The following is a 129,992-nucleotide window of genomic DNA, read 5'->3' on the forward strand; positions in this document are numbered from 1 at the left end:
ATACTGTACATAAAAATGTGTAATTAACACTAAATCTGCTTTATCCGCATGATGAATGTTTCTGTCCGACTTTATAATGGTGTCTTCAATGTTAACCAATAAACTGTCTCAGCTAATCCACAAAAAATAAATATCAACCACAATTACAGTGAATTTCATTATCTACCGAAAAACAACATCTTTTTAAATGCTTTGGCTTATTCCATTCTCTCATGTCTGTTACCTGCTTATGAACAAGTTAAAGGGGTACTAAAGTGATTTAGTAGTGTATTTTCAAAAGCTGAGGGACTAGCAGGAGAGATTTTTAAAAGAATGATCAAAACCAATGCAGCAGACGCCAAAATATCTTAAGTTTTAGTCGTTTATGTGGGTGAACTTATACATATGCTAGAATTCTACATTTCCCATCATGCGACTCATCGGGAATATGCGTACATCTTTCAAACGGCACACCAGAGGTGATTAAGAAGCGAAACGGTGCAACTCACAGTCATCCATTCCCTTTACCTGTCTCACATGTTTCGTTGCTGCCCCTCCCCCTTTAGGACTCTAGCGACAGGTCCTGAACGTACTGATTAACGTAGGAAAAGTGATCGTGAACACAGATTATGACCATTCCCTCAGCCCCACAGTCACTGAAGTAAATATTCAACGCCCTTTTCACATCCTGACACCAAAACGGCATGTTCAGACGGACCAATTAACTTTGATTGACACCTGTTTCTGTCTCAGCAACAAACTCATGAGATCTGGGAACACGGCTAAGCAAATGTTCACCAACACCTTAGAAAACATATTTTTGTAAATTGTAATGGTAATTATGTTGTTAGCTGTGTATATCTAATGTTAGCAAAATATAATATAAATAAATTATGCACATAACTTTTCATCCATCCACATTCACTACACTTTCAAACAATGCCGCGCCCACTTATGGAACCAGACCATTTTGTAAATGTGTCGTCCCAAAGTTGCGATTTAATATCTCTATGACATCCCCAGGGTTATTTTCTCAGATCTGGCATAATTGTGTTTTATCTGTGTAGCTCTTTTAGCATGCTAGCACTCCTCATGACGAGTAAAACTACTTTTAATGTGTATTATTATTATTATGAGGAAGAAAATGTATTATAGCTATCCCCCAAATGCACAACTGACTCCAATCAAAGAGGATTTTACAGAATCCTGTTGTTAAAGTTAGCCAGCAGTGACTGTGCTGGTTGCTGTTCTAGAGTCTGCGGCGTTGACCTTGTGTTGGCCGGATCAAACTCCAACAGAATGAGCAATGCCTCTTCCAAGCTGGACAGGCTGTGATGTCACAGAGAGTCTACTGTACTGCCCACTCCTCCAATGACGAGCACTGGCTCAAGAAAAACAAAACACAGCACAGGTTATCGTGTATCGTTGAAAAGGAAAAATTCCATCGGCAATATAGTGCACATTGTACAGTACTTTGTAGCAGAAGTTTCTGAGAACATACTGTGTATTGTGATTTATCAAGTCCTTGTCTGCAGTAGCAGTGTATCAGCAGGAGAATATCATTATACTTTGTGTGTCTATCACAAATTTGGCAGGACTGTGTATCCAGGGGTGGAAGGTTAGTAAAACCCATTTACTCAAGTACTGAACTTCAGTATTTCATAGTATGAAACATAGATTTGTCAATTTTGGCATAAAATGATCATTTATATAAAATAAATGAGGCTGTGTATTAATGTAAAACATAGTGGATCAGAGTGGACCGAATAAATCTTGTTTGTGGCTTCTGTCCATACCAGTGAGGTCAAGGACAGCCCATCTGCAGTATGCCCTCAAAGGATTAAACAAACAAAACATGACCAGAGCGATCCCCATAACCAGAGACAGCTATATATACTACATTGAATGTGAAGGTTAAAAGAGAAAATAAATTAAAGCTGCAAGCAGTGATGAACAGGCCCTTGCACCTGGCGCCCGAGGGGGGAACAAGCCTAAGCCTGAAAAAAATCTTAGTCCCGTATAACTTTTGATAGGAAATAAGAAACATCTACTTACCAAAGTTACTACAGTAGTTATGATCTGAAATATGTGCAAAATGAAACACTTGATGGTAGGACATAATCTGTGCTTTATAGAGAGGGGTTACATTTAGTAGCAGACTGTAGAAAACTGCAGAAAATACCGCCTGAAAGAATGTGTCCCCGTAACTTTTGTTAGGAAAGAAGAAACTTCTCACTATTTACCAACACTACAATTAATGATCTGTAACAACACCTACATTTTGAATTGTTTCACCCTGATCATGAAGCTTGTGAGTGGGCCTTGTAATACTAAACATAACAGAAAAACCTTCAATGTAACATTACTTAAGGTGAAACATTTAATGCAAAATCATCATTTGGTTCCTTCCTCATCATGTCTTCTTTCAGACTGGAGGTATAAAAACATCCAAATTACACATTTGGTGTTTATTTTCTCCTAAATGTTAGCATGAGATAATGCCTCATTTGCATATTTAAACATACAATTTCAGAAAACTTGCAATGCAAAAAATGTGTTTCTTAATGTAAGTGATCTAAGAGGAAGTTTCATTGATGGTTATATCTCATCTTATCTCATCTCCAACCTCTTATCCGGGGTCGGGTCGCGGGGGCAGCAGCTTTAGCAGGGGACCCCAAACTTCCCTTTCCCGGGTTATATCTGTTAGTTTAAATAGTTACCCTCTTCACCTCTCTCCCCTAAATCATCTGGGATTTTGTTTTGAGATGCTTTAAAATGGTCACTTTAGCTGTTACGTTTCTAAAACTGTCGAACTACTGGCTGACTGAAGCCTTCTGGTTCTTCTGGGGCCTCAGTACTTCCTGTTGGTAATTTTTTGATTACGATACACTATGGAGGGTTGATATTGTGGGGGCCTGCGATTCGCCAGTTGACGATCACTTATAACAGAACCTTTTAACTTGTGACATAGAGGAACTACAGGCAAAAAGTAGTCGAAGATCCGGAGCTATGCAGGAAAGTCATGCACAAATACCGACCACTAGGTGGGAATGAAAGACCAGGTGAAGGTCTTATAGTGGTGTTATGGTTGGATAATAAAACCAACTACAGTTGATAGGTACATATAGTATCTAGCAAGTTGCTATTGTTCTCATATGGCATCAGTATGGGATAGGTCATCATTTCAAATGAAACCTTGACAGGGTAATGCAGATCTTGAATCACCCTAAAGGGGTTTCATTTGCAGTAATGACTCACTCATTTACATAATCCTGCTTATTATGCACTGACTACATACTCAATTATTTGACACAAAATAGTGACTTAAAATGTATTTTATTTATTTGAATATGGACTTACTTTTAGTAAGTAATAATAAAAATAAGCACTGTTTTTTATATATATAGCCAACTTGTTTTGTTCATACTATCATGAGGCTCTCCAAATATGCTGTTAAACTAGCTCTAGGTCAACACTTCAGGTGAAATATTCATTACAGACCCGCCTGAGGACTGCCACGCCCACTGGACTGTTGCAACACGGGGAAACTAGGGTTAGATCTCCTCTCGCTGGTATAATCAATAACAAACATCATAACATTTTGTATGGAAAGAAAAATTTCATTTGTTAAATCAGCCCCTTTAAAAACAACACTATGAAAGCCAACTATCACAATATAGGCAACTCCCTTGTAAATCCTACCCCTGGCAGTTTGTAATTGCAATGTATAGCAGTGTCTTTGTCACTTTTCAGATTCATGGAAAGATTTTTTGGCATTTTTTATGCCTATGCAAAGGCTGATGGGCTTCTTCGTTCATATGTCATTTATCAGAGTCCCAGGTTGTATTTTCACGAGTAAAACGGATATTAAGGCTTATAGCAAAATAACAACTCTTTGTCACAGGTTTTAACCCTGGAGGGATGTAGTATTTTGCAAGTTAAAAAAATAGCTTTACATAAAAAAGTGCAAAGGATTTAAATCAATACATTTCCAATGGGCCTAAACAGGCTCCTGCACAATTAAAATAGGAATAGTGCAAAAAATAAATGGCGGTTAAGTAAAGGTTGTAGGACGGAGTAAAAAACCTCAGTGTCCCAGTGCGTCTTTCTGCACCTTACAACCCAGCAGGGCATTTCCAGCTTCCACACACTCCGCCACACAGGGTGCTGAAAAGAAAAACAGCAAGTTATCAGAAGAGAACGGCTGATATTAACCAGCACAGACTTCTTAAAGCAACAGATTAACACGTATCATTCTGGTTATTACCATTCTGAGCACGGAGCCATGACACAGCCTTCATAACCAGAAGCTCCCACTCGTCCCGAGCATCCATCTTGAAACCATGAAGCCAGACCAGAGCCAGAATGGTGGCCCACACCTCCTTGTTCACCTAATTCACCAAATCAAAAGGAAGAAACATGGAGCAGGGGTGACATGAGAAAAAAAAATCACAGAGAACAAAGACGGTTGTGTGATTGCTTTGAACAGTCTTGTGTATACGTGTATAAAAAGTCACTACATTCTCCTCCCCTAAAATATGACTGTGTAGCAATCTGCTATCACTTCCACGAAAAGTTATGTGGCCTCATCATCAAACATGCCACTTCTTGTCACACACGCACCTCCGCTCCTCCGCCTCCAACCCATTCATTCATCTTCTTTTAAATGAAACCAAATCCAAGATGGCGCAAAAGGAGCTGGGTAGGAGAATGAAAGCAGAGTCTACAGACGCTGGCTGCTGGAATCCGACTTCTTTTTTTTGTGCGTAATGTATGTGTGTGTGCCATGAGTCCGCATGTGCTCCCTGGATTACTGTTAACTGAACTGATATGCTTTATGATACAGCCCTGATAATATTGCTATTTATGTCATATTTTTAAAGTTAATAATCAGTAAATGGTAACTGACCGACGCAGGCTTTGGTTTTTCCACCTCCTCGCTGGTCTTCCCCAGAGCAGCAGCCAGAGCTGGATCCAGCACCCAGCAGCCAGATGCCTTCTGGAGGGAGACCAGCTGCAGCAAAGGGTCCCTGCGAGGCTGTTTGGGCTCAGTGCTCGCACCTGAAAGTGGGACTAAGTCCGTATCTAAAATGAGGAGCAAACACACACAATTTGAAAAGCCTGAAAGAAAAATGTGAAAGCGACAACATTTAAGTTGCATTCTCATTGATTTTGGCCACAGAAGAACTCCACACCAAACATCGCATTACTCAGTCTGATCCACCGACCTCGCTTTTTAGTTTTCCCCTGATCGACTTCCTACTAAAGAAAGAGTCTGATTTATGATGTGAACTGACCCAATAAAATTTCAAGTAAGCAACGGCATCTTTAGTAGATTTTTCACTTTGAAGAATTACCCTTCATTTTTCAAATGCTCTTATATTTAAGGAACTTTTTGGTATAATTCACCTTTTTTTTAATGGATGGAAAAAAGCCAAACTAAGAGCATCGTGGTTCCCTTCACATTCTGGCTTTTCATTCTTCATACTGGACAAATGTTCTGATAGTATTTAGGTGAAAGTGTATGTGAAAGTGTGTCTTTGACAGTGCCTTTGACTTGTTACTTACTATCACAATCCATCGATGCAAATGCGCTCCAACCTGCAGGAGGAGTCTCTGCACACCCTAAAAGAAACAAGAATGGAGTATCTTTTAAGAAAGCTGCTTTGAGTTTAGACTGAAGTAAAAAAAAAACACATTTTAAAAAGCAACTACACACTAAATTGTCATTCTCTTAACAATGTTGTCACCAGCGACTACACACACCACGGGGAAAGGGTGACATGTAAAGCTTGTAAGGATGTAAACACTGTCCTTACAGGAGAGATGAATTGTTCGGTGTTAATATCAAGACAAATAAGTAACTATATACAGAAGTGAACTGAAACTGAAAGTGAACTTGCTACTTACTACTTATCTTCCTATTGGACCGCAGAGGACCACTACCAACTCCCTCCCCAACACTGCCAAAACTGCCATAACTACGAGCACCGCACATCTTCGGCACTTTGAAGCAAAAAAAGAGTCATGATCAGCTTTGGTCTCTTGCAACACTCATTCATATTGTTGACCGAACTTATCTATATATCTTGAACACATCCCATGTACTCACAGAAGAAGAACAAATCCCAACAGTTCCCAAATATACATGTACGCACGCAGTTCATTAGGTGTACGTTGTTGTTTTGAAAACTTTTCAAGTTCTACTAAATTCACTTTCACTTTTTTACCCCAGAGTCATATTTCCCAGAAGCCCTTGAATGCAACTGTGTAGAAATATTCAAAACATACGGCACAGTTAACTGAATTATATTAGCGGAAAAGGACATTCATGTATGACTTTACCAAGTTTTGTACCAATTCATTGAACAGTTGTTTAGATAACACAGTCTAGACTTGTGATGTTTATTACATTATGTACTATTACATTGTGAATTTCTACATGGTGACAACACACATTTAGTTGCTGCATGTGGAGAAGTCTTTCATAACCAGACCTAGCTCCGCATGTATGTGTTAGTGCTGGAGTACGGTCTGGTTACACTGGCAGGGAGAAAAAGCAAAGTGTTTGTATCTCTTTAAACCATTTGTCTAGAGTGGCACTAAGCCCCGGTAATGTTGGAAACAGTGGAAGGGGTCTGGCATCTGGTGCAGGATTCAGGCTTTATCCCAGCACTGTACATCTGGTGAGCAGGACTACATGTGGAGTGTACTTGACTACTTCTGCCTTTGACGGCTCAGAAAGACTGCGTTCAAATCTCACCAGGTTTCAAGGAGCTCCAGTAATTTGACATTTTTCTGAATGCACAGTCAAATATTTAATTTAATATTTGATATAATATTATTTATATCAAATATAGAGTTGGGAATGTAACCTATTGTTAGTTTTCAGCTGTATATGATACGTGTGTTTATGAAAAGCAGTTGACTTGTTACCTTCTGTCAAACCCCTTCAAGAGTGAATCATTTTTAACCACCTGCTCTATATTTGAACAAACACGAATATGAAGTTAAATCGCTGCTTTCAGACTTAATTAAAAAATACCACTATCACTTCAATTAATACTAAAACAATATTCTTTAGAAAGCAACTAAAATCGGTGTCATTCTCTTAAAATATGGCCGTCGGCAACTACATACACCCCATGGATTGGTTCACATGTAAAGCTAGTTTGAATAAAAACCAAAACACAAATTAAATGACATAGATGTGTGTTAAAGAGTGGCTTTGACTTGGTACTTACTACGCATCATAAAGTTGGCCTGTGGCCGTCCGCAAAGCATCCTCCCTTTTGAGTAAAGAACAGAAATAAAACCCTGGTATCTTGCAAATGTCACTGAAATCACTGACACAACATTTACAGAATCAATGGTTATCTAAATGTCTGAAACACATCAAAGGATGAGGGGAACAACTAACATGCATCCCAGAAGCACTGGAATGTATCTTTGTAGACATTTTCAAAAAATGTTGCACAGTAAACTTGGAGAAAACAGAAATTGCAGCAAAAGTAAAAGTGATTGCATAGTTTTGAAGTTCAGCACTATAATTCACTTCAGTACTATCAACGTAGTGGATGACACGTTAGTTTTTGCTTTGCAAATTAAAAAGAAACACTCACTGGGTGTCGGAACATTTCTGCGAACCAGAGGTCCTTGGATCGGCTCGCTGTTTTCTTTGTTGACAGCAATGAAGGCAGTGAAGGCACTGCTCACTCCTGATTGGACACCGAGCTCCACCACCTTCTGCTTCACTCCCTCATCTTGCTCTCCTCTGCGCTCTCTCTCCTCCGTCTCCAGGGAGCGAATCAGAGTCCGAGCAGCCAACCGGTGGACTGTTAATCTGCAGGAGAGAACAGGAGAGAAGTCTGTAAATCTATATAATGTCACATGTTAGGTCTAAAACATAGGGCTAATGATATATCAGCAATTACCATAATTTGATTTGCATCTCTTGCGCTACAGAAAATGCACTGGTAGTGACGCACCCCAGTGACCTCTTTTTAACGTAATTTTTTTTATTTTTATGTATGCCAGTATACTACACTTCTGCTCTTTTACCCAGTGTCCTCTGCAGGTTTGAGACTGAAGTGGAGCTGGTTCTGAGAGGGATGACCTGCCAGACTGTACTTCACCGTCACACATCCCTCTGCTGCCTCTGAACTCTGAGAAAGCATTACAGTGTTGGAAACCGTGTTTAGTAAACAGAAGTGCAGAATTATTTAAGAAACATTTGAAGCATTAGGTTTATTGTTATTCAAACATCTTCATATCGTATTCCTCCTCCTGATTAATTTCTCCTCTGCTTCAAAATTAAAAAAAATGTTTTGCTTATGCTCCTGTCTCAAAGGAAGCTTTTTTATTTGACATTGCCACCGTAGGAAAGTTATTTTAAAAATCTGACCCACACAAATCAAAGCAATAATGGCGATCGCAGCAGTAAGAAAAATATTTTTTTTGACTGCAACATGTTATTTACAGCATTTTTGTAATGTACCAATTCATTAAAAGATTATCAATTCAATTCAAAAAACTTTATTTGTCCCCGGGGGGCAATTCATGAAAAAGACTATGAATGAGTTTGGGTGTAGTCCCCACAAGATTATATTTCTTGTGTTTAAGCAAGCTGTCTTGTTGTTGTTACACTTATAAGCAGTAATATATGGTACTCAGATATAATAGAGAGGACTAGAGTGTGCAGAATCGCAGAGTGTAGCATAATAACCTTTTTGGCCACCCCTAGGCCTAACACAAACCTCTGGAAAATGTCATATTAGGATTTATAATGAATGCAGTTAGGATGTAATCGACTTGTGCACTGAAGATTCTTGAAATATGATAGCTCAAAAGAGAAATTGAACCATTGAAAATAATTGTGTGCTATTTGGCCATATTATCCAACTGGATAAGTACCACTAGACACACTTGGTACTTGGTTCCCTTCATTTGAAAATCAGATCAGTATGAGATGGTGCTGCTCCTACCTGACCAGTGATCTGGGCATAAACCAGTGACCTCTGACCCTGGAAAAGAGCTGTGATTGGTGGAGAGAGAGCCGTAACAGAGACTCCCTTTGGCAAATCCCAATTAACTGAGATGTCCACCACAGCTGGTTGCAGAGCAAAACGCAGCGACTGCATCACCTGTTGAGTAAAAACACTGCCTTGTTACTTCATAGGAGGAGGATTTCCAAGTACAAATGTGCTGTTGCATTGTTTAATTCAACAGTTTCATTGTGTTGAATGTCTTTCTTACTTTGGGTTGCATCCTGTCATTCCCAGTGATGAACTGAGCGTGACCTCCTCCTTCCTTGGCCAACCCGTTGATAAGAGCAGAGCTGGCCCCTTCCCCAATCCCAAAAGAGAAGCACCTACAATACAGTAATTGTATTTAATAAACATAGGACATATTGTTGACATTTGTATAGGTGGTTGTTGCGTTTTTGTGGTTTCACCTGTGGGAACCTGAATTCTTCTTCACCAGGTCGATAACTTGTTTGGTGTTCCCCACCTCTCCGTCAGTAAAGACAAACAGCTAGGGAGGAGAGTTCACATATGACTCTAACATAACATTACACCCAGAAACATGTGCCATGAGTTGAGTCATCCACATAATTCTCTGAGCGCTGCATTAGTTTGCTGTTTCAGTAACTCAGGTGGTTTTGTATGTAATGCAAGGTGTAAAGAATGTGTGGTAAGAATTAACCTGAAACAAAAAACAAACCTGTTAGTTCAGGATTGCACGTGTACTTAGTTATGAATAGAATAGTGTGAAGTTCTGACTGAAAGGTGTGGTATTGTTTCCGACAACAGATATTTTTACAACCTGTTGAAATTGCATTTGCGTGTATTACTTGTCTTGGTTGATTGGGAATGCAGGGCTGGCTGTAAATATTTTCGAGGGGCCTCAGGATCTCTGTTCCTCCCAAATTAGCCTCCATCTCCCCAACTTTCTTCAGAGCCTCTTCCATCGTCTTCTGGCTGTACTCCACACTCTTTCTGCACAAACACAAATACACACACATACACACAAACAAACAAGCACTGAGACTAAGGCAGGAATACATCTGCTGACATGAGTGACATGAGGGAGTGACTTACGGAAAGATGTGTTCATAGCTGGACCCAAAACTGTGGATGTTGAAGTAGCAGCCCATTGGTAAGCTCTTCAACAGGAGCAGCAGAGTATCCTTAAGGGACGAGAGAAAAGATAGTGAAGGTCACAGTGTGAGAGGGACAGTTGGGATCATTTTATGATAGAAATAACACAAATGGAATACCCTGGCACTCTTTATACGTGGCCCCCGCATACTGCCAGATCGATCCAATAAGAACACAAACTCTCCACATGAGGCGACTGAAGACATCACAGCCTGGGGGAACTCAGGGTACAGGCTCAACATCACTGCTGGATCACCCATCAGAGAGCCTGAAACACAGAGGAGAACCACAAATCTGATGAGGATAATGAATGTTTTATTTGCAAAGTAACACCTGCACTCATTTGCTCTCACCAGGCTTGGCAGAGGCCTGTCCTGCCTCCACCACAGCAGTGGGCTGGTGGGCATCTTTGTAATAAATCAGCAGTTTAACATCTCTGTCAAACTTGTGTCCTGCAGCCAACTTGACCTGTAGTTCACAAAACACACTCATACATGTAAATAAAGTCATATAGCTTGTTGTCAGTATTGAGGAACGACTGCGCTGCACTCTACCTACCGTGGCATGGGTTTGCAGTGTGTTCAGGTACTGGAGAGGGTCCAGGGAACAGTCGGACTCTATTTTAGAGACTGGACGAGGAGAGGACACTCGGGCAGAGAAAGACAGACTGTAGGGCACCAGAGAGGCTGGAACAGAGGTCACCACGACACTACCACCTTCACTACCTGTAAAACAAGATCAGACAGGTTAGGAATTATGTAAACAAATAGGCTTTAAACAATGATATCATTGTTGTAACTGTGAATGACACAGGGAGACCAGAGTAGGGAAAGTGCAATTACAATAATATTGTCAGGACGGCCAAATATTAGACTACCAGTGATTTTTAAAAAGGAACACAAAAGCAGAATAACAGGCCCAAAAACATTTTACAGATGCTGAAATTTGAAAGAGTGACAATGAATAAAAAAACATATCATTATATGTGGATTATTCTCCAATAAATATGGAAATAAAGTCATGGTATGTCTCAGTTTTGTCTTTTTTTAATTTATGCACACCACTTCCAGACGAATCAGTGTAATGGATTATTGTTATATACACAGGTATATGGTTTATTTATTCAGTTCTGTTTTTCTTTTCTTTGTTCATTGATTATAACTGAAATGCTCTATGACTGTTCCTACTGACAGTAAAGCAAAAGAAGTGTACCATCATGCATGGTTTTATGGTCACAACTATGAGGAAGTTGTAAGACCATTTACACCCTACAGCAGATGTTATGAGATTATGGCCCTTACTCCCAAACTGCTTTGGTAGCTTTTCTTTTCTTTCTTTTTAAGCATTTTCTCTTTTTCTTTTAATGTAATGTTTATGAGCTTCCTGGTTTTTGCCACAGTCCCAACACACAACACTTAACAATCAAATTAACCATTTTGCAGCCTAAACAAGGGTTGTGTATGTAGAGTTTCCTCCGAACACGAAAGAAGTGCTGCATTTGAGAGGAGGGTGGTTTGCAAGCCTCGGTGCCTCGTATCGATGCAGACTCGCCCTCCATGCAAATGCCTAAACGGAGAGAGTGGGTTAGGGGGAGTATGTAGTGGCTGGATTGGAAATGGGCCATTGTGTTGTCCCAGTGTAATGAACAAAGCCTTTTCTAGTTTCACCAGTATGCTGTTAGGCATATGACTTTTCAAATAAAACCCTCTGTTTAAGAAGGTGTGGTGTGGACTAAGCTGAAGCTTAAGGGCTCCTGATGAAGCTGTCGTCTGGTTTTCCTACCCTGAGGTTGGTAGCGAGGGTTGAGCACAGCAGGCAGACAAAACCTCAGCCCTTCATCGGCCTGCACAGCCAGCTCAGTGACGTACTCCAGCCTGATGGAGGCGCTCTCTCCTGGAGGCAGACTGCCCACACTCAGAGAGAATATATCTGGACTCTGATCGCTCTCCTCCAACAGGAAGGCCTGCTGACCGGAGCTCAAAGCATCATCATACTCCTCACGAGCCTGGAGTACAGATGACACATGTGAGCAACATTCACTGTCTGCAATGTGTTTTCAAACTCCATTGAAGTGAGTAAGTCTTTACTGTCCAGCTCACCTTCTGCTTCTCCTTCACCTCAGCTACAATCTGTGTCCGTCCAATCTGAGCACTGAAGTGACAGACAGCAGCATCTCCAGGCAGAGGGAAGACAAACACAGCCTCTATTGGTTTGTCCTCCTTGTTCTCATAGTTCAGAGTGGAGACCACTGTAGCCACATGGTCCCTCACCTCCACCTCCACATCAATGCTCTTCAGAGGAACTGAAAGAGAAAACAGAATTAAATCTTCACAAATGATTCATGACGCAGATCAACACTGATTTTTAACTGTACGCAGTTAAATCAGAAATGTCTGAATTTTCATTCTCTCCTTTACCATGAAACTGTAAGTATTCAATAATGATTAGAAAAGGTAATTTGCTGCTGCCCTATGACCCAAACACACCCTAACATTATCTGCACACACACACACACACACACACACACACACACACACACACACACACACACACACACACACACACACACACACACACACACACACACACACACACACACACACACACACACACACACACACACACACACACACACACACACACACACACACACACACACACACACACACACACACACACACACACACACACACACACACACACACACACACACACACACACACACACACCAGTAAATTTCCCAAAACTCGATCCCCACCTCCCCTGGTCCACATGTCGAAGTGTCCTTGGGCAAGACACTGAACCCCGAATTGCGCATGGGTGTGTAAATGTGGTGTGAATGATTAGATTAGATGGTATGTAGGTGTCCACTGCAATCAGTGTGTATGTCTGTGTGAATGGGTGAATGTGACAAACACTGTGAAAGTGCCTTGACTAGTCAGAAGATTAGAAGGCGCTGTATAAGTACAAGTCCATTGACCATTGACCATGAATAGAGTACAGAAGGAAATACACAAAAGAAAACAAAGACAAACAGTTAAGCATATGCAGCAAAGCACAATAGCAAACACGTCTGTTATTAGGTCTGAAATGTTGAGAATCAATGGTTAGGTTTAAATGTTTGCCAGCGACTCTTTACCTGGTTCCTTCTGGGCAGTCAGCAGACCACAGCAGTTCATCTTTGTACCTGTGTAAAGAGACATATCCATTTACATTTTCCAATACTATTCTATTTGCATATAAATTATATTTAAGAGATAGCCAAATTAGTATGTGGGTGAATATGACCACAGAACAGTAGACCTAGCTGTGTAATGGTCTTTTTCAAAAATCCCAACTAATATAATAATATTACTGCTTAATAAAAACAGGAATAAGTTAATTCATCTTTAAAGCCAGAAAAAAAAGTCTGAGGGATAAATATATTAAGAAATGCATTTTTTCTTGTGAGATAAGTTGCTATTAAAATGATTTTGTGTGCACCCCCAGGTCATAAACCAGGCCATTACCCAGGGCCATAAAGGTGTCCGAGGAAAACATCTGTCATAACGTGTTTTTTTTTATTACATTTTATTGTATTACAACTAGAAGCAGTGTGAAAGTGACTGTTTACTATAGGTTTTACTGGGTCACACCATTTTCATTCATTCATTTTCATTGATTTCAGGCAGCATTCACTACTAATGTGGCCCGGGAAAGGGAAGTTTGGGGTCCCCTGCTAAAGCTGCTGCCCCTGCGACCCGACCCCGGATAAGAGGATGAAGAGGCGATGAGATGAGCATTCACTACAATAGCATTTGCACAGAAAATGGCAACATTTGAATGCAATTTGTGCCTGAAAAGGAGTGGAAAGAAGAAAAAATCTTATGTATAGCCCAGCCCTTTTCTTATCAAGTGCCTTAAACAGAATGTGTATTGTCACTTCCTGAATCATTATTAATATGCAACTAAATGTAAATAAACAAACACACACAAAAACAACACCTCACATAATGTTCAGGTAGCTGATCCATTTGAAGTAACTGAGGATTATTATTATACTTTTATATTCGATCATAATGGCGTTTAGCAAAGCAAGATGATGATAAACAAATAAACAACAAACATTTTAACATCTTAGTGAACTTTGAACTGGTAATGTGGTTTAAAACATGCAAATCTGAACAGGGGGAGTTGCTGCTACATTGTTAACACAGTTTTTAACACTGTTAACACTCATCGCTCCTTATCACTTATTTAGTTTGTACTTATTTTATTCCATTATGCTGCTAAACTGCACGGTGCCTATTGTTGCACTCTGTCACATTTAGTTATTGTTTGATTTATTTTATATTAGCTTTATTTTGATTTGATTTATGTTTTTTATGCTTATTGTCACTCTGATCCTTTCCCATCTTTGTATTGAAACTGTAATTTCCCTCGGAATAAATAAAGCTTCTTGAATCTTGAATCTGCTATGAGGTGAACCCAAGTTCAGCCGCTCCCCCGACCCTGATCAACGTGAGTACACTTCCCAGCTGCTACGCCCCTGACCCGACCGCGGCCAGGAACGCCCACACTCTGTGCTGTGCTGATTTCCAGTAAGCGATGTGTATTAACTTCCGTGATTTTTATTTTTATAATAAACTGCTCCAGAAATGTCGAAACTGTGTAAAACCAACACTTACAGCCACAACAGCACGCTCTCTGTCTAAGTCTAGAGAAGGCTGAACTGCGAGGAGTCTGCGTGCGTCACACATGACACTTAAAGAAAAACAGGACTCCTACCTTTGAAGAGAAGCTTTGGTGTCCGGGGCCGTAAAAGTGGTAGTTCCCTCCTGCAGGTAGCCTATATGGAGTCAACGTGTAGGTTTACAAGTGAAGAACAGGGATGACTACGATGCAGAGCACAGGTACAGTAGAGTAGACCAGGCAGCTCCGCACTTCAGGCTGCACCAATGGGATTCTCTTCCGGTGTCCTGAGTGGGCGTGGCTTCACTGCGCGGCCTCGTTTGAAAGTGTATTGGACGTCTTATCATGTTAATTGATGGAAAATTAATATATATATATATATATATATATATATATATATATATATATATATATATATATATATATATATATATATATATATATATATGTCTATAAGTGTTTGTGTCACATGATGTTTGTAAGAATGGGCAAATAAAAGTTGTGAGGAAGAAAAAAAAAACAGAAACAAAAGTCCACCTGAACAGTTTTAAGATAAAAGTGGTCATAGCATAGGATAATAGATGTATGTATGTAAAGTTTGACACATATATTGTATTGGCTTTGGTTGTGCACCCCCCCCCCCCCCCATAAAAAATACCCTAATTTATTCAAAATGGAACAAATGTACTTTTAGACTTCACATTTTAGATTCACATCTCAAATTAAATTATTGAAAGAAATAAAGATTGAAATAAACAATGTTTGACAAATACATTTCTGACTCCTCATCCCATCTCTGGTCTCCTTCACTACCATGCAAATGAACGGGTCGTTTCTTACACAGACGCTGATGATCAGCAGGCTTTAAAAAACAAAGGCCTTTATTTTGATATTCATCCATAGCAATCAATCATGCATAAAGTAGTCTGATATAGTATTCCCTTTAGTCCCTCATATAATAATCAAATGCTTTGTGTCTGCCCCTAAAAGCAAATTCAATTAGGCTATTATATTAAAATAAGAAATAAAATAAGATAAAAACATCCTCAGGACAAAAAGCACAGTGTCCGTTGATTTTTTTTTTGTGTGTTAATGAACTTTATTTTTTATTCAGTGTCCACTAAAGTCCATGTATCCCTCTGTATCCTGCTTCCATGATTTCTCAAACTGTGTTATGGAGGCTGCACGGAGAATGTTGGTCTCTTATTTGTGCTTCCATGCGCGATTCATGAATAACATTTCCGTTCTAAATATTCATCCTTAAATGTTTTAAGGGACACAATTTACAATACAAAGCAACATTAGAGGTAAAAAGCAGAAGAACTTGTAACATGGCTGATCCTGATTAGATGAAGCACAGTACAACTATACTATAAGGCACACAATATAATACAGGTAGATAGTGCAAAGAGTTACGGCAACGTAAAAGTTGTAGGGCGGAGTAAATCTGCTCCTGTGTACCGATCCTACAGAGAAACCACGTCTTTACGCACGTTACAACCCAACAGAGCATTCCCAGCTTCCACACACTCTGTCACACATGGTGCTGAAAAAAAATACACACACAAAAAAAAACAATCATCACAACATCCCAGGTTATTATAGAACAACAATAACATCAACTATACCTGTGAAAGAATATTGTAAGTACACTTTTCAGCATGTTACTGTACTTTGTGCTTTTTTTGTCACTTTGAAGTATACTTAAGTATACGCAACTAGTCTTTCACTACTACTTCAAAGTACTTTAAGTTTTAAATTGTATGCCTAATTTGCATTTCACAAACTTGAAGTGTACTTCAGTACACTAGTGAAAATCAATATTTGTGTGCATTGGAAACAGACTTGCAGTACAATTGTATAATATCACCAATGGGTTGCAAATGAAGAGCTCTTTTCCAAAACGAGATAAAAGCCAAATTTAAAAAAAATGAGTTAGTCATGCCACTTTGCTGTAAACAGAACCTTTTCACTGCTTCATCAATGTTTCATGCCAAATCTCTATATTTCCTTGTTTAAAATGATCCTCAAGATGCAGTTCCTTTCCAAACCGCGACCAGCGCCAAACCTGTTTTTAGCCTAAATGCGATACGTCCTCTCGACCAATCAGAATTCAGGGAGCGTTCTATGCGATCCAACATGGCGGCGCTCTGAAGCGGGAGAGGTTTTTGTTTCGTCCATCCGTTCAACATGTTCAGACTGAGCCATGAACCATTTTGACAAGATACATTGAATATTAACCAAATGTGTGGGTCTAGGTAAAAAATGTTATTTTCCTGAAAACTATTCAAATGGATTTTTAGCGTTTTGGAAAAGAGCTCCTCAAATATACTTAAAAGGCGTTGTAGTTCAATTGATAGTGTAGAATACTTTAGTGTGCTTCTAACAGAGGGAAATTAAAGTACACTTTATTAAAGCATACTAAAAGTGTATTACAAAGGACTTGATAATAAGTATACTTTCCATAACTATACCAAATTAACACTAAGTATTTGCAATTGATAATCTTTTTTTTCAAAGTACACTTACAATGAAGAACACTTTTGAAGGTATGTGGTAAATATATTTATACGCAGGAGTAAAAGTATATTTGTATAAGCTTTTGATTAAACTTAAATTATATTATTATCATGTTATGCGTTAACATTGCGGTTATTACTGTACCTTTCTGAGCACGGAGCCATGACACAGCCTTCATAACCAGAAGCTCCCACTCGTCCTGAGCATCCATCTTGAAACCATGAAGCCAGACCAGAGCCAGAATGGTGGCCCACACTTCCTTGTTCACCTAATTCAACAAATCGTAGAAATGCAGATGTTAAGGAGAAGAGAAAATATAAGAAATTAATCGAGAAAAAGGATATCAGGGGGAAATGTATCTTAGCTTGCTTTTTTAGTATTATACATACTGTATAGCGTTGCATTTATGGTCCTTCTTTCAAGTTGTATTTACTTGTGAGTGAGGGCTTCATTAAATCAACTTTTAATAAAGTTGGGGGCGGCTCAGCTCAGCCCATAAGTGACTTGGCTGGGAACTGGAGGGTCGCTGGTTCGAGTCCCTGTGTGGACCATAAATGGAGCGTGGACTGGTGGCTGGAGAGGTGCCAGTTCATCTCCTGGGCACTGCTCTCGGTGCTGTTGAGCAAGGCATCGAACCCCCAACTGCTCGGGGCGCTGGTCACTGGCAGCCCCCTCGCTCTAACATCTCTCCACTAGTTGCATGTATATAGGTCCTGTCTGTGCATGTGTGTGTATTTCGGGCCTGTTTGTGTGTAAAATGAAAAAATAGAGCTAAAATTGAATTTCCCCATTGCGGGATGAATAAAGGAATTCTTCTTCTTCTTCTAAATGTCATTAAAACACACCATACCATGAATGTGCTTTGAAATATGCCTTATCATTCATCATTCATTCATTCATCTACAACCGCTTGTCCCTGTCGGGGTCGCGGGGGGCTGGAGCCGATCCCAGCTGACATCGGGCATGAGGCGGGGCACACCCTGGACAGGACCCCAGTCTATCGCAGGGCACATAGTTGTGTTATTATTTTTGACAGGGACTCACCCCTGAAGGTATTGTGTTCTCCACCTCCTGGCTGGTCTTCCCCAGTGCAGCAGCCAGAGCCGGATCCAGCACCCAGCAGCCAGACGCCTTCTGGAGGGAGACCATCTGCAGCAAAGGGTCCCTGCGAGGCTGTTTGGGCTGTACGACTTCAACTTCTTCATCACATAAGGAAATACATCCTAGAAAAGTGCAAAGATAAAATGATCCCAGTAGATCCTTCTCCTGGTATGAGTATATTGCTGCCTATTTGATACTGATGCGTAGATATTATTTATTGCAGATGAGACCATTTGAGCAGCCTGCTTATCAGTCTGAATCATGCCTTTGCTTACGTATTTGTATATGGCTTCTATTTCTCCAATGTATGCAATAAAAAAACGTAATGCTGGCTTAAATGGAAGAAAATCTAATAAACATTGAATACATTCTAAAGAGAAGTGCATTTAACTGAGTTGTACAAAAACACAAAAGGTGATGTTTGAAACCAGTAATACAGTGATCTGGCTCCAGCCGAGATTTAGTTCAAATAAGAGCGTTAAGTTTGAAACCGCTCATCATGGCATCAAGGTTGTTTTTCTTTAAATGAAAAGTGCAAAGTTCATCAAACTCAGATGGCTGTTACAGATTTAGCATTAGATGTGAATGAAACAACATTATTATATTTAAGGACTGTTATACAGACAATACTTTGGCAGTTAAGAAACCATGACATCCTGCTTGGGACCCAGAGAGCAATCTGAGGATACCACATATTTAAAAAAAAGGTATTTTTTGAATAATCACAATGTCATTCATGAGGTAACACATGTATTAAAAAGGCACCAAGACTTTTCTTTTTGACGTAATTAATTAGTGCAGGCAGTTCTAAACAAGGGAAAGACACAGGTGCAAATCCATAATGGTCACAGACGGCGGAAAGTGTTCATTAAGTCTACAGTATGTGAGGAGGTCTCACTGAAATGAAGGAGTTGCCATCTATACTTTCAATATTCATTTTTTTCTACCTCCACGGGCAAACACCAGCATCAGTCTGTACAAAAATAGTCCTGTTCCCTCCACAGACTTCTGATGGTCCAAAACTCTGCAGCCCGCCCACCTCACTCACACCCGGTCCCCTGAACACATCACTCCTGTTCTCCGCACTCTCCACTGGCTCCCCATCAAACAATGCATCAATTTCAAAATACTCTCCCCCCAACCCACCTGTCTGACCTCCTCATCACCCATCACCCCTCCCGGGCCCTCCGATCCTCCTCCACTCCTGCCCTGACCGTTCCACCCTCCAGACTGAAAAGGAACTCCTCTACCTCAACCTGTCCGCGACTCTCCCTCACTCCCAACATTCAAATCCCGCCTAAAAACCGCCCTCTTTGCCCAGGCTTTTGACCTCCCCTATCCCGAACCACCTTCACCCGTCTCCTCCCCTCGCCTTCCCCCTCTACTCTCCACAGCCGCCCCCTCCCTCTCTCCCCATCAGACCCACCTGCAATCTCCAATCCCTCCTCACCACCATGTCCCTAATGTAACTGTCTCTGTACCTGCTCTGTTTCTGTCTGTACTTTTATCATTATTATTATTATTTATGCCACATTCATTAGTGCTACTGTTTACTGTTATGCTGTCTTTGCTTCTCCCGCCCTCACGGTCATTACCCCTTTCTTGTTTTGGTTTTGGTTTTCATGTCATTGTAAGCGTCTTTGGGTCACTGAAAATCGCTCTATTAATAAAATGAATTTTTATTATTATTATTATTAAGTCTGAAAACAGATACCTTCATCAGTGCATTCCTCTTCCCAGTCATCCATGCTTGCACCGTCATAATCAAACTCCATTAGCTGCGGACTGCAAGCCTGAAATGCTGTCACACAAGAAATGCACCTTTACAAAAGCAAAAGCATACCAACCTATTACTTCTTATCAAAATGAACGAGTTTCCTAATTGCACATTAAAGTGCGCAAAACACTCCATTGATGCTGCATCTTCTCGCCCTGAGCTCCTCCGTACCTCCCCGCGGTTTGCTCCGCCTGTATACTTCTCTAGGACTCCGACTCGATTCACACACTCTCAGATCCTCATTCTGAGTGTTAATCCAGACTTGTAACACACCAGTTGACTGTACAGCATTCCAAATATTAATTACATCAAATGAGCTTGAGAAACAACCTGAAGACACCCAATGAACTCCACATTATTTCACAAATGAGGGAGAAATCTCTACGAAAGAGCTTAACTGTCGGTGGTATAAAAAAAAGCCTTTGTATAACTAATGTTTGCCTTTTCTGGAATAAACCCATTTAGGTCTTGTATTTTTAAAGCACCGCATCTTGTAAAAAGAAGAAAACGCTGATCAGAAATTCCATAGACCTTACAGGAGTGCTGACTGATCACGTTTTGTGAGAAGCCGGATGTAGAAATACACCAGTGTGTGCAAAAAAACAAAACAAAACAGTGTACCCTTTACTTACAAGGGCCTCTACAGGCAGGGGACATCAAACTGTAACAAGCATACACTGCAATAAAAAGAGAGAAGGGTATTAAATGAAGGCCAATACTTATTTAGTCAATAATCATGTAGTGCATCTGTGAACTTTGTGTTGCACCGTGTGGTTGAACTGGACAAGTTTCTTCTTAACTTCTTCTCGAAAAAATACACTCACTGGGTGTTGGAACATTTCTGCGGACCAGGGGTCCTTGAATCATCTCGTCATTGCCTTTGTTGACAGCAATGAAGGCAGTGAAGGCGCTGCTCACTCCTGATTGGACACTGAGCTCCACCACCTTCTTCTTCACGCCCTCATCTTCCTCTCCTTCTTCCTCTCTTTCTTCGTCTCTCTCCTCCGTCTCCAGGGAGCGAATCAGAGTCCGAGCAGCCAACCGGTGGACTGTTAATCTGTAGACAGGAGAGGAGGAGTAAACAGAGAACATATTTTCCAATATAGTAGTCAATTACATGTTGGCAGAGGCAACAGTCATTGGTCCATTGCTCTCTGTGAACTGGAAAAGCAGGTAATGTTTAACGTGATTATATATTAAGGGCCATTCTTAGAAAATGACATCCATGGATGGATTAAAAACAAGGCTACCAGTAAATCTTTATTGGCATTTTGACTTTTCTAATCTAATCTTTTAAAAAACAGTTTTACCCAGTATCCTCTGTAGGTTTGAGACCGAAGTGGAGCTGGTTCTGAGAGGGATGACCTGCCAGACTGTACTTCACCGTCACACATCCCTCTGCTGCCTCTGAACTCTGAGAAAGCATTACAGTGTTGGAAACCAATGTCATCTCTCACTATCACTGTTATATTATATATTTTTTCAAGGCTGAAAAATCGAACCATAAAGTTATTTCACTATGAGGTGATGCTGCTCCTACCTGTCCAGTGATCTGGGCATAAACCAGTGACCTCTGACCCTGGAAAAGAAATGTGATTGGTGGAGAGAGAGCCGTGACAGAGACTCCCTTTGGCAAATCCCATGTGACCGAGATGTCCTCCACAGCTGGTTGCAGAGCAAAACGCAGCGACTGCATCACCTGTTGAGTAAAAATAGTTGACAAAAAGGCACTGGGTCTTTACAGAATGTGTTTACTTACATTTGTAATAATGTTTTCCGTCCAAATTGCATTCAAATGCATATACAGTAATGACTGTCTTACTTTGGGTTGCATCCTGTCATTCCCAGTGATGAACTGAGCGTGACCTCCTCCTTCCTTGGCCAACCCGTTGATAAGAGCAGAGCTGGCCCCTTCCCCAATCCCAAAAGAGAAACACCTACAAAACAGTAGTCCCCTTTTATTATACAAACATAGGACATTTTGTGGGAACCTTTTTGGGTGGTTGTTGCATTTTTGTGCTTTTAACCTGTGGAAACTTGAATTCTTCTTCACCAGATTGATGATGTCTTTGGTGTTCCAAACCTCTCCGTCAGTAAAGACAAACAGCTAGGGAGGAGAGTTTACATAACTTACATATGAGTTATATAACATTTTTTTAAAAACTGGAAAAAAACATGCAGCATGTGCTGAAAGTCATTTTCTGACAGCTGTTTTATAATGTTGTTTTGTTAACACAAGTGGTTTAAATAGTGAAGAATGAAGAACAACAGCTGGTGCCGTTTGAATTGTGCCATGAATTTCACAGATGTTGTTTGTGGGTTTTAAAGATAATTTTTAATGTAAAAAAAAATACGATTTATCGAAGTGTGATAATGGTAGGTTTTTGTGTGAGGCCGCGTTGTGAAATACAGCTCTTTGCTGCTCTCGACGCAAATGATATACGTCACCACCCGCGCTTGGTACTCTGATACAGACACGGCGACATTAAAGGGGTAAAAAAAAAAAAAACATAAGTCGGGGCATGTGGAGAGCTTCACTTACGTTGTGAGAGAGGGTGATGCTGTGACGTGACACACGCAACATGACATGTAGTCTTTCTCACTGTGTTTGCGCTACAGCCTTAAACTGAACAATTGCACAATAAACTGACAAAATCTTGACGTGAAAAATTATCATTTAAATCCACAAACAACATATTTTTAATTCAGGGCAGATAACGACTGGGACCAGCAAATCATGTAATTATCTGCACTGAGACCCATTCATTTTTTTAAGATATCAGAGGTCCAACTGGGGTCCAGTGGAAGGAACTTCGCCACTCGATAGGTCGTATGAAAGGGTGGGGTCTGTTGCCAGTTGTGTCGAAGGTGAACGCAGGGGCCTTAACACGCTGACCCTAGCTTACAAAAGAATGGCTCTAACAATGTGGAACGTCACTTTCGTGGTGTGGAATCCCCACTGAACAATAGTATCCAATCTTGCTGGAGTTGATGGGTGAGGTCCTGCAGAGGGTGCCGCCTGGGGATTCCATAGTTCTGTAGGTGGACTTATGAACAACAGCACAACTCATGTGTGCAATGATGGGTGACTGGGATAAACTTGATTCATCCCCCACCTGGTTGTGTCTCTAACCTTTGAACAATGACCACTTTGACACAAAAATACCAAACAGACCTAATACCAAAATAACTATTGGGGCATTGTAGTTCTGTCAAACAAACTTAAAGACTTAATTGTGTACCATTTTACTGGCCTAACACTCTTGTCCAAAGCGTGCATTTGTCTGTGTCTGTGTCTGTGTTTGTGTGTAGTACTTGTCTTGGTTGATTGGGAATGCAAGGCTGGCTGTAAATGTGTTTGAGGGGCTGAAGGATCTCTGTTCCTCCCAGATCAGGGCCCATCTCTTGGACTTTGTTCAGAGCCTCGTCCATAGTCGCCTGGCTGTACTCCACACTCTTACTGCACAAACAAACAGAACAAGTCAGGTACTACCAACTTCTCATTGCAATTCAGAATTCACATCCAGTCTCAGGCCAACTTTTTGAGTGACATGAGGAACTGACTTACGGGAAGATGTGTTCATAGCTGGACCCAAAACTGTGGATGTTGAAGTAGCAGCCCATTGGTAAGCTCTTCAACAGGAGCAGCAGAGTGTCCTTAAGGGACGGGAGAAAAGATTGTGAAGGTCACAGTGTGAGAGGGACAGTTGGGATGATTTTATGAGAGAAATAGCACATAGATACTCTTGCACTGCCAATGCGATCCTGACTCCCAGTGGTGTTCAGAGGTGAATCCATACTGCCAGATCGATCCAATAAGAACACAAACTCTCCACGTGAGGCGACTGAAGACATCACAGCCTGGGGGAACTCGGGGTACAGGCTCAGCATCACTGCTGGATCACCCATCAGAGAGCCTGAAACACAGAGGAGAACCACAAATCTGATGAGGATAATGAATGTTTTATTTGCAAAGTAACACCTTCACTCATTTGCACTCACCAGGCTTGGCAGAGGCCTGTCCTGCCTCCACCACAGCAGTGGGCTGGTGGGCATCTTTGTAATAAATCAGCAGTTCAACATCTCTGTCAAACTTGTGTCCTGCAGCCAACTTGACCTGCAGTTCACAAAACACACTCATACATGTAAATAAAGTCATATAGCTTGTTGTCAGTATTGAGGAACGACTGCGCTGCACTCTACCTACCGTGGCCTGGGTTTGCTCTGTGTTCAGGTACTGGAGAGGGTCCAGGGAACAGTCAGACTCTATTTTAGAGACTGGACGAGGAGAGGACACTCGGGCAGAGAAAGACAGACTGTAAGGCACCAGAGAGGCTGGAACAGAGGTCACCACAACACTACCACCTTCACTACCTGTAAAACAAGATCAGACAGGTTAGGAATATTGTAAGAGAAGGTAGAGATAGAGTTCTGAATGAACAGAGCAGATCTCAAGGATAATTAGTTTTGGTAAGAAACACTGAATCACAGCTTTTTGTTCGTAGAAAAAAAAAAGAATATTAGCCTGCATCACGTTTTCTATAATATCAATACTGATTTTATAATGGACATGTGTCATGTGGGGTGTGGACTAAGCTGAAGCTTAAGGGCTCCTGATGAAGCTGTTGTCTGGTTATCCTACCCTGAGGTTGGTAGCGAGGGTTGAGCACAGCAGGCAGACAAAACCTCAGCCCTTCATCGGCCTGCACAGCCAGCTCAGTGACGTACTCCAGCCTGATGGAGGCGCTCTCTCCTGGAGGCAGACTGCCCACACTCAGAGAGAATATATCTGGACTCTGATCGCTCTCCTCCAACAGGAAGGCCTGCTGACCGGAGCTCAAAGCATCATCATACTCCTCACGGGCCTGGAGTACAGATGACACATGTGAGCAACATTCACTGTCTGCAATGTGTTTTCAAACCCCATTGTAGTGAGTAAGTCTTTACTGTCCAGCTCACCTTCTGCTTCTCCTTCACCTCAGCTACAATCTGTGTCTGTCCAATCTGAGCACTGAAGTGACAGACAGCAGCATCTCCAGGCAGAGGGAAGACAAACACAGCCTCTAGTGGTTTGTCCTCCTTGTTCTCATAGTTCAGAGTGGAGACCACTGTAGCCACATGGTCCCTCACCTCCACCTCCACATCAATGCTCTTCAGAGGAACTGAAAGAGAAAACAGAAGAAAAAAATTAACACAGACCACGTGTGAACTTTTTTTGCACTGTGACATTTTTCCCTCATTGTTGAGGATACTGCTTACGGCTTCTTCTCTACTGAATTGTTGCATTTTGATGTTAACCTGCCTCTGACTTATAGCAGAAAGCAGGATACCATCATGTGCCCGATTACAGCTAACACGAGCACTTGAAGTGTGCATGAGTACAAACAAGGAGAAGTTCAGAATTGTTTGTGTGTGTGGTTTTGAACAGCTCCATACCTGGTTCCTTCTGCGAAGTGAGCAGACCACAGCAGTTCTCCATCATACCTGTGCAACAATAAACAAGGACATATGAGGACTTCCTGTTTTAGCACTGAATGGTAATGACGGTACTTTCTTCAGCATTCAAAACAAGTTTTCAACAATTATTAACACAGGACTGAGGAAAACTCCTAAAAAGCATATGAGTCCCAAACAATATACATTTACTACACCTCAGAGTTACTACAGGGGGTCCGCCATATTGTTTTATCATCTTTCCAACGTTTTTTTTTTTTCCTTTTTTTAAAAATGTCTGTAAATATACATCAGCATGAATGCAGCGTATTAACAAAGACACATTTTTGGGAAAGAAATTACATCAACAAAAACCTTAATGATAGCCTTACTGGTTAATAGACACTATGGTATCCATGCACAGATACAATGAGCATGCCTTCTAAATGTATGTTTAACATTACGATGCATAAATATTTGAATATGTCAATAATGATCATTGTAATATCTTAGTATTGAATGCACCATAAAAATCAGTGTATTCGCTTTAGGCCACCCTAGCTGTTAGGCCAAATTAAATATGCATCATAATTTAATATTTGTAGTAGGGGTCCCTGCTTCAACTCTCTTTCAGCTACGGGGTCCTTGGCCTAAAACACGTTGGAGACCCCTGAACAGAAGAACTAAAAGTGAGCAGGGGGGAATTCACCTGTGGCTGCAAACAGCGACATCTGGCGGTTTGATTGGGACATAGCAACTGATGACGCCACTGCAGAGGTAAATATTGAACCACACGCCCTATGACCATGGACGATAGCATAACACAGTGTGCTATATAAAGTTCAGTATAAGTGCACATGAGCAAAGTCAACGGGGGAGCTAACACCTGTTCAACAGCATGATTCAGCTAAACAAAGGGAAAACTGAGCCTTAGCAGTTCTTTCTGTTTCTGTTATTCATCTATTTCAGTGATTCTCAAGGTCTCTCAGGCTATTTCAGTATAAACACAGAAGAATGCCTACCTCTGGTGATGTTTTATCACAATCCCCCTTTGTATGTGCAGAAAAGTTGGAGATCCAGTCACAGATGTAAAAGTGAAAGTCACGGCCACCGGGTATGCTCGATTTCCCTACAGGAAAGCACCGGGTGGGCGGGGCTTGAAGTTGAAATACGAGTCATGGTCATGCCCTGTTGTCAGATTTATGTTTTTCATTCTCGCAATAGTATTTGGGGGCAAACTGCAGATTCTATCATGGAAATCACATCAAAACACAAAGTTGTCATTCACATGTCCTTTAGTGCAGTACTTTAGTGCGTGCAGGTTAGAATTAAAGGAAGAAATGAAAACAATTTCCTGGTTCGCACATTTGGTAGTGTGTATATAGGATTTCACGAATTATAAGAAACGATTAAAAACATGCAACTTTTTAATCAGGAAATACCTTTTGAAAAATACCAAAACCCGACCCAATTCTTTAAAAACGATGACTTGCATTTAAAACATGTATCTTGGTCATTCCAAATGTAACATTTGTGAGGGGGAAAGTATGTTTATACACTACGGACCAGCTTAGAAGTAACTTTATGGGAATCAGAAACTTTTATGGGGAGCTTTTCTATCTTACAATTACAACCTTAAAAAAATAAATCCTCCTAAAGCTTCAATGTTAGGTGTTGAAATAAAATTCCATAATTAGGAGCTCAAGGTTTGACTTGCACATCCTTTAAACCTGGTGTCACTTTACTGCACAGTGAATAGAGGTGTGGGGTCTCAAATTAAGACACTAATGCTCATTTTGTTCAAAGCAAAAAGTTTAATTTGCAGTTGATTTAGACACAAATTGACATAAAAGTCATAATTTACTTTACTTTTACAATGATAAAAATTTAAAAGATCAATCAACGTAAAAAACAATTCACCAAATAGAGCACATAAAACAATGTGCATCAATTGTTACTAGGCAGATAGTATAGTGCAATGTTGATACAGTCAAAGGTTGTAGGGTGGAGAGAAGCTGCAGGCTAACAGAAATCTCAGAGTCCCAGGGCGTCTCGCTGCACGTTGCAACCCAACAAAGCGTTTGCAGCTTCCACACACTCTGTCACACAAGGTGCTGAAAACAACAACAAACACATAAGTCACCAGCAGGAAAGGGAGGATGTGAGAAAAACAGTTGATTTTAGCCAGCACACACTGATTAAAACACATCAGCACGTATCATTCTGGTTATTACCATTCTGAGCACGGAGCCATGACACAGACTTCATAACCAGAAGCTCCCACTCGTCCCGAGCATCCATCTTAAAACCATGAAGCCAGACCAGAGCCAGAATGGTGGCCCACACCTCCTTGTTTACCTAATTCACCAAACCAAAAAGAGAAATGCTGCTGGTTGGCTTTGACACCTGATTTTTTATGCAGTGACGTATCTTTTGTTTATTGATTTATTGTCATACGTGATATTCCTATTTTAAACCATGTAATGAGATGTGTATTAAAAAAGTCCCATATGAGTGTTTCTGACAGTAACACACCGATGCAGGCTTTGGTTTTTCCACCTCCTCGCTGGTCTTCCCCAGAGCAGCAGCCAGAGCTGGATCCAGCACCCAGCAGCCAGAAGCCTTCTGGAGTGAGACCAGCTCCAGCAAAGGGTCTTTGGGTGGCGGCTGGGACAAGCTTTCTGTAGAGAAAATCAAGGTGCAAAGATGAAACAATCTTGGTGGATTACTGTACGGTCTTTCTGCCTTTTTCCTCATTTTTGCTGATGATGTGTTTACATCGCAGTTCAAATTTTCAAGTGAATTACTACACTTGGAAATACGAGTCAGAAATCGGCATGCTTACCTTCATCGTCCTCATTCAAATCCATCGCTTAAACAAAAGAGAAGCAGAACATTACACAGAGGCAACAACAGTAAATATATATTGAAATACACAGAAATTCTCAATGTATGAACCACTGCAGCAGAAACTAGGGCAGAGAGCTAACAAAAACAACTCTTATACAACATGCAGAAAACATGATTTAATAGGATTTTGTCTTAGTTATGTTAGTAATTACATATTCAATACAATATTGCATGATGAATGTGTAATGTATATTTTAACAACAGAGGAATCAAAAGCAGCCCTCCCATATACAAAGTTCAACTCCCGTCTGCATTTCCAAACTCAAAAACAATTCAAAGGGTTCTTAAAAAATAATTGAGAACATACTCTTCTACTAAATCTCACCTACACAAAATGACAAAGAATTCCTAGAATTGCTAAAGCTGCTGCCCCCGTGACCCGACCCCGGATAAGCGGTTGAAGATGAGATGAGATGAAATAAAATGACAAAGAGTTCCCTGTCTAATAGTTGAGATTACCTTTCAACGTCCTGCTCATGTCCCTGATATCTGTTTTTACAATAATATCCACTTTAACAATAAACACTAGACCACCCACTGGTGTATTAAATCACTGATATTCATTAATTCATTCATCTTCAACCGCTTGTCCCTGTCGGGGTGGCGGGGGGCTGGAGCCGATCCCAGCTGTCATTGGGCGTGAGGTGGGGTCCACCCTGGACAGGACGCCAGTCTATCACAGGGCACATAGAGACGAACAGAGACGGACAACCGTTTGTCCCTGGCACAATTGTGCTGATACCACCTGTGGTATATTTGGGTAATTCAAAGAAATATTTTACAGCAAAAGACCCTGAGAGTGAACATTAAACAGTCAATGATTGAGTAAAGTGTGTTGTAGTTATACCAGTGTGATGTGGTAAACTGTTAAATATCTGCCCTGACATGTTGTAAGTTATTGAACGTTGCAGCTGTGTGCACAAATCTATTCATGATCATCACAACAGGACAACTGGAGCAAGTTGCATGTGTCGCTCAGCGCTATATGGTTCTGTTCTCTCATTGGTTGTAGGTCTATCTAATTTCGCCCAGTGGTATTTTCCTCTGCACCGTAGATAATAATGCCCCTTTGGAAATTGAAAATGAACTGAGAGGTTCCTGACTCATGCATTTAAGGGCGACAACAGTTTCCGTTAATGGGGAAAACAAAACACTAATGACCACTGTCTTTGAACTGATTTAAAGTGGAAACTGCTACAGATTATCTTAACCTCACATGATTTGACTTGTGATGAAAAAATTATTAAAAATGCACACAACCCCGGTGAAATGCGTTCCTCTCAGCAGTCTGCCCTAGCACAGTGTAGAGATGTTGCAGAACAAATCCACTGTCTGTCGTCATCATTATGAAGCAAATCTCTGCTCAGTGTGTATCGATATACTGTATTTATGGATCTACAAAGATGTGTTAAAAATCACATTTAGCTTTTATACTTACGGGGATCATCAAAGGAACAGCTATTCGCCGAACAGTCCACTTTGAGATTGAAAAGAAAAAGACCATTAAATAAGGATGTTACATGACGAGTAAAGATAAATATCAACCACTTAACCACTGGTTTATGAGATTATTATAAACACACAAACACACACACAATCCTTCATCCCTTGCTGCATGTTGTCTACATCATGACCACCAAAGCACACTAGAGCCAATACAGTTCCTACCATACAGTGTTTGACATACATGACATGTATTTACAGAATTACACAGATGTGGGTTCCACTCCCATTCAGCCTTTTACTTACTATACATCATAGGAGTGCAGGGCACTGGAGCACACCTCATCATGCAGGACATCATCACTTTGAGATTGAAAAAAAATGGAGGTCAAGAGATTTAGTTTCAATAAAAAACTTTTTGTTTGCTAAGCTTATTACAATGACTCACAACAAGCAGTTCAAATAGTAATTGGAACAGTCAAGTCTTTCAAATTCTCCAAAGTGTTTTTTACATACAAACTCAAAGACACGGGAACATGTGAACAGATTCTGTGAGCAATGAATAAGACAAGAAGATTTTTGAAGATTGGATTTTTTTCCCCTTGGAAACACTCACTGGGTGCTGGAACATTTCTGCGAACCAGAGGTCCTTGGATCGGCTCGCTGTCTTCTTTGTTGACAGCAATGAAGGCAGTGAAGGCACTGCTCACTCCTGATTGGACACTGAGCTCCACCACCTTCTTCTTCACGCCCTCATCTTCCTTTCTTTCTTCCTCTCCTTCTTCTTCTCTCTCCTCCGTCTCCAGGGAGCGAATCAGAGTCCGAGCAGCCAACCGGTGGACTGTTAAGCTGCAAACAGCAGAGAAAAGTATATATATATATATTTGATGTGTCTTGCTTTTGTCTAGCGTCTTGTAGCGTTAAGTGTGTTCTCCAAAATTGTGTATGAAAGCCACTGAGTACTTAACAGGAATCAGGACCCAATGCATAACAGTGTTGTCGGATTAAAACCAGTTTACCCAGTGTCCTCTGCAGGTTTGAGACCGAAGTGGAGCTGGTTCTGAGAGGGATGACCTGCCAGACTGTACTTCACCGTCACACATCCCTCTGCTGCCTCTGAACTCTGAGAAAGCATTACAGTGTTGGAAACCAATCTTATCGCTCACTATCACTGTTATATTATATATTTTTTAAGGCTGAAAAATCGAACCATAAAGTTATTTCACTATGAGGTGGTGCTGCTCCTACCTGTCCAGTGATCTGGGCATAAACCAGTGACCTCTGACCCTGGAAAAGAGCTGTGATTGGTGGAGAGAGAGCAGTGACAGAGACTCCCTTTGGCAAATCCCATTTGACTGAGATGTCCTCCACAGCTGGTTGCAGAGCGAAACGCAGCGACTGCATCACCTGTTGAGTAAAAACACTGCCTTGTTACTTCATAGGAGGAGGATTTCCAAGTACAAATGTTGTTTAATTCAACAGTTTCATTGTGTTGAATGCTTTTCTTACTTTGGGTTGCATCCTGTCATTGCCAGTGATGAACTGAGCGTGACCTCCTCCTTCCTTGGCCAACCCGTTGATAAGAGCAGAGCTGGCCCCTTCCCCAATCCCAAAAGAGAAGCACCTACAATACAGTAATTGTATTTTAATAAACATAGGACATATTGTAGACATTTGTATAGGTGGTTGTTGAGTTTTTTTTGTGGTTTCACCTGTGGGAACCTGAATTCTTCTTCACCAGGTTGATAACTTCTTTGGTGTTCCCCACCTCTCCGTCAGTAAAGACAAACAGCTAGGGAGGAGAGTTTACATATGACTCTAACATAACATCACACCCAGAAACATGTGCCATGCATTGAGTCATCCACATAATTCTCTGAGAGCTGCATTAGTTTGCTGTAACTCAAGTGGTTTTGTATGTATTATAAAGTGTAAAGAAGGTGTGGTAAGACACACCTGTTAGTACAGGATTGTACTTGTACTTTGGTAAAAAAAAAATAGAATTTATCACTCCTAAAGGTATGGTATTGTTACCAACAATGTGTGCTTTTTTGTGTATTACTTGTCTCGGTTGGTTGGGAATGCAGGGCTGGCTGTAAATATTTTCGAGGGGCCTCAGGATCTCTGTTCCTCCCAAATCAGCCTCCATCTCCCCAACTTTCTTCAGAGCCTCTTCCATCGTCTTCTGGCTGTACTCCACACTCTTACTGCACAAACACAGATTCATGAACAAGCACTGAAACACTCCTAGACATCTATAGTACCTTCCTAACCCGCAAAGCAACCAGCATTGTGGGTGACCCCAGCCACCCCTCACACAGCCTCTTTAGCCGCCTTGGAGAAGGTACTGGAGCCTCCAAAGGTTTCCACTAGCCCTATAGAATAGCTGCTCGGGGCACACCCTGTCAAATGGTTGTTCGCCGTGTTTCCATGACAAAAAAAAGGCCCGACAGGGATTTACGAGACTCCAAAAGTGACGTATCACTCTGAATGGGTTTAGATCGCCAGTGATCAGTTGATCAGTGATACAGCGCTGCACCCCACTTCCTCAAAGTGAGAAATACAGATTAGTTGGATTTAAGGTGGCCAGTATGATTCACAATGCCAACTTATGTACAAGTAACATGAAACCCTCAAAGCAATTTCAGTCAAAAGCAACTGGACTTGATTATTTGTCTAGGAAGACACTTCACCTCTCATCCAAGAGGCTTCATCAGTTCATGTACGCATCTGACCAAGCTGGGACTGGTCCAACTAACTGGTGTGGAGATCCAGGTATTTAACCTCTCACAAGGCCGATGATGTCACTGTGACCCTTTGTGCACCAAGTGCCAATGACCGTCGTTAGAGTGTCAGTCATCGGTGGGAGGTTGATATCGACTTCGTTGGTGCTCTACTGGGTCATAACGACAGTCGTTGGAGTCACAGGAAGCCATTTGTGAACAGTTGTTCTTTGACGTCTTCCTAGACAAATAACCAAGTCCAGTTGCTTTGATTGCTATTGCTTTGAGGATAATGATGACCTGGACAAATGAGAATTTTCACAGGCTTAAGTAACTTGAAAGAAAGAAAACACTCCACCTTAAAGATTCAAGGCGCTGTGAAAGTGTGTGTTGGCAGACAAGCCATAACCTTGCTTTCAGTACTAATGTTACGGTGTGTGTGTATGAATGAGAGGGAGAGAGAGCACGCTGCAAGTGCATGCACAGATAATTTTCTGTGCTGCGTTCAACTACACCACTGGATAAAAGTATCTACTCTACTTCACCGTGTTGTTGTGGCATCTGTACTACCACACGTCACACCCCGCTTAGCGTTATCCAGTCAGCAATCGGGTATATCTCAGGGAACATTTTCTACCCAGGCAAATGGCCTCCTTAGCGACTCACATGCACATTAGGGGCGTGTTTGGCAATATAGACCCGCCTCATTCCAGTTGTCGACCATAGTGGAAACGCACCTCAAGCCTGTTCCACTAGCAAACAGATTCATCCACCAGGCTGCCAGGACTCTCCCTTCTCTCCCCTCTCCGCCCCCAAGAACTCTAGACTTTGAATCTCTCTCTCCCCTATCAGGTACAATACTGAGTGACATGAGGGAGTGACTTACGGGAAGATGTGTTCATAGCTCGACCCAAAACTGTGGATGTTGAAGTAGCATCCCATAGGTAAGCTCTTCAACAGGAGCAGCAGAGTGTCCTTAAGGGAAGGTAGAAAAGATTGTGAAGGTCACAGTGTGAGAGGGACAGTTGGGATGATTTTATGATAGAAATAACACAAAAGGAATACCCTGGCACTCTTTATACGTGGCCCATCCATACTGCCAGATCGATCCAATAAGAACACAAACTCTCCACATGAGGCGACGGAAGACATCACAGCCTTGGGGAACTCGGGGTACAGGCTCAGCATCACTACTGGATCACCCATCAGAGAGCCTGAAACACAGAGGAGAACCACAAATCTCATCTCATCTTCAACTGCTGATCCGGGGCCGGGTCGTGGGGGCAGCAGCTTTGGCAGGGGACCCCAAACTTCCCTTTCCCGGGCCACATTAACCAGCTCTAACTGGGGGATCCCAAGGCGTTCCCAGGCCAGTGTGGAGATATAATCTCTCCACCTGGTCCTGGGTCTTCCCCGAGACCTCCTCCCAGCTGGACTTGCCTGGAACACCTCCCTAGGGAGGCGCCTAGGGCGCATTCTTACTAGATGCCCGAACCACCTCAACTGGCTCCTTTCAACGCAAAGGAGCAGCGGCTCTGCTCCGAGTTCCTCACGGATGGCTGAACTTCTCACCCTTTCTCTAAGGGAGACTCCAGCCACCCTCCTGAGAAAACCCATTTCGTCCGCTTGTACCACAAACCTGATGAGGATAATCAATGTTTTATTTGCAAAGTAACACCTTCACTCATTTGTACTCACCAGGCTTGGCAGAGGCCTGTCCTGCCTCCACCACAGCAGAGGGCTGGTGGGCATCTTTGTAATAAATCAGCAGTTCAACATCTCTGTCAAACTTGTGTCCTGCAGCCAACTTGACCTGCAGTTCACAAAACACACTCATACATGTAAATAAAGTCATATAGCTTGTTGTCAGTATTGAGGAACGACTGTACTGCACTCTACCTACCGTGGCCTGGGTTTGCTCTGTGTTCAGGTACTGGAGAGGGTCCAGGGAACAGTCGGACTCTATTTTGGAGACTGGACGAGAAGAGGACACTCGGGCAGAGAAAGACAGACTGTAGGGCACCAGAGAGGCTGGAACAGAGGTCACCTTGACAATGACACCTTCACTACCTCCGCACCCTGTGAACAAGATAGAAATGCTATAATCGGGAGCGCCTTGGTAGCCAAGTGGTTACAGCACATGCCACATAACCAATGTTGCCGGTTCACTTCCAGCCAGGGGCTTTTTTCCTACTCTCTCTCTCTCTACTTGTACATTCTACAGTAGAATGAAAATATCTATTGTAAATAACTTAAAAACAACATTAAGGCTCTACTTGCATGCAAGCTGTTCTGTATTTAGACACAGTAGTGCCTTGAACTAAAACCGTAGCAGGCTAACATGCTGACAGTTTTGCAGGTAAAATTACTGCAACTGACACAAAGTACAGCTTAGGGCAATGTCATTGTTAGCTCCGCCAAGGAGGTTTGGTTTTGTTTGTCAGCAGGATTACGGAAAAACTTTTGGCCCAATTTTCAGGACACTTGGTTGGAGGATGTAGCATGGGCGAAGGAAGAAGCCATTACATTTTAAAGCAAAAATCTGAATCATAGTTCAGATACACAAATTATTTTTCTCTTTCATCAACACTGAAAGATGGCCTTGGCTGAGGTCTGAGCTCTCCTAGTTTTTCAAGTATTTGGTCACACACCAATATATTGGAGAAATGTTTGAGGTCAAGGAAAAGTCAGTGGATCAAAAAAGAAATTTGGTTTTGTCTACTGGACCCCATGGATATCTGAACCAATCCACAGATGGCAAATCGACCGATTTGGAAGACATCTACTGAAGTTTACAGAAATGCATTAATTTTGTGTTTTGTTTTTTTTGCAGGACAAGTGCTCTATTATCACAAAGTGTGACACTGTTGCAATAAAACCCTCTGTTTAAGAAGGTGTGGTGTGCACTAAGCTGAAGCTTAAGGGCTCCTGATGAAGCTGTTGTCTGGTTTTCCTACCCTGAGGTTGGTAGCGAGGGTTGAGCACAGCAGGCAGACAAAACCTCAGCCCTTCATCGGCCTGCACAGCCAGCTCAGTGACGTACTCCAGCCTGATGGAGGCGCTCTCTCCTGGAGGCAGACTGCCCACACTCAGAGAGAATATATCTGGACTCTGATCGCTCTCCTCCAACAGGAAGGCCTGCTGACCGGAGCTCAAAGCATCATCATACTCCTCACGGGCCTGGAGTACAGATGACACATGTGAGCAACATTCACTGTCTGCAATGTGTTTTCAAACCCCATTGTAGTGAGTAAGTCTTTACTGTCCAGCTCACCTTCTGCTTCTCCTTCACCTCAGCTACAATCTGTGTCTGTCCAATCTGAGCACTGAAGTGACAGACAGCAGCATCTCCAGGCAGAGGGAAGACAAACACAGCCTCTAGTGGTTTGTCCTCCTTGTTCTCATAGTTCAGAGTGGAGACCACTGTAGCCACATGGTCCCTCACCTCCACCTCCACATCAATGCTCTTCAGAGGAACTGTCAGGGAAACACAATGAAATACTGTGTGAAAACTTATTTGTTTTGTCGTTGACAATATTTGAAAAAGAATGAGGATACAAAATTAAGATTAGATCAAGATTTCTCTTTCCCTTTTTCCCAAATGTTTACATTGTATATTCCTTCCTGCCACCGTGAAGCCCAAACACACACTTTTGCATGGATAAATATCAGCACACACAAGCAGTATGTACACACCCACAAACAATTTTGCACATGAAACATCATGTCCAAATTAAACATGTTTTTCTAACAGCTTCGTACCTGGTTCCTCATTGATGGTGAGCAGACCACAGCAGCAGTCCATCATCATGCCCGGTCAACAGGTTATTACTACTGTCTGTATTATTGCTGTGAAAATAATGGTGTTAAAGTGGGATTAAACAGTGATGCTAACGAGGCAAAGCAAAGCCACTATTGCATACTTTATGGAAGTGTTAATTTCCTAAAACAATCCCTTCTTCCAGTCCAAACAGCTACATTTTAGAGATCAGTAGAATTAATAACCACCAAAAAAAAAAAAAGTATAGGCTACCAATGGCAAATGTTACCTAACAACCAGTAACCTCTGCACCATTATTCATAATGATAATTATTAATTATCATTAACCTCTGAAATTAGGCTTATCTTCATGAATAGTTGGACTTCAAAATACACGTTTTAACATAGAAAACGTCCTGATCTTCACACTAATGTAGACTACAGTCACCAGCCTTTTCTTTTCTTTTCTTTAAACTCTTATCCTAATCATTTAAGCAATACATCAGGTTCCTACCTCTGCGAAGAACAAAGTGGACTGTATGAAGGTCGGGAGTGGGATATCAGATAAGGAAGTCTTCTAGTTGGGATGCAGTCAAATTACAGACTGTATGAGTCAATCCCCCGCCACGCCTACATGTGACGCGCCTGGCACGCACCCTATGGAATGGGGATCGGCTTCTCTGCACATGCGCAGTCTGATCCGCAGCGTGCATGCCTCCTACCTGCATATATCTGTAAAGCAAATTTGAAATTGAAAATAAAGTAAATTTAAAAAAGAAAAGAAACAACTCCTCTGGCTGAGGCGAGCAGTATGTCATGTGTCATGTGCCATGTGTGGATTTGCGGTGAGACTGAAGATCTATCTGCAGCAAACTCAGTCTGAGAAAGTATCAACACTGAAACTGCAGTGACCTTACCACAGGAACCATGCTCTAACCTCACCTCACCTGCAGCTGGCTTCCAGTCCATTGGGAGGTTTTATAGTAGAATAGTTCCCCCACACTGTACGCCAGGATAAGAGGACGTTACTTTGGAAAAATGAGGCATGAGATTCCACTTAAACCATTTAAGTAACAGATGCGTAATTTGTTTAAGTAGGACTGGACTTAACCATTTAAGTTGAACACACTAAAAGGCAAATCATTTGTACTTCAAATATCCTGTAAAATCGACTCCACTTTCCAGTCGTTCAACTCAGCGTTCAGTTGAATGTCTCGTTCATTAAAGTACAATTTTAGGTTGTTAACACTTGAAAATAAATTCACCACCAAAATCTTGACATGTACTCATAAAGAAATGCACACAAAATTCAGCTCATTTGTGCTCAACTTTATTCAAAGTTGCAAAAACACAATGTTGCAAAGTCACAAAAGTCACTGTCAAAAGAGTTCCTATTGATGCCCATTCTGTTGGACTCTTGAGGGGTTGTTGTGGAAGGATCTGGTCAATAAAGATCAAATGTAACAGGATCAGCTTTTCTCCATGGTTTATTGTCAAAGTATTTCTCTGCAGAAAAATGTTCACTCCAGCCGCTTCATGCACAAGGCTAGAATCAGAAGAAGAGACCCCGGACCCTTAGAGTGATTCTCCTTTTAAGGAGGAGACAAAACACAGAAGGTCAAAAGACAAGAGCTCAGCTGGATGATGTTTTAAGACAGGAACGGAGCACTTTTCAGTTTCATCATTGCTCACCAACACACATGCAAGCAATACGGATTTTTCATCTCCCATCCATACAGAACAGGATGCATGGGCCACACAACGCCTCTGTCTCTTCTGGAGTTATCTCATGTCATGCTGTAGTCACACATTATCACAAGCCTACTCAGAGATGTACAAACGGGACGATCTCTTCAGGTCATGGGATGAGGTACCAGACAGCAGGCTGTGTTAAACAGTATAACACAGAAAATTCAGGGTTCATGGTTGGCCTAATAAAAGATTATGATTTATTAATTACAAGTATCCAAAATTCCTGTGACAGGGTTCAGTTGAGGGGCAGCTGGCTTTCCTCAAAGCAGAGGACGCTAGCTTGAATGTCTAAAAGGTCTGCATCACGAAGACCCTACAGAGTTAAACGGACAAAAAGACATCATGTCTACTACAACTTGTCTGTAAATATGTGTGCATTGAAAGTGGAGTCTACACTGCTCTGACAGTCACAGTTTATAGGGATGGTTGACTTTGTGGTGTGGTAACTTTTAAGTGAATAGTCTGCAGAGGAGAAAAAGATTGTGTTTCAGAGCAAGTTTCTATCAGCTTCCATGACAAACATACAGACATTAGCTCTAGGGCCCATAAAAGTACAATTCAATCAGTTGTATTGTGAACTACGGCAGCTCTGCCCAACAGTGTGAAAAAGAAAAAGTTGAAAATGTCCAAGTTAAAGTTGAACTCAAATGTAGGCTACACACCAAAATTCAAACGCATTGCATTTTTCTAAGTTGACTAGAGCTTCATAGACAATACAATATTTTCTTTCCATCAGTTTAACATGAAAAATAACTCACCGACTTCCAGAATGAGAGAAACCAATGGACGGGGAAAATGCCATCTTCTTGCAGTCCTCTGTCAATTTACTTTGTTGTCCTCTGACTGAGAAAAATGCAGGTTTTTTCAAGCACGTGCAGCTTAGTCAGGCTAGTCCAGAGTTTTTGTCCAGATATTTTGAGCAAAATTAATTTACTTATTGTGAAAACAAGACAAAGGCAACCTTCTCCATCAAACAAGCCCAGACTCGCCTTGAGTGGATTAGCCAATGAGATTTTGACTTGCTGAAGTTCACAATTAGTCAATAAGATTCTGACACATGCTGACTTCAGTCCAAAAAATATGTTTTGATGTTTGTTCATCTTAAAACAGTTTGTACACCCAGTGATCACATCATAATAGTACAACGTACTTAAACCGTTTAAGAAATGCAACAAAACTCAAAATTTTTAATCAAAGTTACTTAAACGGTTTAAGCTGACACAAGTTCTCGGTTAACAGTGCACTCATAGTCACATGCATTTCACATCGTCTGTGCAGGTTTCTCCCCAATCCTCCTTTCCTGACTCTCTGGTGCTCTATACTCCAGCACTTATGGTCCAGCAGTGCAAACTAGTGGTGCTGTGATTCTCTGCGGTCTAACCTCCCACTGAACTGCATTCACTTGTATGAATTGCTCATCAGATAAAAACATATACATGACAGTTTTTTACAAACTTTGCCAAGGAGTTGCAATGAAACATATCATAGATGACACTCTTCTGATTAAACAGTTCCTCTTGGCTCTTTGTTTTCCTTTCACTTCCCAGATCAAATATTTTAAAACTGTGTATTACTTGTGAGGTAGTTGAGAAGAACAACAGAACCAAACATGTGAAACAACAGAAGGCCCAAACTGGAAAATAGCCCATTTTCTTTCATAACATTCAATCCAATAAACTGAAGTTCTACATGTCCCTAGCGTTGGCTAGCAACTGATACCCTTCTTTGCATTGCTGTTAGAAATGTGGGTCACTATGGAGAGAGGAAGGGAATGAAGTGTTTGCAGTTGTGGAAGGCAGTGTTTTTTTGGTTTTGTGAGTAAAAGAGAGAGTGATGGATAGAGGACAGGGGGGGTTGGGGAAGGCCTAAGTTGAACACCCTGGCTTGTAATATATTCGGCCCTATTGTGATGAATCAATGCACCGTGCAATAATGGGGGGTAAGGAGGGGCACGGGGCTGTAGGGGAGCTATGACGAGATGTCTTCTGCCTCATGTCGTGCCCCCCGAAACAGCTCAGCGTCTCGCAGACTCTTATCCGAGTTACACCAAGTGCTTCTTCATTTCATATCTTGGTTCATTTTCTTGTTACTGGAGGAGCTGGCCCCAGACGAGAGCCCCAAGGACAGACACATCCGAAGACTCAATAGTTTTGTTACACAGACAGTAATGCTGTGAGACTGTGCACAGTTTCCACTGTTGACAGGTTGTGGTGAAAGTCTGTGCTGTCATATGGTGCATGTGTGGTGTTCATCTGCACGTACAGGACTGTGACATCTCTGCTGAATGCTGTGGTGTGTGAACAAAAGTCTGCCACGATGAACTGAGGTGAGAACATTTTTATTTTGTTCAGAAAGTACAGATTTAAGTTTGTAGTTGCCTGGTAATATAAAAAAATAACCAAAAAAAAAAAACCTAAACAGCATGCACTTATTTTGCACTTTGTCTTAGTGATAAGAAATAGTTGCATTGTTGTATAGTCGTTGACATTATTGCACTGTGATGCAAGTGGAAGTGAAAGTGGAAGTTTGGTGTTAAGCCAATCTCTTGGTAATATACTGTACGTGCATGCCTGAGTTTGTTGATGGGCATACTAAATACAGGCAGTTACTTGAAGTGAACCACGATACACATATTACACGTTAGAAATGTTAGAAAATTGTTATGTTTTAAATAACCAGTGTTTGAGTTGTGGCTTCGCTCCTGCAGAACGAGTGAATGCAGGAGTCTTTGTGCTCTGAATTTAAGAGACCACGCCAATCAATTAAGACTGCTGTGCTGAATGGAGACTGGCAGAGCAGAGGGAGCAGTTGTTTATAGGCCTCACGCTTTGTTTCCGTCTCAACCTTGTGAAAGCACAGACTGTGAGAACAAAACCAAAGTATTGTATCTGAATAAAGATGACTAAGAACAATAGTAGCCTCTGTACAGACAAGACTGAGAAAAATGTGAGAGGAGTTTTTTTGGGGGTGGGGGTGGGGGGGGGGGATAAGGAGTGGCCACTGACAGAAAAGGACACATGGATGACTGGCACCAAAGTGATCAAATTAGCACAAAACGTTGCTGAACAAAAGGGCATTAGGTCAGTGCATATTCATCCGTTTAGTGAGCGGATGACTAAATCATGACTCATTATTTAAGAAGTAATGTAGGTAATGATTGTTCAGTTCAGCTGAATGTGTTTTAATGTTTGAACCAACAACACTCAAACAGGCACCAATTACAGCTCCAACAATAAAGGTTTCAAGATAAAAAGTTGATATTAGATGAAATTTGTTCTTATGGAACAATGCATCATCTGCAGCCCACCTCAGCTCAATCCATTTTAGCATCATCATTTTGGTTTTCTAGCCCACAACTTTACTGTTTAAGTATATTGGTCAGCAGCAGCAGAAGAAAAAGACTGGGATAAACAAACTGTACGCCAGCATCGGGGGAAAAGATAGGCACACACATAATGACAATTTGGTGAACATAATGGAGCATTTAGAAGCTACAGTCATTAGTGAGTTTCAGGTGTCCAGAAAACGAATGCTTATGTTGCTCTGCGTCTGCTGTGTGTGTAAATTAGTTGCGTGATGCCAAATCTAAAAGTTGTGTTTTGTCATGACCTAAAAGATTTGTGGGGCAAATGATTATAGAATTCTAAGCTATTGCATTCAGCTTTAAAAGATAGCCTATGTTATCAGATGCCATCAGACTGGATACAAGAGTGTTTTGTATTTAAACTGACTGCAAATGATCTGATTTCAAACAGGTAGGATGTGATCTGCTCACCCCATCTGTGGGACACGATGTCACAGGGCAGAGGGAGAATTTGGGAAGGGAGTGGAAAGCAGTTTATTCTCACTTACCTTCTCCTCCTGGCTTTACCATGCATGGGCTTCCTCCCCAACTTTTGGTCCCGAGTGTTAACACTGTCCTGGGATTCGCAAACACACCAGTACATCACAGAGAGGGCTATTCTCAATGTCACCCTGGAGACTCTGAGGAGCAGCAGAAAACACCTGGGAAACCCTGCAGAGGAACCAGTGAGTAGATTTACATCCAGTATAAAAATATATAAAACACCTGCTATTTATAATTACACAGCGAAATTAAGAGCTATACTGTTAAAAAGTGAACAATTCAATTAAATCCCACTTGATCTTCTGATAATAAAAAAGGTTAAACAGCCTGTATCTCTCCCAGACCAGACTGGGCCGTGGCTTCTGGCGAGCAGTGGGAGAAGTGGTGAAGTCCAACGCGGCCATGGACTTCCTGAACTCCACCAGGTCCGACCCCGTGTACCACTTTGATTCAGAGCGTGTGGACAGCGCCATGGGGATGTTACGGCAGTTCTGGGCTCAGACTCTGCTCTCAGTACGGGCCAAAGAATACCAAAGTGCTCGTCACAGCTTGGGCCAGCTATTTCACTCCCTGCAGGTACACAACAGCACAGTGAGCGCCAGAAGATGTATGGATGAGGAGGGTAGTGGAAGTTGATGCCATGCTTCTCTTGTCTCTGGTCTCTTGTGGCCATCTTGCAATAACCTCAAGGGCTCCTTTGCGTTGAAAGGAGCCAGTTGAGGTGGTTCGGGCATCTAGTAAGGATGCCCCCTGGGGCGCCTCCCTAGGGAGGTGTTCCAGGCAAGTCCAGCTGGGAGGAGGCCGCGGGGAAGACCCAGGACTAGGTGGAGAGATTATATCTCCACACTGGCCTGGGAACGCCTCGGGATCCCCCAGTTAGAGCTGGTTAATGTGGCCCGGAAAAGGGAAGTTTGGGGTCCCTGCTAAAGCTGCTGCCCCCACGACCCGACCCCGGATATGCAGATGAAGATGAGATGAGATGGGATGTAATACTAACTCTGATGCCCCAATTAGGAGGTACCGCCACCGGAACCAATTCAAATCAGTGCAGAGCAACAGGTCACCCCACTTATGGGCAATGGCAATAAAGGCTGCATTACTTTTTAGCAATATTGTTTAACAATTTGAGAACAAACTTCTTAGGCACATGTAAATACACACAAAAGAAAAGCAAGTTTAAGTGCAGAAGCAAAAACCTTTGTGGCGTGCTATTTGGAGATCCCAATTGTGGTGATGCAGGCTCAGTTAAAGTACATTCACTGATAACAGTGGTGTTCTTCTGCATGTCTGTTATCTTCTTGTCTTATTAGCGGTACAGTTTTTCTCCATTTACATTCTGAATTCTGAATGAACCTGAATATAATTCTGTATGTTGAAATTGACATGACTGTTGAATCAATATTTACACAAGTATTGCTTTGTCCATTTATATCCTAGGACTTCTACAGCCACAGTAACTGGGTGGAGATGGGCCAGCGCTTCATTTACCTCCACCTGCTGCAGCCAGAGGAGCCTGCCATCCCTGTGGCTGAAGGTACTTCATCATATCTGTCACTAAGAACGTTATCACATTAAAAAGTGATCCCAGGACTAGGAGATGATTAAGGTTATTGAATTTCATCTGAAAATGATGAGGATATCTTTTATAGATTATCTTAAAACACACATCGAGTCACTTTGAATATGAGCACAATTATTTCAGTTTTGTGATTGCATGTTTGCCTAACTGTGTTGATTGCCTATTGTGATTGAGATCATTATAATGGTTTGATTTCAGTCACATTCCCCTGACCTTTGAGTTCCTTAAAGGCAAAACATTTGTGCTCCAGGTTATATTAAAGGACCGGATATGGTTGTACAAGGAGTAGAATTTGATCGCAAGAATTTGGGGATTTTTTCAAAAGTTGCTGTAGATAAGTTCATGATGTGTCAACTACTGTCGTTTAGTACCACACTATTATCGTTGTGTAGTATTTAAAGTCATATGCTCGTATACAGTATTCAATCTTTCTGTAATTTCCCAGCTTGGGATCAGTAAAGTATTTATATTCTATTGACTGTAGCGTTAACCAGACATTTTTATAGATTGTAGTCATTGCATGCTTTTGTCACTATTGAATTTGTGAAGCCAAATGCAGACACACAGGCAAGGCATGTTAACTTAAAGCTTAGATAACTATATGAGAGGTCAGTGATTTGTCAATAGAAAGGCAGTTAGAACAGGCAGCGATCTGGTTCTACAACCACGCCTAGTAATGTAAACATTCTGGCCACTAAACAGTGGAAACTATGATTATATATACAGTACACTCACACTGTGAATGTTAACGGTGGAAACAGGGTGTGCAGGCATGTGGCTGATGCACAGAGATGAGAGAGTGGATGAATCTGCCATCACATGATCTGAAAAGTACACCTGTGGCCTAGACTTTAATGTAACAATATTCACTTTTTCTGCTGATGTAAATAGTTTTCTCTTCTGGGTTCATGACTTAAGAACAAATAAGAAAAAAAAACATTTAGTCAGGATAATCTTTATAAGTTCCTTTAAAAAAATTTAATCTGTGAAACAGCTGGTGAAAAAAGGTTTTGGATGTGAAAAAAAAGTTGTCAGGATCAGGTTTGTTGTCGTACTACTCTGAAGGGCTGAAGGGGACCACCACCCCATGTTCTACATAAAAGCAACAGTAGAGTAAAATACATTTAAAAGACAGACATGACATTAATATAAACTAGGCTGCTAACACATAACATCTTGTTTTTAGAGCGAAACATGAATGCTTCTAGTCTCATTTAGATCACGGGGTAGTGGTGCACTCTTGTGGCCGATATCGGTTTTACAACAACCAACATTTAGAAAATCCTGACAAAACTTTCCCCCCACCATTTTTTACAGATGCTTTTGTTAAAAAAGGAAATTGCGCAAACATTACATTAAGATGAAGCAGTGATCATTTGGATCTTCATTGTGCCTCATTAATATTAGACCAACCCCTCTTTCCTTCTGTCCACAGAAGACACTCCTACCTGTATGGAGTGCTTCAGTGCCACCTGTCGAGACAACCTCCTTCCAAGGATGACAAACACACAGCATGACACCCGGCTGCTCACCACTGGCTACTTCAGCACTTTCCCTCCAAAACCATATGGTACGTCGGTGAAACTTCATCCACCAGTCCCCAAAGGAAAAAATACATTCAAAGGAGAGCTTTTTTTCATAACACTTTAAATATATTGACTTTTTCTTTTTCAGGAAAATGTAGTCATGGAGGTATTCTGGACAGTAGCCGCTATATGGGGGCCAAAGGGGGCATCAACAAGGACAGCACCTCACCCCTTTTTTCCCCTCACCATTATCTCCATGTGAAAGCTGCCAATTTGGCTACGGAGGCCACCCTGAGTGTCCTGAAAGACCTCAGAGACACTGTGGGCCATAAAACATTCCTCAGGTAGATTTTGACAACTGTTTTGCAGGTAGTTTTTGTAATTTCCCAAAGACAAAACACACTGGGCTCAGATTAATATTTCAATATGCTGTACGTTGTTTAGTTAAATAACATAAGTCATGATTTTCCTCTAAACGTCCTTCGACAGGCTCTTCAGTGTGAAGCAGGTCCCTGCTTTGGTGTTTGTCATGGACACCACAGGCAGCATGTTTGAGGAGATCACCGCTGCTCGCTTCCGGGCCCACTCCATCATCCAGAGCCGAGCCGGCAGCCCCGGGCAGCCTGGCACATTTCTACTTGTGCCCTTCCATGACCCAGGTGAGAGGATAACAATCAGCTTACATTTTAAAAGTTATGTTAGAGTTAGAACAGTTTAAATTATGCTCATATTCAGGTTCACATAGTTTTTGGGTTTCTACCAGAAAATTGTACCTGCTTTAATTGTAAAAAAAAAAAAAAAAAGATTTCTCACACCGCTCTGACTGGCATACAAGAAATATCTGGCACACCTTCAAAAAGGTTGTTCCAAAGCTGTGGGTGGAGATACTCAGATGGGGGGGCTGTATTTTCTAATGAGCCTGCATGGGACATAGGTAGGGGAGCCAAATCTGACTTGGCTGGCTGGTTGAATCCCATGTTTTCAGCTCACAAAAACTGACTGGATTGTACTCAAATGTATGTGCACAAGAGCTGAAAAGCTACGTTTTCCCCTTTAAGCCAAGTTACAATCATGATTTGAGAGCTACGGTGATACAACACCAGGTAAAAATAGGAAATTCATTCATTGGGTGCCTTTAAAGCCCTCCTGACAACAACAAAGGAAAGCATCACAGGATCAAGGAAACTTAAATGTATGCTTTGATAAAAGGAAAGCTACCCCGGCCCCAAATAGGTTCACAAGAAAACAACAATAATGTCCACAAGGTTTGTCCAACTAAAAAAAAGTCCTCCTTAACAAAGCTGCTTTCCAAAAAGCACACATGGAGTATATGTCCTCCCTTCAAAATGCAAAAGTACAAATTGAGAAAAACAGTGCATTGCAAAACCCTCTCATAAAGAACTGAACTCACCAGATGAAGTATGGAGAAATGGTCTCGAGTTCCAGTTCTTAAATAATTATGGTCCTCAAATCACACTGATTCATGTTCACTTCAGATGGATAAAGTGCAACCTTTAAAAGGAGCTTAATGCTTTCCCCCACTTGACTGAAGGATGCATGGCTCCTTCATTCCTCCGTGTAACTCCACAAACATTTCCCTTTTCTCCACCCCAAACAATTCACTTCCCATTGTCCTACAGGCCACGCCCCCCGCTCACCTGTGATCCTTAAGGAAGCAGATCACCTGGCGAATGTTATCTGCGGCAAACGCAAGTTAAAGGACCTGTGTGTAAAATTGTGTGGCAACTAATACACCCTGAATCCCACACACTGGTCGTCTAAAGCATGGGTGACATGGATATAGTGCACCAAAGACTTAACCTTGCAAGACTTGGTTACACATATTTGTCGCAGTCAGGAACTACACAGTACTGCACAGAGCGTGAAAGAGCATAAGGCCAACTGAAGTTTGTCTCAGCATTTGAATTAAGCTTCAATTGTTTCACAAGTTCAATGGGATGGCTAACATTCTAACATTTCTATCTCCTACACCCTGCAGAGGTAGGACCAGTGTATGAGACGGATGACCCAGACCAGTTTATGCAGCACATGGAGAGCCTGATGGCGCTGGGAGGAGGAGACGAACCTGAGATGTGTCTCTCTGCCGTTCAGGTACATTTAGATGTTGTTTCTTTTCTACAGTGATGAGGTTTTGTGCATGAGTCTAAGAACACATGTACAGTATGAGAATAACAAATGCATGTGGCAGCTGATTTTATTCTTGCTGTGTGTTTTAAGCTGGCACTCACTCACAGTCCACCGCTGTCAGAGATCTTCGTATTCACCGACGCCTCCCCTAAAGACGCCCACTTGTTCGATGTGGTAAAGGCCCTCGCACTTGAGAAACAGAGCAGGGTAGGTTTGGATTCTTTAGATGATTCCTCTCTAATAAAAAGCTACATTATCTTTAGGATGGATTTGGTCTGCAGCCAAACATTGGTCACGTTATGTGCTGATTTTCCAAAAGGTGACGTTTCTCCTGACTGAAGACCCCAACTACACGTCAGAGCGCACAGGGAGGAGGAAGAGGAGGAGGAGGAGGAGGAGGAGAAGTAAGGAATCTTTGTCCCCTGATCGTTTCTCTCTCTACTCTGCCCTGTCCTCGCTGTCAGGAGGACTGACAATATTCACCACCAACTCTGACATCCGCGGGGTCTCTACCATAGTGGAGGATAACACAGCCGCCGACAAGGTACTACAGCAAGAGCCAATGCTTCATCCAAGTTCTCAAGGCCAAGAAAGCATGAGTGGTTACCAGTGTTTTTGGCTTGTGACCACCTCCAAGTAGACATTACTTACAACTCCTTGTCACTGGTCCCGTATGTCTGATTATGACCTCAGTAATTTACCCCTTTATTTTATTTAAAGAATTTCAAAGGCCTGAAGATGCAAAATAACTCATACTTAACTGAGCTACATCATGAGTGTCTGTTTCATACTGATGTGAACAACTTCCACCAATCTTAGTAAATAGCTGCCAGCTTGGTATGTCATAGATAAACAGCTTTGAATTATCATCATCATCATAAATATGTCTGTTTACACATCCAGATCCAGTATCATTATCATTCATTCAGAGTCATGTCACCTGATGAATTTAATATTCACCTTCCTTTTAGCTCTGTTTTTGATCACCACCAACTCCTGAGGGAAATATCTGACTCTTCTGCTGCTAAATGATCTATATGGTCACCAGCTAGGTGCTACCTTTAGTGTTAGGTAGGTAGCGTACAGTGAGGTTTTAGTTTTTGTGCTGAAAACAGCTTCTTGGTGTAGCTTAAAATGAGGTCGAGAGTGGTGAGGGAGAACCAAAACAGCTGTAAAACCAGAACAATGAGATCAATAACACTAAAACGCTCAGTAGAGCTGAGGGGAGCGCCATTATTTGACATTATTAACTGTTTGCTTATACGTAAAAGACCCCTTTTACATACAATTTTTATCATAACTATATTGTATGCCATTTACATTTTTCTTCTTCTTCTTCCCCAGGTGACCCTCCTCCATGTGGAAACTGACCAAGAGTTGATGTCCTCCCATTCTTTCAGAGTTGACAGCTCAGTAAAAAACGTCACACTACACGTCACTGGCATCCTGACAGAGTGCATCCTTACCAGTCCTTTAGGTAACTGTAGGGCAAAGTTAACTGCACTTGATACTTTCTCATACAGTCTTTTAATACCACTGCCCTTCTTTGCATTTGATGTCAAAATAAGCCCAGATGTTCCTCCTCCTTTCCTTGTTAGACCAAAGTCAGTCTCTGCTGAGCGAGCAAGGCCCTCTGGCAGAGTTGGAGCGCTTCGAGGGTTTCTACCGCATCAGCCTGCTCTCCCCTATACAGCCAGGCCAGTGGAAACTCCAAGCCAAGAGTGACGGACACCTGACATTCAATGTAATAGGTAAAAGAACACAGTTGGACACATTAGTTGTTAATAAATGTTGAACTGAGAAGAGACAAAGAGTTGTCTTTTGATCTGCACTCCGACAGGTGACAGCAGTGTAGATTTCCTGTATTACTTTGCCACCGTAACCAATGAGACACACCCAGGTTTGGCCAGAGTGGAGGGGAGTCCCGTAGCAGGTAAGTCTAATACAATTTGTGGGAAATTTGAAATTGGGGTCTAGTCAGCGGTTGTTTTTACGTTATTGACGTTAATGGTCATGTGTCTCACTCACTGAGAAAATTATCTAAATGATCTATCCATCTATGTATCTATGTATCTATCTATCTATCTATCTATCTATCTATCTATCTATTAATATGTATCAGTGACATCATACAGTAGCCTCACAACCAGGATTGTGTCTGACATTTAGCAAAACCGTCTTGCTCCTTCTCTGATTCGTCAGGTGTCGCGGCTTTTCTGGTGCTGGCTGTAACAGGCTTGGCTCCAGATGAGGAGGCGACTTTCACTCACGTGACACTGCTTGGAGCAGACGGGGAGAGCCTCCAGCAGGTGAAGCTGAACTCCTCCTCCTCTTCATCCTCCTATTCTGTGCAGGAGCTGGTGGGACGGGTGGACTCTGTTCCCAGAGTCCCCTTCTGTGTTCGACTCACGGGCCGAGACAGCAGAGGAAACAAGCTGGAGAGGGTCTCCACGGAGATGGTTCAGCCCACTCACGTTCAGATACAGGTAATGGCAACGTCTGATTCAAACAATTTCACATTGATGCACGTCATCTCCACTGGCTCTTGTTGTGATAATCTTTCATTGTCTATGTGTCTCTGTGTCTTTAGGTGTTGTCCGTCCCCCGCCTGGTACCCGGTCACAGCACAATGGTGGATTTTGACATCCTGAACCATGGCCCAGCTCGACTCTTCAGTCTGACCGCTGATGATGACTGTGGATATCTTCATAAGAGGGGCCCTCACAGGTAAAGCAAGAGCCATTTAATGTCTTACAGTATGTGTTCTCACTTTGCTCTCATGTAAAGTCATATGAATGTTTTGGTAATATTAGAAAATAACATGTCATACCATTTAAGTATTGTTGTTTTGAAGTATATAATTTGACCTGGACAATTTCTGTCCCTCAGGTTCCACGTTGCAGAACAGGGATCTTTCCGCGGCCAGGTGGACCTCCTCACTCCTGCCACTGCTCAAGCAGGAGCGACTGTCACCCTTACGCTCACGGTGCACGCTCTTGACTCTCCAGATTCAAATTACGCAGTAGCCTACTTGACCGTGATCCCCCCGGTGAGCACTCACCAAAATCCAATAACAATATACTCTGTTAAGAGTCTGCTTTTAAGTCTGCTTGTATTGTTTTGAAATCTCCAGTTCTTTCATTGCATGTATAGATAATTCATAAACTGTGTAATAGACTCACTTCCTCTTTCTCTTGTAGGATCCTGACACGTCCCCACCATCCTGCTCCGCTGCACGAGTACAGTCTACCTGTCCTTCCATTTGCAACGAGTCTAGCTGGAGCGTATCTCTGGTCGTGTCAGACAGGGGGCGCTCCGGCCTTGCTGCCCTCCAGCTACGGAAGGGCGAAGGAATTCTGACTTTATTCCACAGCCCCCCACCCACAGAGGACAGCCTGGAAATGCCTCAGCCCGGCCTGGACCAGCAACAGGCAAACAGTGAAGGCCAGCACTACCACCAACACCACCAACACCACCACCACAAAGCCAAATTAGAGAAAGGAGACCCCCCTTTGAATGTATCTGGATGGGTTCCGGGCTCATCTCAGCCACTGTGGGTGAAATACACATCCAGTTGCTGCTCTGTTCAGGCTGAGCTGCTGGTTTGGGACACAGCTGGAAACATGAAGCGCTGCCATCTAATATCTGGCCAGCAGAGGCAGCTAGGAGACAGGAGCACAGAAACCAGTGGAGCTGGGCGGATTACACTCGCAGGCGTCTCGTTCTGGTTGTTGGGTCTGCTGTGCTCTTCTCTGCTTTAGGTCGATGTGATTACCAATGTTTTGCAGGTCAAACTAATCTGAAAAGTGTTGATCACTGGATTCCAGATTCCAACGAAAGATACCAAACTTTTTTGGAGGACAGAGACAGATACAGCTGGATAAACAAATTTGAATTTTGAAATAAGCACTTAGTGCAAAGAAGTCTTTCCCAGTTACTGATTATGTACTTGCTGCTGTAAATTGTAAAGAGGGTGCACTGAATAAAAAAATAATCTGTTTTAGTAGTACTGTCATTGGAGCTGAGGACAGCAAAGTGCTTTACAATTTTAGCTTCACATTTACCCATTCACACACACACATGCACACGCACACACACACACACACACACACACACAGACACACACACACACACACACACACACACACACACACACACACACACACACACACACACACACACACACACACACACACACACACACACACACACACACACACACACACACACACACACACACACACACACACACACACACACACACACACACACACACACACACACACACACACACACACACACACACACACACATGGCTGCAAACTACCAAACTACTACTTATTTGGGGTTCAGTGTCTTGCCCAAGGACACTTCGACTTGTGGACAGGAGGAGCTGGGATTGAACTGTCCAATCCTGAAGTTGAAGGACTCACGATTTAACTGAACTCTCCCTTGCAGTCTGTTTATCAGGCTGGTTGTCCAATAAAATTCAGCAGGTAAGAACAGATACAGCACTATAAATAAAAACGTCTGAATAATAATTGAACTACTTGACACGTGCAAATAATGAATTAACATCATGATACAAAACATCATCCCAGCCCCGGATTCATTTCGGTTACATGGATTTGAAAAATGACACCTCTGTGCTGCTGATGCAGATATTTGAAGCCAGATTAAATCTGATCAAATATGATTTTATTAGTCACCCCTAGTCTCTGCCATTCCTGCCCTCACAGTGACTTTGAAGTGACATTTACAGCAGTCTAACTGAGGGGTTTGAGTGTCTAGCTGCTTGTAATAAAGGATGTGTGTGAATGTACACAGATGTATTGTCCAATCCAGATGAAGGCAAGAAAGGTGACAACATAGGGGCAACTAAGCATGGTCTGTAGTTGTGCAACTTGTTGAATTTCAATTACACATCACACATACCACAAGGGCATATTGAGAAACCAACTGAGAAAACTTTGGTACATCTGAAAGAACACATGAGGAACATTTGAGCTACACCACAAGACATTCATACTGTTTCCTTTGGTTATTGAAAAGGACATGTGTGGGAAACCAATACTTTGCATTGGTTTCATTTATATTTAACATCAGTTGTGGAAACTTTTACATTCAGTTGTTTGTTTAGAGGTTGCAACCCAGGCTCAGCCTGCAGATAATTCACATTTACACTGAGAACTGATTAACTGCTCAGGTAGTTGCTCATTACATGTAACATGACAGAATATGTAGTGAATATAAAGGCAGAGGGGACCTGCTTAAGAGGACGATTGGGTTCAGTCTGAGCTTTTGGGGAATGTCGAATAACAAATGTGCAACAAAATACAAGCAAGCGAAGGTGGAGGAGAGAGGACAATGGGGCAGTAAGACGGAGTTTCTCCTGGCCGTGGCGGGAAATGTTGTCGGCCTGGGCAACGTGTGGAGGTTTCCTTACCTCTGCTACAAAAATGGAGGGGGTAAACAAATATGATGCTCACAACTTGTTGGCCAAAATCTGTAGCACAGGCAGGAATTGTTGTATACTTTGCAAATTCAGGTGCATTTCTGGTGCCATATATGGTATTTGTGGTGACGTGTGGCGTACCCCTGTTCCTGCTGGAGACGACTATCGGTCAGTACACCCAGGAGGGAGGCATCACCTGCTGGAGGAAACTATGTCCACTTGCAGAAGGTATGCTGTTCAGAACTTTAATTTAAGATTGAAGATTCAATGACTGATTGATTGATTGACTGATTAGCTTCAGGAGTGGATGATCGTTTAATTTGTGGGTCTTTTTCAGCAGCTCAAGTGATGTCACTTGAGTCAGCTTGGGTTGGGGCTGAACAAAGTTCAAACACAAAGTTTGAAAATGAAAAAAAAGTTGATGTGGAGAGAGATAAGTGATCTTACCGGGCTTCTGCAGCCTGCTCCGGTGTCTACTTGCAGCAGCTCGAGGCTACATTACACCCTACTAACATTACACACCTGAACCTCTGATTAAACTGTCAGTGGTTGAGTTGCATTGTGGGCAATGTAGGCGGTGGGTTTTGATAAAGAAGGAGAATGCATGGAATTCATATCTCTCGGTCTGTTTAAAAACTGTCCATAAATCCAACAATGTTATAGAAACACAATGCTAAATCTCTTAAAACATTGAAGTCAAATGTACCTGAGTCAGATTTTTTCCCCCCCAAGGGCACTGGGTTCAGTCCGTGTATACCTTAACCATGATCTTTCCGAAACACCTCAAGCAATGAAGTTTCCTCCATTTTTCAAGAAGTAGCCTGTTTTGGTCATTTACAGTGCAGTTTTATAGAAAAAAAGAGAAAAATTAGGTGTTTTTTATTTTGCATTTTTAAAAATAAATTTCACCTAATTTATTGTTTTTGAATCTATTCATCTTTAGGGGAAATTAGTCCGTCAGAGTGAGTGAGCAGTTTTAGTTGCACGTTTGGTCAGTCAGGTTCCCATGACCCTGACTGTTAAGCGATTTGAATATAGGTCAGGTTTTCATTTCATCATTGTTGTCCAAATGTGGCCCTGCAGGTATCGGCTATGGTGGTCAGCTGATCCTCTTGTACAGCTGTATGGCCTACATCATTATTCTGGCCTGGGCTTTGCTTTACCTGGTCTTCTCCTTCAGCTCGCAGCTCCCCTGGGCCAGCTGCAACAACTACTGGAACACAGGTAAAATGGATTCTGTCACATGAAATAAGGTTGTGTGACAGTGTAAAGATGTTTTGCTCTCCCATAAAGTTGAGACACTTGTGAGATAAAAGAATGGTGAAATTGAAAGCAAGAGAGGCCGAGGTGTCCTGACATTTACCCCGCTATATAGGTCAGGTTTCAGAAACACTGGGTCCTTCATTCCCCATAATGCAACTGGATAGTGTCTTTCATTAGACCCTTCCTGCCTGGTAAATAGCCCCATAAACTCCAGCTTGTAATGCAGGCTGTTAGCATTTAAAGTCATGATCCGGGTCACACTATACATCTGTGATAATTAATTATAATTTGTGATAATTAGTTTATTTCTCTTTCTCACTTTCCTTTCAGATGACTGTGTAGACTTTTCAACACAAAATAAAACCTATGAACAGACCAACCAGACTAACGCAACCTCTGCAGCCACAGAGTTCTGGGAGTATGTCTTTAAGTTTCTTTAAATATGTCAAAATGAGTCCTAGTAAGTCGCAATAACAGATTTTTGTTCATCTGTTTTTCCTTCTAGACGAAGAGTACTTGCTATCTCGGGGGGGATTGAGGAGCTAGGCAGCATCAGGTGGGAGGTGCTGTTGTGTTTAATCGCAGTGTGGATCACCTGCTACTTTTGTATCTGGAAAGGGGTCAAGTCTACAGGAAAGGTATTTATATAAGCCTTTGTAATATGGTAAAAGATTAATGAGTATAATTCTTAAATGGTCATAATTTTTTCTAGGTGGTGTATTTCACTGCTACCTTCCCCTATGTGATGTTAGTAATTCTTTTGATTCGTGGACTCTCTCTTCCTGGGGCTCAACAAGGAATACTGTTTTATCTTCTGCCTGAACCCTCACGACTCAAAGACCCTCAGGTAGTTGCAATTTCCTAGCTTGACTGCAATTTCCCAGCTTGGGATCTTTAAAGTATTTCTATCCTATTCTAGAAGCTGCATGATATACTTTAACAGTTTGAAATGTACCCACTGCTGCTTTGTTGGAACAGGTTTGGATGGAGGCTGGGGCCCAGATCTTCTTCTCGTACAGTGTGGGCGTGGGCTCCCTAACTGTGCTAGGCAGCTACAACACCTACAACAACAACTGCTATAAGTATGTATCCGTCAATGTGTGACTGAACCAATGCTCTGACGTCAACTTTTCTGACAGATGACAAGAGCTGTGAAATGCTGCTATGAGTTCATAGAGCATGCACGTTTGTGTGTTTTGCAGGGACTGTCTGTGGCTGTGTTTGCTCAACAGTGGCACCAGTGTGGTAGCTGGGTTTGCAGTCTTCTCTGTACTGGGATTCATGGCACACGAACAGGGTGTTCCCATCGCGGAAGTGGCTGAGTCAGGTAATGCAAGCCACCAGAGATATTTAGACAGATGAAGCCATATTTACCTGCAAAAGTAGAAGCATCACACCATTGTGGCACCCTGTTACAGCATAAGACTTCTGTTGTTGCTGTTAAACTACAATTTCAATAATGAACCTTTAAACTCAAATTGACCTTCTGTACCAAATGACTGTCATTATACAGTAGTAAGAGACACTTACCTACACTCCGAAGTAGTGATGTGACATTCTTGAATGAAACAGTCCTTTAGAACGGCTCTTACGGTATGACGAAGGGAATGAGTTGTACTTGAGAACTGTTGTTTTTATTGTTGGGACCGAATTTCAATGCCTGCCCTAGATCTACAGCACTGGATTCATGCTCGCTTGAGACAATGAACTGTTGCTTGACTATGAACAACTGCAGCAGCATAGGCTGCAGGGTCTGTCGCAACACACCAAATTAGCTTTTATTGATGCTTGTATGTGTGACAGGCAGGTGTGCATGCACAATGCCTGATTTATTTCTGCTGTTAAAAAGGCACCATCCCTCAAAATATATATACGCTCCTTTGAACGTTTCTCAGACAGGAATGGAGCCATGAGATCCAGCTTCATCCAAAGAGTTGGAATTTACCCTTAACCTCACCCATCACTACGCCCAAGCACGGCTGGCTAGTCCACGACCAAGGTGGACGGTAATTGTTACTTTGCAACAACAAAACAATTCTGGTTGGGTTCCACCAAAGAAACATTTTCCCTCTATGGTTTCATTCGAAACTGTTTTAGGCGCCAAAACACTGAGACCACATTTGTATATCAGAAATCCCTTCTGCTCCCATTAATCATCTCATGACCACTTAGATTTATCCTGTGACCTTTTGGTGGGGCTTGACCCCTAGGTAGGGAACCACAGGACTAAATGATCTATGTATAAAGTACTTAAAACTAACAACGCCGATAGTGGGATAGTAGATGGTGACAAATCTAGTGTTGTTGTGTTCCAGGTCCAGGCTTGGCGTTCATTGCATACCCTCAGGCTGTAGCCATGATGCCTTTTCCCCAACTGTGGTCCATCTGTTTCTTCTTCATGCTCATTCTCTTGGGTATGGACACACAAGTAAGTTGCTGAAGTCTTTGTGGAAGAACATGTTCACAATTGGAAATGTACTTATTCTTTCTCGTCCTTCCTCTGTACAGTTTGTTGCCATGGAGGTGGTGATGACATCCGTCACAGATATGTTTCCCACAGTAATGCGAAGGGCAGGAAGACGGGAACGTTTCCTCCTCCTCTTCTGCCTCATATGCTTCTTCTCTCAACTTGTCATGACCACTGAGGTCAGCCTAATGTGTAACTTTATTTACTAATGCCTTATGGTTAACCTGACCCTCGCCATAGGACTTTCGTTCCGCCTTGCTTTCGTCTTGACTGCGCCTAGCTCCACTCAACCATTTGGATTCGATCCATAGGAAAGTGATATCAGGGTGTGCAAAAAATGGTCAGGCCAATCAGGACCACCGGGCGGGGTTTTATAGATGTGACCTAGCAGAGAAACGACGGTGGCCGCTTCAAGGCATCGAGGAAGCAGGCATCAACATCATTGCTGCTATTTCCTCTGTGTTGTCCAATCTAGCGAATATTTATCTTTTAAAAGAACACCAGAGAACGGCTCTGAAGGCTTTTGTTGGTGGAAACGATGTTGGTTGTTCTGTTTGGCTTTTCCCTGCGTCACTGGTTGGTTTTGATGTGTGGTTGAAGTAGCACGTCAATAAAGACAGCGGACAAGTGGTTTATCCAATCATATGCAAGGATTTTTGATTAGGCACAGCCTCCTGAAATCACTTCCCAGTCAAGAGATCCCAGGTGCATGAGGGAAGCAAGGCGGAATGAATTTCATTTGGCGAGAGTCAGGTTACATTATGGCAGCGTATTGCCACCAAAATGTAACAATCTTCACGTCATGGCTTTTTTTTTATCATTCAAACTAGATGCTTTAAGCTCATGACATTGGAATTAATGAAGCTGTTGGTATACTGTATTGTAATCATGTGAAACCAGAGTGATTGCCAACCAGTCAAGTTGTAGATTCTCATGAAGACTATAATCAAAAGTCAACCCGGAAGCACAGAAGATCTATACAATCAGTTTTTAGTATTCGCCCAAATCTAAAATATAGACACAATCTCTTCTTCTGGTCCTGAGTTTTGCTGTTGATTAATGGCCAATAATGGGCAGAACACTATGACGTTGACGGTTAACCTTTTGGATATAAAAAGTCATAATTTTACCATTTTATCCTATTAGACATTTGAATGTAATGTCGCCTGCGTTGGACTTCTTGAGTTATGTCCAAAAATGTGTTTTGTGAAGTCACAGTAACCTTGACCTTTGACTTCCAAAAGCTAATCAGCTCAACCTTGAATCCCACTCGAAGTTTGTGCCATTTTTTTAAATTTTGATCTCAACTACACACCTGTAACGACTCATTACTGTATCTTGTCTGTTGATGTCGTCTCCAGGGAGGGATGTATGTGTTCCAGATGTTCGACTACTACGCTTGCAATGGCGCCTGCATCCTCTTTCTCTGTGTGTTTGAAACTCTGGCACTGGGATGGGTGTTTGGTAGGTATTAAGTTTTTTAAAAGGGGCATGATGTAGAAATATCTTGACTTATAGTCATTTGAGTTCTTTAAAAAAACAAACTAAAACTGATGATCTCTTATTAAGGGGCAGAGCGGTTGTACGGAATCATAAAGGACATGACAGGTGTGCGCGCCAACCCGTTCTTTAAAATCTGCTGGCTTTACCTCACACCGCTTGTGTCACTGGTGAGTCAGCTTTCAATGGTTCATATATATGCATATTAAATAACCCCACAGCTTTGGTCCTCATCCGCATTTACACCTGAATGTCACTTTATTGTACCCTTTAGATTTCTACTCTGGATGAAATGTTTATACTGAAGTCTGCAACTGAATCTCTCGTCGTTTCCTCAGGGCTCTTTTATATGTTCTTTAGTTGAGTACCAGCCTCTGACCTTTAATCGCTGGTACGTGTACCCAGCCTGGGCATACGTGTTGGGCTGGATAATGGCACTCTCCTCCATCCTGCTTGTGCCGGGATGGGCGCTGTACAAACTGGGAACTGGAACTGGGACCCTCAGTCAGGTGGGACAACTTGAATTGATTGTGATAATGAGTCCAAGAAATTGTACAGTATATACAAAACAGTCAAACTACATTCTCCATAGTTTGCGTGGATATGAAGAACCTAACAGCATACAGCCAACATGCAGTATTAGTGTTCTCAAAACAATGTGATAGAGCTCTTGTTTTACACTTTTGCTTCAAATGATTGGTAATTATTTCTCTCCATTTCTCAGCGTTTCCATGGTCTGCTCAGACCCGACCCTGACTGCTCACTGACCCACAGAAAAGAAACTGAGCTGCAGCACATCAAGGCAGCAGATGAACCATTAAATGATCCTGGACACCTTGTCAACTGCATTTACGTGTAAAACAATCAAGATGGGACTGGTAACTGATTGTGGTATTACTTTCTCTACAATCCAAAGGTCAAAGTGAAGTAAGACCTGTCTATTTATTTTAGTTATACCATGATGGCTTTCACTGAAAGCGCTGTGAAACAGTTTTGAAAGCAGATTTGTTCTGACAATGTCCCACGCTGAATGAAACAGAACAAACTGTTTTACAGGAAACACATTTTCAATATACTTTTTTTGCTACATCGTAATCACTATCAGATCTATCTGTCAAAAAATAAATGACTTACCTGGTCAAAATGCTGTTATATCAAGAAATGTATATTGACAATAAATTGGAGGATACACTCCTAACTTCTTCAATAGTCTCCTTGTCAGAACATTCACAAGGATAAAAATATCATGCAGCCCAATATAAAACCTGGCAAGGAAACTATTTATGTGGCTTTCAGGAGCCGTACTTCTCACATGTGCATCACGACCTTGGTGACTCTTGAGTTTCCATGGTAGCAGCTGGATTTATTCAAGATCACGTGATATGTGAGGCTAAATTTGAAAGATTCATATGACACACTGAAAAAGCCTCGGCTGGCAAAGTATTCGTCATATATTGCTTTATTTAAATACCTTAAAATTATGAAAATACACTCCGAAACACTTTGGCAGAGATGTCCGTCACATGCACAAGCACAAAGAAATAGTTATACAAATATTCTAACAAAGCTACAAAGCTGCTGCATGAGAGTAAACCGTATTAACGATTATAGTGGTGGTGATGTGTTGAATGTGTGGTTTGTGGTTGAATTCTTCCATTGTTAAAAGATCTGTGCTGTATTTGTAAAATGATGAATGGTGTGATAACCTGTGACGATAGTAAGGCACAAAAATGTCAAGTGAAAAAGAGTTTTTAAGGCTTCGTTGATGAGCATTTGGTAAGAAGTCCTTGTAGCAGTCCAGTGTAGTGCAGTATGTGATGTTAAATGTTCTCTGCAGCCCTGAGCACCAGTTGTGCTACGTGATTCCTTAAAGTGCCATTTTTTCTGGGAGCCTTTTGACTCAGCTGTGTTGTTTTGAAGGCACCGATCCTGTTTATCACCTTGTTTGGACTGCTGGCCCTCTCTTGGGTACAGCAGGTTATAAGAAAGCATTTTCCAAAAACAACCAACTACAGTAGTGCCACCGTTGTATAAGCCATTTCCTCTGCTTGTGAGCCACTTAAAGGATTATGTGAAAATGAAAGGCAGACGCCCTCGCATCTGTGTGCTTTTATAAGGTCTGCAGTGGTAATATAAGATGGTGCCTCAGGACTGAATTGCACTTCAGTGAATTAATTGGAGATCAGCTTTCAGGTGTCACATACTGTAATCATGGTGGACTACGTAAGGCAACTGGGGGTTATAACTGCAACATTTACCATATGTACTAACCTCAAGTCATTGTTGGATTCCCGTTGACCTGTAGAGATATATTCCACAATCCGTGTTTAAATAACCAGGGAAAAAACATTAAACCACACATAATATCAAAAAATAGTCCTGAGTACTCGCTCTCCCTTTAAAAGGCACTGCAGATTGTGCTAACCGGTAGAGCTATCAGGAGGCATAAAGGTGACTTTCTCTGAGGATTTATTTCTGGCCTCGAGCTCCCTCCGAAGGCGAGGCACCTCTGAGCTCTCGGGAGCTGGTGGCCCGTTGTTGTCAACTGTGGAAATACTTTCTGCCTGACTGGCAGAATCTGGATTACATGGGATTTGTACATTTTGCAGGACTTTAAGGTTTGGGTAGCTTTCGGACTCGGCCATGGCTCTGGACAGATCTTCTAAGATCTTGCTGCTGGGGTTGGTGGCAGCCTGGCACAGTAGCTCTGTGTGCTGACGGAGCTGGGCAATGTTCTGCTCAGTGGCGTTACTCTGGCGCAGCAGCTCGTTTGTGCGCAGCGTAATGTCCAACAGACCCGATTGTTTGAGGACTGCTAATGTGTTGGGGAAACGGCAGTGGTAAGATCTGGGGGTGCCGTTTCTGTGAAGTCCTCTGGTTGTGAGTGAAGAGGTGGTGTTCAGACTGGACCCAGATTGGGAGCCTTGGCTTGAGGAGACAGAAGTGGGACTGGAGGAGGATCGGCTATCTCTGGTTGAAGAGGAACATGGCAGCCCAGAGGTTGTGACAGCTAATTTGGGTTGCTTATATAGGTGCTGCTCAGATAGACTCCTGTTCACAGGTTTGCCATCACTCTTGTGTTCTGTGCACATCCTCTTACTAAGATTCTGAGATTGATCATTCGATGACGATTTATCGGGTGGCTTCTTACTGGGGTGTGGCGCAATGCGGGGGTAGGAGTTGAGAATGGGCAGGTAACGGCCATTTATTTTCTTCCCTGTGACGTTGGACTTCCGGGATAGGGGCTTGTGGAGCTGTGGGGTGGCCGGCAACAAGCTAGGCTCCGGGAAAAGGATCATATGGTCAGCACCAGAACTGCCAGAATCCCTGCTTACATTTCTCCGGGGTAGCTGAGCTCTTTTCTGAATCATGTCCGGCTGGTGGGACAGAGAGGAAAAAGGAACCAAGTATGAGACATGGATTAAAACACAGTATTTAATATAGTTTGGTTTATACTACGTTTTTTTGCCTGGCGGTTTCAGTTTCAGTTTGGTTTGTTTTGCAAGAGGGAGAAGAAAAACATAACCATTTCCAACGTTCCCTGTGTTTTGTTGCGAGTTTGACATCATTGCTTTGTAATCGCAACTGGAATTGATAAGCTCAGAGGCTAAATGTCTGCGCCTACACTTGTCTCACCTGTTTTAGCACCATGTTATTGATGATGTAAATAGGTTGGAGCTTGAAGTCTGCTGTCATTAATGTGGAATTCCCAAGATTCCCTTGACCAAGGTCTTTGCTTTGACCTGGCTGTGACATTTCTCTATGCTTGCTGCCTCTGGAATGGCTTTTGTTGCTCCGTTGTTCCTCCACATCTGTCTGCTGCCAGTCTGAGCCATCTGCAGACAAGTTGGAACAAGAAGTACATGGTAAACGACACAGAGTAAAGCCATACTCAAAAAGATGATGCCGTGATATAGTGTGATATGCTGGTAGTATAAGTTAGTAGTTTTCACTTTATTTAACTTGCTGCATCATCTGTCTATAGCCTCTTTCACACATACACTTAAAACGTGAACCAGAAGCTCTATGTGAGAAGGCAAGGACGGCAAATGAGACCATGTGTGAATACAGCTCCTCAATGTGTGGTGTATTCATAGCGAACAAGTGTTGGCGCGTTGATTACTTTTCTACCCGAAATCAGAGAAGAAAAAGGGTGATTCACAAAAAAAGACGTCAACGACTTGTAAATATATATGGGAGTGTGTGGGAAATAGCCGTAGAGAATGAAACTTGGCAAATTGTGTTGGTGTGGTTACATTTTAGTCACTTGTACTCACCAGAAAACCCAGAGTCTTTTTCTGAGCTGCAGCGGGAGCCCATTCCACTGGTGTCGTCTGCGTCTTTAGTATCACGCATCGCCAGTAGAGTCATACAATTGCTTTTATTTTTAGCATTTTTGCTGGCTGATGCACAAAGACTGTGCTCGTTGAAGCAAGGCTGTTCCTTCGGCATACTGGACTCTATTGGGAGAATATATGATATTTAGTTTGTCTCTGAATGCCAGAAATACACAGCATAAAAACAGAAAAAATGTTTTGACAGAGTGGTGCCTGCTCAGGTTGTACCCAGCCTATCACCCATTGCATGCTGGGATCTTCTTTTTGATAATTGTTTTGCATCTAAAAGAATTTAGATGCAAAACAATTATCATATCAGTCACTTGAAAGAATGCACATTTTGAGTGCACCATTTTTGAAACGTCAGGTGACAAATACTAATACCTAACATCCCTTTATCTGCAGTATAGTTTATTTTAAAAAGAAAAGTATGCTGTTAATGCTACATAGCTTTTTAAAAATCCTATCTTTAATAGTGTTACCATTTGCCGTTTTTTTTTAATTTAATTTGTTCAGTGATTGCACAACATCCTTTTAATAGAGTCATACGTTTCCCCCCCCCCCACATGCTGACTTTGTGTATTTGCCTTTGAGGGTCGTAACCATGGCAACCCACGCACAGAATGACATCATGTGCATACCCACTGATAATACCTCACTAAGAACCTCTGCACAGAGATTTAGTTTCACAATGTTACGTATTAAAAGTCTGTATTTGAGCATACTGGTAGTTAAACAGCCTGTCCTTGATATCTCTGTAAATACAGTAGGGTACAGTATACAGCGCTGTACTGACATGTACTCAGATAATTTGCATATTTAAGAAGTGTCAGGTAACTGGAAAACAGTGGCAAAACTCTTACTCAACATGTTCAAGTCCATGAGACACCTTTTCTACTGTTCTTGTGGGTGTGCGTAAGCGTGTGCTCACGTGTATTAACACTGAGCCAATGAAATACAAAGGTCATGTGTTGTTTTATGTCCACAGAGATGAAAGAGCCAGTTACCTCATATACCCAAATCAATTCCTGTAATTCAAGCTGACAGGCAGAGACATGGCGCACAGGGTAAATTATTTTTTCCATAGGGTTGTTGCCGCTCGTTTTGCCTGGGTTAAACATTAATTAATTCCCATTACATCTCATACACAGCTTTATGACAACTATCAATCTTTAAAGGTGTAGCAGCCACAGTGGTGCCCCGTGTGTGATGGTGCTCCATGTGTGTCCTCAAATGGCCTTTCAGAAATGCCTGAGCATTAAAATACAGTACATGTCTGAGGAGAGGCATCTAAATATACAAAACACAAACAGGTTTCAACTGATATATTGATCACCGTTAGAATGGGTTTATACGTCTTACGTCCTGTCCACAACATGGTGAAAGCTATCAGAGATTGTAGTGTACTCCGAACCCTGTGCCTAAAGATTTTAAGAGATGATGCAAATAAGGAAACGGCAGGCCGCACTCAGCTTAAACCTCCAGTTACAGAAACATGACATGCAAATTGTGAAGCAGTCAGCGGTTTTTATGAATAACTCTTTTGTCTCCCTGTGTCCTGAGTACATGGGGGGTGGGATCAGCAGGGGAAATCAGATATAGACCACCAGCTGAACCTGAATTACATAACATACTGCTCTGTTCTCTTCCCTGAGAGTAGTCTGTGTGCAGTAGGAATAGGTTCGTTTCTAAGGTCACAAGTATCAACTAGACTTAACATTTTATATGTGTGTGTGTGTGTGTGTGTGTGTGTGTGATCAGGTGTACAACTTCTGTGCTGTCAACATGTAACTATTACCACAACATCCCTTTTCACAGGAAATAAAACTTTTTTTTTGTTTGGGCCATTTGTCTACGCTCAACCTGTGCTGGAGATTATTTTTCGGAGGCCATGAAGGCAGCACAGCTCAGCTGAAACAACAGGCCCCCTCCCTCCCTCCCTTCTCCTCCTCGTCGACTGCCATGTTATGTAACACTAAACTCTAAAAATGCACTTCCTCTCGCACTGGCTGCAAACACATAACGTTACAAACACATACTCAAAGCGTTTGGTCGAAATTTAGACGACTGCATGCGCCATTAACAGCCATTTTAAAGACGAAAAAGTTAGAAAAAGGAGAGGAAGATGAAAGCCGAAATCATTTATCATCCCTCCTGTCTGCAGTATAAAACTTACCTTTAAAATGTCAAACAACCACTTATTTCCAATGACGAACGTTTTCCCCCGCTCAAACTCACTTTTGAGACAACTTTTAGCGTTAAATTGTCATGTCACAGTTTTAAAACATGATTGATTTCCCCCCTCTTTGTCAAATATGCCGTTAGATAAGGCAACAGTGAAACTGGAGTTACGTTTTGCACACGTCTGTCACGTTAGCCAGAATCAGGAACGTCATTAACGTCAGTTGATTTCAAAATAAAACGCACACGTGTAAAACAAAAGCTGGATTCTGCAAATAATACCACCTAATTTGATGATAATAAAGATATACACAATTTACAATTATTTTTGATTTCTAAAATCCCCAGTCAGTTAGTTACCTGGTCGTTAATCCGACGGTGGTACATTCCCTCGCTTTTGTTTTGTAAATCCCGGGGGCTTTAGTCAGATTCTAGCTAGCTTGACGCGACCACGACATGTTAAAAAAGGAGTGAGATTTAAAATAAAAAACATAATATCGACATGTTACATCATTCGAGACTGTGTTAAGGCACACGAGAGATGGAAAAGAGGCTTCACCTGTTACACAGTTAAACATGCGGGTGATATTTGTCTGCGTTACCTCAGTTGAACCCACACACGCCCGTCGGACCTCCTTCCAGACGCAATAAAAACGAGCTCTCCCCGGGAGCTGAGCGCACATTGGCCAATGAGACAACTACGACTGCCAATCATTAGTTGCAGCAACAGTCTGTGAGGAACACATACTAGAGGAAAGCCATCCCTGTCTGTCGCCTCCCTCCAGGGGTGGGAAGTAACTGAGTACCGGTACATTTCCTTAAGTACTTTAGGTACATGTACTTTACTTGAGTGATTCCATTTTATGATACTTTATACTTCTACTCCACTGCATTTCAGAGGAAAGATTGTACTTTTTACTCCAATACGTTTATTTGGTGATTTTAGATTAGTTACTTTCTAGATAGATAGTTCAATTAAAAGTTGAATATGTAGAATCTTCATTAAAAGCTATATTTAAGCTATTAGCGGCGGCAGTAGCTCAGTCCATAGGTGACTTGGCTGGGAACCGTAGGGTCGCTGGTCCAAGTCCCTGTGTGGACCATGTATGGAGGGTGGACTGGTGGCTGGAGAGGTGCCAGTTTATCTCCTGGGCACTGCCGAGGTGCTGTTGAGCAAGGCACCAAACCCCCAACTGCTTGGGATGTTGGTCACTGGCAGCCCCCTCGCTCTAAAATCTCTCCTTAATTGCATGTATAGGTCCTGTTTGTGCATGTGTGTATTTCTGGCCTGTGTGTGTAACATGTATAATAATAAGAGTGAAAAAATTCAATTTCCCCGTGCAGGATAAATAAAGTAATTCTTCTTATATTTAAAAAAAAATAAAAAATACACCCACAGGGCATTTTGAGGGGTACAGAATTGTTTTTTCAGAGTATTACTTTTACATAAAAAATATATTTAATCTGAATTAATATTTAAACTCTTTTACGGGTTTGACAATGACTTTGTCACATTCTCTTTGCAGCGTACCAGCCAATAGCAGCCGGTATAGCCCGGGTTGTCTGTTTGGGGTGCAGCTACTGTAGGCTGGCTCTGGGTGAAATGGAGTTTGCCAATCCTGCAGCTGCTTATTTGTCCCACTAGCTGAGTGACTGGAGGAGGGCAAAAACAAGTGTCAGTATAGGCCAGGGATTCACTCAATGGACTGAGATAAAGGAGTTTAACGGCATTAAAGACGCACACCGTTTATGGTGCAATTTGCCGGAGGGGACGTGTTCAAACAGACTCTGGTCTCCTGTAGGCTACTGGGCCGGGTCTGACCAACCTGAGTGGTGGAATTATTTTCTGTTGTTGCGAATACGATCTTGAGACACTAGATGGCGGTGTTCTGTTCATTCTCCATTTAAAAATACAAATAGATTAATCCATTTATTTAGTTGTGTATAGAAGCCTGAGAGGACTGATATATTGACTGATGGAAGGGGGATAATGCCTTGCCTGAAGTATTTTTACTTTATGCATTTACTGAATTTTTTTAGGCATGTACCTTAAATTACTGTCAATAGAGCTTTGAATACATTTGTTTTTGAGAAACGCAAATTCAATATTCCTACAAGAAGTTGTAATGTACTGAATTGCTCCAAATAAAGGTTTGGGGAAAGAAAAAGAAAGTGTGCAATACCCAGTTTTCAGATTGTGCATAGTTTTTTTTAACATTTGAAATACTAATATGGCTACACGGTGGTGTAGTGGTTAGCACTGTCGCCTCACACCAAGAAGGTTACAGGTTTGCATCCCGGCCTGGGCCTTTCTGTGCGGAGTTTGCATGTTCTCCCATGTGTCAGCGTGGATTTTCTCCGGGTACTCCGGTTTCCTCCCACAGTCCAAAGACATGCACGTGTTAGGTTCATTGTTGACTCTAAAATTGCCCGTAGGTGTGAATGGTTGTCTGTCTCTGTTCGTCTCTATGTGCCCTGTGATAGACTGGCGTCCTGTCCAGGGTGTACCCCGCCTCACGCCCAATGGCAGCTGGGATCGGCTCCAGCACCCCCGCGACCCCGACCCCGGGATAAGCGGTTGAAGATGAATGAATGAATACTAATATGGCATACCAGCTAGCCAACATCTCCACAGAGAGTCATTTAAACGTGTCAGCAGGATTGTTATCCAACAATGCAGTCACGTAGAACTTTGGAAAGTGCACACATTTGTGCAAACAAACTAAAACAGCTGGAACTTAGAATTTTGCAGCAGATACTTTATTTTCACATTAAAACTTTCAAAATGTTATAATAGCTTGACAGACAGCCCACATCCTCTTCATAAACAAGACAAGGACACATCAATACAATTCAAATATTTTCTTAATTGGCTGCAAGATAAGATCATAAAACAGGTGTCACTTGATTGGCTTAATCACATACAGGCAAAGTGCATACAATCCTTTGTCAGACAATATTTGGCATTTAAATCATTTCCACTTCTTCCTCACCCATTCTCCATGGTATCTCCAGCAAAGAATACACAGCCTTGGCGAGAGGCTTGGACCGCACAGAAGTCATGTCTTCATGTGATGCTTTTATAGCATCCCTACCTTGAAGCTTTGGTAATTTCAGTTTCTGGGAGTTGGGAATGGTATTTGCACACACCTAGCAGCCCAACGGCGTTCTTTAGAGCTGGGTGCCTGCTGACATGCATGGTCTTTAGGGAGGAGAATTTAATAAAAGTAGCGCAGGTCTCGGCCTCGGCTGCGATGCTGGCCATAACATGCATGATCCTCAGCAGGGCATCCTCACTGAAAAACACAGGGCATACAGATTTAATTGACAGGTAGTAGGATGAACGCTGACCAACACAAAAACACTGGTAAAGTAAAGTTTTGCATCTGTGAAGTTGGGGCCACAGAAGCCAGAACTCAGTAATGCGGTAAAGGTATAGTCTGATACTAAAGGGCACCGTGGATGAGGGGAGTGCATGATCTCATAAGTCAAGACACACACACCTGCCGACATGGAGATTGGAGGCCAGGCACCATGCGGCCTCCCCTTCTGGTGTTGGGGGCTCCTGCAGAAGGTGGCGGGACAAGCACAGGGCTGCTCCTGCCAGCTGCACAGGCAGAAACACCACACACTGGCTCTCCAGGAGAGACAGCTCCAGCAGATAACGAGCCATCCACACCACCTGGTGGCACAGATGAGGCTAAAGATCTCTACGTACTGGAAAACAACCTCACCGACAGGGTAAGAAACTGAATGAATGAAGAACACACGATGCAGGTCTACCTTGGCACTGCAACGAGCAATGGAGGCAAGGAGGAGGAGGAAGTGCAGAGGCGGACAGTAGGACAGATCGAACTTGAGCCCTAAAAGGACTTTGCGCTCCATTCGCAGCAGCTGATGCCTATTGTAAGTTTGGTCCATCAAGTAGCAGAGTCCAGACACCTAGAAGAAGATAATGGATCGTTTAGCTATCTAAGCAGGCACTGCACGTAACCAGGTTTAACATGCATATACATTTTTTTTGGGGGGGGGGGGGGGGGGCAGCTTACCTCAGGGAGGAGACACTCTTCCTTCTTTGCAGCAAGAAAGAGGCACACCATGCCGAGGAGCTGCAGGTTGAAGGTGGTCACCTTGAGCAGACGCAGGGAGCGGTTGAGGAGGTGTATGGCCAGATAGAGGGTCTCTTCCTGAAAATGCATCATCTCCTGGTAGGACATAAAACCAGGCAATCAAGATTGAAAAACATAAACGCACAACTATACTTGTTGGTTTTTGTATGGATTAAACAAAATGGATACAACTTTAATTATTGAGCTTTAAAAACGGTGCCGGTTTGTTGCCTGTGGACAGAGCCAGGCAAGCCGTTTCCTGTTTCAAGTCTTCATGCTGCTAAAGCCTAATATTTATTGTACAGATATGAGTGGCATCAATCTTATCAAATCCCCACCTCCACAGCCTAAACCCACAACCCCCATTCAGATTTAGATCAGCTCTGTTTTGAGTAAGAAGAAACCCTCCATCTACAATGAGACTTACATGCACTTGAATGAGCCAGTCAACCAGGACAGACAGAGTGGCATTTGTGAAATGCCGGGGCAGGTCGGCGTTGGGTAAAGAGTTTTGTGTTTGCGTTCTCTACAGGGTGAAAACAGAAGGCACAGACTAAATATTTAAAGAGAGACAGTGCGATACATGTTTGTGCCAATCTTCTAGGTTGCCCCTCTTGTATATAATTAGTTGTGATGTCTGCATAAACAGCACTTTGTCAGGATAATATTCCTTTCTTATGGAAACAATAGATACATCAAAAAGACAAAACCCTTCCGCTCGTGACGTCTCACCATCATATCCAAGAACATATCCCAGGCGTACGTGCGGTCCCATATGAGGTCCAGTTTCTCCAGTGCCGTCTCCACTTCATGGCGCAGGAAGCTGGGCACCAGTGCCTGTAGGCTGTGAAGACCCTTTAGCCCATGAGGGTAAAGAAGCACAGACGCCCCCACACACCCATCTGCTATACAGGATGGAAAAGGAGGAACAAAACATGCAAGCAGATCTTCTTTCACTTGTCAACATGATAAAGTACACCATCTGGGCACTAACTTGACATCAAACAATCTAGATACTACACACAGCAGACAGCTACAGTCTTTATGATACTTTTACATTAAGTGTAGAAATGGCAGATTATTATTTAAGTGCATTTATTTGACTCTGGTGAAAATAAACGTGGTATTTATTACCAGCTGAGCATGTTTGACTGTCTTCATGGAACCCCATGAGGATGCTTTCGCTCGTTTGCGTCGATAAGCTTTCCTGCAAACAGACAACACTTTGCACACAGACACTTGGAAGTAGGATTGTTGTGATCATGTATATAAATATGAATAATCTAAACTAACCCTAACCCCCTAAAGTTTACAGTGAAAGCAACATCATCAGCAACCACATCATTTTCAACTTGGAAAAGACATTAAAGCAAGAGCTAAGATGAGAGAGACACTGTAGTACGTGTTGTGTGAAGATGACAGGCAGGGAAGTAGGCATACCCATCTGCGTTCTGGCTCCACTTTGACAGGGGCCACCCTGGACTCCTCCACTTCTACAGGCAGACAACGATCTATAGGGCCACAGGCATTAGACCAAGTTCTTAACGGGGCTCGCCTCTCATCCGCCTGGAGGGACGACAGAAAGTCTCACTGGTACCCAAGTGATCAGGTCCCACACATTTTTATCACTTCACGAGAGGCAAAAATAAAAAATAGGCTGTCTTTGATAGTGACTGTAGCTGGCCGCAGGTCAATCACTGTATTAAAAATCAGTGGATGTTTATTTTTTAGAAAAAAAAAAATCAATGAATCATTTGGTCTAAAATTGATACAAAATAGGTCTTCTGTCCAATAAGTTCAGCTTTAATTTGATATGACAGGAAAAAGCAGAAAGTCTATATGAGGGGCTGAAACAATTAATCGACCATCAGAATAGTGGTGCACTTCAGAGGGACCTACTCTCCGCGCATCTAATCAGCTACTCCTTCCTTGACACCTAGGATCATGGCAGGTGGATCCAATTACTCCTCTGACACAAACACAAACATGGAGCACGCCTGTATGTGCATGTAGAGGTTGAGAAACAGTAAGTAAAGCACTTAAAAATAAAAAATGGGATAGTTTACAGAACTTTTATTTATTTCCTTGGTAAATCAATGGGTGGGGTTCATGCAGTCAATGATTGATCCATTTGTTTTCTTGTTAACTTCACTGATTGCTTGATCGTATAATGGGATAATTGAAGAACTACACATCTCAATTTAAACCCTTGAACAGTACTTCATGCGCAAACTTTTTTTATTTCCCGAAGATGCAGAAGCTCACCTTCTTGTGTAAGTCCAGCAGAGGCTTGGAATCGCAGAAACCGGTCCTGGCCATGGTCACAGCCGGAGACTGACTTCCCGTGCCGGGCCGCTGCAGCTACTTATCCACGGGTGTTGGCGGAGACCTGGAGCAGAGAGAGGGCAGCCACGCCGCCCGGGCGGCCGCTAATAAAGACGGGAGGTGGGCCACGCTGATTGGAGTGGGGACGGACAGGTGCGAAGGTAGACGGGTAGGACTTCCGGTCGACGTTTGAAAAATAAAATAAACCGCGGGAAAGTAAATCAATAATATTTTACTTTGAAAGGACCAGAAAGTTCAGCTTATGTGTTTTTAAATGGATCAGTGTGAAATAGCTTGTCACACAGTAATAACCTTCAAGATTCGTACAGGAAACATTTGATGGCATCAAAAACGTCACACTCCACGTGTCTCTGTTATTGGCTGCAAACAGGACACTCTGGAGGCTGTGGTGGAGAGGACACTGAAAAAACTGTTCTCCATCATGGATAATCCTCTCCACCCTCTCCAACTCACACTGGTCATATCTTTCCTGACAAAATCCATAACTGTATATAATAACTCTCACCTCTGCCAGACAGAGAACTCTGCTCTCTCTATTGTTTTGTTGTATATATCATTATTGTTGTTATTGTTATAGTACATTTTGCATATTTTGTTGTATATATTATTAATGTTTATTATTCATAGCACACTGTGCACTGTATATATACACTATGTATATATTGGATTCTATTTCTTTTATGAACAAAGTGTTTATTTGCTGACCCACTACTGCTGTTACAAAATAATTTCCCAGTCTGGGATCATTAAAGTAATTCTATTCTATTCTATTCTTCTGTTTTATGTTAATTGGCTTTTAAATTAATTTAAGATATCTTTAGTGTAATGCAATCCCTTATCCCTGCAAAAGGATATATCATAAACATTTTGTTTTTGGGGGGTGCCTGATTGTTTTGTGCATCTTTATTTCATGGGCTATTTGAGGGAGGAAGGATAATGGCAATATGTTTTTCATAACATGCAATTAAACATTACTGCAGCCTGAAAATAACTAATATCAACAGCTCTCTGATTATGCCTCAGAGTCAGGTCCATACACGAGCTGCTGTACCCAAGTTTTAGGTTAATAGGCTATCGAGGGTACATTTCCCAATAGATCTTCCAGGTGTGAAGCAGACCGGATGGACAGTTCTTGAGATATGAGAATCACAAACACACTCACACACAGAGAGACTTGCTTTATAGTTAGAAATGAAATTCTGGTGGAGAAATAGCAACTCTTTTTATTGTGTGTTTCTGGCACAACACTGTCCACATGAAAGCATTTTTGACTAAGAAAAAGATCATAGTCAGGCTTTAAAAAGAAAGCTCACGTGAAACATGTTATCACAAGGTTAAAACCCCTTTAATTCCCTGACACATCCGGTCTCAATGAACAAAAGATTGCAAAGCTGTGGCAATGGATTGCGCCGTACTATGCAGGCGTTCAGTGTACTCTTTAAAAATAGCAAAAAAATATGGAGGTAGAATTGTCTCAAAAAGATAAATACAAATCGAAATGGTATGTATAAAAAGGCATAGATTTATAAATAAACAAATACAAATATAAAAACGTGATGTACAAATAAATAGATTTATTCATTTGTATGAATATACGTGTATTTGTAAAAATATTTTTGAGATTTGAAAATAAATGTGCTTGAATTTGTGTTTGGATTCTGCATTTGTGGATTTGCTTTTCTCTCGATTACCTAATTTTGAGACATTCTTACCGCAGATCCAGATTAAATTTTAAAAAATACCCCTGGATTTTAATGTGGACGCACCCTCCCTGTTCAACCAGCAGGGGGTGGTGCTGTAAAGATGTTGACTGATGAACCGCGATGAATATGGATGAACCTCAAAATCAAGGACCTCCTGTAAGAATTACTCATTTTGGATTATTATACACACATTACACTGTTATGAGATCAGTATCTTCACAGAGAAACTGTCATTAAACGGTGTTGATAACAACGAGCAGCTAGCCTGTCTTTCTAACTTTTGGATAGGTTAGCAGCAGCTAATCTAACGTTAGCGTTAGCTAGTAGCTCGCTCAAAGGCAAGGCAAGTTAATTTGTATAGCACAATTTAACAACAAGGCAATTCAAAGTGCTTCAAATAAAACATTAAAAGCATTGGGAGAAATGACACATAAATTTAAAAGGGTAATTTAAATATAAAAGGTCAATTAAAACATGTTGTTTTAATGTGGCTGTTGAAGTTCAGAGTCCATGATTACATTACAAGTTTCTGGCCTGGTTTGTGGTTTTTAGCATTACTGTTTGAAGTTGGGTGCTGATTTTTGTTCGTTCTTCCTTGGCTCCAAAAACAGTAATTTCAGTTTTTTCTTTGTTTAATCGGAGAAGATTCTGCTCCATCCCATTGTTGATTTGCTTGATGCATCTGCTCAGTGCTAGTATTGGACTATAGTCGCCTGGTGATATAGTTATGTAGATTTGTGTGTCATCTGCATAGCTGTGGTAACATATGTAGTTGTTTTTCATGATCTGAGCCAGTGGCAGCATGTAGATACTAAAAAGTAGAGGCCCCAGAATGGAGCCTTGGGGAACTCCATGTGTCATTTTTTGCCCGCTCAGATGTGTATTTACCTATAGACACAAAGTAGTCCCTGTCCTTCAAGTAGGATTCAAACCATTTTAATACTGTGCCAGAAAGTCCCACCGAGTTTTCCAGACGGTCTAGTAGTATGTTGTGATCGACTGTGTCAAATGCAGCACTGAGATCCAATAATACTAAGACTGAAGTTTTACCATTGTCCGTGTTTAAATGGATGTCATTGAAGACCTTAACAAGAGCCATCTCGGTGCTGTGGTGCTGTCTAAATCCTGACTGGAAGACATCAAAACAGCTTTTTATTAATATGAAGTCAAACTAAAAGATCTTTTAAAACCCTTAGCACTATCACCATGTGTGGTAAACTGCTAGCTAGATAATGCTAACAGTCCACTCCACAGATAGCATAAATGTCCTTGACTTAAGTTTGTGGTCATACCAGTTGGAAAATCACATCACATATAACAAACTGTGATGCAGTTCACTTTTATTATTATTATTTATTTATTTTTACTGATGTTAGCGCTATGGTAGCATCAAGCTACCATATGAGCTTACATTGACTGGTGTGGCTTTGTTGTTTTTGCAGAGGACATGAACATTCAAAGGATCTCCAAGGACCCAGAGATGGCTGCAGTCATCAGGGAAAAGGGGATTTTTTTTCCTACTTTTACACTTCAATCACTCCATTCCCCCTGGGTACAAACCTCTACAAGGTGCTTTGTTATCTTTAAGTGTTAAGCTCAAACAGATGCCGCTATTCCTGTGTGCAGTAAAATGTCAATTCTCTACAAACCCATGATGTTCATTCAATGGTCTACCTCAAATGTTTTGCAAAGAAATCATTATTTTATGAATTTTTATTGCATTATGGGAAAAAGTTATTCAAAGGAATGAACCTCTTCCCGAATATTGTATAAAAAGTTACTCTGCTTTTACCAAAAGTGGGGCATTTATTTGTGACTCTGGATCTGCGGTACAAATGTCTCATGAGTACTTCGTAAAGAGCAAAAAAGTGATCCACAAATGCAAAATCCAAACACAAATTCAAGCATTCATTTTTAAATCTCAAAATATTTTTTACAAATACACGTTCATTTATACAAACTAGTTTTTGTATTTCACGTTTTATATTTGCATATTTGTATTTTATTTATAAATGTATGCATATTATATAATTTCTATATGTATTAATGTTTGAGACAAAACACGTTTATTCATACAAATTAGCTTACTTGTTCATATGCAGGGTTTTTTATTTGTATTTATTTATAAATCTATGCATATCTATACATATCATTTTGATTTCATTTTATGTCCTAATCTTTTTGAGTCAATTCTACCTCCATAAAAAAAAGACACGCACAGCTTTATTCAGTAAAAATGTTTACTGGCACATTATAGTTGCAAATGTTATAAGCTACCATATTGTAGCAGGTATCACCCGTTACATTGTAAAGTCTTGCAAAGGGGGGCTGAAACTGTCTACCAGGACAATGTCCTCCCCTTAAAGATTGCTTTTTTTCCTCCATTGCCCTCTGAGCCTCAACTAACAGCAACAAGCAAAAAAAAATCTTGTTACACCAGCATCAGGTGTGACATTCGTGACTGTTGATCACATTCAATTATACAGAGAAGCAAGGTAACCATAGTAAAGCTGCAAATCAAATACTACAAAGCTGCAGGCCTCCCCCTCTACGAATGCTGCATTCACCATCAAACTACTTTTTTTTGGTATTTACACAATAGTGAGGAGGCACTTGTTGTGCCTGTGTACGCCTACAGGAGAGGTCAGGGGTATTAACTTGCATGTTCAGCTGTGAAGCATTGCTTAAAGCGTGGCCAGCAGCGAGGTTCAGAGTATGGCTTCACAACCAATATTAAAAAAGTTCAGCAGCACCCCCTTATGGCCATGATAGCAATGAAGGCAAATCCACAGTGGAGTCAATCAGTGCAGTGGTTCTGATATCCGATCCTGCCGTTTCCAAAGCAGGACACTAGGCTAGAGTATGATGGATGTGCCTGAGCCAGTGAGAAGAGGTGCTGGAGTTGTGAACTGTAAATCAAAGCCATTCAATCACATTATCATGTGCAGGGAGTGGGGCCACCTGCTGCCCAACCAGGACTCAAAAAACCTGCTGCTTTTCTTTCCTCATCACCACTTTCACTCAAAACATCTCACGGTCACGCTCTGTCACTCCTGCAAACTTAAAAAAAAACATGAATATGTGACGTGAGGGGTATCCCAGGGAATGCTCAGAGGTCTTTGCAAAACATTTAAACATAACAGTAGAATAAGTGCTCTGCGGGGAATGGTAGAAAACTACCAATTTCCATTCATTCTTGACCATGGATGGGTCTTATCTACTTTGTTTAGGCATTGTCTGGGAAAAATATATATTTTTAAGTTTTGTTTTTTTTCTTCAAAAAAGGGACCACAACTTTAAAATGTATTCTGGAAAATGGAGGTAAATTTGAACTGTTTAGGGACCTTTTTCTCTGTAGTTTACAAAAGAAGGATCAAACTGATGTTAATTTCCCTTAATAATTAAGCTTATGAGAAGGAAAATATCCTTATATAAGCTCAATTATGCGAATGATGAACAATGTATTCAGTTCATGAAATAGTAAAGAAAACCAGAAATGACCCCTTTAAAGTCAGATTACTGAGTTACCACCTAAATAAGCATTTCTGGATGGATGGAAACCCCTTGAAATGAAGAACATAATCCAAAAGAAAGCCGTTTAAAAACTTTTAATATATATTTTTTTTATATAATGTATACTTAAACACGACAATGTGTCTTCCAAAATTTGAGAAATAGATGGACAAAAAAAGGAGAAAAATAAACTGACATAAAAACAAAACAATGACAAACAAAAACGATCTCGATGTTCATTTAGTGAAGCGTAAAGAGCAACCAACAGCTCCTCCGGAAATATGGAATATAAAATGTTTGCGCCAATATGAGCACTTAACGTGTGTCATCATGTGCCGCCATGACTCAAAGAATGCAGATTTTCATTTCAACTCAACGGTACGTCAGCTGATGTTTTGATTAGTTCCTCCTGTCTGCAGGCGGAAGGTTGGTCGACCAGCTCTCGCAGCGTTTAGTTGCACTGTAAACCTGCAGACTGTTGCTCCAGACATACTACTACTCAGATTTAAGTGCCTCAACGTAGCATTAAAGAAAACACAAACTAAAAGGTTCTAAACATCAGATGTGGAATCATTTGTGTTAAACGTCCACCAAGTCAGTCAATTTTTTTTTGGCCTCATTATACAGACTTAACAACAATTGAACTCTCATTCTTTAAATACGGAAACATTCAAAAAAAATATCTTTAAAAACTTACACTGATATTACAAACGGAAAATGAACAAAAGATTGGTGCCTAACTCTCCAGCTAGGGAGTGAGAATTACTGGATCGAGGACAGCGAATGGCTGTGTGCGTCTACGTTGGTCTCTCTAGACAGGTTGGGGAATAACTGTGTGAAGCATCTAGTCTCTAATCTCCCCTTACCCTCTATTCTTGCTCTTTTCAACACACAGCAACTGGCCTCTCTTACACCTCCAACCAGCAGCTAGACGGTCAGTAAGTCAGTCTGGACACAGCGACGTGGATTCTAAGAGGCTGACTGCTGCATCGCTTTGAGTTCAATTAATGCAGCTTTTAAAGCGAAGGTTAGCCATGCATGAGATCCCAGTTTCTACTCCTGACTGAGTCAATTTAGCGCCAAGCTGGTCACAGCACTCATATATTACATGCTTGTTCCCTTTAAAAAAAAATAAAAAAAAGGCCATTGAGTGTGTTGTGTAGTGTCCTGTCTTGTTGATATTCCAGCAATAGTTTCAAAACATGCATGAAAACAGACACAAATGGATGGTTGAGAATCAAAAGGGTTGTTCATACATCCTCCTGCACTCATATGCACACACGCGCACGCACACACACACACACATACATACATTCACTCGTCCATTCGCTTATACACACACACACACACACACACACGTGCAGTGCAAACACAGAAATGGCAACCCTCCTCCCCTTCCCCTCTTTCCCCCTACTGTAGGAACGATCCCACACTTGATTTGTAACAGCAAGTTCCAGAAAGAGCACTTGTTAAAAAAAAAATTAAAAAAGAAAAATCACAAAAAAAATGCAGAAATATGGCTTTACATTTAAAACCGTAACAATCGATGAAATAAAACTTTGTCTTTTTCCCCAAATCTTTTCCATTTTTTCCGAATTTTGATTATGCTAAAAATTCTATCAAGTACTTTTGTGTGTGTGTATATATATATATATGCAGTCTATGCATGGGTTGGTATGTGTGTAGCATGGGTACAGCTGGTAAAGAGGTGGTACTTGCTGGCATAACCTGGTTTTCAAAGTGTCAAGGCTTTGATGTGGTACCCCAGCGTAGTGCGGCGGAGGTCCTGCAGGGAAGCCTGAAGCCAACCCTGAGAGGACGCACGGAGACAAAGCTGCCAGTCTATCCACACAAACCTGCCGAGGTCAGTCATTCACGGCCTGTGTGTTCATTTCATACTCGATGATCCCTGTCTTGTCTGAATAGCCAGGATATATGTGTGTGTGTGTGTGTGTGTCTGTGTATATACGTGCTCATTAAAGACCGAATGAAAATGTGTCTTGTGCCAGTTTTTGTTTGTGTCGTTCCCCAGCAGTGCAAGTGTGTATGTGGGATTGTGATTGTGTGTTAGCCTGCCTGCTTGTTCAAGAGACTGAGTGATCATTCCCGTATGCTGGCAGAGTAGGAGAACTGAGGGAAGTGCGTGCGCTGATCTGAATCCTCTGCATCTAAACTGTCATCTGTAGTACACACAAAGGGAGAGAGGAAAAAAAAAAACCCACCAGTTCAGATAAAAACATTTACGAATCCAAACTCAAAGCACAAATGAAAGATGTCGATACTTACACTTGTCAGGGGGAGTTATCGTTATGGTTTGTGCTGTGAACTCATCATCGAAATAACGCGTGTCCGTCTCTGATGTTACCTGGGGTTTGAAGGGTGGAATAAGCTGAGGGGAAAAACAAAAAAGATACCAGTCATTTTACAATTCAAACATCTTATTTTAAATGCCCTGTCTTTTGCTTTTCCCCAGTAGCTCACCTTTTTTTCAAGAACATCCTGCCAGTTGATGGAAGTGAAGAACTTGTGGCTCATCACTTCTTTGGCATCGTCTGGTCCGCCTCCAAGCCTGTAAACAAAACAAAATCACTCTCATCATCATCATCATCATCATCATCACCCATTCACCAGCTACCTTTTTTTATACAGGTAATTGCGCAAACACTATCATTAGAAATGAACACACACGTATGTTGTGTTGTTCTCTGCTGCGCCATTTAGAGACAAATGTGTTTCTAATTTCCTCACTATTTACAGGTGCATGTGTCGGTAAACCAGGCAGTGCCCGGTGTGTTAATATTAGCACTTCTATGTCTGTTCCCAGAAACACTGGGGCTCGACCAAAACAACAATCAATTATGTCCTTGTTTATGGCCATTACCCTGTACCAAAACTAATCAAGCAGGAACAAGGGCTTAATAATGTGGTTACTTATAGCTATATGTGGTGCTGCCCTTGAGCAGTGGAAGATTCAGAACACAAGTCTAGTGCTACAGACGTGGTGCCAAATCCCAGGAAGAAAGGTTTTTTTTTTTTATAGCTGTACTGCTGCATCTTCAGAAGCCAGTTATTCAGCTGAACAGCCACATTTTCACACAGAAACCCTACATGTTAATTATGTTAATATCAAAACATTGCACCACTCACAAATTTAGGATGGTGCTGTGCAGACGATAACATATTTAGAAAGAACCTTTCGATATAAAGAAAAGAAATCAATTGGAGATTATGTACTATGAAGTGCAGCCTGGCTGGCACATCAGTATGGCTGACAATAAGGGATCCATATTAAAAAAAAAAAAAAATTTAATGTTAAAAGAATAGCCTGAAATGTCACAAAAAATGCTCACAAAACAGCAGCGCGGCAATAAATTGACATTTTGAAATGCTGCTTAATACAGTCAGGCTATCTACATCTTTTATATGGCTGCGGTGGAACAGTGTTTACTGAATATTTACAATAACTGACTTCTAGAAATATGTTGGAGCTGGAATCTTATTTTGGTTAAATACCTCTACAAAAATGTGGGTTTAATTTTTATTTTCAACCTTTTAACTACTGATATAATCAGTGAGTCCTGTTGTGGGTTTACTGATAGAGTTACAATGTTGTTGTTTTTTTTTATCCCAATTATCAGCAAAATATTACAAATTGTTCTTCATGTATTTATTCAATTTGTTTTTGATTATCTAGGTGTATGGTGTAAATGTGCATACCTTTGTTTGGGATCCTTTTTGAGCAGGCCGGCCAGCAGGGCTTTAGCTTCAGGAGCCAGGTTCTTGGGGAAGCGGATCTCCTCCATGAGGATAAGCTCAAAGAGACGCTCGTGGTCCTGGTTGTAGAAGGGCAACCGACCACACATCATCTCATACATGACCACGCCAAGTCCCCACCAATCCACCGCTCGTCCGTAGTCGTTGTCTTCTAGCACCTGACGGGTGGAAATGACAAGAGTTATGAGACAAATAAAACAGGAATATCTTTTTTTTTTAAAACATTTGAGAGCACTCTGCCTGGTAGTGTTGAGTCGTGTGTTGTGCTCAACAAAGTCCTGAGAGTACTTAATATTTTTCATCAAATTAAATAAAATTCACAAGGCTTTATTGGCTTGAGATCTGAATTTGCAAAGGAACACATGTATTCTTTCAATGGGAGAACCATTTATTTAGACTCATCTGCAAACACCTGCAAATTGACGAGGTGGTAAACATTGCACGTTTGGAGTTTTTCTCTGGTAACCAAAAGTTGAAAAATATTCAGCTTGAAACGCTGCGCTGGTCAATGTCACGGTTTTAACCCAGCTGTCCAATCCCAATGGAGGAGAGGTGGGACAAATAGGCTACCGCAAAAAGACAAACCTTCACTTCCTCCAGGTACAAGTGCTAAACTACAGCATCAACAGAGGAGAAATGAATACTGCTAGCTGTATATACAGTATCTGTCCTCTCTCACTACGTGCTTCAGCCTCATTCAGAACAGGTACTCTACCTTTTGCCAACATTTTTACTTCCGTGGATATCGCAAAATCATGCGAAAAACCAACCTTTCCAGCTGGGACAAAATACCTTTGTGAACACACACAGCCTTATGAAAGTAACACCAGCGACTGTAGAGAGCGTATTGACCAAACAGTCAATTAACCGACCAGACGTCAAGTTCAGTTTTTAATCTCCAGGTAAAGTCAAGATAATGCACTCTGCTGTCAATTTTCATGCGTGAGGTGCAGGAGCCCAAGTAGCCTAATGGTTAAGCTGGACACCATATCACTTCCACATCCATGGTTCGACCCTACACCAACTGTCACATCAAATGCTAAATCTTTGCCACAAAAAAAACCCCAACACCCAGCTCTACCAGCTGAACTAAAGTCCTTCCTAGTTTTCACATGATGCCGCACAGTGAAGTTACCAAAGTTGCAACTTATCAAAACTAGTTTCCATCATGTGCTCATCTCACTAGTGGCATCAGTGCTTTATTTTCAGAATTTTGGTCAGAAAAGATATTGATGTCATTGTCATCGTGGAGTTACCTCTGGTGCCAGGTACTCCGGGGTTCCACAGAAGGTTTTCATGGTGGCACCATCTGTGATGCCCTCTTTACACAGCCCAAAGTCTGTTATCTTTATGTGGCCATCCTTGTCTAACATGAGGTTCTCCAGCTGTGCGGGGAAATAGTCAAATTAGTTTGCGGCTATGGCTTTATCTCAGATCTAGATGTATGATAATCTAAGGTTACGAAGGTTACAGTATAATCAAGAATATCCCTCAAGCGTCTGTACAAAAATGAAAGTAATAATGCCAGAGCAAGCAGATGCCCTACCTTTAAATCCCTGTAAACTACATTGCGTGAGTGTAGGTACTCCAGTGCTGACACTATTTCTGCACCGTAGAATCTTGCTCTGTCTTCTGTGAACACTCTGTCGCGCGATAAGTGAAAGAAGAGCTGAAAAGGAATAAAAAGGTAAACACAGGAATAAGGGACAGAAGATTTCTTTGTGTTCCTTGAGATACTTGATTTCATAGAAATCTAGATGATTTGTTAGTTATTCCTTCCGGTCATTTTTAAGGTGGCTGTTTAAACATTTGTCTACATTGGACACAACTGTAGGCCAGATGAAAAAAGTAAGAACCTACTTCTCCTCCATTTGCATACTCCATCACAAAGCATAGGCGGTCATGCGTTTGAAATGCATATTTTAGTGTCTGTAAGAGGAGGAAAACAGACATCAGCATCTGTATTTTATAGATAAACGGGTGGAGATGGAAAGCACAAACTGAAGCAACAATACATGCACTGGTAACTTACCGTAAGAAAGGGGTGCCGCGTATTTTGGAGAACTCTGCTTTCTGTAACTGTGTGTGCCACTTCATCCTAGAGGAATACACACGTATAGGGTACACACCATGAGACCACAAGACCACATGACAAATAGATTGCAAGGTCATTAGTGAAGATTTTACTATGATGGGATCAGCACTTACTTTAGCAATGATGACTTCTTTGCGGAGGATTTTCATGGCGTAGTACATCCCTGTGGCCTTCTCCTTCACCAGGATCACTTTACCAAAGGTCCCTTTTCCCAGCAGCTTCAGATAGTCAAAGTCACTCATCGTCTGTAGGACAAATGGTCAAAGATATGCAATGACAGAAGTGCATCTGTGAGATTCGGTTGGACTTAAAAATGTATGCCATTTTTGAAATGTACAGGATTGTGATGAGCATTTTGGTAAGTCGGTGGCTCCCCATTGTACTGTCCCCACTGCTGTTGGTTGGTGCACTTATGATGCAAACCCCACCACCACCACTCAAATAAGGACAGGTCCATAAAAAAAAACAAAAAACAAAACACGTTTCCCACAAAATAGTCCAGCTACTTTGAACTACAAACTTCTTTTTGCGCTGCATGGACAGACAAGCTTAGTCTGTAAAAACAGAGCCATTCAAAATCCATTGAAGTGACTCGGCACCAGACAAAATACACACACAAATGTTGCCCTCCGCTCATTTAAAAGGTCCTTTACCCAAAAAAAAAAAAAAAGCTTTGAGAAAGAGGCTTAAAGTTTAAACAACTTGCTCAATAAAGATGAGCTTAGCTGGACAAACACAGCAAACACTCAGCTGCCAGCTACTGCTTGTGCAAATACTGACCACTTTTGTGCGGGATTTGGACACAGCAATCTCCATCTCCTCTGCGCCACTGCTGTCACTTGGTGAGCCAAATTTAATCTCCATGGGCTCCTCATCGTGCTGCTGACTCTTCAGGCTATTTGCCACTGCCTGGATCGATCGCATCCATTCCTCCCTGATCCAGAGGAAATAACCTTTATCAAATCTCGCCAAAGCTATGTCTACATTACTCTGAGTTGATTCTATAAACATTTGAATTGGCAGAAACTTTGCCTTAAGGTACAAACTGTAGTTAGCTGTGACATATTTTTTAAACCCTTTGTATTCAGACAGATGGTTGAGAAGTTGTGCCAGAATATATCTTAAAGGAAAAACGGTAGTCTAGCAAGCTCAAATTAGAAGGTAGAGGATAATCTGGGGGACTCTGGGATTTGGTACTTGGCAGAGGCGATGTAAACAAAACTCAATGATGATTGCTTGGGTTAGGGGAGAATAATCAAGTCTAATCTGGCACTAAATTCTATTTCAAGCATGATGGTCTTTCCTTCTCTTGCAAACTAAAATGGATTTTAATGTCTGTACTACTGCAAACAATAAAATGTTGTTCCTTGTGTCTTTCTGTCCTTACTATGCACCGTATGTTGAGTTTTCCTCAGATAAAACACATTTGAAAGACACAAGACACTGTCATTACTTCTGTCCCATCCTTTCTAATCTACAATAGAGTGGTAATGTGCGCACTTAAATACATGTTTTTTTTTTTGCGTTATTCTTTGAGGAGAAACTCACTTTTACAGCTCTGTCAATTAATCAACTAATCGTTTAGTCAACAAAATCCTATGAGTCTTAGTTGACTAAAACTTTCTTTAATTGAGGACAGCCCTAAAATAGAGAGAGAAAGCTAGGATTCTGAGAGATGTCTACATTATGAGGGCTAAATCTGTAAACGCATTCACACACGGCCAGTGTTTTACACCCACAAATCCTTTCCAAAAATGATGCATCTTAATTCAACATTGGGGTATTACTTTTTAACTGCATTTATGTTTATGCTGTACTGAATCTTGTGACACATGATTTGACCTTAAAAGCTGGTTTGCCTTTGTAAACACACAGCTTTGATCGATAGACATTTGTTTGATAAAAGAAAAAGACGTCAAGGAGAACGATTAAATGGCAAGAGAACAGAGCTTTACTGGGCCGGGACTCAGCTGAGTAGCCAATCTGTCTATCTCACTCCTAACCAGATTTAGCCATTTTCATGTTGTTCTGGTGTTTCATTGTAGACAGACTTTGTATTCTCATGTATATTGAATATTCAGATTAAATGGCCGCCCCCAACAAGCTGCACGCTCACATTTTCACTATGGCCTTCTCAACCAAAGATACAGAAAATACAACTTGAAATAAAACCCTTGGGATGAATGTTCTTTACCGCTCCTCGTTGCTGTCTACGTGGAAGGTGCGCTCAATAACAGAGGTCCATTGCAGACAACGAATGACAAATGTGTTGGGCCTTGGGCGCTCCGTCTTCATCAGCTGGCATTCTGTAAGGCAGAGACACATCAGCTATACATGCACTAACAAAAAACAGATCTGGAACAATCTGGCACATTCTGAAACTTTCAGGCCAGAAGGGAAAACTGACCTGCTACAGAGAAGTTGTTGAGTGGTGGGAGGCTGTGGTCACTGGACACCTCAGGCTTTTCTTTGTAGCCGATGAAGGAGCCGTCGCTCTTTAAGATGAAGTAACGAGGCCGCCATGTTTTAATATATTCACCTGGAAAGCAGACAGAGTTATTGTTTGTTATTCGCTTGTGTGATATAGCTTTACTATGGCGAGTCTGTGTCACACTATTATTACTATGCAAATTCATAGTAAGTGACTGAACTAAGCTGAGCATAGCTGCTTACCATTAAGGAGGAACCTATAAGCTTGACACCTTACAAGCATACAGGCGGGAGTATTTAATTCTCAAAATATAGATATTAGCATGGACTATGACTCTAATATAGACTCAGATGGAGACGAACACAAGGGGCCCCCTTACCTCTCTTATGGAGCCATCCGTCTCTCACAACACTGACTTCATTCATGCTGGTGCAGAAGACTGTCTTGGTTGGGAGGGGGGTGCAGACAAGCTGGTGGAAATTGTGCAAACTGTTCCTATTGGTCAAGTTCCCGACAGTGGCTCAGATAAATAAAAAAACAACACTATATCATGTAATACCTGGAGGGAAAGAAACAGAAGGAAACACTGTTAAAGAAGAATACATAATGAGCGTCTAACTGTCCATAAATTACGAACACATGCTAATTGTGTTAGCTGTAACATGTAATTCCAAAGAGAAAGGCTATACATCACCCATATACATTTTCTTTTTTTAAATCACAAAAATAACAGCATGCCATGTGGATTCTTCATATAAGTACATTGCTACTTTTGTTAAATACTTTTCAAAAACAGGCTGGCTTGTAACGGTGTAAGCAAACCAGCTGTGTGCCTTTGGACTATTTACAGTTCATTTCCTCGCTTTGAATAAAAACAGCCAACAGCCTTGGGAAATAATTTTACATAAATATGTGAGAATTAGGGCCTAACAGAAGTAAACCTACAGCCAGGAAGGTGGAGGTGAAGACAAAGTGAAACAGACTTCTCAAAACACAGGAAACTTTCTGTGTATTGCTCTTGATGCCTATCTGAGTGTTGCCACCACCACGTTACTGCACTTGGATGAATTGTGTTGCCCTGAAACACAACACCACAACACGGAAAACTGCTGAAATCTGCACATCTGCTCGCCACTTCATATCTGCTCATCCGACACTCACGACAGTGACATCCAAGATGGGATCAGCATAATAACTAGCATGACCACGGGCTAGATATTTAAACTCCAGGCACCACCACCATCTCGTCTGACGCTCCCTGACATGCATCAGTTTTTCAGTGTCACAATATATCTGAATATATTGTTGCTCTAGTGATGTCAAGTAGAAATCGCATATATCGAATATGCCACTGATCTAAATGGCTGCAAAGCTCTGTATTGTCAAAAGTTAAAGCCTCCCACAGCTCTTGCTGAATGTTTGTGGAGAGGCCTTGGTGATTCAGGGTCAGCCCTGAATCAACAGCTTATGTTAGATAATAGGTTTACCAGAATTTCACAGTATTTCAGTGAAAATGATGGGGTTGAATATTACAGTGCGTACAGTCACCAGAACACAAAGACTGTTTGAACGGCTTTGTTTACAAAGATAAAGACAGATAAGGCTTCCCACGACTTCAGACTTTGTTATGGCCGTTAAGGTGCATCCACGGTGGCTCATAGCTCTACACATGGTTACTCATTTGAATAGTGAGATACTGGCTGCTCTATGGGATAAATAATATGTAGCCCAACTTTACAATGTACACTAAAAGTTCAATGGTCTTGGCATCTGGCTAAAACAATATCCAACTTAGTTAAGCATTAATATGGATATTATTACAGTTAATGTTCATTCTGCAGTTGCTTGCTTCCCTGGGACATACTGACGTACTCTCTCTCTCTGTTAAAAGTAAGGTTTCGTTTCCACTTTGTGCACAATATTGCTAGATAAATACTGTGTATGGATATTATTATTATTATAAATAGTGCGACTTGGCGCTGCTCATGGAGGTATTGTTTAGTCTCTGTAATTTATAAGTAAGTAAGAGAGTGTGATCCAGACCTACTCTTGAGATATCTTTTGTTATGATTTGGCAATAAATCAAATTGAATTGCCAATTGAGATTAAGGTGGCTTGGTTTAACGTGTGGCACAACTTGCTTAAATAGTAATAGATTACACAGCAATACTTTACATGGCTAACGTCCCCTAGCCAGTTAAGATTATAGCAGTTAATGAATGTCTGGGAAAAAGTGCCTTGCGTAAACATTAACGTTTACACACATCCTCGTCCTTTCAGTGTTAGCTTGTAAGCTAACCGAGGCGAAGTCAACAACAAACGTTACCTTCGTAAAGTAATACGGCAGGTTAGCTTCTCTATCGTAGTAAACAAGTAGCTACGACACTTCAGCTATAATAGCTGATGGGCAGCGAGGACAGTGACCATGATGACCGCATTACACTCAAACAAGGCAGCTAGCCAAGATAGCTTCCGAGCTAACAGCTAGTTAGCACGTCAGTTAGCGACTCGCGCTGGTTCTCAATACTTAGCTTTTCTCTTTTCTTACCTCGACTCGAATATGTATCCTCAGTTGGTCGGTTCTTGAAGAGGCTCGGAGGTATCCAGCACAGGGCCCAGCAGCTATACCACTTCTTGAAGCTCGTGTGTATTGAACTCTGTCAATGATCACACAGCTCAAGCTTGTTTTATTCTTCTCTCACAACAACAGCAGCGTCGGCGGCGGCGTGCTTCTTTTTCTTCTTCTGTTGCTGCTGCAGTGGTTCACTGAAGCGTATATGAAACCAGCGAGAGAAGAATACAAAGTCAACTGATGCTCCAACTTGATGGATATTTGTATGTCGAGTGTGAGTTAGAAATTATTTCCCCAAAATCCCGGGACAGATAAAACCGCCCCTTTTTTATGGGTTTAATGTGGTTTAAGTCGTCTGCTTAGCGTGGAAGCACTCCAGTCCCAGCCAGACAGCACTACAGCCCCGCAGACGCACACGGAAAGGAAGTGACGTACGAGGCCAGAGAGGGTCCACTGCACCTGAGCAGTTGGTGTGAAAGTACATCAAGTACTATACTGTAACCTTAACCTCACCCCGGCTGCACAGAGCGGCTGCACAGATTGGTAGAGAGATAGGCAGTGCAACAACAACTAAAAAAAAACTTGACTAGAAAGTCATGTACAAGTGTTCCTACCTCCTCTTTAAACCAAAAGTCTTCTTTTTAACATCCGTAACATAAAAACAATAGATTTCCATGTCTCGTTCTTTATTACAAAGCAGGCCGAGCTGCTATAAATATGAATATGGTCAAAGTATCACGTTGCTCAATCAACAAAGAAATGCCCACACCCAGAAAATGTCTGTAAACAAGCTGTCAGGAGTACTGTAGTTTGTGGGGTCATATATATATATATATATATATATATATATATATACACACATATATATATATATATATACACGTATATACATATATATATACGTATATACATATATATACATACACATATATATACACATACATATATGTATATATAAATGTATCTATACACATACATACTGTATATACACACATACATGTATATATAAATGTATGTATATATGTATATACATATATATACACACATATATACAGTATATACACAAATATATGTATATATACACATATACACACACGTATATATACATATGTATATATATATACACACATATATATGTGTGTATGTATGTGTGTGTATATAAACATATATTTGTGTATATATGTGAATATACTGTATATATGTGTGTATATATGTATATATATATACATATATACACACACATACATATATACACATATACACACAATATAGGTATAAAGTGCCACTACAGTCATTCCCCGACTGCAGTAACAGTCTGGGCTTTTTCAGGAGGAGGGCTTAAAGAGACAGGCGCTAAAATGGATCATTTTAGACAGAGGATGAATACAGGTATATTTAGAGCAGGGGTGAGCAGGGAGAAACCTAAAACAAGCAGGGCAGTAGTTCTCCGAGAGCAGGATTGGGCACCTCTGATTTAGACAAACAGTTTGAGAAAAATAATGTGTTTTATTTGGATGTGAACCTTGTAAGAAGACCCATAAAACCATCGACTGGGGGGTGAAAGAAGAGTAAGGCAATGTTAGAAATGTAACAAATGTTTATTGTTGAGATATATTTTCTAAAAAGAATCCTTTGTGCTACGTATGAAGCCATCCATCTTCAACCACTTGTCCCTATCGGGGCCGGGGGGGGGGCCAGATCCCAGCTGACATCAGTCGTGAGGTGGGGTACACCCTGGACAGGGCACATAAAGACAAACAGAGACAGACAACCATACACACTCACACCTTGAGTCATCAACTAGCCCAACATCTGCATGTCTTTGGATTGTGGGAAGAAGCCGGGGAAAACCCACGCAGACACGGGGAGAACATGCAAACTCCACACAGAAGAGCCCCACTATATATGAATCTCATGTCCTTAAAGGCAAGCGCTCTCTGTCAAAGAGCTTTATTTTGTTTTTGTCTTTGTTGCTTTCGTTGCAGGTAGCGAGCACGAGCGTCGCTGACGGTGCTTTCGTCGTTTCGCTTCTCCAGCTTCTTCATGACATCCTCAGTAGAAACATCTGAAGAAAAAAAACAAAGCTATTTATGAAGTTGTGTTATGAAGGACTTACAATTTAAGTTCTTCCTGCCCAAATGGCCTTTTAATAGACTCTTCTTTTTGATAATTTCACATATGGTCATAGCAGAGACCATTTAACCATTACGCTGTACGACATCACACTTTCTTAAATATACAATTCTGAAAACCTGGTTGTCTTTTGGCCGCTTCCCTGGCATCCCATTTTTTCATCTCCTCATCAGTCACTTCTTCTCTTGCCACATTGCTCAGCTCATAGACGTCCACCTCGTGGAGTTTGGGTAATAAGTCCTTCACCCACTCGTATCGAATAGGACACGCGGTCCTGATATACACCCGTGAGGTCACCAGCACATCGTGGAAGATGACCCAGTTCAGCATAGCTTCCTGGTCAAACAGCTTGAAATAACAAGGGATCAGATCACAGGAGAAATCAGAGAAGAAGCATGAAAGTTTAGATTCCAAACATAATGTGTCCTCAATGAAAAGTGTTTTATTAATCAAGATCTTTTTTTAAAAATGCATTTACCGATGATGATGGATGAACGTGAACCATGGATCCATGGCCATCCATTGTGCAAAACACCTTTCCAACAGACCTAAAATAAGAAGAATTAACTGAACAATTAAGACAGAAAAGGAGAGTTAAAGACGGATCATTTGAAATTAACCTTGGTGATACCTTCTGGCAACGTTGGTGAAGTATCCTGTGCACAGGCATCGTCTGAAGAGTTCACTCTTATTGCCATCAAATGTTTCGACAGGGAAATCTCTCTTCTGAAACAAAGGAGGACGACACTTAAATTATTAACAGCAATGTGAGTTCAACATCTGACCACAGTAATCTGCAAAGTTTTCCATTACAAATATTCAAGAATCACATTAATGTGGGCAGAGAGCATATATCACAGCTAATAATAAACAGGCAGAATTGTACATGTGCATAGTGTTTAAAGCATGACGAAGCATTTAACAGGGATGCACCACACGCTTCACGTCAGTGGTGTGAAAATGAGTTCTCTATACTGCCGTACCTGCTGGAGGCGGAGGAGGATCTCTCGCAGCTGAGTCTCCACACTAAAGGCCGACTTCAGCGCCCTCCAGTGGATCCAATTATCTTTACACCACGCTGAGGGTCTGTCACTGTCAGACGCAGAAGAAAGGCTCACACTCATGATGGTTGCGATAACATCCTCATGCAGTATAAAGTCCTGAATACATGGCAAGTGATAGACTTACAATGACCTCATTTCTTATTTCAATAGAACTAATGATGAGGCATATAGCATCAGTTAAGTTCTTTACCTGGATTTACATGACTGAAACACACTGAGGAGAGTGGCAAAGTCGTTCATACTGCCACTCTTGGTAGCCAGCGCTCTGTGCTTTGCATCTGCTTCTTTCTGCTTCTCAGGGTGGCCTGCAGGCAGGAAAGGATCAGTCTTCACACTACACTTCTCTGCACGTTTCATTTCCTGATATCTCAGAACTTCTTTGGCTCGCTAAATTTAACACATTTAGTATCTCCGCTACTAGACAATTCCCTTAATATAACCTAAATACTATATCATTATTTATGTAAGCACTACGTACCCCCCCTCACTCATAGTTTTTATTTCTTACTGCTTTAAAGCTAAATTGCAGACCTGGCCTGATGAAAATGTTCTCTACAGACAGCATGGCGGCCACAGGGAGCAGCAGGTCCTGGCAGCCGAGTGAAGCGGCTTTGAGCACGGCCCTGGTGAGGCCTGGGTGCAGGGGGAACTCCACCATCAGCTCCCCCAGCTGGGTCACTCTGCCCCTCCTACAGTCAACGCAACGGACGGATAAGAGCTCATTAAATTTCAGAGAGATTTACTTAAACCCAATACTGCTGCGCTTGCAAGAACACAGATAACCACTCACCTGTCGATGGCATCAAATTGGTAGAGCTGTTTTAATGCCTCGAGGATAAACCTTTCCTCTGGACAGTCCAGATAAGGGAACCTTAAAAGAATCCGACTCATTACTTGATGAAGTCAAGAGAGCATAAATCTATAAGAGAGCAAACAGACTCAGAAGTGGTATCAGCGCGTACCTAATGACATCATGAACGCCAAGGCACTTGAGTGTGAGTATCACCGCGGTCAGACTTGTCCTCTGGATCTCTGGAACTGTATATTCAGGCATGCTCTTCTCCCAGAATTCCTTGGTGTAGATTCGAAAGCATTTACCGGCTGAGGTTCTTCCAGCTCGGCCTGCTCTCTGCTGAGCCTCGCTCCTAATCACAGAAAATCCCCCCCAAAAAATCCAGTTTAAATCTCTGTTGGCAAGCGTCCTTAATGGCATGAGTGTTAGGAGGAAAATGACTGTAACAAGCCAATATGCAGGTTTCAAACTGAAATTATTAATTTGAAAACTCACTTTGAAATAGGCACCACCTCCAAGACATCCATGCCCACCCTTGAGTTGTGGTTGAGTTGCTTGACAAACCCGCTGTCTATGATGTACCTTTAGGGGGAAATATTTAGATTATAATATGTTTTGCATTATAGAGGGTTCCTACACCTGTTACAAAGTCAAATTCAAGCACTTTTCAATAATTTCAAGCTTCAATTTCATGCTTTTCCAGCACCTTACAGCTGTGGTAAACGACATATTTGTATACAGTACAATGCTACTGTATACTAATAGTATTCTTACTTTTGCACTTGTTCATCACATAAAATTATTGTCCTATGAACAACCAACGTGTTGAGACAGCTTTCTACTGTACAGAAGGACGACAAATTAATGGAAAACTAACTCCACCGATAGATCCACAGAAATTTAATGAACTATTTTCATAATCCATTAATCATCAAGTGATTTTTCATGCAAAATGTCATAAAAAATACTGTTTTCAGTCTCTCGAATATGGAGATCTTTTCTCTGACTTATATCACATATGGCATCCCATATAACATATATTTTAAGCAGTTTCAAGCACGTTATGAACCTTGAGAACACCTCACTAAAATTCAAGTGTTTCAAGGATTTCTAGCACCCGTACGAACCCTGATAATATGATTGAATGACGTTACACAAGTAGTTGTTGTATATCTGATAAATGCAGCCAAGTGGTCAGCCAATAACCACAGGCCTCACTCACTTTATGCCATTGATGGTGAGAGATGTCGCTGCTATGTTTGTGGCCACTACACATTTCCGTATTCCTGCAGGTGGAGGCTGAAAGATCTGCCTCTGTTGATCTACCACAAGAGCAAAAACAAGTTATAATTATTATTTTGCAGTATTACCACAGTGGCATCACAAAGAAAGATAATGACTTAATCTTGAAAAAGATTATCTACTTAACGATGAATAAAATATAGCAGCAGTTGTATGTTTTTACCAGTAGGCATGGATCCATAAAGGGGCAAAATAAGAAGGCCGTCCACTGTTTGGTCCTGCACATCGTAGCGGTAGTCAATAGACTCAGCTTTTTCAAATAACAGGTCACAGGCACGCTCGATCTCTGACTGGCCTGTCAAACATGGGATAATAATGTGGTGGATTTTATCAGGGTTAAAGTGACTGTGATCATAGAGCATGATAATCACGCGTTACCTGTCAGAAACACAAGAATATCCCCAGCCATTTCACTGGTGTGCACATCGAGGGCCACTTTGACCACCTGAGAAGCAAAAGATGTCAAATTAAATGAAAACCAACAGAATGCAATGTTAAGTTTAAGTGACACAAAGTTAAAATCATTTTTTATTTTCCTCTCACAATAAAGACCTGACTCGAAGCTGAAACGTCGTACCTCTTTAACATAACCAGTGCTCTCTATGTCTTTAGGTCCTACAGCGAAGCCAAATGTGCAGGTGACAGGAAAAGTCCTCCCAGGAATAGTAAAGACAGGACAGTCGCCGAGAAAGGCGGAAAGTTTGTCCGTTTCCAAGGTGGCCGACATCACCACCACCTTTAGAGGGATAGATCTGCCCTTCGTGGCTTTAGAAGGGTCGGAGAACATTTTCTTCAGTAAACCCAGGAGAATATCCTGCAACAAATACAAACAATCAAAGTGTGCGTTGAAAGACTGACAGAAATAAGTACATTTTGCACGCTGACACAAGCTGTAAGGATCAAACAGCATAGTGCAGAAAATATAAACATTATAGATGATATTGGATCAGTCTCATATTGACTCACCGTGTTGAGGCTTCGTTCGTGGACTTCATCCAAGATTACAACACTGTACTGAGAAAGTACAGGATCTGCCAGGATCTCTCTGAGCAAACAGCCGTCCGTCAAGTACTTCACCACCGTGCTCTGGCTCAAACACAGTCACATCCTCATGTTAACAAATATTTATAATGAATACACGGTATTGTACATTTTTCACAGGGTAAGGTTGTCAAAAGAATCGATACATCAATACCCAAAAATTATGATATCCACATTAAAAAGTGTCGAAAAGAAAAATAATCTGATAATTTCTTTCTTTTTCAACGGATAAATTAAATCAAAGACGACTTCATTTGCCCGTCATATGATTTTTGTGTCGGCACCCATTTCTCTCCAAAGACTATTAGAGTTAAGCGTGCCACCTATTTTGTTTGAGCTTTTTTTTTTGTAGTGTTATCAAAAAAGGAATTGAGCTGAGTTTTTATACTAGTATCACAATGAAGTTTAAAATTCTGGTCTTGTGACAACTAGGGCTGACCCATTAGTCGATTAGTCGACTAATCAGTCATTTTGGTCTTAAGTTGACTAAGACTTCTTTAGTCAATCATCCATCTGTAATGCTGAATGACTCACATCCAGGAAATGCATGAGCACATCAATGATAAACATGACATTCTAAAGTTTTGCATGATTTTTGGGGCGGCAGTAGCTCAGTCCATAGGTGACTTGGCTGGGAACCGTAGGGTCGCTGGTTCAAGTTCCTGTCTGGACCATGAATGGAGCGTGGACTGGTGGCTGGAGAGGTGCCAGTTCATATCCTGGGCACTGCCGAGGTGCTGTTGAGCAAGGCACCGAACCCCCCCAAGTGCTCGGGGCGCTGGTCACTGGCAGCCCCCTCGCTCTAACATCTCTCCTTAATTGCATGTATAGATCCTGTTTGTGCATGTGTGTAGTTCGGGCCTGTGTGTGTAACATGTCTAATAATAAGAGTGAAAAAATTCAATTTCACCATGCGGGATAAATAAAGTAATTATTCTAATTCTAAACTCACTTTTACAGATCTAGCGATTAAATCAACTAATCAATTAGTCAACTACGTTTGTTTGTTTTTTAAAATCGAGGACATCACGTGCGGCCACAGCTCTGGTGACAAGCTTAGTACAGGGGATGAGTCGTCTTTGCCTCTCACCTGTGATGTGCAGTCATCGAAGCGCACTTGGTAGCCAACCTCTCTACCCAGAGTGCACTGCATCTCCTGTGCGACCCTCTGGGCCACTGTGATGGCAGCCACCCGCCGGGGCTGGGTGATGCCAATTTTGCCTTCTTTACAGAGACCTGCACAAAATGTGGTTCTTATTAGGAGTCCAGTGGACACATTGTGTAGGTGAAACCAACAAAATATGCATTACGTTATATCTAAATACTGTCTTTCGGTCTCTTTTTTTTATTTAGCTAATATCACAACATGACGGCTTACCTGCTTCATGCAGATACTTTGGGAGTTGTGTGGTTTTCCCGCTTCCAGTCTCGCCGGTGACAACCAGAAAAGTGCTGGCTTTCACAGCCCGCACCAGTTTGTCTTTGTGCTGGTAGATCGGTAGGTGTTGTGATTCGTTTTCTTTTGGCTCCATTCTCGTTTGTTTGGACATGTCTGACACAGCTAGTAGCTTTACGAGTAAACAACAGCGTGGGGAGATGAACAGACGATATAAATACTGACGTTTACCGTGCGGTGTGTGTCCACAGACGGAATTCAACTTCATAAAACAGCGACTTTTTCCATATTTCGCTCTGTCGTTTCATAGACGACACGCTCGCTCAATTACTTCCGCAAACTAACCCAATCGGCGTTCCTATTGGTCAGGTTGGGGGCACATGACCGAAGCTCCTTCACCAAAATAAAAGCATACAGATCTAGCTATAAATAAGTGTCTGGACTTTTTTTTTTTTTTTTTTAAATTAAGCTGAATGTATACCAAAACCCTATAACAATACAAATAAATATTTGAATAATAATGAAATGACTTGATTTAAATCAGAAAAATGTCATTTTTCTATGTACATACTTACCACAGATGCAAATGCACATATCTGAATCTTCCTATATAATAGTTTACAACTAAATGAACAAGAGTCAGAACAGTGGTGAAAAAAAAGGTGGGACTGTCTACTAAATATTATTTATGTTAAATACTACAGCCCTTTTCTCAGTGTATACTATCACCAAATATGGTAGACCAAAGGACATTTGCTGTCGGAAATATACGAAAAATACGATTTTTACTTTTTTTATTATCGTAAAAGGTAGGCTATATATTGAGGGCTCTCAATATGGAAACTCTGCTTCATCAAAAAATGTAAACTATGGATATAATTTCAGATAGATATGACTCTGAAAACCTAGGCTACTTTTTGGAAAGGCCTCCAGTTTGAGTAGGGTAACAGGTGAGTTTGGAGACAGGCACCTTGAATTAAAGTGGACCAGCTGACAGCAAACATTTTCCAGGGTTAATTTGATAAAATCAACACATTTGTTTGATGCCAGAATGAAAAGGATAAATCAACATTTAAAAGCCCATTAAAGTAAGCAACACTTTTATTTTTCTTACCAAATCGGACACAGTTTTTGACTGAGCTGTACTCTACTGTGCTTGAAATAGCAGTACTTTGTTGTTATTTACAGTAGATAAAGAACAGGTCCACCAGAGATTACGCTGTGGAAAATCCTCTGTCCTCGCTCTGGTGTGATTCTTCTTGATTTACGCCTTCCTGAAAGACAGAGACGATCGTTCAGTGTTACATGCAAACAAGTTAATAACCCAAGATAGATTCATTAGACTTCATGAAAGGATCAACAGACTGCAGCTGCACTTACCATTGCTGCAGGACTGTAGACAATCTGGTCCTTTACAGATCTCTATATCACAGTGGAAATATACCTGTAGGAGAACATCATGTTAAAAAAAGTTTTTAATTCATATAACGTGTTTTTCCCGCTCTCTTACATACCAGGTTTTTAAATGATGGGGGCTTCACGAATGAGAACAGCTTGACCACAAACCATTTATGAAGGGTGGGATATTCCAGCTCCTTACTGGGGACAACTGGCAACACAACAGTCGTGTGGCTATCACCACTGAAAGGACATCTGCATACAAAGATGAGCTTGGGTTTCTCACAGGAAAAGATGTTTACAGGTAAATAGGGCTGGCAGTATACAGGTTTGAACTTCCAAAATTATTTTTTTCCCATTTACCGCCATACTGTGCATAGCTGAAGCAATTACTGTAAGAATAGGCAGGACTTTTTATATAAAATTTAACTCAATAATGAATAACCCACAACTAATGATCTTTAACGGGACATATGCACTCCTGACAGTGGAATATGCCACTAAACTTATAATAAGGGCTAGTCATGCAAAAAAAACAACACAAAAACAAACACATTGTGACATGCTGTGAAACCGCTAGAGTCTTTTAAGAAATACTGTGATAGAAATGTTTTTTCATATCGCCAAGCACTGCATGTTAATGACCTGTTAGTTATTAAAATGGTCAAATAATGTCTGTTGATTTCACAGGAATTCACCCTTTAACGAGCAGGTTCCATCTCTGTGGGTCTTGTGGGTCTTCAGTCGGGGTCGCCCAGCAGTCCTGCAGCAGCAGAACCAAATCCTTGTCTTCATGTTTGAGAACAAACACCTCCACATGCACAGGCTGACCCAGCTCAGTAGCTATTAGAGGGTCTCCAAAGGAATAGAAAGACTTGTAATTTGAATCTGTAGATAAAAGAATAGGAATCAAAAATGCTTAAAAAGACATTCAGAACAGAGGGTATATTCAGGTATATTCAGGCAGACAGTTAAATAATGTGTCTTTTTTTATTTGAACAGTAAAAAACATGCAAATATGTTCCAGTAGAAACTTAAAATACAAGTAAATGAGAATAATTTGTCCTTTGACAGATTGTACTTATTATGTTTCCTAAAACATTTTGTCTAAGGCCTGTGAATGCATTTGTCCAGGTCATCGTAATCCCCAAAGAAATTTCAGTCAAAAGCAACTGGACTTGGTTATTTGTCTTGGAAGATGTTTCACCTCTCATCCAAGAGGCTTCATCAGTTCATGTACGCATCTGACCAGGCTGGGACTGGTCCAACTATCTAGTGTGAAGATCCAGGTATTGAACCTCTAGTGAGGGTGTTCACAAGCTGGACTTGGTTATTTGTCTAGGAAAAGGGTTCTACATTTTGTCTGAGGGCGCACTCACACCATCCATTCGTACCGTGCCCCGTGCTTTAGGGTAAGCCAAACATATTAAGACACATACATTTGACCGGATAATTTGCATGGAGAAAAAAAGTAAAGATTAGGAATGAAACTTGACTAACTTGACCTTTGGCAAACCTCATTTCAGTCCTCAGTGTCCCCTCACTCTTCAGTGTTGATGGGTACTCAGATTGTTCTCCCTGAACCTTGACGCCCAGCTGAGTAACTTGGGTCAGGGCAAAGCTACAATACACAGTACGTCTACAAAAACAAAGACAATCTGAATGAGTACATCACATTCACAAAGCAGGAGAAGTGGAACATTTTTGATTTCTTACTTGAAAGGAGTGTCACGAAATATAGCAGAGACGTTCTGCGGATGTTGTTTTACACCAATGTTGACCCAGTAGGTTATAAGTCCATCTGCTATCTGCGAGACACAACCAAACCCGTTTGGTCACAGCAATACAACCGGACCTGTCTCAAGACCGTGGATGGGAGGAAATTAATTTAAATTTACCACGGACTGGGTGCCACAATCAGTAAAAGGAAAGCTGAAAGTGACAGCATCCTTGGATCTTTCGGGGGGTTTACAGTTGTGGCTTTGGCTGGAAGGGATCCAGACTGCATCCAGGTTCAGAGGTGGGACGGTGTCATTCCGACGAATGGTAATGTTAAACCCATTCTTGTTGCAGAAAAAATGTCTTGATACCAGTCGATTATCATTTTTTTTGTTTTTCACCTCTGTATAAAAACACACAGGGAATGAATAATACAAACTAGATTCTGAAGCATTCTGTCATTATATGTATCTTCACACTTTCTACCCTTCATTTTCCGTTCACAGATGAGAGGTATTGACTGGATGATTTCAACTCTTCCTCCGTCTGCGTGGGCCAAGATGACAGCGATCAGAGAGGTCATATGTTTCTATCGAACAAAGGTGAGAATATGAGAACACGTTTGTGTATCTGCATTAAAAATAAAAAATAATATATATAATATAAAAAATAAGCTCAAGACACTCTACTCACTTGTCTTCTCACAAAACATCCATGGGAAGCAACTGTTAAGATCATAAAGGTGTCAGTTTCGTCAAGGAAGTAGTGGCACTGCTTTGCTATAGCGATGGCTTGATAATATCCGCTGTGTTCATCTGTGTGTGAATTTGGGCGCAAACAAATGCAAAGTCAACACTTCAAAGCTATCATCATCATCGCAGAGATATATTTGTGTTATATGACTTACCTTGAACGTAAAGGGTGAAAGGGAGACCTGCAAAGCGCACCTTTGATATGTGAACAGACATAAAGCCGTCATGGCACACGGTTGTGTCGTTATTCATGGTGTTATTAAGTGTTGCTTGAATTAGTTTGGAAGAAACATGTGCTTCATTTTTCAAAAGAAGCAGTGATAATGAAATAAACGTCACCAAAACAAAGTGTGTACTGCAGGACCTCATGTTTTAATCCGGAGACTCTGTGACAGGTGGAGGAGCAGGTGCCTCTCATTGGGCTCAATTAGCACCACTCTCATGAGTAAAAGCTACTCAAGTTAACATGGGATGTGAGATCAAGGACATGCAATGACAGATTATGTGATTCCTCCGCCTGTTTTTTTTTTTTAATTTAATGTCCCTGTGTACTCATTTCACATTTCTCTGTGGTTTTGTGTCTCTTTGCAGTCGTTTTGCATCTCTTTTTTCAGTCATTTTATATTTCTTTGTGGTTATTTTACATCTCTTCGAGGTTGGTATTCATCTCCCTTGAGTGACATTTTGCAGGTAACACTTTGTGCCCCTGGGTCTGTGCCCGGTAGACCTGTTCGGTTATCCATCGTCGCCTGCTTTTTTAAAATCCGCCGGTTTCTGGGGTCTTACTAGAGGTTGTTCGTTCTCCCTGTATCATCTCGCAGTTAAAATACATGCAGGTGAACATGAGGCTCCAAACCGTCTGTTGATGTGAACACGCACGCACGCACGCGCACGCACGCACGCACGCACGCCGCACACACACACACACACACACACACACACCTTTATATTTTATTTTTGATTTATTATTCATGTGGTTGAAAAAGTTTTGCTTCTTTTGCTTTCACAGGGATAAGAAGTTAGTCTTCAACACATATACAGACTACGTCTTCATGTTAATGTGACAGTAATCACTCTGATATATGCATAGAAAATACAGTATACAGAACACAAATACAAGAGCACATGTATTAACTTTAATATGTAGCCTAAAATGATATGAATAACCAATTACTACCATTAGAATGGAAAAAAAACAAAACATCTCAAAAGCTGTTTAAAGTCTCTGTTGTTCCCTATTGGTGATTGAGCTGGTCTGTGCTCCTGTTGTAAATCGGGTTTTTGTACTCAGCATCTGACAGGGAAGCAACAGAGAAATATTAGAGCGGTTGAGCCTTCAACCCCAAACATGCCAGCACGATGAAATCAGCACTCACTTTCTTTGGCTTTCTTCTTCCCCAAACCTGCTGCAAAAACAAAATGCGTCAGTACATAACGAAGCAGATTATTTTATAGGCAAATTTATTCTCACACACACAGATTGTGATACATTTAATAAAAAAATCAAAATACCTCTGCGTTGATTCTCCACCCCAGTCGACCTGGCTTGTTGCATGTTGACTTCATCTCGGTTAACTAGAAGAAGAATTCCTTTATTAGTCCGGCGAATGGGGAAATTCAATTTTCACTCTTATTTTTTTCATCACACACACACACACACACACACACACACACACACACACACACACACACACACACACACACACACACACACACACACACACACACACACACACACACACACACACAGGACCTATATACATGCAACCAATGGAGAGATGTCAGAGCGAGGGGGCTGCCAGTGACCGGCACCCCGAGCAGTTGGGGGTTCGGTGCCTTGCTCACCAGCACCTCGGCAGTGCCCAGGAGATGAACTGGCACATCTCCAGCCACCAGTCCACACTCCATTCAGGGTCCACACAGGTACTCGAACCAGCAACCCTCCAGTTCCCGGCCCAGTCACCTATGAACTGAGCTACTACCGCCCCGAATAAGTGAAGTTCCTGACAGCACTGAAACCCAATGACAATAATAATAATAATAATAATAATAAATGCTTCTTACCGTAATAATGCCGACTTAAACTTGCTTGCCGTAATCTGCTGAAGAGTTCTGGAGAGGTGAGAGAGGACTGAGTTACTCCAGGTTGTCATGATAAGATGATACAAGTCACAAGTAACAAAAACTGCAGTAATTCTACTGAATACTAAGCACCTCTATGAAACCTATGTTTTGTTCTGTGACTCTGCGTCCTCTCAAACTGGTTCGAGTCTGGATTAATCCCACTGGTGCTTTGAGTGGGTTGAGTCCGGTCTGGATCAGGCAGAACTCCTGGTAATGGATCGGAATAATTTCTGCCGGCGTCATCCTGCTGGATGGATGGGTCCTGGTCATCATTTTCTGATATTTTAAAATAAAGTTTAGAAAAGAATGAGTCAGACATGATCTTTCAGGTGGGATAACAAACACATTATCCTTTAAACATGTTGGAAAGAAAGATCCTTGTGAACGCACCATAGACAATATTGTCGTTGCCTGCTCCTGTAGGAAAAGGAAACACATTGTGTAAAGGGATTTTAAATAACACAACAGAAATACTACTTGTCCTAGTCAACATGTGCATTACATACGCTTTATAATATCCATTAAAGTAACTGTGTGTTTGAGCACCTGCAGTGAGACATTATATGAAGCGTCTTGAAGGAATGTTTGGATATTTTGGGAAATATGCTTGTTTGCTTTCTTGCCAAGAGTTATAAGAGTAGATCGATACCACGCTCATATCAATCTGGTAAACATATATTCCCATTCTATTTTAGCTTAACACAAAGACTAGAACTAGGGGAAATAACTAGCCTGGCTCTGTTTAAAGTTTTTAAAAATCCAATTAAAACGTCATATTTCATATTTCCCACGGATCAAACCAACAAAATATGCACAGTTGTGTTAATAGCCTACGCTTCAGAGGTGTTAGTGGGTGGATTTTTTTTTTTTTTTGTGGCGGATGTTATTTTTACCCGGGTGTCAGTAGCCAGCAATAGGCCTCTAACTTATAAGATGCCTTAACTGGCTGTACTGTACTGTGTTTTAATGTGCTCTTATAAAAGTAACTGTGTGCCAAGCAACAGTAAATGTAAAAGTATTGCTTACCCTCAGTACCTGCACCTTCAGGGTTGTTTGTTTGGTCCTGGTCATTACAACACGCTGAAAAAAATGTTTTATTTTAAAACCAACCAATCAATCAAATGGAATAATAAACTGCAACTATTCTTCTATCATCTGTGTGGGCGGAGAGTGCCAGACCGGGCAAGTACTCACATATGGACTTCATGCAGCAGTAGCCACCGACACTCAGCAAGATGAAAGCAGCAACGCAAACACAGACGAGAATCAGTAGCCTCATCTCGTCGCTCAGAGAACCTGCATGATAAGCTGTGGTTTCAGAAGGATGTATTTCACAGGAAGCTCTCGCTTCTCACTTGACCTGTCTCGTGTTTGTGTCTCTATTGTATTTAGGCTACAACGTGTGTGACCATGGAAAGGAAGTAGGTAGCAGTCTCAGTATTGAGAAAGCATCACCTTCAAACTTTCAAACAGAAATCATTTTACCTCTTTCACCTGCCAACTCCACTTGAAGACACTCATGTCTCTGCTTACAGCGATAAAACCCCAGGTCAGAGTTGGTGAGCTCATCGATGCAGATGGAGTAGTTCCCCTCTGAACCCTCGTTTGGGAAAACTTTCACCCGACCATGTCTGGGGTCCAGGAACTCAATACGACCATCAGATGTGAGACGGACCAGATCCTTTCCAGTTGTGTGGGTCCATGACACCCAGTTGAGGTAACCTGAGGTAAAGTTGCATGGGAGGAGCACAGAGGAGCCAAGCGGAGCTCTGAGCGTGTGATTCTCACAAACATCTGAATCCTGCTCAGAGTTCTCAAGGTACGGCTCTTAACGGGAAGAGAGGAATACAAGAAAGTTTTAAGTTTAGATCACGTATCCCATGAACAAATAACAAGAGTACCATTCCTTATCACTGATGATGTTCAAAACTTTTGACTCTACCTTCAAATTAACCGTCATAATGTATTGTATATGTATTGAATGTATCTGGATAACAATTGTAAAAGCTAATTAAACAGAAAAGACTATAAAATAAAAAATATCTAACTGTATTAATCATTTAAAACACTGAAGTTTAAAAAAATGCTATATGCCCACAGATTCCTACAAATATGCCCAGTAATGTATTAATACTTACATTATGGTCCACTATACATAATAGACATATCCTGTCTCGTTGTCAACAGATTTACCAAGCTTTTGGTATGTAAATTCAAACATTCAAGCACAAATAAATCAAACTATTAATTTCATAAAAGACGTTAGGTTTTATACAAATTATATTTTCATTCTCTAGTTTTTACAGAGGGACTTACCATTTGAAGAAACACAAATAAAGCACAGCGCTAAAAAGAAGATCCACATGTCAGCACTCATTGTGAGCGTCTCATACAATGTTGCTGCATGCTAACCCCTCTGAGCATCATGGGACAAAACCACACGACCATGGGCTCACTCAGTCAGTCACGGAAGTACTTTCACTGTCTTTCAGTTTCACATGAACGACAGCCAAAATGTTGGAAACTACTGTTGTCTTTTTAAAGTGTAAAGTGATCATGTCAAACATTGAATTCAAATCAATAAATATTCATCTTCATGTAAATGAATGTGAGGAAATGGCCGGAGATCACTGTCTCCTCCAGACCACTTTCCGTTGATGCTTCTGGAGAAAGGGGTTGTGTGAAGACACATGAAAATGTTCTTCACCGAGGCTAATTAAAGCAAAGTAAGTGTACGTTTTATGTCAACCTAATATCAAGTCTGATTTCTCAATGAATATGACAAAAAACATTTCAAAAGAAATACTGATTAAATAGAAACATTCATATGGAAAAACTTCTTTGCAGTGCTGAGGTCAAGCCCCCACCACAGCGACTTCCTGGTTGATCCAATACGGATGTGCCAAAAACTGCAGTTCTCTGAGTAGCCACTAGGAGTAGTTTGCACTATAGAGCAGTTTCTCACTTACCCCTATATTAAACAGGCCGTATTCACAGCATCATTAAACCTATTTAAGGCCTGGTATAAAAAAACATTCTAGTCTGTATGTTAAGGTCATATCTCCATGACAACACTGAGGGGGGTGAATTTTTTTGTACCAGGCTAGTTTTTATCTTATTGGAAGTTAAAGTTTATGAATAACTAGGGGTGAGGCCTCTTGAGTGACAGCTAGCCACTGGCTGTAACTTCACCTTGGAGGCTAGTTGTCAGGATAGCATGTTAACTCCGTCATTTCGACCTTTACTGCGGTCACTCATGTGGTGGTGTTTCCATAAGTGACAAGATGGTTTGCTCTTCGATCAACTGTATAAACAGATGGTTTAAGAACACTGTTAACTCGGTTATGCTGATTAAATAGCCGCCCTTACACCATGACTTGCAATATAAATAAGCCCACTATCGATGGCACAAGAGGCTAATCGGGAGCACTGGGAGGATTCGGTCCATGAGGGTCAGTGTTTTACAGTCCATGGTACTGCGTTGAATATCATTTTAAATTATAGATCATAAATGATGCTGCCTGCACTTGACTCTCGGCGGAGCCGGTGTAATCTCCGCTAGAGACACGGAGTGCTGTGTGTCTCTACCCTCTAAAAAACCCTGTTCCTGTTAAAAAATAGAAAAACCACTCTCATTCCCCCCCTGTCCCGGAAAAAAATCACAACATCAACTCCCACTCTCGTTTATCTAGCGGCGTGTTCCGTTAGCCTAGCTCCTGGGCGTTGTAGCTAATGTTGCTAATTCTGTAAACGCCAGCCAGAAGAACATATCTCCCTTCCCACAACGTCTCATAAATGCCCTTTTTTGGTAGAAGGTAATGAGGAGGAATCAAATTCTGACAAGATGGTGGCTCCCAAAGGCGAGTACAATTGGATCAAGTCAAGAGAACGGGATGGAGAGGCTACATCCATTTTTTTATACAGTCTATGGCTGAAGTATATAATAGATAATTGCTTCATCTACTTTTCATTTATTAATATCGCTGTTGCATTTAAATGATCTCTACCCTGACTAACTGAAATAATAAAATGTTACACCAACGCGGGTGAGTCAACGCTCACTCAGAGCACCTGCATGATTGTTGTGGTTTCGCAAAGATGTATTTCACAGGAAGCTCTGGGTCATTCACATGTCCTCTCTCAGGTGGTTGTGACCATGGAAAGGGAGGAGGATGCATGTGTCTGCAAAGGCTGCTGCTCAGTTTTGGAAAGCATTACCTTCAAACTTTCAAACAGAAATCATTTTACCTCTTTCAGCAGCCAACTCCACTTGAAGACACTCATGTCTCTGCTTACAGCGATAAAACCCCAGGTCAGAGTTGGTGAGCTCATCGATGCAGATGGAGTAGTTCCCCTCTGAGCCCTGGTTTGGGAAGACTTTCACCCGACCATACCTGTGGTCCAGGAACTCAATGCGACCATCAGATGCGAGACGGACCAGATCCTTTCCAGTTGTGTGGGTCCATGACACCCAGTTGGGGTGACTTGGTGTAAAGTTGCATGGGAGGAGCACAGAGGAGCCAAGCGGAGCACTGAGTGCGTACTTTTCACAGACATCCGAATTCTGCTCAGAGTTCTCAAGGTACGGCTCTTAATATAAAATACACAATACAAGACAAGAACTAGTTTAAGTTTAGGTTGCTTATCTGATGGTCAAATAATCAAGAGTACCAATCCTTATCACTGAAGATGTTCAAAACGTTTGTAACTGTCTTCAAATTGACCGTCAGGGTTCAGAATAGATTTATAGAATGTATCTGGATAACAATCGTAAAGGCCAATTAGGTAGAAAAGACTAGAAAATGTAAAAAAAAAAATATATATATACAGTATATATAACTTAATTAAAGACGGATTATATTATTGAAAATATTTTTTTAAATACTATCTGCCCACAAATTCTTACAAATTATTCCATAATGTGTTATTACTAACATTATAGTCCACTATACTTAGTAGACATATGCACACATGTAAATTCAAATATCAAAGCACAAAAAAAATCTAACTATAAAGATAAAGCGATCATGTTTTATATAAATGATCTATATATTTAATTCTCTTATTATACAAACAGACTTACCATTTGAAGAAACACAAATAAAGCACAGGGCTAAAAAGAAGATCCCCATGTCAGCACTCATCGTGAGAATCTTGTACAGTGCTGCTGTATGCTAACCCCTGCGAACATCATGGGACAAAACCACAAGACCACCGGTTCAGGTTCATCGCAGAAGTGCTTTTGCCGTCTTTCACTTTCACATGAACGACAGCCAAAATGTCTGACGCTACTGTTGTCTTTTTAAAGTGCAAGGTGATCCTGGCAAACATTGAATTCAAATCAATAAATATTCATCTTTTACAACATGAACATGTAAATGAATGCAAGAAAAAGTACCGATATCGCTGTTCCATTTAAGTGACCTCAACCCTGACCACCTGAAACATCAAAAGGCCACGCCCACACAGATGAAGATCAGCGGCCTCATCTTTATAAGGAATTTAATAGGACCTTTAGATGTGAGACGGACCAGATCCATTCCAGGGGTTTGGACCAATAGAGAAAAAAATATAAAAACATATAGTTAAATAAACAATGTCGATATAAAAACTGAAAATTTAAATATATACATATAAAAAATAACATGGACATATTCAATTCAATTCAATTTTATTAAAATGCCAAATCATTACAAAAGGTATCTCAGGACACTTTACAGAGTATGGACCACACTCTATGACTTATTAATGATTTACATACGTAGACCCAACAATTCCCCTGTAGAGTACGGTGGCAATGCAAACCTTACCTATGATTCAATTAATTTCAATTCAATTTTATTTATAGTGCCAAATCATAACAAAAGTTATCTCACTTTACAGACTAGGTATAGACCACACTCTATGACTTATTTATGATTTACACCGACAACAACAGGCAGGAACGTCGGACAGACCCAGCTCTATGGAGGACAGCCATCTGTCTTGACAAAATCATCTTAAAAATAACAACATAGCTAAGGGCTCGTAAGCCCTAGCTGTAAGCTTTATCAAAGAGGAAAGTTTTGAGTTTACTCTTAAATATGGGGACAGTGTCTGCCTCCCGAATAACACTTGGGAGTCGGTTCCACAGGAGAGGAGCTTGGCAGCTGAAGGCTCTGTCTACCATTCTACTTTTGGAGACTCCAGGAACGACGAGTAGCCCTGCATTCTCAAGGCGCAGCGATCTAGTCGGGTAATACGGTACTATGAGCTCTTTAAGGGCGCGCTCACACTATCCTCCCGGACCGAGACCCGGACTTTAGGGTACTTGTCCCCCCTCCCTCTCCCCCCGCGCCCCAGCCCCGTTTGTACTCACACTACCAGGGCCTCGGCCAATACTTCTTGCTGTCCATATGTCATCACGCCGTAACACGTCACACGCATTGATCGCGTGTGTGTGGCTTTGTTTACAAATCTTTCCACAGACCTCGGAGTTTTTGTGCGTCTTGTCGACTGTTTTTGAATATTTTCATCCGACCAAATCTGCAGTAAACACTCCACCTCCGCATCACACCAACGTGAACCTTTCACCACCATTGTTGTTGTTGTTAAATGTCCGCGCATGGTCCGTCCTTCTATTTACATGTCCGAACAGGCGGACATAACGCTACTGCCGTAGGGCTCGTGCTCGTGCGCGTACACGTGCGCACGCTCGTGCTCGTACATGTGCAAACGGCTCCGCTAAAGCCCACCTCTTTCAAGCGGGCCGTGGCGGCCCAGCTGGCCCCAGTTGAGCGCGGAGCGGGTGCGCTCACACTACTTAAAGGTACTAGACTTTAGCTGAAAAACCGGTTTTGGCCGCGGCCAAAAGGATAATGTGATCACGCCCTAAGATCCGACGGAGCCTGACCAATAAGAGCTTTGTAGGTAAGAAGAAGGATCTTAAATTACTCTAAAGTATATATATATATATATATATATATATATATATATATATATATATGTATATACTCTATACTCTATACTCTAAGGCCAGTCTTATTTTGAAAATCCCACCTGGATATTGTGCTTCTTTCCTTGACGCTGTGTGTGTTTGGGAGGATGACGACGGCTCAGTACGAGTTAGTCCACCTCCTGTGAGAGGCTCTAGCTGTGTGTGTGTGTGTGTGTGTGTGTGTGTGTGTGTGTGTGTATGACTTATGCACTGACTGTCACAAGTGTCCACAGACAGCTGCAGGATGGCTGGGAGCCGCTTCAAAGGACGCTTTCTCTCCTTATTCGACTACAAAACGGAAAAATACATTGTTGCCAAAAATAAAAAAGTTGGAGTTTTGTACAGACTTATTCAGTTATCTATCATCGGTTACATCATAGGGTAAGTCAGTCAATTACGTCATGGCTTTAACGATTGTATTACCTCATTTACCATGTTATAAATGTAATAAATCATATTATACAGGCCAATATTAATTGGGCTAATTTATGAATCAATTGATGTCTGTGAGGAGTTTATGTTGGCTCTAACCGCACTGGATTTCATATATTTAATTATTTTTACTGTCTAAAAAAAACTTTAAATCAAGAAAGCTGTAAGACTAATTGAGTAAGTAAATAGAATATAGTCACAAGTGCTTAGGGACTACTTTTTCAAAATACATACATGCTATTCCTATGGTCAGCCGTGACAGGCAACAAGTATTGGTAAACATGAATAATTGTATAAAGTCTGGGACTGCACCATAGACACACAAAAACATTGTTCTAGTATTTCTGTAATGGTGTACTGTTTAGTCCTAGACCAAAAAGAATTAAAGCATCACTTTGAACTGTATGAGATTATATGAGTATAGTGATACCACAAAAATTAAAACTTACCTTTAAGTACAAACGTACATTTATTCTTATTGCTCTTAAACTCCTCTCTACCACAGGTGGGTTTTCATAAGCAAGAAAGGCTACCAGGAGACAGACGAGTCGATCGAGAGCTCTGTTATAACTAAAGTGAAGGGGGTCTCAGTGACAAACACCTCTGAGTCTGGTCTGCTGGTGTGGGGACCGGAGGACTATGTCATCCCACCACAGGTGAAAATATTTAGGGCTCAAGACTAACTGCTTACATTGGTTACACTAGTGCTTTTATCATTCAGGTGCCCCTAAAAATGTACCTGTACCACGCGTTGGATTGTTACACAGAGAACCATCTGTAAAGCTGGTTGGAGAAGGGAAGGCACTTTCAAAACATACCTGTGATACCAGGTGATTGGATAACGCATCTGTCTATCACGGGCTGCCAAAGTCGGGCGGGAGAAGATAAAAAGCGCCTGTTGCATCAAGAAAGCCTTCAGTGCCTTTCTCTGCTCTTCTTTCAATGAAGAAATAATCTCCAGTTCTGAAATAACTGATGCCATTTCAGGATCAACGTTAACCTCTGTGATCCTATGATTCTCATGTGTTCTTGCGAGAAAACAGCTGCCATGCAAGGCGTCCCAAAAAGTTTGCTGCGTTTTTACCAAGCCCCCACCAGAGCGACTTCCTGGTTGATCCAATACGGAATAAAGGCAGGATCGAGTGGCCACTAGGGCAGTTTGCATAATAGAGCAATTTCTCATTGACATTGTTAAACAGGCCGTTTTCACAGCATAATTAAAACTATTTAAGGCCTGGTTTAACAAAACATTCTAGTCTGTATGTGTAGGTCATATCTCCATGACAACACTGAGGGGGGTGAATTTTTTTTTTACCAGGCTTGTTTTTATTTTATTGGAGGTTAAAGTTTATGAATAATTAGGGGTGTGGTCTCTTGAGTGACAGCTATCCGCTGAACCTCACTTCCCCTCAGAGGTATACGTCAGCCAGATGGACGTATGTCCCTCCCCCAAACATCACATTCATTCCCGATTTTGGTAAGAGGGAATGAGACGGATTAAAAATCTGACAAGATGGCGAGTACGATTGGATCAAGTTGAGAGAACGGACCCCGACGGGTACACTATGTCAATTTTTTATACAGTCAATGGTTTTTAAGCGTTACATTAATTTTCACTTCAAGTAGTGCATACACCGCACTCTTTACAATAAATGCAATGCAGAATTTTGGCCATTTTAGGATTTCAGAGCCACAGAAATTGAACGAGCCATTCCTTTTGCATAAGGCATATATTTTGGGCCAGGTCATGGATCGGTTACCTTCGCTGATGGACAGTTGTAACGGGCACAGCAATAGTTTTCCTCATGTTTGAATCACAAGGAGGAGTAAAGTGCACCTGCTAAATGGTGAGATCCATTTAGCAGGTGCAAGATTTTTGGTTGCGCTCTGTAGCACCAATATGTACAAACATTAAAACACTTCATGCTGGCTTAACTAAGAACTTAACAAAAGGTCCTTTTTAGGCTTTTGCTTGATTGAAACCTTTATTTAAAAAGGGAGCGTCGTTCAGAGCAAGCCTTCTTTTTTTTAAGTGACGCCCTGATTGAATCCTATACCTGCTTGAATTCATGGATGAAGCAGTATTTAACTGAACTGCAGTGAAGTGAGTGATGGGTCACCCAGGCAGGACTGCTTGAATTAAAGGAGAAGTTCAACATTTTGGGAATTGTTCGCTTTCTTGCAGAAAGTTGGATGAGAGGGCGACACAGGCAGGCTTAAGTCAACATAAAACAGGTTTCACACTGTCTCACAGTGTGGTCGGGGTGCTGGACAGTATGTAAACGCTGAGAGGGACAGGTCTGCAGGCAGGAGCAGGGTCACTTGATCGCCTGTGGTGGGACCATTTGAAGATACAGACTTTAAGGCTGAGGAGGGAGATGATGTCAACATAAAAACCAATTCACAGTGTTTTCTCTACATCTAGGGTGAAGCTGTTCTGTTTGTTGTTACCAATTTCTTAGAGACACCAAACCAGAAACTGGGATACTGTGCTGAGGTAAGAATACAAAAAAGTGAGTGTGATAGAATAATAAATGTCTTAATAATCTTACTCAAGTGTGGTTTTCATATACTCTTTATACCGCTGCTTTTACTTAAATCCAAGCTCTGAGTACTTATTGCACCACCGGTTAAACTTGTCATGCTGTTATTTGGCCACGTTTTCACCGATTCTTGCACTTGCCATGAGTCACCACGATGCACCGCATTCAATTTTGAGACAAACGTGTTTATGTTCACTGGTAGGATATAAAATTGTATGAGTATCAGCTTGCTGGGGGGCATGATGTGCTGTTTGGACAATCTCTCTGCAAGACACCACTCAGCTCGCACTTTAAAGCTGACTAAGTATATATATATATTTAAGGTTACTATATTTACTCTTCACTGTTTACTGTGTGATCACCTGGAAATTATTCCAGCCTGTCACATGTCAAAGATACAGTGGACCATGTGTGACTGGGGTTAGGAAAGAAATGAAAAAGTCTTGATACTCTTATCTTAGCCAACCAGCTACCAGAAGCACTACAAAACAGTTAATAATAAAAACAGAGGTTGAAGAAGTCAGTTTTGAGACAAACGTGTTTATGTTCACTGGTAGGATATTAAATTGTATGAGTAACAGCTTGCTGGAGGGCATGATGTGCTGTTTGGACAATCTCTCTGCAAGACACCGCTCAGCTCGCACTTTAAAGCTGACTAAGTATATATATATATTTAAGGTTACTTTATTTACTCTTCACTTTTTACCGTGTGATCACCTGGAAACTATTCCAGCCTGTCACATGTCAAAGATACAGTGGACCATGTGTGACTGGGGTTAGGAAAGAAATGAAAAAGTCTTGATACTCTTATCTTAGTCCAACCAGCTACCAGAAGCACTACAAAACAGTTAATAATAAAAACAGAGGTTGAAGAAGTCAGTTACACATTGCAGTTACCCCCTAAAGTCATGATGTAATTTAGAAGGTTGCAAATCATACGTGTATTGTGCACAAGGAGCAGAAAAGCAGACAGTAACATGGCACATAGCTGATCTGTAGTCTCCTGGTTACTGATGGCTCTGGGGTGGCACAGCCAATCACAGCCGGGAGAGCACTGGTCTGCATTTTCTTCACAGCGCTCAGTCATAACAAAAGAAAAGGCTGTGTGTGTGTCATTGGTGTGGTTCGTCATTTCTCTCAGCTATATCTTTAGCGGCACCTTTCCAGAGGTTCCCTGGTATGTAAACTCTGCCTCTCTTGGTCTCTTGGTTCTGCCTTACTGCAGCAGCCAAGAAGAGTAGCAATCATTAAACACTGCTCTTGTTTACATTTTGGCACTCAGCTGCAGTGCCCCTGCTTCTGAAAGGCTGCCTCACTTGAGTGGGAACTGTCATTTATCATGTTCCAGTCAAATCTCACCAAAACAAGAGTTTATGCAAAGGGCACAGACATGCATCCATAAATAATCCCCAACTCCATTTTTACTTTCATATTACTGGTGTTGCAAGGAAAGAGAAGCCCCATACCTTTATTTGAAAGCATTGTCACACGCCAGCTAGAGCAAAGAGGTTGGCAAATCAACTTCTGCTGGATGTTCCCAGGGACCAGGCTCAAATCCAGAGATCTGCCAAAACCTGAAACCTGACAAAATCTAAAATTTGATAAATAGATAAATAACTCAATCATTGGTCATTTAATGTACTAAAATAACATTAAAAATACATTGAGGTAATAATTATTGATAAAATTTGACATTAATTGATATTTCTGTTTTACTACGCATCTTTATTTATTTACCTTTGCATTAATTCTGCTTAGCACTGCAGTCAAGCTTCAATGTATAAAGAGAATGATACAGAATTAAATAATTTAATGAATAGATTAATTAACAAATATATTTAAAAAAAAACATTAAAAAAAACAACATTTTTAAATATAATACAAATACAAAGGTCAATAAATAAAGAAGATTAACAAATGCCTACAATATTATTCAGTGGACATTGTATGCTAGTGAGTGAAAAAATCAAAGTGATGAAATACTGAGTTAAAAAAAGACTTTTGTCAAAATCATGAGCCAAAATGTGCCAAACTATCTCATTATTTTGACCTGTGCCTTGTTTTCTACTGTGGCATTTGTTGTCAGAGCCCCAAAGTGCTGGATGGTCACTGTGGAGAGGATGAGGACTGTGAAGAGGGGCAAATGGTAGTGGCTGGTAACGGTAAGAGAGAAACATCCCTGATTTTAATTTGCCATTAAGTTGGTCAGCTTAGTGCCATTCTGAAATCTGACTTAGGGCTAAATTCAACAAGGTTACATTCTCTCTCGTTGACATGGGGTTTTCCAGATAAAGGAAAATGAGTGCAAGTGAAAACGCAAGTGGTTAAGATAAGGATAAGGGATGTTCTGACTGGTAATAAGTTTCTGTGTATTCTTTCACTCCATGTTATGACAAGACGTTTGGAAATTACAGCATGATTCTCATTTGAAGTGATTCTGTGTAATCCACATAAGCTGTGTGACTATGTTACTGTTTTTCTGAAGGAATTATGAGTGGACGATGCTTAAGAAAAGAGGGAAACTCCTCTGGTACCTGTGAAATCTACGGCACCTGTGAAATCTACGGCTGGTGTCCAGTTGAAAGAAAATTCAAACCACAGTACGGAGCAATGCAGCTACAAAGAACACACACACGGACAAACGGGACAATATATATGAGCAAAATGCAAATAAAAAGTAATATCAGTGTCACATGTTGACCTGAACAATGCAATGGCACTACAAAACAGTAAAAATCATCTTGTTTTTTCTTATTTTTCTTCACTTTAACTATTCAAAACATCCAGTCTATCAAAGTAAATATTTCTTATAGGCACTGGGACTGTGTACTAGGCTGTGTCGTCATACATCAATTGAGCCATTTGACAGGTGACACCTTTCTCTAGCTGATCTTTAGCTAACCTTTAAACTGCCTTTAACTACTACACTAACCTAAGCAAAGAGCAGATACTCAGCAGCATTAACATCTATCTACACTGAGTCTGTTAACACTAACTTGCTGTGGCTGGCTCAACCAGTTTGAGAGATAACCCTGTTATTTCCCCACAACTGTCACTGTATGAGAAACTTAACATAACTCATGTCTATTAACCTGTTTCACCAAATTACAAAAACACTTTTTTTTAACAAGGTAAAGAATGTGCGGTACTTATTTTCCCATCCTCTTTTTCTTTTTACAGAGCGCCTCTGCTGACAAACGCTGAAAACTTCACCATCTACATCAAGAATTTCATCCAATTTTCAAAATTCGCATTTTCAAAGTAAGTGCTCAACTCTTTTTGTACTGCTTGGTTAATTGGAACCAGTTTTGTACAGTGAGCAGTGCACACTTACTATATGCACTACTGCGCGTTTCTTAATTCTGAGGTCCAACGTTCGCGAAGGGTTTGATGACTCCTATTTGAGGAAATGCCGATTCGATGAGGAGCATGACATCTACTGCCCGATCTTTCGCCTGGGTGACATCACCAGACGGGCCGGATACAACTTCCAGGACATGGCCACATTTGTCAGTATTATTCTTTTTTTTTCACTTAATTTATTTAGCTTTTGTGTTTTTCAGAACATCTGATCCACTATCTCCAGCGTCATGATCCAGTGATTATTGAGACAAAACAAATTTATTTTATGGTTTTCTCTCAAAAAAAAATAACACAGAAAAGTGAATTCTGTCGCCTACTGAAAGAAACACAATGTTTTCCAATAATGAACAGATATTTTTGTTTGATGTTGACGGAATAAAACGAAAATACAATCTGTTAATGTGGCAGTGGTACCAGATTGGTACTGGGTATCAGCAAGTACCCTGAACTGAGGTACTTGCATTGGGAGACGAAATGTTGGACAGGTGCATCCCGAATGGTTAACATGGTGGTTGTGAGTCTACACTTCATTCCACTTATTTGTCATTATTCAGGCACATTTATACCACAGTCATTTCAATAATCTGGACAGAACACTTGGATAGAGTAAGATAGGAAATGTTAGGAAGTGCCGTGAATAAAGGCAGATTAATTAAATTTATTTTCATTTTAGTGTTGTTTAATGTATTTACATGGCTTAAGACATGCTCTGGTGTCGTGTACTCATTATGATATGTATAATGTGTTTTCCAGGGTGGCTCCATTGGTGTTATGATACACTGGGACTGTGACCTTGACAAAGGCTTCTCAAACTGCCATCCAGAGTACCAGTTTACTCGTCTAGACATCAGCCAAGACAAGACCACCTCATCAGGATTTAACTTCAGGTGTAGACTATATATGCGGTATAACATACAGGATATATATAGGTCATGCTCCTCATCAAATCTGCATATGTATATATATATATATATATAAATAATTTATTTATTTATTATAGATATATATACTGTATATATATATTTTTTTGAGAGTGAATGTCACTGCGCCTTCTTTTTTTAATCTATTATTATCTATTATAAGCAGCCTTAATGAAAGAAGAACTACTTTAAAGCAGGTTTCTTTTCTGGGCTAAGTTACATGTTATCTGCATTTACTAAACTGGTATTGGAACAACTCGACTACAGACACTGTCTAAGTTCATGTTGCTGTCACAAATATTTCTCATTTTCTTGAACAGTGTAATTATATTTATTTAGAATTGATATAAATTTAATTTGGAGATAGGACAAATTCTCTTAATTGTGTCTTTGTCTTTTGTCCCCCCCTCACAGACATGCTCGGTATTTCAAAAATGCTGCTGGTGAGAGCTACCGATCTCTATTCAAAGTCTATGGTATCCGATTTAGCATCATGGTGCATGGAAAGGTAAATAGGTTTTACAGGGTCAAAGCATGAAATAATGAAATACTGTCTGCTCTTTCAAAGTTCCACAGGGCTCAATTCTGGGGCCTCTTCTGTTTAACATTGACACATTTCCACTTCAGATTATGGAAAACATCAAATTAATTTGCCATGTATATGCAGACGACACACATTTACACAACAGTATCACCAGGGGACTATGGTCCAATACAAGAACGAAGTGTAACAAAACTAATGATTGGATGTGCCAGAACTTTCTTCATTAACAAAGACAAAACGGACTGAGTTGTCTCTGGAGCCAAAGAGGAATGATTTAAAGTCAGCACTTAATGACTTTTAATCTCACAGCTTCAATCAGCAATGCTAAAAACCATGGACCAAGTCAGAGAACTGCTAGACAATAACTAAGTCAGCCAATTATGACAGGAGATTATAAGAACATATCAATACTTAAAGGATTTATGTCTCAGTGCGCCCCCCCCCCCCCCCCCCTCTAAAAATATAAGTCCAAGATGGTGGCTCAAATCACAGTTCAGAGGTCAAATAATTTATTTCAATATGCATTGCTAATTTTCTGCAACCGTGTGAGCCTTCCGGACCAATCAGGTCGCTTTAGTCACCACGTATCTGGAACAAACTGCCAGAAACCGTCTGGTCTGCTGTAACTCTCTTTTCTGTTGGACATTGCTTTTTATTAAATTAAATTGTGATTAACTTCTTAAACTGCACTGTAACTTGTATTCTTGTTTTTATACCTGTCTTGTTCTTTTTTTTTCTAAGCTTGTTTTTATTTTCTATTCTATTTAATGCTAGTTTTTTTTAAACGATTTTTGTTTAAAACCACATCTCTTCCATTTCTGCTGTTATTCATAGGCTGGGATGTTCAGCATCATCCCAACAGCCATCAATGTTGGTTCAGGACTGGCTTTGATGGGGGCTGTAAGTATCATTGAAAATAATATGTTAAAATGCTTTTTACTGCATTGTTCTGCACATGATTTTGTTTTGTATTTAGTCAGATGTGACAGTCAAATCACCGAATAAAACTTTATTTAACAGGGAGCTGTCATCTGTGACATGGTCCTTCTCTACCTGATGAAGAAGGGCAACGCTTATCGAATGAGGAAGTTTGAAGAAGCAGAGTTTTTAAGGAAAGCGACACCCACGTACAGATGCAGACTTTTCTTTGTATTATTATATATAGTTAAGCATCACTGTAGCACTAATTAGACTAATTTCAATGAGGGTGATGGGCTCATAAATATAGGATTGAGAGGAATAGGCTTAGGTCAAACTAAACTACAATCCACGGTTATGTAAGGATACAGTGCTACATGTGTCATTGATGTTTTAATGTCACTGCATGCATGTGCTGAATTTTGGATAATGATATGGTGAGTGACTTCATGCCAGCCCTCAATTTTAAATGAATAATAAAGCCCTACCTCTAATTTATAATAACCTATTGTTGATATGGATGATAGAAACCCAAGTTAACCATGTGGAATTGAAACATTTAAGCTGTCCTTGACTAGTGTAATGCTGGTATGACACATGGCCGATCTGCAAAAAATAAATAATGCTATCTCTCTGTTCCACAGACGTAAGAAATCCACACCTGAAGACAACAGCGTGGAAGACACAAAGGAGCAGGAGAATCTGACGTCTTAGTACTTTGACCATGTGTCCCTTGGTCAGGTCACACCCATTTTCAAACGTGATCTTTTGATCTCAACACACCTGTGATGTTTCGTGACTGTATCTTGTACAGTTGCTTTTGCAGTGAAAATATGTCCACAGACAGACAGACGGACAGACAGACAGACATATTAAAACAAAATAATCAAAACCGCTTCTGTGCTAGTTTCCGCTACAGTAAATTTCTCCAAGACCAAATATTGCCATGATGACACACACACACACACACACACACACACACACACACACACACACACACACACACACACACACACACACACACACACACACACACACACACACACACACACACACACACACACACACACACACACAGAGTCACAAAATGATTTGAGTGTCCGGTAATAACTGTTTAGACCAAATGTCTCCACAGAGGCCTCACACAGTGGTCCAGTGTCTATGCCACACATCACCGCTGTGGTTCTTGAGTCATTTATGTTTTTGGAAATGATCGTTAAACTATCAGAGGCTACAGAATAATGTGTTCTGGGTATTTTTAGTCAAATGGACAGAGTACTGTTACTGTGGGACTGTGTTTATTTTCTGAATCCACTTATTCTCCTGTCAGAGCACCCGGACAAATCCCACTGACAAAAAAGTGAGCATTTTTTCAGTAAATCAATTGTTTATTGTTTTAATTTGTAATGACTAATAATTCATATGAACGAATAGACCTCATAAGTGAATCAAGCATTAACGTGCCAGTTTTCCTCTTCAGAGCGGTACGTCATTGATGTGATTTTGTTCAGTTTACCAACTAAACTTTTATTTTTTTTTAATCAATTGATGCCGAAGAAAGCTCTGCTTGCAACCTCAGTCAATGTGCAAATAAAGACTTTCACAGGAAACCTGATGTTGTGTTATGTGAACATCATGGCTATTAATATATGAAAAAACACACGAAGAGTTTTGGCAGCTCACACGTGTTTATTTACAGCTGCACAGTGAAGCCTCAGGCATATCTGCACATGATCAGTGACCGCATTGTTGTGTGACAGCTTGTTTAGTGGCTTTTCTTCCGCATGACTTTTTTATGTATAAATGATACAATAATATGACGATGGTGTTGAGCTGAATTCTTGACCCTGTGCCAAAGCCAAGTGCAGCTCAGAGCGCTTCATCCTGTTTTAGGTACATCAGTGGGCTGAAAGTTTGTTGTTTTTTTACATAAGAGAAGAGCGTAAGCGAGATCCTGAAGTACCCAAAAGCTTTTTTTGTGTGTGTACAATTTTCCCCCCACTGGAAATGAACTGTGAAAACTAGTAAAACGTGTTCTTTGTTAAATATTTCCTTTGAAGAAAAGTATGTTAACACTCCACTATTATCTTGTCAAAAGCCTACCTAACTTGTTTTTAAACCCTACACAATCTTAGTGTCCCTGACAAGTAAGATAGAAATTGTATCTAGGGCAGAGTAGAGAGCAGTAAAAATAAAATGTTAAACAACAGTATGCTGTGTAATTTATCTCAAATTGGCAAAAACAAATTTAAAGTCCCACTTCACTGAATGAAGTTATTCATGTCCACATGGATGTTTATGTTTCTTAGCATCTGTTCCCTGACTAGTTGCATTGAAATCAGGTTGAGTAAAAAAAAACCTCTTATGCACGCATTGTCTTGCATTTCCCCATTGTTGCCTACAGATGTCACTACAAGGCAGCAAACCTGAATTTTAAGTGACATTGACAGAACGTGTGGAGGAAATTCATGATTGGTTAATCACCCATTGTGTCTGTTTTTCTTAAACCTACACCATCAAAGCTTTAAACAATAGAAGGATAATGTTTCATACTCTCCTGGTTGATTCAATTCAATTAACTGCCAAATGAGTGAACTAAATACAACATTTTCACATTTCATAAATGAAGCTTTATAATATGGCCATGAAGTTATTATTTAGTTAACATTTTCATATTTTAAATGTTCTTTCAATGCTTCACACCATGGCCTAAACACACACATAGCTTAGATCCCATTTAAGTGTCAAGGTTTGATAATTACTGTCATTTATTGTAAACATATATTTGATGCATGGACTTATTTAAACACATTTGAGTGAGTATGGATATAGGCTAATCTTTTATACTTGCTATGTAAACTTAAATACTAGATCCGACTAGACGACAGGCTTTGTATAGTTAGGAAAATACAGAATTGTTGTCATTATCAAGTCCATCCTGAACCCCTGGTCCCCCTTAACTGTGGCAAATATTTTTTTAATGCATTTTTCATCCCACATTCATCCTCTGGTGGCACAGTAGTGTGGTGGTTAGCACTGCCGCTCACAGCAAGAGGGTTCTGTGTGGAGTTTGCATGTTCTCCCCGTGTTTGCGTGATTTCTCTTCCAGTTCTTCGGCTTCCTCCCACAGTCCAAAGACATGCACATGTCAGGTTACTCTAAATTGCCCGTAGGTGTGAATGTGAGTGTGAATAGTTGTCTATCTCTTTTTGTCTTTATGTGCCCTGCAATGAATTTGCCTCACCCCTAAGCTGAGGATCGACTCTAGCCCCCCGCGACCCAGTCAGGGACAAGCGGCTGAAGATGGATGGAGGGATGGATAGTTGCAATTGTTCATCTATCCATCCATCTATGTTTGCAAAATTGACTTTTAAACTGACAAAAGTGTAATTAACGGCGCAATTCAAACTAGTTTGAATTCAAAAACGAGGGGTGGGAGTTTGCCTCTCTATGACATGATCTGACAAAATCAGATACAAATGTCGAATTGAATCCTGTTCAGGTCGGACATGAATCCAGTTTTATAAATTCAGAGTTTACAAACAACATCATCACCGAACAGGAGCTGGTTAAAAGCAACCTTTCACTGATGCAACACAACACCTTACAGTGCGTACAATACCCTTTGTTTGCTTCGGCCTCCTCTTTTTTTTTGGAACAATAGAATTAAAAGTTTAACTGGAAAATCATACACAAGGAAGTACACTCTCAGATCCAGTTTGGTATGTGGTGTTTGTGTGCCAGTATAAAAGTATCAGTGTGGGAGGATTCAACCACATACCATCTGACAACATGAAGGTCCAGCTTCTCACGCTGTTGCTGCTCCTGCTGTGTAGCACTCAAGGTGAGACATTGGCTTATATCTTATATATTTGCATTATATAATATATATTATATAATAGTTTATATTCCGGATGTCAAATTGAATACTGAATACTCTTACACTATAATGTTACCATTTGACTTGATCACTGATGCATTACACCTGTCGGCAGACATTGTTTCCTCGACAACAAGAGGGAAAATGTCAGTGATAGTGGTTCCCACTAATTTCTGCAGCAAGTGAAACACCTGAGTCTAGTCTGATGTCCTTTGTGTTCTCATTAGTGCTCACACTCAGATGCTACACCTGTGACGATGATAATGACATCATCTGTAAGACAGAGAAAGACTGCCCGACATCAGCCGCGTTCTGCAAGACTTGGCAGAAAGGTACACAGGACTTTTTCTACTGCATTCACTTCATTTTCTCCTCCGTCCATAATATCTGTTTATATTTGTTTTGGGAAAAGCCAAATTACAAACTATAGCGACAGTTCAGGTTCAGTCATTTAATTGTTTTTTTTTGTTTTCTTTTAACAGGTGACCAAATATCTCGAACTTGTGAGGAACTGTGTGGCAAAGACTTTTACACGTACTGCTGCAAAGAGGACCTTTGCACGAACTGAGTCATCGCTGCAGCATTCGCTTTCGCTTTCTGATGAATGAAACTAGTCCATGAAAAAAAATAATTACTTAAATCTGAATCTGAGGGAAGATGATTTGTTAGCTTATACTCTTTTTTAGTGACCTAGTGACTATATATCCTGTCTTTGAGTTTTCTTGATTGTACTTTAAATGAAATCTACAAATAATGATTTTTTTTTTTCATTTTCATTTTTTTCATTCATCACGTGACAGCCTTCTCAAACTGTGCAATAAACTGGTAGTCATAGCCATCTTTTTTTTATGCTAGGGCTGGAGGCAGGGTACACACACACACACACACACACACACACACACACACACACACACACACACACTTAATCCCTTCTGATGTCACTTAGTGGGTCAACAGCCTCCTGCTATGTGGGTCGCTGTCTGTCTCTGCTGCAGTGTAAAGTTGGACTCGCTTCAGTGACTCATCATTTCATGGAAAAGGAATAAATGTTTTCTCTGATCTCATCCCTGTGTTTCAGTTGTCTTGTGTTGCAGGTGTGAACATAACATTTGACATATACTTATATGTATATAATGTACTATAAATAATACACTTTATTTATATAGCACTTTTCTAAACAGTGTTTATCAGCAGAAAATAAAACCAGACGAGGCAGAATTAATGATAATAAGGAAGCACAGAGGAATGAAAAAAGCAGGTGCTAAGATTTGGTGATTCTAAATTGGGTGTAGCTGTGAATGTGAGCGTGAGCGGTTGTGGCTGTCTCTATGTGTCAGATGTGATGAAGTGAATGATCGGAAACTGGATAGGCACAAAAAACAGTATAAATAAGAACGTACCAACCATTTCCAAAAGCTTTGTCAAAGAGAAACGTTTTGAGAGGAGATTTAAAAGAAGGTCCTCACTTCAAACGATTTAAACTTTCTCTTTAATGTCGACAATAAAACACACTAATGAATTTCACCTATTAGTCATACACAGAGGTGCTGCACACACCTGTGGTTTGCGTGTGCATCTTGCCTGGCAGCATTCCCTCACTCTGACCTGTTTTCAGGGAACAAGCAACGACGTTACACCCTGTTCTGTGAAGTACCTGGCAGACTGGACGCGATGCATGCCAAGAATCAAAGACTGGAGCTTGTTTGATTCAGAGACTGATGGTTCAACATGGAGCGAAGGATAGTCACACTCACTCATCTTCAACTGCTTATCCGGGGTCGGGTCGCGGGCGCAGCAACTCTAGCAAGGGACCCCAAACTTCCCTTTCCTGGGCCACATTAACCAGCTCTAACTGGGGGATCCAGAGGCGTTCTCAGGCCAGTGTGGAGATATAATCTCTCCACCTAGTCCTGGGTCTTCACCGAGGCCTCCTCCCAGCTGGACGTGCCTGGAACACCTCCCCAGGGAGGCGCCCAGCGAGCATCCTTACCAGTTGCATGAACCACCTCAACCGGCTCCTTTAAACTACTCTGAGTTCCTCACGGATGGCTGAATTTCTCACCCTCTCTCTAAGGGAGACTCCAGCCAACCTCCTAAGAAAACCCATTTGGGCCGCTTGTACCCGAAGGATAGTACCAATTGAATATCAATAAGGACAAGGGGGGAGCTAGGGATATACTAAGTAATGAGACTCTTTAACAATGCATCATTTATTCATTTAAAAGCTGATATTTTTCTATGATCATTACAGCTCTTTTGCACAGGACTCATGTTCCATTGTAAATGTGTTTCTTGTTGCTCAAATATCACAAAGGCATTCAAATAAGATCACAAACACAATTGTAATACAACAATTGAATTCACATCACAGATCACTCCACTTATAGCAAATCATAGTCCTTGAAATATAGGTCATTAAGTGTTAATCTCTCCGGCTGTTCCTCCTTTACATTAGAGCAGCTCAGATACCAGAGGTGGATGATTGGTGGATTAATAGATCACAACCTTTACACTTAATGTGTTACCAGTTAATACAGACATATTGTACATGGAATATTTCCTAAACATACATAGAGTGACCCAGATGTCTTATGATGCAGTCTGTTTGCAACACTTTTAGGGGACTGGACCCAAACCAAATCTTTCCACCGTTGAGAGGAATTGTTGGGTTTTCTGAAGAAGTCACATTTAGAGCATGCCACTACACCCATCTGCTGCCCACACAGGAAAGAGCTGTGCTCCTGAGAATGTGAGAATTAGCGCGGCTAATGCTTTGTGTGTCTTTTGTCTTCATGTCTAAATGACGACTGCATGGAGGCAGGGTTATTGTAAAGCTCCAGTCATTTTCTTAGATATTAGAAGAAGCTTAGAATATATTATCATCGTCTTTTTTGGCTCTCCTCCAGCAGGAATGCTTTTTAAAATAGTTTCTAAATCACTTGCTTGGTCCTAGTAATACTGTGGATAGATATACATTACCCCTTAATGGAGCTCCTTTTAAAAATAACCCCGTTGATGTTGTATCTATGATCAGTTATTTAATCTATAGTAGAATATCGCTATAACTTTGACAAATGTATCTAAAAAAGATAGCCCTTTCAAGGGGGGCGCTTTTTCAGTACCTCTTCTTCTTGTTCTTCTTCTTGTTCTTCTTCTTCTTCTTCTTCTTGTTCTTGTTCTTGTTCTTGTTCTTGTTCTTCTTCTTCTTCTTCTTCTTCTTCTTCTTCTTCTTCTTCTTCTTCTTCTTCTTCTTCTTCTTCTTCTTCTTCTTCTTCTTCTTCTTCTTCTTCTTCTTCTTCTTCTTCTTCTTCTTCTTCTTCTTCTTCTTCTTTGTATTCGTTCTTCTTCTTCTCCTTCTTCTTCTTCTTCTTCTTCTTCTTTTTCTACATTTGACAGGGAAATATTAAATGTGTGAAATATATAACAAGTATAGGATATAATACTTCTTTTACCACTGAGTTTAGATAGAAACAACTCCCTATATACAAATGTAATACAGTATATGCCATTATGTCCTATATATTATATATAAAATGGTATTTTGTTATCACATACAGTACATAGATCTGGATATATGAAGATATAGGTGTATAACACATATGAAATACCCATGGTAAAATGTTTATATGTACATATATTAAAAATATCTATATATTGAATTGTTATATAGTATTATCTGTTGTGACCATATGTGTTTACAATATATATTTATTCCTATGAAAATAAATTTACACAAAAAATCGTTTTTTTTCTCATAAATTTTAAACATACATGTCTTCCTTTTATATTTTCATATATAAAACCATCATATATTGATCCGCTCTGGGATGGATATACTGTTTATGTACATAACGTATCATACACACACAACATAACATATTTTGTACAACAAATGTGCCTTACTACTGTATATAAGCATATATTATATATGTACATAATAAAATATCTATATGATGAATATGATTGATAGTTTGTATTATATGTTGCAACCATATGTCACCAATATATATTTATTTCATTCATGCAAGTTCATGAAAACAATATATATTCAAGGAAAATCCATATGACAAAGCTTCCCTGCTAAACAAACACATTCAAAACAAAGACTTGCTGTGTTGCTCCACCAATGGTGGACCTGTTGTCAAGAGTGAGTTCTGCTTTAGCTGGTAGTGTAATGGTGGTCCATCTATTGGATTAGTGGAGGGATTTCACTGTGGTATTAATCTGAGAAGACAGCAGGCGACCCGGGCTGGGCTCACGCTGAGCTGATGTGTCTCTCAGTCTCTGGCTGTCACTCAGCTCGCTGTTTCACCTCCATCAGACGCACATACACGCACGGGACACCTCTCAGCCATCATGAACCTTTTCTGCTTCTCGCTGGTAAGAGACACTTTTAATTTAAAGACAGGGGAAAGAAAACTTCAGCTTTGTGATGCAAATGTGAGTTTGAAGCGACAGCCTACATTAGATATCTGTAAAGCGTGGCATTCTGTGTAAGCCATTAAGTGTGGGAACTAAGCACAATGTTGTTATAACAGTGTTGGCTCCTACTGTTCTTGTTCGTAGCCACATTGTTCATTTTTAACCCACTGAAATATCCTTCTGACACTGAGTTGCTCCTTTTGCACAATCCACATCTAAACATTCTCAAAATGTCAAAATACTTCTCTAAAGTCATCTGATATATTTGGGTTTCCTCAGATTTACCATCCATGTACCTCATGAGAAGAGTTTGTGTACTTTAAAGCTGTAGTTTATGTATTAGTTGATGCGTTCATGATGCTGGAGAGAGAAGAAAAGAAGGCAGGGTAGAGACAGGTGTGTGGAGGCAGCATATACGCACATGCATCACTGGCACATATGGTCCCTCAAGATGCTGCTGCAGCTGTCATGCTACACGTGGGCAGAAGGGCATATACAGACTATTCTCTTTGGACAGATGTTGGGTATTTTGACCCATCATCAGGACGATAATCTTTAACGTCTTGCTGAACAGAGGCTTGAACTGTGTTTGCACTGACTGTCCTCTCTGTTGCTGTTATTCCACCTCCCTCACGTGTACGATGACCTCTTGTACAAACTAATTCATGAAATATATATATTTAAATTCAACATTTGGTTTTGGTCCTCATTTGGCACAATGGAGTAAAGGATACTGTAAAAATGTAATGGGGTGAAATAAACATCCGCACACAGAGAGAGAAAGATAATTAAAATAAGATTACATCAACATATTGCAGCAAGTGAATGAAATGATGTAGTTTTGACATATCTGCAATAAAAAATAGATCAAATACTCAGTTTATAAATGTACAAACTGAGTACAACTGTATTTCTGTGTACTGGATCTTTGAGTTTCTATCAAAGTCAGTTAAAAGATGAAGACAGTGAGACGTACATGCACACATTATGAGAGTTCAAACCTAAAAAGGCTGATCTTATAAACTGATGGTCATTGCACAACAAACCCCTTCCTTTGTTGCCACTAAAAATGCCCGTGTGTCCAGTACACAGATAAGATGTCATTGTACAAGACAAACCGAGATGGATGAAGAGAGAAATTGGTTATATGTTCCTAGAAGGAACACATTTTAATCCACACTGAAATCTGTGCTGAGGAATTTCTATCCTTCCCTACATCGACTGGTGACAAGCAAAATTTAAAAGAGCTTTGGAGCAGCATTAGCAGCATATCCCTACAGTCATATCAAATCCTCATAACTGTAGTTGTGATGCTTTGCTTCCATTTATAATTCAATAGAGATATATGCTGTCTCGCACACTCCATCAGGCTCTGGAAACCATTATTTAAACTTTAAACTGATGTAAAATCGCATGACATTTCCTTACTACTGACACAACAAATGCAACCTATAAACCCCACTTGAAATGTGCACACGGTATGAGGTTCATCAAAAGTACTAATCAGACTTAATCCAGGATGGATAAAAATCCATTCATAAATCAAGCCTGCTGCCATAGTTCAACTGTCTTAGCAGCTGCATGTCTGTCTGTCTGTCTGTCCACATGGCATCAGGAGGGGTCCATGGACAGCCTGTATGAGGTGGTGCAGAGCTCCAGTGAGGGACCACCACCACCCATCCCCAGTCGCTCCTCCAGCCGCACGTGCAGCCGATCCTGCAGCCGCTCCTGCAGCCCAGCGGTCCTGCTGGATGACAACACCAAATTGCGAGGCTCTGGGAGATCTATTTCTATGGTGAGAGGGAAGCGTACTGTGTGTCGACACACATGCATGATTGTTAACAGTGGAGCCATGTGAACAACCATGATCAGATTGTACGGGGTCACTTCCCAGAGGAATTGGGACTTTTGGACTCCCGTTCACCAGATTGTACCTCTAAAGCTGATTATGAAATGATGAACAGAGACAGTTGACAGCTGCCGCCAGACAATTCCAAATTCATTTATTCAAGCTTGTCATGTAAATTAAATGTCAGCCTGTTCAACATCTGACTGAAAATGCTTTGTTTTCTTTCAGGAGATGCCTCAGACGCAGAGGACCAACTCTAATAAAAAGAAAAGAAGGTGAGCTCACCAGAGAGTTATATTCTAAACACTGTAATCCTGCCATGAACTCAGGCTTCTACTGTATAACCTTCTTTCTGTTTCTTTGTTTGATGTGCGTGCAAACCCCAGAGAAAATCTGCCTCCCAAGTGAAAGGGCTTTCCCGTAGAGTAATAATATGGCTTGAAAGGCTCCCTGTTTATTTTCACTGAGGGTTAATACTGTAAATCCCTCCCGCAGAAGAGCAGACGTGCTCTTCAGCAGTGCTCCGCTCCTCATCTTTATCTTTAATACAATGCTGTGTCTTAAGAAGAGGGATTGGCAGCCCATTAGGTGCAATTGAAAAAAAAAAAAAGCTTTATATATATTGGTTAGTTTGATGGTTTTTTTTTTCGAAGCAGTGCCCTGCGGACTGTTGGGCAAGCAGAAGGCAGATTATAGCTTTGGGCTAGTTGGACTAAGAGGATTTAAGACCCACCTACTTAGAGTCCCCCGTTCCCTCAACACCTTTACTTTGAAAGAAACATGACTCTGTGTTTATAGTGGTCTCTCAACCTGAAGAAAGAGTACCTCGGCACGATACTTTGTCACGATAAGACATCGGTTTTGTTAGATTGTGTCAGACTAAGGGGGATCAAACACATCTACTGTGTAAAATGAATGTATTTGTTCATTTTACTTTCAGAACACAAATATCCAAATCTGCGTCAGATAACGAAACATTGGGTGAGTACAAACTATTTTTGTTGCGATTTGTTCCTGCTGAGTTTAAAGACTTCCATTGTGTCTATTATTTAGATTAAAACCTCCAATATCCCTACAAGGCTGCCTGTCCGCCACTCAGCAAACAATTTTATTCAGTGTCTCTGTGTCCTCATCCCGACCTTTCCCTTAAAATCCTCAATGTTGGTGATTTGTCTCCCTTCATGGCAGATGACCCTGGCTGTAATACTGCAGTTTGGCAGCCCGCCAAGAGCCGAGAAGATTTAGTCCACATCCCCAACAATCACAATGAAGGTAAATGGGAAATAAATAGGTTAAGCTCAACTACTATATGCCAGTGTTCATTTGGACTCTCAACTTGACGTCTGCAGACATGGACTGGGTTTTCCAACCAATTCACCACCAAAATTGTAGCCCAAACTATTGAGTATTTAATCATGTTATACAGGCCTGCAATGACTCTACATGATGCTTAACGCAAAGCCTTTTCTAACTGCTTGGCGTTGCACTAAGGTGGAGAAAAATCTCTTTTGAAAAATCACTGCAACTGAAAACTCACACTGCTGAAGTCTCATACTGGCTTCAAATACATTTTGGAATACATTTTTGCACAAAATGATGACTGTGGATGTTGCCCCCCATCACTTGCATTAAAGTGCATTAGAAAGGGATCTTTTGAGGTCCAGTGTGAGCAGAAGGAATGGTTTACAGCAAGCAAAAGCCATTTGATACATGTCCTTTAATCCTGAGGAGTGGAGAACAACATAAATAAATCAGCTTCCTGTGTAACCTCTTGTTGGGGGGATATTGTTTTTACTTTTGGTTTTCTAAGTGTTTCACTAACCTGATGTTAAATATATATTGTAATATGTCGTGTCCATCTAGAGTTGAGGAGGACTAAACACAGAACAGAAACCAAAGAAGGGAAAGGAGCTCATCATTCTGGCACAAAGAAAAAGGAGAAACCACCCTCAGGCCAGGTAAGATTAAAAAACGTCACTGCAGTCTTCTCAGCCAACTTCACTTATTGATACTAAATTAATGCAATGTGATGTTTTAGTACTATTTTTATGAGATAGGTCTTGGTAACCGATTAGAACCACAAAGACCCTTCTGTTACATAGATCCCACTGACACCTCTGCACCACTTAATACTAAATCAAATCATCCCAGATTAAGGCGATCCAGCAGTAAAATTAACCTGTTGCTTCACCAGTAGATAAGAGCGTGTGGAGACTCATGGTCACACCATTTTGTTCAAAATTATGGCGTTTCAAGCTGCCACCTGCTTGTGCCTGAATGGCACAATCATTTAACGCAATTGCTTATTGGGGTTTAATACAGCGCAGATGGTCCAACGAGCGTAGCATCCTGCCCTCTGTGTAATCTCTGGTCCACATGGCAGAGAGAGAGAGAGAGATGTGGAAACAAGAGGTGTGTGTGTATGTGTATGTTTTGGATGGGAAGGGTTTAGAGGCCTCATGCCAGGTCACCCGGTGGCCATTCTGACTAATGCCCATCATAGTGAGAAGCAAACAAAACAGAGCTTGCCAGTAGTGGATCAGAAGCATCTCTCAGCGCGGCACAATGTGAATTCGGAGCTTAAAGGTCCAGTGACCCAAATGGGATATGGCAGCTATGTATACTTTTTATAAATAAGCACCAAAAAATAAATATTTACAGGCATGCTAGTGGCTCTGCATTGCAGTTCCTCGAGATGAAGTGCAGCTGGAGAAGCTCAAGTGAGGAAATGAGAGACAGATCAGACAGGGAGCTGACTGGCAGGGGAAAACTCAGGGAGCAGGGAAGGACGAACGAGGTTAAACACTTAACAGGTGTACAAGGGAAGACATGCAGAGCAGGGCTGTGGGAACAGTTAAACAAGAGATGACAAGAGGAGAGAAATTTCAAAATAAAAGAGGAAACAACAACCAAAACCCAAGAACCAATACCATTACAGACAGACTAACTGAAGGACTGGCAAGGCCACCCCTAAACAACAGCAAGTCTTTTTTTATTTTTTTATTTTACAAACCATGAATGTTTTATTGGGCTATCAGAAGAGGTGTCAAATTTAAGAGACTCAGAGTATTTATATGTGTTGTGTCTTTCCAGAGTGTCCATGCTAATGGCGCGGCAACAGAGTCTAAACCTGCAGTCAAAAGAGGCCAAAAGACGGGAAAGAAACCAGGTGGAAAGAACGGGAAAGAGGGGTCAAAGAAAAGTCACAACTCCACAGGTGAGGTAGTGGTACTGTCTCCCTACTCCCTGGATTTAACTGTCCTTGCTGACCTCTCTAGCATGTGTGTGACTCATTATTATACAAGCTGTGACTAAACTAGACTCATGCTTACAGTGGCGGAACTGGAG

The 129,992-nt window shown here is 41.1% G+C and overlaps 11 protein-coding genes across 14 annotated transcripts; 4 read left to right on the forward strand and 7 right to left on the reverse strand.

Moving 5' to 3' along the window:
• Positions 1–3,298: 3,298 nt before the first annotated feature.
• LOC310947129 (von Willebrand factor A domain-containing protein 5A-like) lies at positions 3,299–15,042 on the reverse strand. Its single transcript, XM_083913813.1, has 20 exons — positions 14,907–15,042; positions 13,279–13,326; positions 12,239–12,441; positions 11,922–12,144; positions 10,698–10,864; positions 10,493–10,607; positions 10,259–10,407; positions 10,080–10,168; positions 9,833–9,977; positions 9,434–9,513; positions 9,235–9,349; positions 8,964–9,122; positions 8,041–8,144; positions 7,602–7,822; positions 7,224–7,268; positions 5,890–5,985; positions 5,548–5,604; positions 4,889–5,064; positions 4,247–4,370; positions 3,299–4,146 (listed from the first exon to the last, which is right to left on the reverse strand). Exons 2-20 carry the CDS (start codon positions 13,316–13,318, stop codon positions 4,067–4,069), a joined length of 2,388 nt encoding a protein of 795 aa, XP_083769939.1. The 5' UTR covers positions 13,319–13,326; positions 14,907–15,042; the 3' UTR covers positions 3,299–4,066.
• Positions 15,043–15,795: 753 nt separating this feature from the next.
• LOC310947128 (von Willebrand factor A domain-containing protein 5A-like) lies at positions 15,796–26,728 on the reverse strand. Its single transcript, XM_083913812.1, has 20 exons — positions 26,664–26,728; positions 26,351–26,439; positions 25,645–25,692; positions 25,168–25,370; positions 24,851–25,073; positions 24,416–24,582; positions 24,211–24,325; positions 23,953–24,125; positions 23,777–23,865; positions 23,524–23,668; positions 22,236–22,315; positions 22,031–22,145; positions 21,749–21,907; positions 21,519–21,622; positions 21,033–21,265; positions 20,841–20,885; positions 20,146–20,232; positions 18,375–18,553; positions 17,475–17,598; positions 15,796–16,356 (listed from the first exon to the last, which is right to left on the reverse strand). The coding sequence occupies exons 2-20, from the start codon at positions 26,391–26,393 to the stop codon at positions 16,277–16,279; spliced, it is 2,412 nt and encodes an 803-aa protein (XP_083769938.1). The 5' UTR covers positions 26,394–26,439; positions 26,664–26,728; the 3' UTR covers positions 15,796–16,276.
• Positions 26,729–27,503: 775 nt separating this feature from the next.
• LOC310947130 (von Willebrand factor A domain-containing protein 5A-like) lies at positions 27,504–37,041 on the reverse strand. Its single transcript, XM_083913814.1, has 20 exons — positions 36,992–37,041; positions 36,480–36,566; positions 35,992–36,194; positions 35,675–35,897; positions 34,621–34,796; positions 34,416–34,530; positions 33,783–33,931; positions 33,604–33,692; positions 32,057–32,201; positions 31,707–31,786; positions 31,504–31,618; positions 31,243–31,401; positions 31,014–31,117; positions 30,611–30,843; positions 30,301–30,357; positions 29,990–30,028; positions 28,487–28,513; positions 28,177–28,322; positions 27,876–27,999; positions 27,504–27,755 (listed from the first exon to the last, which is right to left on the reverse strand). The coding sequence occupies exons 2-20, from the start codon at positions 36,526–36,528 to the stop codon at positions 27,676–27,678; spliced, it is 2,313 nt and encodes a 770-aa protein (XP_083769940.1). The 5' UTR covers positions 36,529–36,566; positions 36,992–37,041; the 3' UTR covers positions 27,504–27,675.
• A 4,980-nt stretch (positions 37,042–42,021) lies between these two features.
• Positions 42,022–51,090, forward strand: vwa7 (von Willebrand factor A domain containing 7; the record flags this gene model as incomplete). Its single annotated transcript, XM_083914172.1, has 16 exons — positions 42,022–42,258; positions 42,419–42,652; positions 43,514–43,610; positions 45,091–45,225; positions 45,330–45,525; positions 45,671–45,840; positions 47,181–47,293; positions 47,420–47,536; positions 47,649–47,873; positions 48,674–48,806; positions 48,928–49,080; positions 49,170–49,262; positions 49,532–49,815; positions 49,920–50,056; positions 50,219–50,378; positions 50,530–51,090. The coding sequence occupies 16 exons, from the start codon at positions 42,022–42,024 to the stop codon at positions 51,088–51,090; spliced, it is 3,045 nt and encodes a 1,014-aa protein (XP_083770298.1).
• Positions 51,091–52,679: 1,589 nt separating this feature from the next.
• Positions 52,680–58,873, forward strand: LOC310947383 (sodium- and chloride-dependent GABA transporter 2-like; the record flags this gene model as incomplete). The annotated part of the gene is made up of 14 exons (XM_083914173.1): positions 52,680–52,797; positions 52,878–53,012; positions 53,868–54,008; positions 54,378–54,465; positions 54,553–54,685; positions 54,760–54,894; positions 55,026–55,129; positions 55,250–55,374; positions 56,363–56,475; positions 56,556–56,693; positions 57,876–57,978; positions 58,084–58,184; positions 58,353–58,523; positions 58,739–58,873. The coding sequence occupies exons 2-14, from the start codon at positions 52,898–52,900 to the stop codon at positions 58,871–58,873; spliced, it is 1,602 nt and encodes a 533-aa protein (XP_083770299.1). The 5' UTR covers positions 52,680–52,797; positions 52,878–52,897.
• Positions 58,874–59,476: 603 nt separating this feature from the next.
• LOC310947649 (CLOCK-interacting pacemaker) lies at positions 59,477–65,188 on the reverse strand. Of its 4 annotated transcripts, none has more exons than XM_083914530.1 (4): positions 65,135–65,188; positions 62,292–62,474; positions 61,651–61,850; positions 59,477–61,391 (listed from the first exon to the last, which is right to left on the reverse strand). In XM_083914530.1, the coding sequence occupies exons 2-4, from the start codon at positions 62,464–62,466 to the stop codon at positions 60,435–60,437; spliced, it is 1,332 nt and encodes a 443-aa protein (XP_083770656.1). In that variant the 5' UTR covers positions 62,467–62,474; positions 65,135–65,188; the 3' UTR covers positions 59,477–60,434. The 4 variants fall into 4 exon arrangements, with proteins under 4 accessions (XP_083770656.1, XP_083770653.1, XP_083770655.1 ...); XM_083914527.1 differs by having other exon boundaries at positions 65,092–65,162; XM_083914529.1 differs by lacking the exon at positions 65,135–65,188 and adding an exon at positions 64,893–65,034.
• A 2,435-nt stretch (positions 65,189–67,623) lies between these two features.
• ccnp (cyclin P) lies at positions 67,624–70,960 on the reverse strand (the record flags this gene model as incomplete). Its single annotated transcript, XM_083914174.1, has 9 exons — positions 67,624–67,828; positions 68,036–68,214; positions 68,316–68,474; positions 68,582–68,737; positions 69,069–69,167; positions 69,374–69,546; positions 69,776–69,848; positions 70,082–70,207; positions 70,907–70,960. 9 exons carry the CDS (start codon positions 70,958–70,960, stop codon positions 67,624–67,626), a joined length of 1,224 nt encoding a protein of 407 aa, XP_083770300.1.
• Positions 70,961–76,283: 5,323 nt separating this feature from the next.
• akt2 (v-akt murine thymoma viral oncogene homolog 2) lies at positions 76,284–87,463 on the reverse strand. Its single transcript, XM_083914537.1, has 14 exons — positions 87,052–87,463; positions 84,883–85,062; positions 84,480–84,611; positions 84,267–84,378; positions 82,853–83,006; positions 82,186–82,317; positions 82,010–82,075; positions 81,838–81,906; positions 81,524–81,646; positions 81,234–81,362; positions 79,921–80,135; positions 78,685–78,772; positions 78,490–78,592; positions 76,284–78,383 (listed from the first exon to the last, which is right to left on the reverse strand). The coding sequence occupies exons 2-14, from the start codon at positions 84,926–84,928 to the stop codon at positions 78,304–78,306; spliced, it is 1,449 nt and encodes a 482-aa protein (XP_083770663.1). The 5' UTR covers positions 84,929–85,062; positions 87,052–87,463; the 3' UTR covers positions 76,284–78,303.
• A 1,281-nt stretch (positions 87,464–88,744) lies between these two features.
• On the reverse strand, positions 88,745–95,132 carry dhx40 (DEAH (Asp-Glu-Ala-His) box polypeptide 40). The gene is made up of 17 exons (XM_083914501.1): positions 94,787–95,132; positions 94,499–94,644; positions 93,334–93,453; positions 92,945–93,181; positions 92,746–92,812; positions 92,531–92,662; positions 92,288–92,387; positions 91,561–91,647; positions 91,235–91,417; positions 91,063–91,143; positions 90,804–90,961; positions 90,463–90,577; positions 90,192–90,300; positions 89,840–89,934; positions 89,687–89,756; positions 89,328–89,556; positions 88,745–89,140 (listed from the first exon to the last, which is right to left on the reverse strand). Exons 1-17 carry the CDS (start codon positions 95,070–95,072, stop codon positions 89,016–89,018), a joined length of 2,340 nt encoding a protein of 779 aa, XP_083770627.1. The 5' UTR covers positions 95,073–95,132; the 3' UTR covers positions 88,745–89,015.
• Positions 95,133–108,017: 12,885 nt separating this feature from the next.
• LOC310947385 (P2X purinoceptor 5-like) lies at positions 108,018–117,207 on the forward strand (the record flags this gene model as incomplete). The annotated part of the gene is made up of 12 exons (XM_083914175.1): positions 108,018–108,154; positions 108,711–108,861; positions 110,631–110,702; positions 112,835–112,910; positions 113,234–113,348; positions 113,929–114,009; positions 114,116–114,257; positions 114,865–114,998; positions 115,446–115,539; positions 116,410–116,475; positions 116,596–116,702; positions 117,138–117,207. 12 exons carry the CDS (start codon positions 108,018–108,020, stop codon positions 117,205–117,207), a joined length of 1,245 nt encoding a protein of 414 aa, XP_083770301.1.
• A 3,031-nt stretch (positions 117,208–120,238) lies between these two features.
• LOC310947517 (uncharacterized protein) lies at positions 120,239–121,437 on the forward strand. The gene is made up of 3 exons (XM_083914345.1): positions 120,239–120,337; positions 120,601–120,705; positions 120,856–121,437. The coding sequence occupies exons 1-3, from the start codon at positions 120,286–120,288 to the stop codon at positions 120,939–120,941; spliced, it is 243 nt and encodes an 80-aa protein (XP_083770471.1). The 5' UTR covers positions 120,239–120,285; the 3' UTR covers positions 120,942–121,437.
• The last annotated feature ends 8,555 nt before the right edge of the window (positions 121,438–129,992 follow it).

This window comes from Echiichthys vipera (genome assembly GCF_963691815.1).
Source record: "Echiichthys vipera genome assembly, chromosome: 5".
NCBI lineage: Eukaryota > Metazoa > Chordata > Actinopteri > Perciformes > Trachinidae > Echiichthys > Echiichthys vipera.

Coding starts and splice junctions, on each gene's coding strand:
- LOC310947517 (XM_083914345.1), top strand. CDS start 120,286: ATGAAGGTCCAGCTTCTCACGCTGTTGCTGCTCCTGCTGTGTAGCACT. Junction 120,338..120,600: donor CCTGCTGTGTAGCACTCAAG/GTGAGACATTGG, acceptor TGTTCTCATTAG/TGCTCACACTCAGATGCTAC. Junction 120,706..120,855: donor CTGCAAGACTTGGCAGAAAG/GTACACAGGACT, acceptor TTCTTTTAACAG/GTGACCAAATATCTCGAACT.
- akt2 (XM_083914537.1), bottom strand. CDS start 84,928: ATGAATGAAGTCAGTGTTGTGAGAGACGGATGGCTCCATAAGAGAG. Junction 81,363..81,523: donor TAGTTTACAGGGATTTAAAG/GTAGGGCATCTG, acceptor TTCCCCGCACAG/CTGGAGAACCTCATGTTAGA. Junction 78,773..79,920: donor AAAAAGGATCCCAAACAAAG/GTATGCACATTT, acceptor TTTTGTTTACAG/GCTTGGAGGCGGACCAGACG.
- LOC310947649 (XM_083914527.1), bottom strand. Junction 61,851..62,291: donor AAAAGACTCTGGGTTTTCTG/GTGAGTACAAGT, acceptor ACTTGTCTGCAG/ATGGCTCAGACTGGCAGCAG. Junction 61,392..61,650: donor ATAACATGGTGCTAAAACAG/GTGAGACAAGTG, acceptor CTGTCCCACCAG/CCGGACATGATTCAGAAAAG.
- dhx40 (XM_083914501.1), bottom strand. CDS start 95,072: ATGAAGTTGAATTCCGTCTGTGGACACACACCGCACGGTAAACGTCAG. Junction 94,645..94,786: donor AAAGTATCTGCATGAAGCAG/GTAAGCCGTCAT, acceptor CATTTTGTGCAG/GTCTCTGTAAAGAAGGCAAA. Junction 90,301..90,462: donor TTTCAGTCATGTAAATCCAG/GTAAAGAACTTA, acceptor TGCGTCTGACAG/TGACAGACCCTCAGCGTGGT.
- LOC310947129 (XM_083913813.1), bottom strand. CDS start 13,318: ATGAACTGCTGTGGTCTGCTGACTGCCCAGAAGGAACCAG. Junction 9,350..9,433: donor AAGAATTCAGGTTCCCACAG/GTGAAACCACAA, acceptor ACTGTATTGTAG/GTGCTTCTCTTTTGGGATTG. Junction 5,986..7,223: donor GGCCAACTTTATGATGCGTA/GTAAGTACCAAG, acceptor TTTGCTTCAAAG/TGCCGAAGATGTGCGGTGCT.
- LOC310947128 (XM_083913812.1), bottom strand. CDS start 26,393: ATGTCCCAATCAAACCGCCAGATGTCGCTGTTTGCAGCCACAG. Junction 24,326..24,415: donor CAGAGCAAACCCAGGCCACG/GTAGGTAGAGTG, acceptor TGTGAACTGCAG/GTCAAGTTGGCTGCAGGACA. Junction 18,554..20,145: donor AGAGGAATGCACTGATGAAG/GTATCTGTTTTC, acceptor GCACTTTTCTAG/GATGTATTTCCTTATGTGAT.
- LOC310947130 (XM_083913814.1), bottom strand. CDS start 36,528: ATGATGATGGACTGCTGCTGTGGTCTGCTCACCATCAATGAGGAACCA. Junction 33,932..34,415: donor ACAGGCCTCTGCCAAGCCTG/GTGAGTACAAAT, acceptor TCTGTGTTTCAG/GCTCTCTGATGGGTGATCCA. Junction 27,756..27,875: donor ATGGCTCCGTGCTCAGAATG/GTAATAACCAGA, acceptor TGTTGTTTTCAG/CACCTTGTGTGACAGAGTGT.